This window comes from Lactuca virosa, chromosome 7, assembly GCF_052849685.1.
Source record: "Lactuca virosa cultivar CGN04683 chromosome 7, Lactuca_virosa_CGN04683_v6, whole genome shotgun sequence".
In the NCBI taxonomy this organism is placed as follows: domain Eukaryota; kingdom Viridiplantae; phylum Streptophyta; class Magnoliopsida; order Asterales; family Asteraceae; genus Lactuca; species Lactuca virosa.
In genome coordinates this window covers 182,667,341-182,811,519 of record NC_136432.1, presented here as the reverse complement: position 1 = coordinate 182,811,519, position 144,179 = coordinate 182,667,341, and positions in this window count along the sequence as shown.

Sequence of the window (144,179 nt, the reverse complement as noted above, 5' to 3'; positions counted from 1 at the left end):
TTTGGATTTGTTATTATCCTTGTCTTGTGACTATGGTTTTGACGATTCACATGGATAAGAACACATACACCATAAAATCTAAGGGTCATAAGGTTTCTCTCCGATTCATGAAAATGATGGTGAGGAAACACTTCCACGAAGTAGATTTGAAGCAGATGGCAAAAGGTCTAAACAATTGAGACTATGATTACGGCATCCCTTTTCATAGTTCTGAAATTGTTTAGACACACATGCATGCTATCTAAGGAAAGGTGTATGATTTTGATAAAGTTTTATCAAAGCATCTCGTATCAGAAATCTGAACTTTGGTAAGAAAGTCAATAAAGTATTGATTTCTAGAAGTCCAGCTGATTTCTGAGTACATGTCAAAGCTAGTGGGAGCATAAGTGTTATGCTAATAATCATCATGTAAGTAGGAGCATGATAATTATTGTTAGTGTTGCAAGTTAGCAATGTTAATTATAGAAAACAAAAGTTTCAATTCGTGAGGCTGCAGGGATTGAAAAAGTTGTTTTGCTATAATTAAGGGAGAGGATATACTTCATTTCAGTTCTAAAGGCTTAGATTGAGACCTTAATCATCTTTATTCAAGAATATATATATGAATTTCATGTTGGATTGGTTCAACTTAAGGAAATTCTATATATTGCGTTCTCAAAATTCGATTATGATTACGACATCCCTCTTCATAGTCAAATTTTGAAAACATGGCAAATAAAAATATTGTAGCAAAAGACTGGTCTAGAATCATGTCTTTATGTGAGACATCATGAATCGTGTACCATTTGCATTGGGTACAGGATCGATTGCATGTGCTATAATATTTGTCATTTCTAAATTTTTCCAAATGCCCAGAGGCATTTAGAAGGGAAAAGGTCTAGAATTGGATATGACTAAAATGATTAAGCAATTGTCGAGGACAATCTGAGGTTTACCAAAGATTGGTTGCTCAGGGACAGTTGGAAGTATAGTGCTAATTTTGGAAGGACCATATTGACATATTCTGAAAAGAGGCATCTCTTATTCAGAAGGGATAGTCAAAATGAGAATATGGAGTTGTCTCCATAGGTGGAAGTTATCTGTGTAAGATTAGAAAACTTAATGCAAGAAGCATGTACAAAGCAATGTACTTTGAATATGAGACTTAGTTTCCATGGAGTTGATCTCCATTGGAATACCTTATAATGACTGTTGAAAAGTCTTTGTGACTTTGTACATATTCATTACAGGAGGGTCAGTGCATATACGTTTAAAATCTAAACATATTTCGATAAATGATAGGAATTTGAAATTCTCACATTTTTCGATAAGGATTTGGGAGTGTGAAATTAGAATCATTGAAATTATGTTCAATTGGTTTATTTCACAAAGTAAGGATCATTGACAAACATAGAGTGCATACTTGGTGTATGGCAAAGCTATTGTTTAAAAAAAACATAGTGTACATGCTTGGAGCATGGGACAACTAGTGTTTTTAATTCAAGTATAAAGTTGATAAAACCGAAACAATGAATAATGAGTAATCAGTATGGTGATAAATAAAAGTGTTTTTTTATATTCATAGGGTTTGATACCATATTTGATTCATTTATTCTTGTGTTTCACTTTGCATGTTTTGACTTCCAGAATAACTAAGTCGCTCTTCCTGAATGATTAAGTTATTCAAACCATCCACAGTCGGTCATATGTTGGAAGTAGATATGAATCAAGACTGTCATGGGTTGGTTTGTAGAGGCCCAAGTTGGTGGACAAAGTGGTGCTACAACACTCATGAGTGCTCATAAGTTCTGAGTATTGGATTCAACCCGTGCTCATTTGAATCACTTCATGGATTTTATCACGAGTGATCATGAGACGATAATATCTTATATTCTTCAAACCTAGAGATATGAGTTGTTACTAAGAGTTGGTTGTACATTGATTGCACGAAAACGCATTCGGTAACTCGATGTTATAAAACGTGCCTTTGTGTATGATTCAACAAGTAGTAGAACAAGCCATATGAGTCGAAGTTTATCCATTCCTTTTACCTTCGGGATAAAAGCGATATATGTGGGCCCCTCGATGATTTAAAGATGATACATGTGAGTGCTTGGCCAAGCCAGGACTGATTTGATTTGTTCAATCAGTCAGTCATCATAAATCGGAAATCGGGAAACAACAAATGGACAGAGAGAATGATTGATAATCCATGTCTTAGTCCATATGATATCTAGAATGGAGGAATATATGATCCCTTATCTAATGGACAAGTCATTGACAAAGGTCAGAGTTCATCGACAAGGTCAGAGTTCGACAGAAGCTTTTGAGAGCTACGATTGCTGATCGGTTCCTGAAGTCATACGCAATAATAGTTTTAGACTTATCCAAGTGGGAGACTGTTGGATTAATGTCTAAGTCCATAACTATAATTGGTAAGACTTGACCCGACCCGGCATGGTCCATTTGGGTTGCATGGCATCATGCATTTGGATAAACTATAATGAGAGAAATAACACTTAAGGTTGGTTAATATATTATAAGTTCTAATATATTAATAAGGTTATTTAATTAGTATTGATCAAGAATTAATTTGGAATTAATTAAGTGATCAAAAGGAGACTAATTAAATATATGGGTTGATTGTGTAAATCATTCATTCTTATATATGTGGGCTTGTGATCCAAGATTCCTTATGTTGGACTAAGTCCATGGGGTGACCCATGGATACTCCATGGAGGTTAAAATCCATGGAGCATAAGGAATGGGTAAAGTTATGAGTTACATGGTGTAACCCTAATAGCCACCATATAAAAGAATCCCATGGCTCAAGAAATCGTGCACTAATGTGTGAATATGAGGGCTAGACGATTTCAAGGAGTGTTCCATTTCTCTCAAGTCATTCCATGTGCATTTGGTGTTGTGTGAACCATTTGAGGTGTCACACTTGGGGCACTAGGCACTCAAGCTTCATGGAGACAAGCTACATCAAACAAAGGTATGTATTCTATCCATTTGATTACCCAAGTATCAAGTATTGTATGCTAGATAGGGTAATACCTTGGAAAGTTCATAATTGCATGTATAATAGAGAAAACATAGATGCAAGGTATTTAGGGTTGCATGTACACTTAGGAGTGTTGGAATGCGCAAAACCCATCACAAAGTACCAGCAAGATGTGAAGGATGGGAAAGTTAAACCCAACCATGCAGGTATTTACACTTTATCGCTAAGTAGTGGGTTTAGTTTAGATTTGAATAAATGTTGTTATTCGCCAGAAATGGCAAGAAATATTATTTCCTTTCATTTGATAATGAAGTTGGTTCGATTAATGCTTTCTTTAATAATGTTCTTTATTTTAAAGCATTACCTTGTGATGGTGTGTATGAAACTGTATATGTGGTTGATAACTTAGGAAATAATGTATTGTGTATTGATTCTGTTAATGATAATAACTTGGATAAAGCATCATTATGGCATTGTCGTCTTGGACATATAAGCAAGAAACGCATAGGCCTACTCCAAAAGGATGGAGTATTGGAGTCATTTGACCTAAAGTCAGATGATAGTTGCGAATCATGCTTACTTGGAAAAATGACAAAGTCACCCTTCACAGGTTCTTGTGAGAGGGGTGAAGGTTTGTTGGATCGTATACACACGGATGTGTGTGGGCCCTTCAAACATGCCACAAGGGATGCTAATCGTTATTATTTGACTTTTACTGATGATTACAGTAGATATGGATATGTCTACTTAATCAAGCATCAGTCAGAGACTTTCGAGAGGTTTAAAGAGTTTAAACAGGAAGTCGAGAATCAATTGGGCAGGAAAATTAAGATGCTTCGATCCGATCGAGGTGGTGAGTATCTTAGTTCAGAGTTCCTCGACTATCTTAGGGAATGTGGGATTGTCTCACAATTGACACCTCCCAGGACACCGCAGTTGAATGGTGTAGCTGAGAGGTGTAATCGAACCTTGTTGGATATGGTTCGTTCCATGATGAGTCGAGCTTCGCTACCAATCTCATTTTGGGGGTATGCCTTAGAGACTGCCGCCCAAGTTGGGTTCCACCCATAGGATGCTCCATGGATGTTCCATGGGAGTTACAAACCCATGGGTCATGGAAATGAAGAGTCATGACACATTAGGGTTTACATGGTGTAACCCTAGATGTTTCAACACTATGTAAGAAACCCATTCTCCACCAAAATCGGCTACACATAAGAAACAAGAGCGCTAGGCCGATTTTAGAATTGTGTATTATCTCTAAAGTCATTCCAAAAGCATTTGGTGTTGTGTGAAGCATTTGAGGCATCACACTTGGGGTGCTAGGCTCACAAGGTTTCAAGGATCATAAGCAACAACAAGGTAAGTTATTCTATCTTTCATGCAAGTTAAAATTTGTTCCCCATGTATGCTAGATAGGAATATAACCTTGGAATTCAACTTTGCATGATAATTAGACAAACATAGATCCAAGGTTATTAGCGTTGCATGTACACTTAGGAAGTGTTAGAACGCTCAAAACCCATCAATATAATCAATCACATGTGATTTATAACTGTGTTTTATACCAACTAATTTCACATACTTGAAAATGTGATAAACACAATGGTTTTCAGTCCTGTTATACTTTGTTATCAAATGAATTACTTTTGGAATGTTTTATAAAATGACATAAAGTCATCATTATTATTGTTCAACACTCTTAAATGTTTTACAAAGACTCTTTCAACTTAATGTTAAAACCATATCTATACACTTATGTTTCATGTATATATGTATTGATATGAGAGCTTTCATTCTTCATTTAGTCCCAACACTCCTGGGTAGCAAGGGTGTATAAACCTACTTGGACACTCAACTTACATTTCAGTAAACTATTATAGGTATAGTTTAGGGGATACAAAACATTATTCCTACTACAAGGAATTACACCAGAGTCAGTTCATTCATGAGTCTATACTAATACATCAATATGAAGAAATACTAATACATCAATATGAAGAGATACTAATACATCAATATGAAGAGATACTAATACATCAATATGAAGAGATACTAATACATAAATATGAAGAGATACTAATACATCAATATGAAGAGATACTAATACATCAATATGAAGAGATACTAATACATCAATATGAAGAGATACTAATACAGATACTAATACATCAATATGAAGAGATACTATTACATGGATACTTGTACATAGATACTTCTACATGGATACTGTTACATAGATACTATATGATGAGATACATTTACATATTATATGTGTAGATACTATTATATATGTACGGGACTAACCATTCTACACCCAGCTGTTAGCTACAGAGGGAAAATGCACATCGACAGATGTCTACGGTTAATACTATTCGGCATCTTCCATGTCGTGTTTATCCTAGTACCAAAGGATAATACTTAAATGATTATATAATTTCCCTTTTACTTTTATTTTGTGACACATTCACATAAACGATGAGGTAGACTATATATTTATAATAATAGTCACATGGGAAAAACTTTCATTTACACAGAAATGCAAACTTCAAAGCATTCGGGTCTTGGTAGAAGACTACCTTTTATACTAGTAGGAAATATGGGATTTTATAGGGTTTTCACACTTATATCAAATGTTTCATCAACAATTGCATGTCTTTCATAACAGCTTTCCAAATCAATGACACTAATATACTTATGAATTCACCAGCTTTATGCTGATCTACTCTTTCGAAATAACTTGTATTCTCAGGTCACTAGTAGACAGGTACGATGACCACGTCTTGAGAAGACGGAGCACAGACAAGACTCGTCTTTTATTTTGATTACATATGTTGGTGTCTTATTACAATGAAAGAACACTCATGTATTAAAACTTTACTTTTAATGCAATGGATGATGTTGTTGCTTGTTTACTACTTTGCACTGTTATGATACTTTACATGACGTCCTCCACCCCTGAACGTTTCCGTCGTTTTCGGTTTTGGGGTGTGACAGAAAACCCTTATTTCTTTTAGTAAAAATGGTAACCACAATAGTTCCTTCTATAATCACTTAGTTTATACTAGCTATATATAATCTAATATCGAACAAATAGTTAATTGTGTGAATCCGCCCTAAGCCCACAACCAAACAAGGAACAGGAAGTAAGGCGGAAAGCGCACATCCAACTACCTATCGGATATTAATTATATATAACCCTGATGTATAAACAAAGGTATTATAGAATTAACCACCTAAGGTCCTGTAAGGTATATTGGTTTAATAAAATGGATTAAACCTTTACTGGTAAGTTTCTAGTTTTGTCTACCAAATGTTCTATTTGAAAAGTATGTTTTGTACTAGAAAACGGTGTATTGAATTAATATACTATGACCTGGCCCATACCTGGTACTCCTTATGATTACTTGATGTATACGGAATATATATATAGCTAAGATCGAATAGATAGTAGGCTGGGTGAATCTGCTCTAAGCCCACAACCAAACAAGGAACAGGAAATGAAGCGGAAAGCACACATCCTACTACCCGTTAGATCCAATTAATAAAAATATATCCCTGATGTATAAACTAAGGAATCATAAATTTAGCATTATAGGCCCCTTCCTACTGAATGTACTAGACTCGATTGTTCTGTTTGTCGCTTGTAAAGATGTAAGTTTTCCCTAGTTTATAACTATCTTAGATCGAAAAGAGTTTGCATTAACTTTCAAGTGGAAATGTCACAATATGAAAGTAATGGGAAAAATGTAAGTACATAGTTGTCTTTTAAATTGACATATTGAAGTACTGACTACCTTAAAACTAGTTTGTTTTATTAAGGTCATAATGTGATGTGGTTGTACCCATACTATACGCTCTCCCTGCAAGAGATTCTGGTTACAAAACACAACTCCAGCAAACGAATTGCTAAGTCGTGAAATAGTCTCACATTAAAGTTATCTTGATCTTGTATACCCAATTTATTATCACCTTTTGTTTAGAACAATGAGTTAGTGATCATTGGTGTAATTTAGTATGTTCTTCTGTTATAGTATATATTATGTTCTTTCTGTTATCGTGTATTGTATCTTCCTCACTATTTATCTTTATAGTATGTTCTCTATGTTATGGTGTATTGTATCTGTTGGGTTTTGAGCATTCTAGCACTCCTATGGTGTACATGCAACCCTATAAACCTTGGATCTATGTTTTCTCTATTATACATGCAAATATTAACTATTCCAAGGTTTCATCCTAACTAGCATATTATGAAGCACCTATACTACAAAGTTCTAGTTAGATGACATACCTTTTGATGTAGTTTGATGTCTTCAAGCTTTAAGAGCTTAGCCCCAATAGTGTGGAAGCCTCAAATGGAATCACAAATCACCAAAACACCTTGGAAGAACTTGAGAGAATATGTATGCACACTAAAATCGACCCACTCTTATTTTCACACACTTGTGCCAATTTTGTGAGCCAAGGACCCCTTTATATATTATGGAGGATTAGGGTTACATCCATGTAAACCCTAATACCCATGACCTTTCATTTACATAGGATCCATGGGTTAAAAGCTCCATGGACCATCCATGAAAGCTTAGCCCAACCTAAATGAACTTGGCCCATTCCATACATATAAAAGTCCATATTTAATTAGTTCTTTTTGATCACTTAATTAATTCTAAATTAATTCTTGATCAATACTAATTAAATAATATGATTCCATATTAATATATTCGAACTTATAATATATTAATATAAATCATAAATATACTATTCTCAAAAGACTATCCATATAAATTGTGCCGGTGAAGTGCAACCCAAATGGACCATGCCGGGTCGGGTCAAGTACATACCAAATATAGTTATGGACTTAGACATTAATCCAACAGTCTCCCACTTGGATAAGTCTAAAACTATTATTGAGTATGACTTCAAAACCTAACTGGCAATCATAGCTCTTAAAGCCGCTGTCGAACTCTGACCTTGTCAATGATTTGTCCATTAGATAAGGGATCATATATTCCTCCATTCTAGATATCATATGGACTGAGACATGGATTATAATCATTCTCTCTGTCCATTTGTTGTTTCTCGATTTTTGATTTAGGATGACTGACTGATTGAACAAATCAAATCAGTCCTGGCTTGGCCAAGCACTCACATGTGTCATCGCTAAATCATCGGGGGGCCCACAAATATCGCTTTTATCCCGAAGGTAAAAGGAATTGATAAACTTCGACTCATATGGCTTGTTCTACTACTTGTTGAATCATACACAAAGGCACGTTTTATAACATCGAGTTACCAAATGCGTTTTCGTGCAATCAATGTATAACCAACTCATAGTAACAACTCATATCTCTAGGTTTGAAGAATATAAGATATTATCATCTCATGATCACTCGTGATAAAATCCATGAAGTGATTCAAATGAGCGCGGATTGAATCCAATACTCAGAACTTATGAGCACTCATGAGTGTTGTAGCACCACTTTGTCCACCAACTTGGACCTCTACAAAGCAACCCATGACAGTCTTGATTCATATCTACTTCCAACATATGACCGACTGTGGATGGTTTGAATAACTTAATCATTCAGGAAGAGCGACTTAGTTATTCTGGAAGTCAAACATGCAAAGTGAAACACAAGAATAAATGAATCAAATATGGTATCAAACCCTATGAATATAAATAAACACTTTTATTTATCACCATACTGATTACTCATTATTCATTGTTTCGGCTTTATCAACTTTATACTTGAATTAAAAACACTAGTTGTCGCATGCTCCAAGCATGTACACTATGTTTTTCTTAAACAATAGCTTTACCATACACCAAGTATGCACTCTATGTTTGTCAATGATCCTTACTTTGTGAAATAAACCAATTGAACATAATTTCAATGATTCTAATTTCACACTCCTAAATCCTTATCGAAAAATGTGAGAATTTCAAATTCCTATCATTTATCGACATATGTTTAGATTTTAAACTTATATGCACTGACCCTCATGTAATGAATATGTACAAAGTCACAAAGACTTGTCAACAGTCATTATAAGGTATTCCAATGGAGATCAACTCCATGGAAACTAAGTCTCATATTCATAGTACATTGCTTTGGACATGCTTCTTGCAATAAGTTTTTTAATCTTACACGGATAACTTCCACCTATGGAGACAACTCCATATTCTCATTTTGACTATCATTTCTGAATAAGAGATGCCTCTTTTCAGAATATGTCAATATGGTCCTTCCAAAATTAGCACTATACTTCCAACTGTCCCTGAGCAACCAAGCTTTGGTAAACCTCAGATTGTCCTTGACAATTGTTTAATCATTTTAGTCATATCCAAGTCTAGACCTTTTCCCTTCTTAATGCCTCTGGGCATTTCGAAAAATTTAGAAATGACAAATATTATAGCACATGCAATCAATCCTGTACCCAAAGCAAATGGTACACGATTCATGATGTCTCACATAAAGACATGATTCTAGACCAGTCTTTTGCTACAATATTTTTATTTGCCATGTTTTCAAAATTTGACTATGAAGAGGGATGCCGTAATCATAATCGAATTTTGAGAACGCAATATATAGAATTTCCTTAAGTTGAACCAATCCAACATGAAATTCATATATATATTCTTGACTAAAGATGATTAAGGTCTCAATCTAAGCCTTTAGAACTGAAATGAAGTATATCCTCTCCCTTAGTTATAGCAAAACAACTTTTTCAATCTCTGCACCCTCACGAATTGAAACTTTTGTTTTCTATAATTAACATTGCTAACTTGCAACACTAACAATAATTATCATGCTCCTACTTACATGATGATTATTAGCATAACACTTATGCTCCCACTAGCTTTGACATGTACTCAGAAATCAGTTGGACTTCTAGAAATCAATACTTTATTGACTTTCTTACCAAAGTTCAGATTTCTGATACGAGATGCTTTGATAAAACTTTATCAAAATCCTACACCTTTCCTCAATTGTTTAGACCTTTTGCCATCTACTTCAAATCTACTTGGTGGAAGTGTTTCCTCACCATCATTTTCATGAATCGGAGAGAAACCTTATGACCCTTAGATTTTATGGTGTATGTGTTCTTATCCATGTGAATCGTCAAAACCATAGTCACAAGACAAGGATAATGACAAATCCAAACTCATATGGACTGAACTTATGCAATCTTAACTTCTTGCCACCTGGCAGTACAGGGCCTGCTATTGCTTCCAAGTTGTTATGCAACCAATTGAGAACTTTCAGAACTCCTATGCAAAGCCAAATTTAACTGGAATGGGCACAGAATATGTCAACACGATAGGTTATAAACCTCAAGTCGTGTGCTAGTGAAGAACCTCAGGTTTTATTCTTGATTAGTTCTTGAAATTCTTTTTAGGATCTGTAAGACTCCCACTGTCCTCTTGACATATAAGACTATCTTGCCAAATATTCAAGAGATAGTGCGGATTCTTTATCAAGACAAACACTTCACACAATTGGCCATAGTTGGTCTTTGTTTTATCCAAAACATCACAACTTACCAATTTCAAATGTACAAGAGTAGGGCACTTTTACTCTTACATTTGACAAGTGTTTTAAACCTTTCTTTAAGATATGTCACTCAAGTTACAATCTTGGAGTATGACTCTAGGAATTGTTTTGGAACGAAGTATGACTCATCTTCCTGATCTAACCATTTCAACAATTCATGACTCCTCTTCTTAGTTATAAGAATGCACTAAGATGACCTTTAAAGGAGTAATTGTGATATGATTTCTAAATCATTAAGATGATCACAAACATGATACTAAAGTACTCTCCCATCTTTTCAGCTTTGAGAAACTTTTATCTTTCTGCCTAATTTGATTCTTCCCATTCGTTCTGCCATACATTGAGACTTTTCCAATGTTTCAGAATTATACTTAAACTTGTAAGTATAACCATATTTACTAAACTTTAGTAAATCAAATAGTCTTAACGAGCTTTGTGGTGGACATGACCAGTGCACAAGAATGTGTACTCGATCCCTTTAGTCCTTCACTTGACTCACACATCCATGTGAACAAGTAATTAGTCTTGATTTTCCAATGCTTGAAAGTTCTCATTCATCATACTATTCAACTTGCATGATTCCAAGTTTCGGTCCAATTGAAACTTGGGTGATGAGGAACTTTCCTGATTTGGTAAATTTAGACACTTCCACAAATGAAAGAATCAAATCCATTTTCCAATATTGCTGTGATTGGAATCATATAAGCAACAATTTTCCACAAATGTCATTGTAAGGATACTTCGAATAAATAAAATTAAACTATTTTCTTTTATTTTAAAACTTTGCGGAAAAACTTATCCTCACAATCCACATGGAAAATTGTTGTTATCTATTCCTTAGCAATATATCATAACTTCTTAAGCAACTGCTCAAAATTTTGATGTGATCGAAATCCACCTTCGCGATCAGAATCAGCATATACTTCCTTTAAGATTTCTCTCTATTCTTTGATTCTTAAAACGTCAACATGTGACCCAGTCACATCATGTAATGAGGATCTCAGAATAGAACTTAACAGAGTTAGATAATGGGCTCTACATGATGTAGAGTCAAACTTATTGACTTTAACATCCTTAGGTAAATTTGGCAGCTTTGCAATCAACGCCCCTTCCTTTGGCAAAATAAACATATGGACCCTTTGGTAATGGGACTATCTCAGACTTAGCCTTTCTCTTTACCATTTGGTCGACCGGGTTGACTATGGCCAATCCCTTTCCATGGGGAAGAGAATGCTTTTACTGGATTTCCAGTGTCACCATTGTCACTGTCCATAAAGTTTTTGGGAAGTTGATCTTCTAATCAAATTTGCTTTACTATCGTTCCAAATCATTGCTGATTCAGCAGCACCAAGCAAATAGATATGATCATTAAGGTTCATGTCATAGTCTGTTTCATAGTAGTCCCAAAGGAACTCACTATGTGACTTAGAAAGTGATTGAACATCTAACTTTCTCAAGACTTTGACACCCAACTCTCCCGGCTTGTCAATATGTGACTTCATCTCTAAGATGTGATCACACATAGACCTTGCTTGCCATTAGGGCTTCAGTGACCTTGAACTTGTGGGTTAGGGAGAATAATTGGAGGAGGTGGAGGAAGAGAAGTATGACTTCCATGAGCCAAACTCGGGAAGTCATATTCATTAGGAAAGCTTGGTTTGGGAAGATCATTGTTGTCTAAACCAGACATCAACAATGGGAGAAATTGACGTTAAGTTGATTTAAGTCGTTAATATAACACCCAATATGATATATTAAGGCTAGGACCCAACAAAGTATTTTATAACTTGGAAGAGGGATGCCGTCATCCAAGCTATAAAATATTTGAAGGTAGGTGAATGACGATTCACCAATTTCCACCAAGATAAACGAAATGTATTATTAGGTTTTAATTGGTTTTGAAACTCCTAGATTCTTTTGAGATTCATTGAACTTTTCAATGGCATGTTTCAATCTCGAGTGTGCCCTTCTGGTTTTGTGACTGGGATGTCGAGGATCACAAAACAAGGTGTGAAGTAACCATCCAAATATACTTGGTACCCTTAATATTTACCCCTCAATCGATGTGCCGGTTAACCACACACGCTCCAACGATACTATGATAAACATTAAGTTACCCTTTGCCTACCTTGTTAAGTCCAGGTTAGTGTGCCGGTTAACCACACACGCTCCACTAACAGCTTAAACAAAGTGCAAAGTGTAATTTCATGGATTAGCACCTTATTCACATTTTCCTAAGTAACTAAGATTGGGAATTTATAAGTGTTTAGTTACTTAGTATTTATCATTATACTTATAATGAAGGGAGAATTATAGTCCTTGTCCTACCTGTTCGGCTAACGACCCTCCACCGGTCAAGGAAGCGGTGAGTGAGAGTGGACACCCATTAAACTGCCATTTTATAGGCAGTAACCTTATACCCCCCTTATAGACCGGCTTCGTGAATGAGGCCTACTAATGGTAAGACGACTTGCTCTTATACATATAATATATTAAACTTTTACTATTATAATAGTATAAGGGTGTATTTTAGACATTTAAAATATTTGGTGGTTTAATCTATTAATTAAACTAGACTTTTAATTTAATTAAACTCAAACCATATCTTTATTTATGGATTTAATAATACTCTTTTAATTAAACGCTTTAATAAACTATTAATAAAGTCCATAAGAGTTAATTTGAATTATTCAATAAAACATCATAATTTCAATTATTAAATTCAAAATTAAAACCATTTAATTAATTGTTTAAGTTATGAACCCAAGAGTTTTAGAATTCAATTCTTTTTTTTTCATAAAAAGCTTTTTCCAAATTCCAAAACTTGAGGGCAAGTTTTGTAACTCTTGAAAACCTTTGGATTCCATAACTTATGGAGTTAAATATTTGTTTTATGATGAAACTTTTCATGTTCCATAACTTAAGAACAAGTTATGGAATTCTTTAAAACATTAACTCCAAATTTTGTAACTCCATAAAAACTTTAAATCAATTTTTTTTTAAAAACTTTCATATCCATAACTTATGGAGGTTTCAAAACACTTAAGATCACAACTTTAAAAAAAAAACTTTTGAGCTCCAAAATTTTAAGACAAAATATGTAACTCCTTAAAACATTTAGATCAAACTTTTAAAACTAATAAAATAATCATATCATTCTATCTTTTACTAAATTTGACCTAATTCAACTCATATAACAAATGATTCAAATTTTACAAATAATTCGTTTTTCACAAAACAAGTAATTATCTTAAAATTTGACAAACGTCATGTTTTTTTTCCTTTTTTTTCAACTTGATAATAAAACATTTGCATCAATATAACAGAAAACAACCCATGGCTCTGATACCACTGTTGGGTTTTGAGCATTCTAACACTCCTATGGTGTACATGCAACCCTATAAACCTTGGATCTATGTTTTCTCTATTATACATGCAAATATTAACTATTCCAAGGTTTCATCCTAACTAGCATATTATGAAGCACCTATACTACAAAGTTCTAGTTAGATGACATACCTTTTGATGTAGTTTGATGTCTTCAAGCTTTAAGAGCTTAGCCCCAATAGTGTGGAAGCCTCAAATGGAATCACAAATCACCAAAACACCTTGGAAGAACTTGAGAGAATATGTATGCACACTAAAATCGGCCCACTCTTATTTTTATACACTTGTGCCAATTTTGTGAGCCAAGGACCTCTTTATATATTATGGAGGATTAGGGTTACATCCATGTAAACCTTAATACCCATGACCTTTCATTTACATAGGATCCATGGGTTAAAAGCTCCATGGACCATCCATGAAAGCTTAGCCCAAAATAAATGAACTTGGCCCATTCCATATATATAAGAGTCCATATTTAATTAGTTCTTTTTGATCACTTAATTAATTCTAAATTAATTCTTGATCAATACTAATTAAATAATATGATTCCATATTAATATATTAGAACTTATAATATATTAATATAAATCATAAATATACTATTCTCAAAAGACTATCCATATAAATTGTGCCGGTGAAGTGCAACCCAAATGGACCATGTCGGGTCGGGTCAAGTACATACCAAATATAGTTATGGACTTAGACATTAATCCAACAGTATCTACCTCCCTGTTTCTCTTTATAGTATGTTCTCTATGTTATCGTGTATTGTATCTACCTCCCTGTTTCTCTTTATAGTATGTTCTCTATGTTATCATGTATTGTATCTACCTCCCTGTTTCTCTTTATAGTATGTTCTCTATGTTATCGTGTATTGTATCTACCTCCCTGTTTCTCTTTATAGTATGTTCTCTATGTTATCGTGTATTGTATCTACCTCCATGTTTCTCGTTATAGTATGTTCTCTCTGTTCTAGTGTAAACTGAACCCCTAAACTATACCTATTATAGTTTACTAGTATGTTTACTTTGAACTGATACTGATTTGAAGAAAAGACTCATTTATCTACTAAGTTATGATTGTACTTTAAAAACGGAGTTTTGTAAACTATAAAGTAACATAACTTTAAAAGAGTTTTTGAAATGTTTTTATCACTTATAAATACATAAGCAATCCTTTAAAAGATGTTTATAACGAAACATTTACACATATCATTGTGTTCAACTTGTATTCCCCCCCCCCCCCTTAAAAGCATTTAAAATAGTTTAAAAGATTGATTATAGGGGTATGAACTCACCTTATGTGGGTGATTCAATCGAATAAGCGCATAAGGATGAGGAGTTCCACGAATGAAGTCCCGAGACACAAACGAGTCCTAAATGACATATAATGTCATATATTGGCATGAATTTAGTGTTTAAAAGCAACTAACAAGCAAGGAAAAACCCTTAGGGACTAGGAAACACTTGGACTAAGTGTTAGAATCACATGTGATTCATAAAAGGGGTGTATACGGCCACAATATGGAGTGTATGGCCATGGAGTGTACGGTCGTACACTCATGGTTGAAAATGCATAAGAGGGTGTTTGAACCATGGGGAATTTAGTGGGTCTATTTCTCATCAAGTGTATGAACTAGGTTCGCATTTTGGAGGGCCTTTTGGAGTGTTTTGAGGAGTGTACGGACATGCAAGGGTGTACCGCCGTACACTCCTTTTGTTCCAGCTAAATGGTCATTTCTAAGGGGTTTAGCAAGATTTCCTAATGTATTCTAAACATAAGGAAAGGATACTTACAATTTGGAGGCTCAAAAGGGTGTTTACAGCCACCAAGAACAAGTGTGTGTTCTTGGTGAAATGGATGAAGATCTTGAAGATCTAACCTAAAAAGGTGTTTTCATGGATGAATCAAGAGGTGTTTACAACACTAAGGAATATATCAAGAAGGGTAGAAGAATCACTTACGATTTTGGAGGAATAGGATGAAGAACTCGATGATAGTTGAGAGAGAATCAATTTTTTAGCCTTGGAATTGTAAGAAATGACTACAAATGGGGGGATGCTGTACATATGGGCAATAGTGTACGGTCATGATGGGTGTACGGCCGTACACCCATGTGTACGGCCGTACACTCCCTTGGATGGAGTGTTCGGCTCGATTTCAACGCGAAGAACTTTAGCTGACACTTCCCTAAGCCCATAGCTTGATTGTACTGAGTTTTGCACCCTTAAACAGAATCTAAACAATGCTAAAAGATAGCAGAAATGGGTACGACACTTGCTTGAATTGAATGGCTGGACTTACAAGGCAAAAAATTTTGGGTTGTCACATTATCCCCCCGTTAGATGGAATTTCGTCCCGAAATTAGCTTTCTTAACAGTACTATTGGGGTTGTGCTACTCTGATTTGTAGAATACACAGTCATAGACCTAGCAACTTTGCCTTAATGTCCATGATAGGGTTCATACCTGGTCCATCTATCATTACCTCGTGTATACAAGTCGTATATAATTAAGATTAGTAAGACGGTCGGATGTGCGACTCTGCCCCAGGTCCACAACCAAATAAGGAACAGGAGATAGGGCGGAAACACACATACTAAATCTGCATAATCATAATTATATACCACCCTCGCGTATACACTTATTAGTGATAGGTGGGTTGTATTCGTCCTTAGTCTCTGAGCTTGAACTTGGTCTGCTGAACGAGTGGTACTTCGGGAAATGTCTGCTGAACATACGACGGCAAGGCTTCGGAGGGCAAAGTACTCTTCGCATGAGTATTTCGGGGTTTAGAATACAAGGTAGACGATTCCGAAGTCTGGGTCGGATTGTCGTTACGAATGACGAAGGTTTCGTGAATTTGACGGTCAAGGCGATGGAAACATTGAGCTTAGTATGGTGAGGACCACGCCAATTCATGACGAATGATAGTAACGAACTCTTTACTGAACAAAACTTTGGCCGATTTGAAAGAAATGTCTGTTATACGATGATATATCTCTAGTGTGCTCGACAATGTACTCTGTGTATACTTTCTAGTGCTTTCTGTTTTCCCCTTGATGTTAACACTTCTACGTATCGTACCACGATAAGCGAGTACATACTGTGAAAGTGCTTTGATAACTAGTGTCGATACTTTATACTACGATCCTCCTCGGTACCACTATGATCGCCTGGAATATACAAGTTATGAATAATTAAGACGAATAAGACCGTCGACTGAGTAATTCTGCCCCAAATCCACAACCAAACAAGGAACATGAATTAAGGCGGAATCACTCACTCTAAGTCTTCAAAATCTTAGCTATGCACAACCCTGATGTACATACTAAGCCATCATAGCTTCTCTGAACAGAACTTTTAATTCTTTTCAATACTGTGACTTGTTCCGATAACTGAGTTATTATAATTACTTTTAAGTGTTTTCCCCAAGTTTTAATCTTATATAAATATAAATTAATTTTTAAAGTAATTAGTTTATTTCGAAAACGTACCGCTGCCCGCTGGCGACTTCGGGGTTGATTCTCCTGCGGTGATCATTAGAATTTATCCATCCACTCCTGAGTTCTTTGTTATCGGGTAGTCCCTCTTATAGTGTCCATTCTCACCACAGCCATAGCAGGCTTGGTTTTTTTCAACTCCGGGGACTTGGGAGATCGGTTGATCCGGTGCCCTGCAGAAACGGACTGTGTGTCCCTTCCTGTGGCAGTTCAGGCACTGCATTTCCCGACATACTCCGCTGTGGTGATAGTTGCACTTTCCACACTTCAGGAGAGTTCCCGCATATCGACTGGCAGATGCTGGAGTAGCAGGTGTTGTGGCAGCGTATATAGTACCCGTTTGTTGCTCCTGCGGGGTTTCCTGTGTTGTTCGCTTCTTCTTCCTCTTGTTCCCCGACTTCCGTTTATAGTCCTCTCCCCTTGAAGGCTCGGGAACGGGGACTACCACGCCATGGAGGACTCCATGGTCAATGAGCCGCTGAGCCAGGCGTTTGGCACTATTGAATGTGGTTGAGTTACAAGATAGTACATCTCCTTGAATCAGGGCAGATAAACCTCAGATGTATCTTTCTATCTTCTTGCTCTCTAGGGTAACCATTCCGGGGCATAGTGCTTCCAGGTCGCGAAACATGTCAGTGTAGGCCACTATGTCTGAGCCGACCATAGTGTGCTCCCATAGTTCTTGTTCCAGCTTTTGAACTTCGCCCATCGGGCAATATTCTTCCAACATCATCTCTTTTAGGTTCTCCCAACCTATTGAGTTAGCCACTGATAGGTTCAGTGACTTAACATGGCTATTCCACCATGGCTATTTCACTTTGCTCCCTTCTGGGCACGAACAGATTGCAAAGACCAAATATGTTTTCTTGAACCATCGCATCAGAGCGATGACTCCGCCATTTCCATTAAAGGATTTGGGTTTTGCAATTCATGAAGTCCTTGTATGAACACTCCCTTGGGTGTCTGTGAGTAACTCCAGTGATGGTTAAGTGGGTACCGCTACCAGATCCGAAGGTACCACTTTCGCCGATGTGAGCTAGAGCAGTTGCCACTGCGGCGGATATTGCTGCTTGAAGAGCAGCAGAATCGAACTGTGGAGGAGGTAGTGGTGTTTGAGTTGGAGTTATCGGAGTAGTGCGCCTGTTTGATCTGCGAGGAGGCATCTTTGCTAAACGAATACAAAGATGAGATGGAATAAGTCTATAGCAGTGGTTTATAAGCCAAAAGCTGAAAGACAAGGTTATCCTAGTTCTGAGTGTATCTTGTTCTGACGTTCATAGGGTTCTGGAAACAATTCATAAAAGAGCCTATGTAACATAAACTTTATGAATCAGAAGTGGCTATCCTTGAATGAATATCTATGAATTAAATAACTGTTACCAGTTGCACGAAGAGAAAATAATCCTAACACATAGTGTAAGCAGTGTCTCCACCAGCTCACTAAGTCAAACAAGATTATTATTTATTAGTGTGACGCATAAGACGTTTTAGTTACTTCGGCTGATCCTTCTTTGAAAACTTGTCATGAACTTGCTCTTGTTCCTCCTTGACTCTTCTTGTTAACTGCTATGAGGAAGTGGTTACATATATCTGGGTTTGTCGTGCGAGAACGAAAGTGTCTAAAGAATCTATGAGATTTAAGTGAAACATTATGGGGTAATCCTTACAGAGTCCTCCTATAACTGCACAATGGATACAAGTTGTATATAATTTAAGATTAAATAGACCTTTGAATAAGTGATCCTACTCCAAAACCACAACCAAACAAGGAACAGGTAGTGAAGCATATATCATAAATTCTAAGTCTATAAAATCTCAATTATATAAAGCCTTGGAAGCATACACTCCAAAATTATAGACCTATCCGTAAGGGTCTTTTAAATTATCACATAAGTTATATATATAGTGCCTAAAATACTCCTATAGTATTTTAATACAATGTACTTGGTATGTTTTAAACTTGTTATCGTGTTATAGTATCATAACATACTCCTATAGTATTCTACTTTATGTATTGATCTAGAAATCCCTTGAATAGAGTTAGGTAAGTTTTAAAACTGTTGCAACACCACATCACTCCCAAACACATGTCGGACACATCTCGAATGAATATAGTTGACCATGCTATATTGATCCTAGATATGATTACATAACTGTCCAGGTTTGACCACAGTGTTCAACCTTTAAATACTTCTGTTCTGTTCTTCTTGTGATACTTGTTCTAGTATGTATATATGTATAAGCATTTATGTATACTTTTATAAGGTATTGTTATATTTTTAAAATATATTATTACCCAGAGCACTTCGGCCCCATTGCATTTATAGTTGTATATATTTTATCGGTTGATATACTTAGTTCACTATAAAAAATGCTCTGATACCAATCTATCACACCCTAAAACCGGAACGACGGAAACGTTCGGGGCGGAGGACGTCATACAAAGGTTTTCATACAGTAAACTTCTATACAATATTACTGGTGGTATGCAGGTTTTCATACAAAGGTTCCATAACAAACATTACTGCAATACACTACTTTCCGAATATCAAGTACTCTAGTACTACATATATTAACTCAGAGTACAGTAACGAACATACACTTTGGTCTTAAGGTCTAAGGCCACTCTTCATTACTAAAGAAAATATTGGATTTTCTGAAGATACATACTAACGATTTTCAAAGAACAAATACAAGATTTCCATTACAAAAACATGTTTATGAACTCACCAACTTAAATGTGGATTTACTTTCAAAACCACTTGTATACTTAGGGAACCGGTAGACAGGTATACCCGCAAGTTTTTGAGAAGACAGAGCTTTTAGAGTCGCGTCTTTTACACTTTTGTTATACATTTTGGATGTCATACAAATAATGTATCGAACACATGTAAATACTATATTCTATCAATGTAATGGTTGTGTTTGCTTTGATTACTATTATTCAACTGTTGTGATACTGTACATAACGTCCTCCACCCCGAAAATTTCCGCCGTTCCGGTTTGGGTTTGTGAAAATTTCCAAGTCGATGATACACTCTTGCCCTCAAAATTATTCTTGAATAAGAATCCTTGTTTTCTATCCATTGCTTCTTCTTCGGATTCAGATTCCTTTATAGCAACTTTTGACAACAATGCTAATGGTCCTTGCAGACTTGATTTACTTTCTTCTACAATATCATTAATCTTGCTTTCATGTGCTTTCAAGATATTGTATAGATTTGCAAGAGAGTAACCATCAAAGCTTTCTTCTATCTTGATCATTAAACTGATATTTTTCCATTCCTTTCTTAAACGCATGAGAAAGGTGAGATTGAACTCTAGTGATGAACATGTCACTTCATAACGAGAACACTTGAAGATCAATTCATTCAATCGATCATAGTATAATTCGATTGATTCTGTTTCCTTTTGCTTGAATTCTCCTAACTCGAGCAAGCATTGTTTGACCGAACTCTTCTCTTTCTTCTCATTACCTTGATATTTCTCCTTTAGAGTATCCCAAATTGTCTTTGCAGTTTCACATCCTCGAACATAATTGCAAACTACTGGCAGAAGAGCACCACTGAATTCACACATACATCTCTTATCCTTTTCCTTCATCTTGTTTCCTCTCGTGATCATGTCATCAGAAGTTGCAGACGTACAAACAATCACTAACATCTCCTAATTAAATTATCTGCATTTGAAGGATCTCATCAAATCTTCATCAATATCATTTAGATAATCCTCCATCCTATCACTCCATTGCTCATAATACTCTGGAATCAACATTATAATCTTTGTTGATGATCCCAACAAGTAAGAGATATTAGTCATCGTGTTTACACTGAAATTCGTGATTGTTGTATGATTAATAAAAGATTAATCAGAAATCAATTGATCTAACCCACAGAGTGCAAAATAAATTGACACCAGATTCTTGTTTCAATTTGCAGAAAATTTTGAATCGAAAAGAGAGATTAAAAAAAATGAAAAATACGAGAAAACTTCAATCAATTGTGTAAATCCTGCTGTGATACCAATTGATGCGAGTTAGAAACTGATTAAGAATACAATAGATTCAATAACAGCTATAAGGGACATGAGATCTAAATAAGATCTATTTTGCTCAATTAATGTTTGATGAGTATAAGAGAATACTTGAGTACAAGTGAAAATTATGCTAAGTTCATTCTCTCTACTATATGTACTTGCCCAATTTATAGGGTACACCAGACTAACAAAAAGTACAACGACTAGAGATTAAGTATCGAAACTAAATTCTCTTGTAGATAGATAATGTATAGAAACGATACTGCTTTCGACACTTTGTAGACTTTGACTAATTTCGAATTCTTACTATATACATTCAAACCAATAGAATTGTCTCCCTGCTGCTTCTTATCACATCTTCTCTTATGTGACCCATTGCAAGATGGGTCAGTGTATATTAATTATATATTTTAGTTTTTTAGGGTAAAGAATATATTTGGTATTTAGATAATGGTTGTTCAAGACATATGACAGGATTTAAGTCACTTCTGGATGACTTCATAAAGAAGGATGGTCCAACTTTTACATATGGAGACAATGGAAAAGGAGTTACAAAGGGATATGGAACCATCAAGTGGAATTATGTTATACTTAAGAATGTTTCATATGTGAAAGGTCTTCAGCACAATCTCATTTCAATCAGCCAAATGTGTGACGCTGACTATGCGAAGTTCACTTTAACAAGAAATAAGGAAAGGTTATTTATCAAAAGAATGTCACTATACTGACTGTAAATCGACAGAATGACATTTATGTTTTGGATATGTTCTCTACTGACAACTCTCTTCGTCACTGCTTTTTCTCTCATGCTCAGTCTCATCTAAATTGGTTGTGGCACAACAGACTATAACACTTGAACTTCAAGAACATATCAATGATTTCTATGAATTAGCTTGTAAGAGGAATTCCTAATATGCAATTCGTCAAAGATAAATTATGTTCAACATGTGAAAAAGGAAAGAAAACCAAGTCCTCCTTCAAGCCAAAATCATGTTCCTCCATCATCAAACCTTTTTATCTTCTCCATATGGACCTTTTTGGACCGGTCCCAATTACATACTGATCATGGCCCTGAATTCAGAAACTCCTCCCTAGAAGACTTTTTCTCAAACTTAGGAATCTCTCAAAACTTCTCCACCATTAGAACTCAACAAAATGGCATTGCTAAAACTCATGAATCTCTCAAAGCTAGTATTCCTCTATCATTTTGGGCTGAAGTTGTCAACACAACGTGTTACACTAAAAATCATTCCATCATTGTTAATTGTTAAGGGAGGACTTCCTATGACCTACGTAAAGGGAGGAAACCAGACATCTCTTACTTTTATGTGTTTGGGTGTGTCTGCTACATTTTGAATCAAGGAGATCATCGTTTTATGTTCAAAGCTAAAGATGATGAAGGAGTGTTTCTAGGTTAGTCTAGTGTGTCCAAGGCTTCCAGGATATTCAATCATTCAAGGAAACTATTGAGGAAACTGCTCATGTCACATTTGATGATGACTCAATCATTCATGATCGGCTTGATCATCCTTCTTCCATTCTGAATGAACTTACTTTCAGTCCATCAGACCCTGTTCCCGAGTTCTTGCCAAATGTCACTGAGTCCGTTGCTCCCAATGGTGATCAAAATTTTCAATTTCCAATCTAACTCTGAAGGTCATCCTATCATCTCTGAAGAAGCTGATCCATCTAACTCCTCAAATCAGGAAGATTCAATTCCAAACAATATGAATGAGAGTACTAATCCTAGAATCCTTAGAGATGATCCTGAATCTCAAATCAGTGGAGACGTAAATTCGGGGATTCTAACTCATAGTAGAGTCAACAACAACTTATTCATGTTTGTGAATTTTGTCTCAATAATCAACCAAAGAATGTTGCTGATGCTCCAAAGGAAGCTGACTGGATCAGATTTATGCAAGATGAGCTGAACGAGTTTGAACGTCATCGTGTGTGGATTCTAGTTCCTAAAACTCAAAGAAAAACTATCATTGGTACTCGTTGGGTGTTCAGAAACAAGATGGATGATGATGGAATTATCATTTGGAAGAAAGAAAGACTCATGGCCCAAGCATTATGTCAACTAGAAGGGTTAGACTATGGTGAAACCTTTGCCCATGTTTCTAGATTTGAAGCAATTCGTCTATTCCTTCCTTTTGCTTCATTAAAGAGCTTCAAAATTTATAAAATGGACGAAAAGACTGCCTTCTTACATGGGAATCTTGAGGAAGAAGAAGTCTTTCTAAAGCAACCTCCAGGGTTTGAAGGTGATGAATTTCCCAATCATGTATACCATCTTGATAAATCTGTCTATGGTTTGAAGATGGCACCCAGGGCATGGTATGACACACTGGTGAGTTATCGTTTGGAAAGTGGATATAAACGAGGAAAATTTGGCAACACTTTGTTTATCAAGCATTCAGGATCCCACATCATCCTTGCTCAAGTGTATGTTGATGACATCATTTTCAGATCTGTTGATGAGAACCTAAGTTTTGAGTTCGCTGAAGTTACGACCAAGAAATTTGAAATGAGCATGATGGGTGAACTAACTAATGGAATATATTATTTTTTTGAGCTAAATATATTGCAGACATACTGAAGACGTTTGGTCTTTCTGATAGAAAACCAACAAAGATTCCAATGTCTTCATCAATGTCAATCTCTGCTGATCCAACTGGCACTGATGTGAATGAAACCGTGTACTGACGAATGCTTTTGTTTTTTAGAAGAATGTTGGCATCAATTCTTCTTCTTGTTGCCAATACTGTTTCTCTCCTCCACTCATTGTTATGAATGCAAGAAGCCACCATCAATGCAACGAGTCTTACTCTCATCTACTGACTCATAATCCAATAAAACCTCGATTTTACTCATGTTGATCTTTTCAACTCGATGGCTTTATGGATTAGAGCCTATTAATTCGTTGGTTACAATGACTGGTTCTTGTTCCTTTCTTGCTCTTGGTGAACATAAAGCTTGGAATCTATCCTCAGTATTTGTGCGATTAAAGGCTTTGTCATTCTCGGTTTGTATTGAGTTATATTGATGTGTTTGTTCTTTCTTGTGTACTCATTTATAGACTATTTTGAACAGGTGGTATCTCGAAGAAAGGAAACTGATTTATGAGCTTTTAAATAAAAAGATCTTCTAGCATCAACTTTTTGATTCTTCTGAAGAAGGCTATGTAAATCGGCTCTGAAGAAGCTGAATATTACTTTTTAACTATTCTTCTATTGACCATTTATTACACTTTTATTTCCTCACTTATTTTGTCTTGTACAACATTAAATGAATTGATGGTGAATTCTTGTAAGTCCCCAAAAATGCTTGATGTATCAATCTGATCCACTTGATGGTGCGGAATCCCAATCAAGTGGATGATGTAAGATCAAATGGAGAAAAAGAAGAAGAAGAACTAGATGAATCTATGATGTATTCATGATAAGAATGAAGCTCCAACATACATGATCCAAAAACACACACAAGTTCTCTCTCTAACTTTCTCTCTCTAGAACACACATATGACAATGATGCTCCCTTGTGTCTCACCCCCTCACCCTCCTAATAAAAATATATATATTGACCGAAAACCCAAGCCCACAACTCAAGGTCTGGACCGAAAACGCATGAGTTTTCGGTCCAAGCTACAAATAAACCCAATAATATTTTTGCCCAAGACTAAAAACAATAAATGCTTAGAAAAGCAAAGTATAAACCAAAATTTAGACCTAACAAAATCTCCCTTGGTTTGTAGCTTGCATTTCTTGTCAATCTTAAATTTAAGCTTGGCTTCAGCTTTAATCTTCAATTTCTTCACAACTTCAAGATGAACATATGAATCTTATATATGAATGACTTCATCTTGAACAGTTGGGCTTTTATTCAAAATTTGGCTTTGAACGCATGTTGGGTGTGGAGGCTTCATGTAAGGATTCTTGAAAATCAGCACTTTCAGCTTGAGAATCTTCAGAGAGAATAACAAAGAAAACGAATCTTCTGGATCACTTCAGCAGGTACATAGATAGCTGCAAATTGATTGAGGAGGCTTCAATGCAATCTGTCACATAATCTTCAAGTACACCTTTACCTTGCTTCTGGGGTTGAAAGATTGAATGTTGAAAGAGTAATCTTCATTTCTTGTTCCTTCGAATGAATATTCTTCAACAATCACGGATGAAGCTTTAGCTTAGAAAATCTCGATATAGTCTCCATGAGTCTCATCTACATCTGAGTTCACTTTTCTAGACAAAGAAAATTTTGAGATAAAACAAAACTAAAGGAAAACTTAGCACATAATATTTTTGGATTTTTAATATTTTCTGGAAAAATAAAACAGAAACAAAAATATTTTTGGATTTTTTGAATTTTCTGAAAAAGAAATAAAATAGAAATAACACTATTTTTGTATTTTTAATTTTTCTGATTTTTGTTTGATTTTTAAATTTTTAATTCTCCCCCTAAATTTGTGTATAGAGGAAAATTATGAAAAAATTTAACAAAAACAAAAATGATAAATAAATTTAAGACTGATTTGGGATCAAATTTGTTAGGCAATTCAATATCGTTTATCAGCATACGCCTGCATGTTTACATCTGGTCAATCACCTCTATTGTGGTCGACTTAAACACAAAGGATATTTGACAAATTGGACAGATTATAAGTGACAGGTCATTGTGATATATATTCCTAAATGGACCATTTGGCTGACGACGACGAAGGATATTGTTGTCCACTTAAATTCAGCAGTGATGTCTACAGACAACCTTTTAAGTATTTCAATTTTAGATGCACTTGAACATGTTCCCCGCTTCCCGATATACCCCGGTAATCAAGAACTTCCAAATTACTCCTTACTTTAGGTGAGTATTCAATCATTTAGAAAGAAGTCATATATAGAAGTGTTGGGTTTTGAGCATTCTAACACTCCTAAGTGTACATGCAACCCTAAATACCTTGGATCTATGTTTTCTCTATTATACATGCAAATATGATTATCCAAGGTATTATCCTAACTAGCATACCAAAACATTGATACTAGGATAATAAAATAGATAGAATACATACCTTGTTGTTGTTGCTTGACTCCATGAAGCTTGAGAGCCTAGTGCCCCAAGTGTGACACCTCAAATGGTTCACACAACATCATGAACTCTTGGAATAACCATGAGAAGAAGACATACATGTTCAAATCGGCTAGCCCTCAAAATATGTATCACTAGTGCCAATTTCTTGAACTAAAGGGGTTCTTATATAGTGTGGCTATTAGGGTTACACCATGTAACTCATGACTTTACCCATTCCATATGCTCCATGGGTTTTAACCTCCATGGAGTATCCATGGATCACCATATGGGTTAAACCCAAGATAAAGGAATCTTGGATCATAAGCCCACATATATAAGAGTGAATGATTACACAATCAATCCCCATATATTTAATTAGTCTCTTTTTGATCAATAAATTAAGTCCAAATTAATTCTTGATCAATACTAATTAAATAACATGATTTCATATTAATATATTAGAACCTATAATATTTTAATATCTCACAAAATGTCTTTTCCTCATAAACGGTCCATTCAAATGTTCTGATGCCATGCAACCCAAATGGACCATGCCGAGTCGGGTCAAGTACATACCAATTATAGTTATGGACTTAGACACTAATCCAACAGTCTCCCACTTGGATAAGTCTAAAACTATTATTGCGTATGACTTCAGGAACCAACTGGCAATTGTAGCTCTCAAAAGCCGATGTCGAACTCTGACCTTGTAGATGAACTCTGACCTTTGTCAATGACTTGTCCATTAGATAAGGGATCATATATTCCTCCATTCTAGATATTATATGGACTGAGACATGGATTATAATCATTCTCTCTGTCCATTTGTTGTTTCCCGATTTCCGATTTATGACGATTGACTAATTGAACAAATCAAATCAGTCCAGGCCCGGCCGAGCACTTACATTTGTCATCACCAAATCATCAAGGGGCCCACAGATATCGCTTTTATCCCGAAGGTAAAAGGAATGGATAAACTTCGACTCATATGGCTTGTTCTACTACTTGTTGAATCATACACAAAGGCACGTTTTATAACATCGAGTTACCGAATGCGTTTTCGTGCAATCAATGTACAACCAACTCATAGTAACAACTCATATCTCTAGGTTTGAAGAATATAAGATATTATCGTCTCATGATCACTCGTGATAAAATCCATGAAGTGATTCCAATGAACGCGGGTTGAATCCAATACTCAGAACTTATGAGCACTCATGAGTGTTGTAGCCCCTTGTCCAACATCTTAGACCTCTACAAGCCAACCCATGACAGTCTTGATTCATATCTACTTCCAACATATGACCGACTGTGGATAGTTTGAATAACGTAGTCAATCAGGAAGAACGACCTAGTTATTCTGGAAGTCAAAACATGCAAAAAACACAATAATAATAGAATCTAATATGGTATCAAAACCTATGAACATAAATAAAACACCTTTTATTTATCACCATATGATTACACATTATTCATTGTATACTGTTTCAGCTATCAAATTTATTCTTGAATTTAAAACAATAGTTGTCCCATGCTCCAAGCATGTACACTATGTTTTCTAAACAGTAGTCATGCCATACACCAAGTATGCATACTATGTTTGTCTATGATCTTCACTTTGTGAATTAGATCAATTGAACATAACTCCAATGATCCTCTTTCACAGTCCCAAATCCATACTGCAAATGCAAGAATTCCAAATTCATGCCATTTACTGAAATCTGTTAGATTCTAAACTTATATGCATTGATCCTCCTGTAATGATTATGCACAGAGTCAGAAAGACTTGACAACAACCATTACAGAGCATTCCAAAGGAGATCAGCTCCTTGGAAATATCCTTCTTGCATTAAGTTTCCTAATCTTACACAGATTGAATAATTTTCAACTTTGAAACATTTCCATATTCAATTTTGACTATCACTTCTGAACAAGAGTTGCCTCCTTACAGATTATGTCAATATGGTCCTTCCAGAATTATCACTATACTTCCAACTGTCCTTGAGCAACCAATCTTTGGTAAACCTTAGATTGTCCTCGACAATTGCTTAATCCTTTTAGTCATATCCAGTTCTAGACCTTTTCCCTTCTTAATGCCCCAGGCATTTGGAAAATTTTAGAAAGGATAAATATAGCACATGTAATCGATCCTATATCCGAAGCATATGGGACTCGAGTCATGATGTCTCACATAAAGACTAAACCAGTCTTTTGCTATAGCATTTCCATTTCTATTTGCCAAGTTCTCATAATTCAAATTATGAAAAGGGATGCCGTAATCATAATCGAATTTTAGAACGCAAATAATGGACCCATATATAGAATTTCCTTATGTTGAGTCATTCCAACATGAAATTCATATATATATCCTTGACTAAATACGACTTAAAACCTCAATCTAAGCTTTTAGAATTGAAATGAAGTATAATTTCCTCTCCCTTAATTATAGCAAAACAACTTTTTCAACCCCTGCAGCCTCACGAATTGAAACTTTTGTTTTCTATAATTAACATTGCTAACTTGCAATCTTTATCATAATTATCATGCTCCCACTAACATGATGATTATTAGCATAACACTCATGCTCCCACTAGCTTTGACATGTAATCAGAAATCAGCTGGACTTCTAGAAATCAATACTTTATTGACTTTCTTACCAAAGTTCAGATTTCTGATACTAGATTGCTTTGATAAAACTTTATCAATATCATACACCTTATCTTAGATAGCTCACAGGTGTGTCTAACCAATTTTAAGAACTATGAAAAGGGATGCCGTAATCATAGTCTCGATTGTTTAGACCTTTACCACTTCTCACAAGTCCATGTTAGTGTGCTGGTTAACCACACACGCTCCACTAACGACTTTGAGAATGCAAATATCACAATTGCTATCTAGCTAAAATCTACTTAGTGAAACTGTTTCCTCACCATAATTTTCATGAATCGGAGAGAAACCATATGACACTTAGATTTTATGGTGTATGAGTTCCTATCCATATGAATTTTGTCAAAACCATAATCACAAGACAAGGTTACTGACAAATCCACACTTATATGGATTAAACTTGTGCAATCTTAAACTCTTGCCATTTGGCAGCTCAAGGGCTTGCCATTGCTTCCAAGTAGTTGTGCAACCAATTGAGAACTCTCAGAACTCCTATGCAAAGCCAACTTGAATAGGCACAGACATGTCGACACGATAGGTTATAAACCTCAAGTCGTGTGCTAGTAAAGAACTTCAGGTTTTATTCTTGATTAGTTCTTGAGACTTTCAAGACCTTTTAAGACTCCCACTGTCCTCTTGACATATAAGACTCTCTCTTCAAATATTCAAGAGATAGTGTGGATTCTAATCAAGACAAACACTTCACACAATTGGCCTTAGTTGGTCTTTGTTTTATCCAAAAACATCACAACTTACCAATTTCAAATGTACAAGAGTAGAAACCTTCTACTCTTACATTTGACAAGTGTTTTTAAACCTTCTTTAAGACATGTCACTCAAGTTACAATCTTGGAGTATGACTCTAAGAATTGTTTTGGAACGAAGTATAAATCATCTTCTTGATTTAACCACTTCAACAATTCATAGCTCCTCTTCTTAGCTACCAGAATGCACTTAGAGGATGAATTGTGATAAGGTCTCTTAATCATTAAGATGATTATATAACATTGTTGGATATAGTGTCTAAGTCCATAACTTTATTTGGTATGTACTTGACCCGACCCGGCATGGTCCATTTGGGTTGCATGGCATTGCAATACTTGGATAGACTAAATAAGAGAATAAGGCACTTATGATTATTAATATATTATAAGTTCTAATATATTAATAATATTATTATTTAATTAGTATTGATCAAGTATTAATCTAGTATTAATTTGGTGATCAAAGTGAGACTAATTAAATATATAGGGTTGATTATGACAATCATCAATTCTTTTATGGTGGATTAATGATCCATGGTTTATGGGTTTGGTTATAACCATATGGAGCTCCATGGATAGTCCATGGGAGTTACAAACCCATGGGTCATAAGAAATCAAGAGTCATGACAATTAAGGGCATTCATGTGTAAACCCTAATTGTGACAACACTATAAAAGGAACCCTATGGCTAGTAAAATGGTGACCTAGTGTTACTAAAGAGGGCATAACCGATTTTGAGTGCTAGAAGTGTTCTCTCAAGTTATTCCAAGTCTTGTGGTGTTGTGTGAAGCATTTGAGGCACAACATTTGGGGTGCTAGGCTCACAAAGTCTTGAAGGAATCCAAGCAACAACAAGGTATGTATTTCTACTAGTTTTATGTTATATGTAATCCCCATGCCATGCTAGTTAGGAAATAACCTTGAAAATAAATTTGCATGTATATAGAGAAAACATAGATTCAAGGTTATTAGGGTTGCATGTACACTTAGGAAGTGTTAGAATGCTCAAAAACCCATCAGTGGTATCAGAGCCTAGGATTGTTTTCTGTATACTTGATGCAAAACTGCTTAAAAATCGAAAATTCTGCATTCTGACGACTGGACTCGCCGAGTCCATGGGGAGGACTCGCCGAGTCCATGAACAAATTCATTTTACTCGCCGAGTAGAATAATGCACTCGCCGAGTAGGAGCGTGCTGGGCAGTTTTTTCGAGCTTTGTTGCCGGAAATGGATTAAGATCATTATCCCAATCTGTTTTGGACTTGTAAAATTTGTTTTTCAAAATGATAATGATTATGTTAACCCATTTTGCATGACTTTTATCAATTTTCAAGTATTGTATATGGTTATATGATTTCTTGAAATTGCTTGACATGAATTTGTGTTCTTATGAGTTTTTAGAAGATCATAGGAATTATATGTAACCTCCATGTATGTTTAATTCATGATCTTAATGGCAATGATGGTGTCCATAACTTGTCCTCAAGTTATGGATAACCAAAAGTCACTTCTTTAAATTGTGATTAAAGAACTAAAGAAGTTTCATAAAATGAAGAGTCTTCATTTTTATGAACCATTAAAACTCATAAGTTACAAATTGAAGAGACTTGGAATAGTTTCAATTATTGCCCTCAAGTTTTGGAATTTGAAAAGTCTTACACTCTAATACTTTAATTCCAAATTAAACCTTAGATTTTTAAAAAGTTTAAAAATCAACACTTATACTATTATTATAATTTTATTATATAGATATGTATAAGAATATGTCATTCTTACCGTTAGTAGGCCTCATTCACGAAGCCGGTCTATAAGGGGGAATTAAGGTTATTGCCTATAAAATAGTGACTTAATGGGTGTCCACTCTCACCCACCGCTTCCTTGATCGGTGGAGGGTCGTTAGCCGAACGGGTAGGATACGACTTTAAATACTCGTTAAAAGTATAATGAATTATAAAGTAACTATACATTATAAATTCCCAATCTTAGTTACTTTAGGAAAATGTGAAATTGGTGCTAGCCCATAAAATTACACTTTGTACCTTACCAAGTCGTTAGTGGAGCGTGTGTGGTTAACCGACACACTAACATGGACTAGTAAGAGTGGCAAAGGGTAACTTAACTTTATTATAGATCGGTGGAGCATGTGTGGTTAACCGGCACATCGATTAGGTAATATTGTTGAGGGTACCAAGTCAATTTGTATGGTTATTCACACCTTGTTTGTGATCCTCGGCATCCCAGTCACAAACTTGAGAGGGCACAATCGAGATTCAAACATGCCATTGAAAAGTTCAATGTATCTCAAAAGATCTAGGAGTTTCAAAACCAATAAAACCTAATAATAAAATATTTCGTTCTTATGGTGGAAATTGGTAAATCGTCATTTACCTACCTTCAAATATTTTATAGTATGGATTACGGCATCCCTCTTCCAACTATAAATAGTTTGTTGGATCCTAGCCTTAATATTTCATTTGGGTGAATTATTAAGGATTCCTAATCTAATGAAACTTGTCTTTCTTTCCTTTCAGATGTCTTCCAACAATGTTTCTGGCTCAAACCCAACAGGCTCCTTTTCCCTTATGAACTTGTGTGGTAAGGTCATCTTTGATGGATCCAATTTCAATGAGTGGATCAGAAACATCAGAATGATTACCCGCTATGAGGACAAAGAATATGTCCTTGATAGGGAGCTTAAGGTTGTGAATGAAGCCACTGCTACTCCTGAAGAGTTTGCGGAGTTTGTTGCACATGAAAAGGATGCTACTAAAGTAGCATGCATCATGATGGCCACCATGACTCCTGAACTTCAAAAATCCTATGAAGATTTCTACCCCTATGAGATGCACCTGGATCTGATGGAAAGGTACCATCAGAGCGCGCGTCGGGAGAGGTATGAAATCATCTCCTCCATGATAACCGCAAGGATGAAGGATGGTGTACCCATCACCGGTCACTTGCAGAAGATGCAAAGGTTCGTTGACCGGTTGCTGAAGCTAAATGTTGACTTTCCTGAGGAAATGGCGATTGACATCATTCTCCATTCCTTACCTCCAAGTTATGATCAGTTTCGTATGACTTATCATATGAACAAGGAGGAAGTCACACTTAGCAAACTTCAAGGACTTTTAAGGACAGCTGAAAATGGCCTTAAGGGTAAAGCGGTTGCTACTTCTACTCCTTCAACAGCCCCTGTTCTGGCTATTGGGCAGGGAAAGGGTAAGAAGAGGAAAAGCCCTTCGAAGGGTACCAAGGGTAAGACTCTTGATGGTTCCTCTTCAATTGGGACAAAGAAAGGTCCCATTACTCCTTCTTCAAACCCAAAGGAAGCACAGTGCTTCTATTGCCAGGATAAGGGACACTTCAAGCGAAGCTGCCCTAAATATCTGCAAGATGTAAAAGATGGGAAGGTTAAACCCACCCATGCAGGTATTTACACAATATTGTCTAATAACTCATCTAATGCTAATTCTTGGGTGCTTGATACAGGTTGTGGTATTCACATTTGTACTGATTTGCAGGCACTAAGAAGAAGTGAGCAAGTGGAGCACGGGAAGATAAACTTAGTCATGGGCAACAGGAAAGCATCACCTGTTACCAAGATAGGAGTTTATTCTTTATTGCTTAATAATGGGTTAATGTTAGACTTGAATAAGTGTTGTTACTCGCCCGAAATGGCGAGAAATATTATTTCTTTTCATGGCTTGTACAAACAAGGTTTTTCATTTTCATTTGATAATAAAAATGGTGCTATTAATGTTTATTACAATGATGTATTTTACTTTAAAGCATTACCTTGTGATGGTGTATATGAAGTCGTGAATGTTGTAGACAATCTACGAAATAATGTGTTGTATATTGATTCTTCAGATAGCATGGATAAAGCATCCTTGTGGCATTGTCGTCTTGGACATGTTAACAAGAAGCGCATAGGCCAACTCCAAAAGGCTGGAGTCTTGGAATCATTTGACCTCAAGTCAGATGATAGTTCCGAGTCTTGTTTACTTGAAAAAATGACAAAGTCACCCTTCACAGGTACTTGTGATAGGGGTGAAGGTTTGTTGGACCTTGTACACACGGATGTGTGTGGGCCCTTCAGAGTTGCTACAAGGGATGCTAATCGCTATTATGTGACTTTTACTGATGATTACAATAGATATGGATATATTTACTTAATCAAGCATAAGTCAGAAACCTTTGAAAAGTTCAAAGAGTTTAAGCAGGAAGTGGAGAATCAATTGGGCAGGAATATCAAGATGCTCCGATCCGATTGAGGAGGAGAGTATCTTAGCATTGAGTTCCTTGACTATCTTAAGGAATGTGGTATTGTCTCATAATTGATACCTCCCAGAACACCACAGTTGAATGGTGTAGCTGAGAGGCGCAATCGAACCTTGCTGGATATGGTTCGTTCCATGATGAGTCGAGCTTCGTTACCAATCTCTTTCTGGGGGTATGCCTTAGAGACTGCCGCCCATATCCTTAATCTAGTCCGTACTAAAAAGGTTGCCAAAACACCTCACGAGATGTGGACTGGGAAAGTTCCTAATTTGGACCACATCAAGATTTGGGGTTGTGAAGCTTTCGTGAGGCGTGAGACTCATGATAAGCTTGAACCTCGAAGTGAGAGGTGTATTTTCATCGGCTACCCACAGAGATCCTTTGGTTACCTCTTCTACAGACCCATTGATAATGTGGTTTTTGTTGCAAGAAGAGGAGTCTTTCGTGAGAGAGAATTCATAAGCCAAGGGGACAGTGGGAGGCAAATTGACCTTGAAGAGCTTCAAGAGTCAAGTGGTGAAGGAACCTCAAATGCTATCGACCAACTTGAGGAGGAAACTCCTGTTGATCCGATAGATGAGTCTGTACCTCCAAGACGTTCCACTAGGGTGAGGAACACACCTGATTTTTATTATGGTTATCACATCACCACTGAAGGTGATACATTTATTAGTGATAGTACACTAATAGATTTGGATGAACCTAATAATTACAGGGAAACCATGGCAGGCCCTGAGTCTGCTAAATGGAAGGAGGCTATGGACAGCGAGATTCAGTCCATGTATGACAATCAAGTTTGGAACTTGGTTGACAATGTACCAGGTCGTAAGACAGTTGGGTGCAAATGGATCTTCAAGAAAAAGACCGACATGGATGGGAAGGTACACACTTATAAAGCGCGACTGGTTGCGAAGGGCTTTACTCAAACTCCGGGAGTTGACTATGATGAGACCTTCTCACCAGTAGCTATGATTAAGTCTATTAGAGTATTGTTAGCCATAGCTGCATTTCATGATTATGAAATATGGCAAATGGATGTCAAAACCGCTTTCCTTAATGGAAAGTTGGCTGAGGATGTTTACATGGCTCAACCACAGGGTTTTGTCGATACAAGATACCCTAATAGAGTGTGTAAGCTTGATAAATCCATTTATGGATTGAAACAAGCATCTCGCAGATGGAATCTTTGCTTTGATGAGAAAGTCAAAGAGTTTGGCTTTTCTAGGAGTGAGGATGAGTCTTGTGTGTATGTCAGGGCTAGTGGGAGCATAGTTAGCTTCTTGGTGTTGTATGTGGATGACATACTTCTCATAGGAAACGACGTCCCAACCTTGCAGGAGGTTAAGTCCTGGCTTGGGAAGTGTTTCGCTATGAAGGACCTTGGGGAAGCTGCATATATCCTAGGGATAAGGATATTGAGAGATAGGAGTAAGAGACTAATTGGACTTAGTCAGAGTACTTATGTGGATAAGGTACTGAAGAGGTTCAATATTCAAGATTCCAAGAAAGGAGAATTACCAATCCAGAGTAATGCCAAGCTAAGTAAGACTCAGAGTCCAAGTACAGAGGCTGAGATAGCTGAGATGAGTCATATACCATATGCTTCCGCTGTGGGCTCGATCATGTATGCTATGACTTGTACTCGTCCTGATGTGGCCTTTGCTTTGAGCATGTTCAGTAGATATCAAGGGAACCCTGGCAAGGCACACTGGACAGCGGTAAAGAACATTCTCAAGTATCTGCGGAGGACTAAGGATTGGGTCCTTACCCTCGGAGGCAGTGATGACTTGAGAGTGGAAGGATATAGTGATGCTAGCTTCCAGACTGATAGGGATAATTTCTGCTCTCAGTCAGGCTGGGTCTTTATCCTAAATGGAGGGGCAATTACTTGGAAAAGTTCCAAGCAGGAGACAGTAGCTGATTCTACTTGTGAATCAGAGTACATAGCAGCAAGTGAAGCAGCTAAGGAGGCGATATGGCTAAAGAACTTCATCGGAGACCTTGGAGTTGTACCAGCTATAAAGGAGCCAATGGAAATTTTCTGTGATAGCGAAAGATCACGGGAGATCTAGGCACATTGACAGAAAATACCATTTCATCAGACATCGAATAGAAGAAGGACTCCTCGTGGCTAAGAGGGTATCATCAGATGAGAACCCGGCAGATCCCCTCACGAAGGGACTGAGCAGGGTTAAGCATTTATAGCATGCGAGGCGTATTGGGCTGAAGGATGATATTAGTTTCAATAATTAGATTCCTGAAACTTGTAAAATGTAATTGACATTTGATGATAAATAAAAGTTGTTATTTATTTATGAGTAAGGTGTTACTATCTTGTGTTGATTGTTTACTATGTTTCAATTTTGCATGTTTTTACTTCCAGAATAATTATGTTATTATTCAAACCATCCACAGTCAGTCAAACTTTGGAAGTAAGTATTGATTTAAGACTGTCATGAATTTGGCTTGTATGATTTGTCTAAAAGTGCTTTGGACAATGCAATGGTTGCTACAACATTCATGAGTACTCATAAGGGCTGAGTATTGGATCCAACCCACGCTCACTTGCATCACTTCATGGAATTTATCTCGAGTGATCGTGAGATGGTAATATCATATAAATCTTCAAACCTAGAGATATGAGTTGTTGACTATGAGTTGGTTATTCATTGATTGCACGAAAACGCATTGGTAACTTGATGTCATAAAACGTGCCTTTGTGAATAATTCAACAAGTAGTTAGTACAAGCATATCAGTCGAAGTTTATCTGTTCCTTCTAGAAATAGAAGCGATATATGGGCCCCTCGATGATTTGGTTTTGACCTATGTACCGGGCCCGGTCAGAACCTAATTAATGTGTTCAATTTAGTTCTATGTCGAAACAAATCAGAGATCGAGAAACAAATGCTGGACAATAAGTAAGACCATGTTCCATGTGTTTGTCCGGCTGATATCATGAGAACAGAGGATTATATGATCACTTATCTTAAATGGCGTATCATCATCATCTCAGTTTCGAGAGACTTTGAAAGAGCTACGATTGCTAGTCGGATTTTGAAGTCATATTTGCAAATATAGTTATTAGACTTATCCAAGTGGGAGACTGTTGGATATAGTGTCTAAGTCCATAACTTTATTTGGTATGTACTTGACCCGACCCAGCATGGTCCATTTGGGTTGCATGGCATTGCAATACTTGGATAGACTAAATGAGAGAATAAGGCACTTATGATTATTAATATATTATAAGTTCTAATATATTAATAATAATATTATTTAATTAGTATTGATCAAGTATTAATCTAGTATTAATTTGGTGATCAAAGTGAGACTAATTAAATATATAGGGTTGATTATGACAATCATCAATTCTTTTATGGTGGATTAATGATCCATGGTTTATGGGTTTGGTTATAACCATATGGAGCTCCATGGATAGTCCATGGGAGTTACAAACCCATGGGTCATGAGAAATCAAGAGTCATGACAATTAAGGGCATTCATGTGTAAACCCTAATTGTGACAACACTATAAAAGGAACCCTATGGCTAGCAAAATGGTGACCTAGTGTTACTAAAGAGGGCATAACCGATTTTGAGTGCTAGAAGTGTTCTCTCAAGTTATTCCAAGTCTTGTGGTGTTATGTGAAGCATTTGAGGCACAACATTTGGGGTGCTAGGCTCACAAAGTCTTGAAGGAATCCAAGCAACAACAAGGTATGTATTTCTACTAGTTTTATGTTATATGTAATCCCCATGCCATGCTAGTTAGGAAATAACCTTGAAAAGAAATTTGCATGTATATAGAGAAAACATAGATTCAAGGTTATTAGGGTTGCATGTACACTTAGGAAGTGTTAGAATGCTCAAAAACCCATCAAACATGATACTAAAGTACTCTCTCATTTTTTCAGATTTGAGAAACTTTTTATCTTTCTGCCTAAGTTGATTCTTCTTATTTGCTCTGCCATACATTGAAACCTTTTCCAATGTCTCAGAATTACACTTAAGCTTGTAAGTATAACCATATTTACTGAATTTTAGTAAATAATGACGAATAGTCTTAACAATTATTTGTGGTGGGCTTGATCAGTGCACAAGAATGTATACTCGATCCTTTACTTGACTCACACATCCATGTGAACAAGTAGTTAGTCTTAATTTTTCCAATGCTTGAAAGTTCTTATTCATCATGCTATACAACTTGCATGATTCCAAGTTTCTATCCAACTGAAACTTAGGTGATGAGAATCTTTCCTTATTTGGTAAATTTAGACACTACCACAAATGAAAGAATCAAATTCATATTTCCACTCTTGCTCTTAATGGAATCTTATAAGCAACAAAAGTTTTCACAAATGCCATTGTAAGGATATTTTAAAATAAATAAAATCAAAAAAAAAATTTCTTTTATTTTAAAACTTTGCGGAAAAACTATCCTTACAATGCAAAAGCACATGAAAACTTTGTTGTTATTTATTCCTAAGCAATATATCATAACTCTTAAGAAGTAGCTCAAGAATCCGATCTTCAAACTATGCGATAGAAATCCAGTCACATCATGTATCAAGAATCTCATAATAGAAACTTAGCAGAGTTAGATAGTGGACTTTACCCGAAGTAGAGTCAAACTTATTGACTTTAATATCCTTAGGTAAATTTGGCAACTTCGCAACCAATGCCCCTTTTTTTGGCAATAGACCCTTGATAATGGGACTATCTCAGACTTAGCCGTTCTCTTTACCATTTGGTCAACCGAGTTGACTATGGCCGATCCCTTTCCATTGGGAAGAGAGAGCTTTACTGGATATCCAATGTCATCATTGTCAATGTCCATAAAGTTTTAGGAAGTTGATCTTAGCAAATAGATAAGATCATTAGGGGTCTTGTCATAGTCTGTTTCATAGGAGTCCCAAAGGAACTCACTATGTGACTTAGAAAGTGATTGATCATCAGCTTCCTCTAGACTTTGACACCCAACTCTCCCGGCTTGTCAATATGTGACTACATCTCCAAGATGTGATCACACATAGACCTTTGCTTGCCAATAGGGCTTGATTGACCTTAAACTTTTCAGGAACTTGTGGGTTAGGGAGAATAATTGGAGGAGGTGAAAGAAGTATGATTTCCATGGGACATCATCTTCATTTAGGAATGCTTGTTTCAAGAGATTTGGGAAGATCATCTTTTGGGAGATATTCAAGAGAGTTGATTTAAAGTCCTTAATATAACACCCAATATGAAATATTAAGGCTAGGACCCAACAACCTATTTATAACTGGAAGAGGGATGCCGTAATCCAAGTTATAAAATAGTTGAAGGTAGGTAAATGACGATTTACTAATTTCCACCATGAAAAACAAAATATAATTAAGTTTTAATTGGATTTGAAACTCCTAGATCTTTTGAGATACATTGAACTTTCAATGGCATGTTTGAATCTCGATTGTGCCCTCTCAAGTTTGTGACTGGGATGCCGAGGATCACAAACAAGGTGTGAATAACCATGCAAATTGACTTGGTACCCTTAACTTTATCACCTAATCGATGTCTCAGTTAACCACACATGCTCCACCGATCTATAATAGAGTCAAGTTACCCTTTGCCACTCTTACTAGTCCTTATTAGTGTGCCGGTTAACCACACACGCTCCACTAATGACTTGGTAAGATACAAAGTGTAATTTCATGGGTTAGCACCTTTTCACATTTTCCTAAGTAACTAAGATTGGGAATGTATAAGTGTTTAGTTACTTAGTATTTATCATTAATACTTTTAATGAAGGGAGAATTATAGTCCTTCCTACCCGTTCGGCTAACGACCCTCCACCAGTCAAGGAAGCGGTGGGTGAGAGTGGACACCCTTTAAACTGCCATTTTATAGGCAGTAACCTTATACCCCCCTTATAGACCGGCTTCGTGAATGAGGCCTACTAACGGTAAGATTGACTTTCTCTTATACATATACATATTATTAACTTATAATATTATAAAGTATAAGGGTTTGAATTTTAACTTTTAAAATTCTAAGGGCTAACTTGGAATTAAAGTATTCATAAGAGAAAACTTTTCAAATTCCAAAACTTGAGGGCAAGTTTTGAAACTATTCAAAACTAATTAATTCCATAACTTATGTGTTTAAATTAGTTTTAATTAAAAAACTCTTCAAGTTCCATAACTTGAGGACAAGTTATGGAAGACTTTAAACTAATAAAAGAATGTAACTTTTCTTTATTTTGTAACTTATGGAATTAATTAAGGTTACACATTTTATTACTTAATGAAGTGACTCTTGAACCTCCATAACTTGAGGACAAGACTCTTCATTTTTGTAACCATTGCCAACTTTTATGAGTTTTATGAAACTTAAATGTGACTTTTCATATAACTTGAGGACAAGTTACAAAAACACATTTTAGAATCAACTCTTAGATTAAAATGGATTGAAAACACATAATCAATTAACTTTTCTATTAATCTAAGCAACTCATAAGAACAAGATAATTCAAATCAAACTTTTCCATGTAATTAGCCTAATCACTAAACTAATACAAAACATGAATCTATTGACAATTATCTTTGAAATTGGATTAGTATGAACATTACCACATCAAAAACAAGTTTATAAGTTCAAAAACATCTTAGGGTAATGTTTCTAGTCCATTTCTAGCCAAAAAACTCAAAAATATGCTGTCTGGGGCTCCTACTCGTCGAGTGTATCAACCTACTCGCCGAGTAGGATGATTTTCTTCATGGACTCGGCGAGTTCATCAGTGGACTCGGCGAGTCCAGTGCCCAGAATGCCCAAAATTCGACTTTTTCAGCATTTTTCAGCAATTTGCATCAAGTATAATTGAAAACAAGCCTAGGCTCTGATACCACTGTTGGGTTTTGAGGATTCTAACACTCCTAAGTGTACATGCAACCCTAAATACCTTGGATCTATGTTTTCTCTATTATACATGCAAATATGATTATCCAAGGTATTATCCTAACTAGCATACCAAAACATTGATACTAGGATAATAAAATAGATAGAATACATACCTTGTTGTTGTTGCTTGACTCCATGAAGCTTGAGAGCCTAGTGCCCCAAGTGTGACACCTCAAATGGTTCACACAACATCATGAACTCTTGGAATAACCATGAGAAGAAGACATACATGTTCAAATCGGCTAGCCCTCAAAATATGTATCACTAGTGCCAATTTCTTGAACTAAAGGGGTTCTTATATAGTGTGGCTATTAGGGTTACACCATGTAACTCATGACTTTACCCATTCCTTATGCTCCATGGGTTTTAACCTCCATGGAGTATCCATGGATCACCACATGGGTTAAACCCAACATAAAGGAATCTTGGATCATAAGCCCACATATATAAGAATGAATGATTTACACAATCAATCCTCATATATTTAATTAGTCTCTTTTTTATCACTAAATTAAGTCCAAATTAATTCTTAATCAATACTAATTAAATAACATGATTTCATATTAATATATTAGAACTTATAATATATTAATATGTCACAAAATGTCTTTTCCTCATAAACGGTCTATCCAAATGTTCCGATGCCATGCAACCCAAATGGACCATGCCGAGTCGGGTCAAGTACATACCAATTATAGTTATGGACTTAGACACTAATCCAACAAGAAGTGCATATGTTGTATCCTAGGTCGGATGTCTTCCAATCACGCAGAGGAAACAACATATGACTAACAAAGATAGAGGGATTAAGAAGTAGAAAGTTGCATATGATGTGTTCCAGGTCGGATCTCTTCTAATCACGCAGAGGAGACAGCATATGGCTAACAGATAGAAAGAATTGCATATATAAGAAAATGCATAGAGATAGAGTTGCATATGTTGCATTCCAGGTCGGATATGTTCCAATCGCGCAAAGGAGGCAAAAAATGACTCACAGGTAGAAAACAAGAAAATAATTTCCTACATACCTACTTTATCCGAACCCCCCAATAGTCCTATCAGTACCGGAATTAAGGACATGAGTCCACACATCGAGGAAATGCTAAGCCATAATTCTGGATACATATTTGGACTGACAATATGACGCTCGGGTAGATTAAGTAGTGAGATAAACATGGGAACCTGAACGATACACTAAAAATATAGAACTATCTAAGTCCATACTGTCAAGTCCTTTCATTTGTCAATCTATGTCTAGTCCTTTTAAATCCTTTGTGCCTACCAGCACATTGAACACAGAGTCTAGATAATTCAGCTTTAGTGCATTACACGAATTTCAGACTGCCCTTTAACACTAATCTTCATATCACTTCCCAAGTGATCACCTACTTACTAAAAAACTATAAGAGAATAAAAGATTTTCTTCAAAATGAATCATTTTGAGAAAAACTCAGGAGTATCGAGAAGAAAACTCAAACCTTAATTCACCAATTGAATTTGCATCCAGAAGGTCTGAGAACAGCATGCATATTTCAATCTCAGAATAGATCCGAAAATTCTTCACATCGTTAAGAACAAACCCCATGTGTGGCCCTCTTCTATCTTCCTTTCCCGCAAAAGTCACATACTCTCAAACAAAGTTCAGAATGTTGTACAGTTGAGAGATGCCCTTATCATGTGCTTGGAACAGCCACTATCAACAAACGAAGTCTGATGATATTCTTCCATAGCTGCTCCAGCATAGAGTGCGGGATTAGTTGGTCTTTGGAACCAAGTCCATTTTGAAACTGGGTTGACCTTTTTCATCCATGCATGCTACTCCCTATCATGACATATCCTGCTTATCACATACAGAAAGCGAAGAAATGTTAGAGTCATTAGAAGATTTTGGAGAGTGAACCTTCGGAACCCATATGTAGTCGGGTTTAACCCATTTCTTTTTCGATCGATTGGGTGCCTTATCACTTGCTTTTAGACTTGAAGTCAGACGTCGAGATGGCTTTGACCTAACCGGTCTTGATTTCACTAGAGCATCTCTTGAGTTTGGCTTCTTGGCCGACATTCCTATCCTGTCCTTGGGATTTTGATTCTTAGCCTTCGGAGTTGGATTCTTGGCCTTTTGCGCGTTCCAGTCACCATTGCGCGATTGTGACCTTGAAAGGTTCTTTTTGGAGAATCTCCTTCTTGGCGCATTCTGCGATCCTTGTGCGTAGTAGGGAACGTATACGTGATTTGGATAATTTCTGGCAATGTGTCCAGTTGTTCCAGAGTGAAAACATGTTTGTTTCTTCACGTAGGAGTTGTTTCTTCCTCCCCCTAGTGGCGTACCCTTGCCTTGTTTCTGATCGTTCCCACAAGCAGACTTGCGTCATGCACTCCGCTTTGCTTGATTTGGTGGCCTATATTTACCAACAGCAGGTTGATTAGAAGCTACAGAATTAGAAGCAACAGATTCAAAGTTCAAGGAGACATTAGTTTGACAGTCAACAGAATCAACAGAACTAGAGTTAGTTATGTTCTCCTTGTTCTCATCTTCCAGTACTTTACCTGCACATGAAGTAGAATCATTAGTATCCTTCACCTCAACTCTCTCAGTTGGCCCAGACTGTTCAGTCTTAACTGAAGCTGGTACAGGGGATTTGTCATACTCAGTAGGTATCTCTTCCTCATTGGTCTCAAGGGGTGGGTTATAGTTGCCATTGAAAAGAGGCGGTACACTGTGATACCCTAGACCCTTATTTTGATTATCCTTAAAAGTTAATTGTTTTTCAATCATTGATGCAACTACCTCACTTGACACATCAAATTTCTTAAAGGTAAAATATGCATTTTTATATTTAGCTTTCAATGCATCAAGTTTAGCAGTCACGTTAGCAAGCTTTTCCTTAACATATGTATAATTTGTACATTTTTTGCTATATTCCTCTTGAAGTGTTCTAAAGTCCTTGGTTTTGGCCTCTACTTGTTCTTTTAAGGGTTTTTGACCTTTCCTAAGTGTATATCTTTCATATTTAAGGTCCTCATTTTTCCTTTTTTAATAAATGAATTTGATCATGGAGAAATTTAATCGTAGCTTCACAAGATTCAGAACATGAAACTTCAGTGACCGGGATGTTTAAGGAACTCATTGTTTAACAAAAATTCCCTTTGACTTGAAACCAAGAAATTCAACCTTAAAAATCAAGTTTAAAAAGTCAAACTTAAAAGTCAAACTTAAAATTTGAAAGTTAAACGAGAAAGTCAAAGTTTAAACTCAAAGGTCAAACTTGAAAGTCAAAGTCATTTTTTAGGGTCAAAAGTCAATTTAGGAAGTCAAAAATCAAAAGTTAAAGTTTTGGGCAGAAAATGGAATTTTAAAATTCCAAAAAATTGATTTTTAGGCTAAAATTGTCAAAAATCCGTAAATAGAACCGAAAAAACGAAGCTACTTGAACTAAACCGGGAAAAATTATAACATGTGGCTTGCTAGACGGATTGGTAAGGACATGGGTTGTATGTGTGGGACACCCAGGTTCGATCCTTGCTACAACCAGGATTTTTTTAATATTCGCTTCCGACCAGAAATCTGAGGATCGCAAACGAAGGCAGGAGTTGACCGAACAAGTGCGCGACTGCTGACCGAACATGTGCGCGACTGCTGACCGAACACGTGCGCACGAACACCTGTTGGGCCGAAAACACGAAGCGAACACGTGCAAGAATTGTTGACCGAACACGTGCGCAACGTCCGAAGCCGAAAACATCTGAGGCCGAAAAAGGATTTCGGCTGTAAACACTTCGGCTGTAAACGTTGCTGACCGCAAATGAGATTTCAGATGCAAACCCTCACAAACCCTAGCTGCTGACTAAAAACCGCCGCCACAACCTCGCTGATTACGACCAAAAAACACGATTTTTCTTAGCTCCAAAACTCGATTAAAAACTCATTTTTATGAAAAACACGAAGAACAAACCCCCAATATTTTTTCAAAAAATATCCAAAAGCATAAAATCCTTCAAGAAAAAGTGCAAAAATGCTCCAGATCTTGCCAATTAGATTGATAAAATCCAAGCTCTGATAACAACTGTAAGTCCCCAAAAACGCTTGATGTATCAATCAGATCCAATTGATGGTGCAGAATCCCAACCAAGTGGATGATACAAGATCAAATGGAGAAGAAGAAGAAGAAGAACTAGATGAATCTATGATGTATTGATGATAAGAATGAAGCTCCAACATACAAGATCCAAAAACACATAAGTTCTCTCTCTAACTTTCTCTCTATAGCTTTCTCTCTCTAGAACACACACATATGACAATGATGCTCCCTTGTGTCTCACCCCCTCACCCTCCTAAGGACAAGATATATATATATATATATATATATATATATATATATATATATATATATATATATATATATATATATATCTATACATATATATATATATATATATATATATATATATATATATATATATATATATATATATATATATATATATATATATATATATATATATATATATAACCTCGCTGATTACGACCAAAAACACGATTTTTCTTAGCTCCAAAACTCGATTAAAAACACATTTTTATGAAAAACACGAAGAACAAACCCCCAATATTTTTTCAAAAAATATCCAAAAGCATAAAATCCTTTAAGAAAAAGTGCAAAAATGCTCCAGATCTTGCCAATTAGATTGATAAAATCCAAGCTCTGATAACAACTGTAAGTCCCCAAAAACGCTTGATGTATCAATCAGATCCAATTGATGGTGCAGAATCCCAACCAAGTGGATGATACAAGATCAAATGGAGAAGAAGAAGAAGAAGAACTAGATGAATCTATGATGTATTGATGATAAGAATGAAGCTCCAACATACAAGATCCAAAAACACATAAGTTCTCTCTCTAACTTTCTCTCTATAGCTTTCTCTCTCTAGAACACACACATATGACAATGATGCTCCCTTGTGTCTCACCCCCTCACCCTCCTAAGGACAAGATATATATATATATATATATATATATATATATATATATATATATATATATATATATATATATATATATACATATATATATATATATATATATATATATATATATATATATATATATATATATATATATATATATATATATATATATGGACCGAAAACCCAAGCCCACAACTCAAGGGCTGGACCGAAAACACATGAGTTTTCGGTCCAAGCTACAAATAAACCCAATAATATTTTTGCCCAATACTAAAAACAGTAAATGCTTAGAAAAGCAAAGTATAAACCAAATTTTAGACCAAACAATTCTAAAATTCTAGACTGAAACTTAACTTTATGACACAAAGGATAAACCACTTCTTCTTCATAAGTTGATTGTTTGTGATTCACACTGATTTCAACTTAATGTGATTGAAACACTCCATTCTTTCCTCAATCTCTTCTTTATAAAACTTAATGATTCATTGTGATAAACCACACAATAATGAAAGTTTGAAACTTTATGCCGATCGTTAAGCTATGTAACTAAGCTTATCATAAGCACCAATCCATTCTTGACATATATTCTTCTTTAGAATTTTATGATTCAACTTATGAAGCCAGATGCTGTTGAGAAATCGAAAAATCTGTGCAGATGGGTATATCATTTTCCGCGATGTATTACACGCACATACCCATTCTTTCCCAATAATTCTTCTATTAAAGATATTAATGATGCACTATATTAGCCATACATTTTATCTTCGACACTCTATGCCGATGGGTACATTTCATACCAAAATGTATTACACGCATCATTCCATTCTTGCCCTTTATTCGTCTAATAAAAGAAGTTAATGATTCAGCGTATAGAACCATACACTGATGACACCTCGCAACAGTATATGAGTGAATGATAGTTCAAAGCCAGACTATAAGGAAACATCACAATCTCACTTGATTATCATCTGCATTCATGATCCACTAATGGAGTAATTTGGAAACGCTGATCGCTTCTGCCAGTACCATAATGTTGTTGATGTGAAAAAGGGGGAGATATACCTTCACAACAACATATTCAATTTTTCAGGGAGATACCAATACTCTTCAGTGGACACATTTCGACACATGGCAAATGGTCTTCAATACGCTGTCTTAAATGTACCTTCATCTAGGAATAGACTATGCTATTAGATTAAGGAAACGAAGTTCTCATCTTCAACGGAGCAAATGTTAGATGTCATAAATCTAAGGGAGGATATCAAAGTTCTATCATTATGCTGCAACCCATGATATGTTGATTGTTTCTGTTGCCCTTACTGTGACACCAGTCAAATTTAGGTCAAAAATAAATCGATCAATAATCGTGATTGGGATGAACCAAGTGGTATAGATTGTAATAAGGTTTCCAAAAATATAAAGAACACTAAAATCCGAGTTATCACGAAGAAGTTATGACCAATCGAAGATCCGCGACAAAACCAGCAAAACACTGTTCAGTGTAAAATGTGAATTTTCGATAAAAGGCTTTTTAGCCTTAACAATCTAAATGAAAGTTGTAGAATATGTTAAACCGATAACTTACATAAAAAGAACGTAAAAATCTGACTTCGTATGAGGAAGTTATGATTTTTCTAAGTTTCGGTTTAGCAGTAGACAGCTAAAAATTCAAAATAAAAATCTATTGATATTTAGCCGACACAACTTAAACGATAATCGAAGGTCTCGCCAAAAGTATTACAACGGTAAAAAGACAGACGAAAACGGACGTCGGATGAAGAAGTTATGAATTTTTAACGAATTTCCTGTCCCGGTCTGTTAAAAATAATAATATTAAAAATAAATTCAAAATTAGCCGACGAAGTCTAAACGAAATTTGTAGAGTATAATTTTACCTACGCGTGCATATAAAGAACACCAAAAACCGAGCTCGTATGCAAAAGTTATGAATTTTGCAAGTTTTTGGCACGAAAATCGAAAAATGTTGAAAACCGGGAAAAATCGCATGGACACCCTTCAGCCACGTCACCCTCACATGCGAGGCTTCCCCGTGTCCTACGTGTGTCACCTTCTGATTGGACCGAAGTTGTCATGGCAGCCCCTGATTGGACCGAAGTTCAGTCCTCTCCTGATCCGACACCACCGTGGAAGCTTCCGAACCTCGGCCTCGTGGCCTTCGCTGCTGATGACGCGTGCCTGCTGACTCCTCCTCCCCCTCGCATGTGAAGCTGCCACCTGCCTTCCCCCTCGCCACCTGTCCGAACACGCGTCACCAGCCCTCCCTTCGGACCGAACCCTCGCAACCCTATATAAAGGGTGCGAGACTTCTCGGATTTTTGAGATATTTCACCCAAAATTTCACCCTTTTTCACATTTTCACCCCTAAACTTTCTGACGACCCCCAAGGCCCCGGTATCGTATCAAAAACTCGAAGCAAGCCCCGAAGCCCCGGAATTCTAGAGAAGCTAACCTCTTTCCAGTCGAAGTGGTGCCCGCGTAAAGCCCGATTTTTAATCAAAAACTCGCGGTTTCTTCGAGAAAGATCATCTATAGAAACGAAACGCTGCCCAAATCACCACTTATCAAGTGAGTTCATACCCCTATAATCTACCTTTTTAATGGTTTTTAAATGCTTTTTAGGGGGGGGGGGGGAATACAAGTTGAACACAATATAAATTGTGTTAATAATTGTATGTGATAATAATCACACAAAGGGTTTCCTTATGTTTTTAAGGATTACCAAATACTTCCAAAATGACTTAAAGCCATGTTAAATCTTTAAAGTCATGTAAACTCCGTTAAATTCTTTGAAAAATGTTTTATAAACTATTTCAAATTATAATTGCCAAAATCAGGTTTATATATGTATAAATATATAAATAAGATTTGAAGGGCTTAGGACTAATGAATTATCTTATTTCCTTTTCCTTGTTTGGATGTGGAATTAAGGTGGTGTTATTTGTCCGAAGGTCGTTTCCTTCTTAATTATATATATATATATATATATATATATATATATATATATATATATATATATATATATATATATATATATATATATATATATATTATACATATATGAATATAAAAGGTTACTTCATTCGGTATCATTACCTTTGTATCATGCTGAGCAAAGGTGTTCATCCATGAGAAATCATGCTAATCAGATAGAACATATAAATTATAATAGGTATAATTTATGATTCAAAACTAAATATACAAGTATGATTCACGATTGTATACTTTCCAAGGAAATTACCAATAGTTCATTTATCTATACCAGGATATGTATAATACCTTTAGTATATGGATAACATATTAAAGAAGTAATAATACATCATACCGGGTTTGCATTAACAAATGTACAAATACAACGTGCCAGGGTTAGCAATCACGGGGTAATAATACATCATACCGGGTTTGCATTAACAATGGTACAATACAACGTACCAGGGTTAGCAATCACGGGGTAATAATACATCATACCGGGTTTGATGGGTTTTAGGTACAACAAATAAACTAGAAACAATTCCTAAGTTCACATGCAACCTACTTTGGATCTATGTTTTAACTATTGAACATACAACTTTGAATTGCAAAACAAGAACCCTAGAGGAGATAGGCTAATTTCGAAATTAACAAACTAGGGTTTAGGGTTTACATACCTTTCAATTGTTATAGCAAACAATTGATATTCCCTTGATCTTCTTGGAAGCTTTAGCACCACAAGTGTAATGCCTCTAATGGAATCACACCCAATGACTAGCAAGAAGGAAAGTAGAAGAGAGAGAGGAGAGGGAGTATGCAAAATCTCGGCCTTAGGGTTTCTTCAAAAGAAAGAGTGACCAAAAACATGAACCAGGAGGCTCCTTATATAGCTGAGGGATTTAGGGTTTAAGGGAAACCCTAGTTATCCTTTGCTTAGGGCCTAAGCAAACCCAAGGGCCTTATCCAAGCCCCTATGGACGAAATTATTAGGGTTTCCCCTAAAGATTTCGTCCACCCTCTTCCAAGGGGGTTCTAGAGCCTTCCACTCAACTATTAGATAATTGCAAACTAGTCCCTGCACCTTATAATTAATTCTTTTAACCCCAAAATCAATTCTGATTAATTTCTGGCTAACAATTAATTAAACATAATGATTTCTAATTAATATATTAATCCATTAACATATTAATAAATCATTTATATATATATTAATTAATCTTATAAATTAATATCTCTCCTTTCATAATTTCCTTGTCCAGTTGCTAGGTTGAGGGCAACCCAAAAGGACTGTGCTGCTATCAATTCAAGTACATACCAATTATAGTTATGGGCTTAGACACCTAATCCAACAGTCTCCCACTTGGATAAGTCTGTAACTATAATTGCTAGTATGCCTTCTAAATTTGACCAGCAAATTGTAGCTTCCAAAAGCTGCTGCCGAACTCTGACCCAGTCAGTTACGTGTCCTAAGATAAGTGATCATATAACCCTTCGTTCTGCTTGATATCCCCAGACAAAAGACATGGAATGTAATCAATCTGTTTGTCCAGAATCTATGTTTCCCGATTCCTGATTTGTGATGATGTAGGACTTCTAATCGAACACATCAATTTAGTCCTGGCTGGGCCCAGCACATAAGTCAACACCAAATCATCGAGGGGCCCACAGATATCGCTTTTCCTGTTAGGGCAAAAGGAACGAAAAAACGTTGACTCATATGCTTGTATCTTTTACTCATCAAATTATACATGACAATACGTTTTATAACACCAAGTTACTGATGCGTTTTCGTATCACCAATGCACAACCGACTTGTAAATTACAACTCATATATCTTCGTTTCAAGATTATAAGATATTATCGTCTCAGTATTACTCGTGATGAATTCCATGAAGTAATACTCTGAGCGAGGGTTTATCCAATACTCAAATCTCAATTTCCGAGTACTCATGAACATTGCAGCAATTCTATTGCCATGTCTATCCTTAGACAATCTACAATCCAATTCATGACAGTCTTAATTCACTACTTACTTCCAAGAGTACGAGCGACTGTGGAGTTTGAATAATCTCATTATTCAGGAAGTAAAACATGCAAAAATGAAACACAATAATAAACAATCGACAAAAGGTAGTAGCCAAACTTATAAATAATACTTTATTATTTAATCACCAAAAGTCAATTACATTTACTTTGTTACAAGTTTCAAAAACTAATCTAACTACTAAAACTAATATCATCTTTCAGTCCTATGCTCCGAGCATGCTGAATATGCTTAGCCCTACTCAGACCCTTTGTGAGAGGATCTGCTGGGTTATCTTCAGATGACACCCTCTTTACTATAAGATGGCCTTCTTCTACTCTATGTCTGATGAAATGGTACTTTCTGTCGATATGTCTGGTCTTACCATGATCTCTCGGTTCCTTTGTCAAGGCAACCGCTCCTTCATTATCGCAGAAAAGTTCCATAGGCTCCTGGATGGTTGGAACAACTCCGAGATCCCCGATGAAGTTCCTCAACCAAGCTGCTTCTTTCGACGCTTCACTTGCTGCTATGTACTCTGATTCACAAGTAGAATCAGCCACCGTATTTTGCTTGGAACTCTTCCAAGTAACTGCTCCTCCATTCAGTAAAAACACCCAGCCTGACTGAGAACGGAAGTTATCTCTATCCGTCTGAAAGCTGGCATCACTGTAACCATCTACTCTCAAAGTATCACTGCCACCAAGCACAAGGACCCAGTCCTTTGTCCTTCGCAAATACTTGAGTACATTCTTAACTGCTACCCAATGAGCTCTACCTGGGTTTCCCTGATAGCGACTGACCATGCTCAAAGCAAATGCCACATCAGGGCGAGTACATGTCATAGCGTACATGATCGATCCGACAGCGGAAGCATAAGGTACACGACTCATGTCATCTATTTCAACATCTGTACTCGGGCATTGAGCCTTACTCAATTTGGTATTGCTCTGGATAGGTAGCTCTCCCTTCTTGGAGTTTTCCATACTAAACCTCTTTAGTACCTTATCCAAGTATGTGCTCTGACTAAGTCCAATTAGTCTCTTCTTTCTATCTCTCAATATTCTAATCCCAAGAATATAGGCAACTTCTCCAAGGTCTTTCATGGCAAAACACTTTCCAAGCCAAGACTTAACTTCTTTCAAGGTTGGAACGTCGTTACCAATGAGTAATATGTCATCGACATACAACACCAGAAAAGTTACTATACTCCCACTAGCCTTGATATACACACAGAACTCATCTTCACTTCTAGAGAAACCAAACTCTTTGACTTTCTCATGGAAGCAAAGATTCCAACTGCGAGATGCTTGTTTCAATCCATAAATGGATTTCTCAAGCTTGCACACTCTATTGGGGAACTTCGCATCAACAAAACCCTCTGGCTGACTCATGTAAACATCTTCAGCCAACTTCCCATTAAGGAAAGCAGTTTTGACATCCATCTGCCAGATTTCATAATCATGAAAGGCAGCTATGGCGAGCAATATCCTAATAGATTTAATCTTAGCCACTGGCGAGAAGGTCTCATCATAGTCAACCCCTGGGGTTTGAGTGAAACCTTTTGCAACCAGTCGAGCCTTGAATGTGTGCACATTTCCATCCATGTCTGTCTTCTTCTTGAAGATCCATTTGCACCCAACTGTCTTACGACCTGGTGAACTATCAACCAAATTCCAAACTTGGTTGTCATACATGGACTTAATCTCGCTGTCCATTGCCTCTTTCCACTTGGAAGCCTCTGGGCCTGCCATTGCTTCCTTATAAGTGACTGGTTCATCTAAGTTTACCAGTGTTCTGTCACTTATGAATGTGTCACCATCTGAAGTAATATGAAAACCATACAACTCAGGTGGCACACTCACCCTAATGGATCTTCTAAGAGGTAATGAGTTATCGATTGGTTCAACAGGAACTGTTTCCTCTGGTTGAGTGCTAGTGTCATCTAAGGTTCCTTCATTGGCTGACTCTTGAATTTCTTCAAGATCAATAGTGCTCCCACTGTCCTCTTTGAATATGAGCTCTCTTTCAAGAAAGACTCCTCTTCGTGCTACAAAGACCACGTTCTCACTAGGCCTGTAGAACAAATATCCAAAAGACTGCTTTGGGTAACCAATGAAAACACATTTCTCACTTCTAGCTGCTAGCTTGTCGTGAGTCTCTCGTCTTACGAAAGATTCACAACCCCAGACTTTAACATGTGCTAACGAGGGAACTTTCCCTGTCCACATTTCGTGAGGTGTTTTGGCAACCTTCTTTGTAGGGACAAGATTGAGGATGTGGGCGGCTGTCTCTAAGGCATACCCCCAGAAGTGAATAGGAAGCGAAGCCCGACTCATCATAGAACGAACCATGTCTAACAAGGTTCGATTGCGCCTATCAGCTACACCATTTAACTGTGGTGTCCTAGGAGGAGTCAATTGTGAGACTATCCCACATTCTTTCAGATAGTCGTTGAACTCGATACTAAGATACTCCCCGCCTCTATCGGATCTAAGTATCTTTATCTTTCTGCCCAATTGATTTTCGACTTCATGCTTAAACTCTTTGAACTTTTCAAAAGTTTCTGACTTATGCTTGACCAAGTAGATATATCCATATCTGCTATAATCGTCAGTGAAAGTCACATAGAATCGATTAGCATCTCTTGTAGTTGATCTGAAGGGCCCACACACATCCGTGTGTATGAGATCCAACAGACCTTCACCTCTTTCACAAGACCCTGTGAATGGTGATTTTGTCATCTTTCCCAAAAGACAAGATTCACACATATCATCTGATTTTAGGTCAAATGATTCCAACACTCCATTCTTTTGGAGTTGGGCTATGCGTTTCTTGTTAATGTGTCCAAGACGACAATGCCACAAGCATGCCTTGTCTACACTATTAGACAAGTCAATATTAAGTACACTATTTCCTAGGCTATCAACACAAGTCACTGTTTCATACACACCATTACAAGGCAAAGCTTCAAACATAAAAACACCATTCTTATAAACAGAAATTGAACCATTCAAATCATTAAAAGAATATGTAAAACCTTGTCTGAACAATGCATGAAATGAAATAATGTTTCTTGTCATCTCAGACGAATAGCAACAATTTATTAAATCTAATCTAACATCATTACTAAGCAGAAGCTTATAAACTCCGATCTTGGTTACTGGTGAAGACTTTCTGTTTCCCATGATCAGGTTTATCCTTCCTCGCTCTATCTCCTCACTTTCCTTTAGACCCTGCAAATCAGAACAGATATGAAAACCACATCCTGTATCAAGGACCCATGAACGAGAAGATAATGAGTTATTAGCAGAAATAGTGTAAATACCTGCCGAAGATGGCTTCACTTTGCCATCCTTGATATCTTGCAGATATTGTGGGCAAGATCTCTTCCAATGCCCCTTTTGGTTGCAGTAAAAGCAAACTGCCTCTTTTGGATCAGAAACATGGGGAGTGGAACCATTGGGCTTAGCCTTTGGGCCATTACTAGATGACCCAGCTTGAGCCTTGCTCTTCCAGCTTTGCTTGGGAGGACCTTTCCTCTTTTTCCCCTTTCCCTGTCCAATAGCCAAAACAGGGGCACTAGCAGGTGTGGGGGGTATACTTTTACCCTTCATCCCTGCCTCAGCTGTCTGCAACAAGTTGTGCAATTGGGCCAAGGTCTGCTCAGTATTGTTCAAATGGTAAGTTAGAATAAACTGACCATAACATTCAGGAAGTGAGTTCAAGACCATGTCAATGGCCAATTCCTCATCAAAGTGAATATTGAGCTTGACCAAACGCTCTATGTAGCGTTGCATTCTTTGCACATGTGACACAACTGACTCCCCATCTTTCATCTTGCAAGCCATGAGTGACTTGACTACTTCGAACTTTTCTTGACGAGCTCGCTTATGGTACTTTTCCATAAGGTCCTTGTTCATCTCGAAAGGCCAGTAGTCCTCATAGTACCTCTGCAGTTCTGGGGACATAGTTGCCACCATGATGCATGCCACTTTGGTAGCATCATCGTAATGTTTCTTGTAGGCAGCAAGATCTTCAGGAGTAGCTTCATTCTCATCAAGCTCTTTGAGCTCCTTTTCAAGAACATATTCTTTGTTCTCGAAACGAAGAGCCATCTTGATGTTGCGCATCCAATCGTTATAGTTTGAGCCATCCATAACGACTTTGGAGCAGATATTGAGCAAAGAGAAGTTTTGGTTGGAGGAGGACGAAGCAGAAGTGTTTCCAGGAGTAGACATCTGAAAAGAAAGAAAGTTTTAGTTAGATTTCAAGATACCTTAATAGAATAACCCAAAGATATAATATCAAGGTTAGGATCCAACTATGAAGATTCACAACTTAGAAATGGGATGCCGAGATCCAAGTGCAAATTTCATAAAGGTAGGTGAATGACGATTCACCAATTCCACCATTAGACGAAACAAACGAAGTGAAATTCCTAATTCTTTTGAGATACATTGAAACTATTCAATGGCATGTTTTATTCTCAGATTATGCTCTTCTATTTGTGACTGGGATGCCGAGGATCACAAACAAGATGTGAATAACCATGCAAATGTGCTTGGTAACCTCATTGTCTTTATCATTAACTATTGATGTGCTGGTAAACCACACACGCTCCATCAAAATGACAATTATGAGATACCCATTGCTACTCTTTATTAGTGCCTTTTAGTGTGCTGGTTAACCACACACGCTCCACTAACGACCAATAAAGCATAATGTGCAATTTCATGGATTAGCATACTTTTCACATTTTTCCTAAAGTAACTAGAGTTGGGATTTTGAAAATAATGTTCTAGTACTTTCATTATACTTTTAATGAGAAGTAGTTGTCCTATCAAATCCGTTCTGCTAACGACCCTCCACTAATCAAGGAAGCAGTGGGTGAGAGTGGACACCCATTCAACTACCATTTTATAGGCAGTTTCCTTATACCCCCTTTATAGATTAGCTTCGTGAATGAGGCATACTAGCGATTTGACTGACCATATTCTTATACATATATAATATTAAACTTTTAATCATAATACATATATAGGGTGTGTTTTAAAACATTTTAAAACTTCAAGGGTTTATATAAATTTCGAAATTTAAGCTATTAAATTTAAATTTAAATAAACCAATTAACTAGATTTAATATTTATCTTTTAATTAACTATTAATCAAATTATTAAATCTTGTAAGGATTATCTAATTAAATTAATCCATTAATTTAATCATAATCCTTATCCCTCTAAATTTCGAAAAATAGGGTAAGGATAATTATCCAATTAATCTAATTAAGCAACAATTATCCAAAACAAGAAACCCTAAAACTTCTAAGCAAATTTCGAAATTTACAAGGGAGGAGGCTAGGGTTTTCAAAACCCTAACCCTAATTTCGATTAGGGTTCTTTGGAGGCTAGGGTTTTCGAAAAAAAACCTTTGATCCAAAACCCTAGAAATCGAAAATTTTGGCCTTTAGGGTTTAATAGCTATAAACCCTAATTTGCAATTCAACAATTGTAACAATTCAATTTAAAACAACAATGGCTCTGATACCACTGATGGGTTTTAGGTACAACAAATAAACTAGAAACAATTCCTAAGTTCACATGCAACCTACTTTGGATCTATGTTTTAACTATTAAACATACAACTTTGAATTGCAAAACAAGAACCCTAGAGGAGAGAGGCTAATTTCGAAATTAACAAACTAGGGTTTAGGGTTTACATACCTTTCAATTGTTATAGCAAACAATTGATATTCCCTTGATCTTCTTGGAAGCTTTAGCACCACAAGTGTAATGCCTCTAATGGAATCACACCCAATGACTAGCAAGAAGGAAAGTAGAAGAGAGAGAGGAGAGGGAGTATGCAAAATCTCGGCCTTAGGGTTTCTTCAAAAGAAAGAGTGACCAAAAACATGAACCAGGAGGCTCCTTATATAGCTGAGGGATTTAGGGTTTAAGGGAAACCCTAGTTATCCTTTGCTTAGGGCCTAAGCAAACCCAAGGGCCTTATCCAAGCCCCTATGGACGAAATTATTAGGGTTTCCCCTAAAGATTTCGTCCACCCTCTTCCAAGGGGGTTCTAGAGCCTTCCACTCAACTATTAGATAATTGCAAACTAGTCCCTGCACCTTATAATTAATTCTTTTAACCCCAAAATCAATTCTGATTAATTTCTGGCTAACAATTAATTAAACATAATGATTTCTAATTAATATATTAATCCATTAACATATTAATAAATCATTTATATATATATTAATTAATCTTATAAATTAATATCTCTCCTTTCATAATTTCCTTGTCCAGTTGCTAGGTTGAGGGCAACCCAAAAGGACTGTGCTGCTATCAATTCAAGTACATACCAATTATAGTTATGGGCTTAGACACCTAATCCAACAGGGTTTGCATTAACAAGGGTACAAATACAATGTACCAAGGTTAGCAATCATGGGGTAATAATACATCGTAAATCTCGTTGAAACAATAAATTTGTGAGACTCTTCATGGTGTACTTATCTAAGTACGACCTTAAGTCCTGACTTATTAACCAGAATCTCCTGTATGGAGAGCGTGAATTTGTGTATAGATCGATATGGGACTGACAATCCCACACCTTCACCGTTCGCTATAGTTTGGCCGGCAGGCCTAGGGTGTCAAATGTCATATCGTTTCCGACGCCTGAAGAACGTCGCATCAGGCACATTAGTCATATTAGTATGGTTAATAGAACTCACATAGATAAAACAACGAGTAAATTACTTAGTAATATACTTCTTTTAAAACAGTAAGAAAAGATAATTACATCCTGACCAAATATACCTTCTGTTAGTTTTTACTTACAGTAAAAACTACGTATCATGAAATCAAGTATGGCAAATATACTTGTACTTCTGGTTTTGGGACATTTAAAACCACAAAGCAGTATTATGGATAATATAATATTTTCCAGGATTAATACTAATGTTTTACTGTAGAAAGGATATAACTAAGAATACTTTCACAAATGAAACGGTTTATGGGATTAAACTACTTTTACGAATGAAACGGTTTATGGGATTAAACTACTTTTACAAATGAAACAGTTTATGGGATTAAAATACTTTTACAAATGAAACGGTTTATGGGATTAAACTATTTTTACAATTGGAACTTAGTCATTCATTCTCTGTAGCCTAGTATAACATAAAGGACCTTTAGTAGTTAATTCTATAATTCCTTAGTTTTTACATCAGATTTATACATAAGTAATATCCGATTGACAGTGAAATGTGTGACTTGCGCCTTACTTCATGTTCCTTGTTTGGTTGTGAGCTTAGGGCAGATACACTCATTTAACTGTCCATTCGATATTAGGTTATATATAATTAGTATAAACTAAGTAATTGCAGAAGGAACTATTGAGGTTATCAGTTTACACCTCAAGAAATATAGGATTTTATGGAGGAACCAGCGAAATTTTCCAAGAACTTAGAGTATACTTTATAGAACTAAAATACTTATGAACTCACCAGCTTAAATGCTGATCTAATCTTTCAAAATAACTTGTATTCTCAGGAATCCAGTAGACAGGTACACTCCCGAAGCTTTTGAGAAGACTACCTAGTACCGTACTATGACTATTGTCTTCTATTGTACCTACTTTGGTGTTTGAATATGTAATGTTTAAACACTTATGTAAAACTTATACTTATTAATGCAATGATTGTTTGTACTTTGATTACTATATTGCATGTGTTGTAATACGTACACGAAGTCCTCTACCCCCGAACGTTTCCGTCGTTCTGGTTTGGGGGTGTGACACTTCCTGCTTGTACTGATGATAAACAAAAATATGAAGAGTCATACACTTTCCAGGGGGATCATTTGTTAAAACTACAGAACCTGTTAAAAAGTTAGTTTTGACATCATCAGATAGGGGAAAATTGTACGGACACACATTATGATTTGATGAGTCAAACAAATTACACGTTGACCACCAGCGTCAGCGCTAACGCCAGATCTTATCAGCTTCAACATGAACCAATGATCTTTGTAATCCTTTCTATATTAGGTAGTTATATATATATATATATATATATATATATATATATATATATATATATATATATATATGTGTGTGTGTGTGTGTGTGTGTGTCTATATATATATATATATATATATATATATATATATATATATATATATATATATATATATATATATATACTGGCAATATACCCGCGCGATGCAGCGACACATAATTCCTTTCGACGAATCATTCTTCGGCGACGAATATTTTCCGAGCAAATAGGTTTTGGGTGGCGTATTTGTACATTTGAAGGGAACATACATGAGGGAATCTAGCATATATCAAGGTTGGTCTTAGGAACACATAAATTTTTAATTTCATTTAATATTTATATAGGTAAATTTTCATGACCTATCATGAAAGAAGAATTAGGAACTACTTTATAGTTTTAGACAAATTAAGAAACGGTTAAATAAAATAAATGATAGGAAGGTTTATGTTTAAGAGATGTAGCTATTTGATGTTATAGAGAGGAATGGTGTATGGTTAAAGGAAAACTCAAAAAGCAGCACAACACTTCGAAAATTTTAAGAACCAGTCCAAAATTTAATGAAAAGTTTTGTAATTTCGTGAAAAAAAATCTTTTGTGTATTTAAATTAAACAAAAAAATAGTAATATAAACTATATACAATATGGTTAATCTAAAAAAACATTATATTTTGTGTTTTTTCCGACTTAAATCTCAAATTTAATTTTTGTCTGAAGTTTTTCGAAAAAATGTTCAACTTCCTTTTTTTTCGAAAAAAACTTCAACCTTGTAAATGTTTCTAAATAAACCCTAAACTTTTTTGTTTTTTTTAAAAGAACCCTAACATTAAAAAAAAAAAAGACTAAAATGGCGTCAAATTAGGAAAAACAAAAAATACAAGGTTTTCCTCAAACATTTTTTTTTTTGAGTTTAATCGGAAAAAAAAAAACGGTGAGGTGAGCTAAAATTTTGAGTAACCTTTACGATTCATTGTTTTTTTTTAAATGTCGTGCCAACTAAATTGTTTTTTTTTACATAGTTATTTTTATTTTGATAAACTTGTATAAAGAGATTAAAATAAAATACAATTAAATGAAAGAGAACTTGATTCTTTGTCCTAGGGATAGGCATAGATCATCATTATACATCGCATGCTAATCTTTAAACGTAGCTATCGGTATCATTGCTTGTCTAAAACACTGTGCCTACCAAATAAAAAAAAAATACTGAGAATAAGATATGTATAGATGTGTCAATCTCATTTTAAATTCTAGTGTTTTAACTTTTTTAGATTTTACTATCAATTTAAATTTTTATCATGACTTGGTATATTATTTAGTAGATCTTCTATTCTTTTCAAATATTATCAACAGATCAACCTAAATCTCTTATTATTATTATGTCTTATTGGCATAATTAAAAATTAAGAAATAGATATAAAACATAGTTTGTTGTATGTATTTATAACTTTATCTATATTCTCTGCCGATAAGTAATGATATAGAAATTGTCAAAAACCATAAACGTAAATTACATACAAAAAAATAAATAAAACGGTTATATTCTTATAGTTAAAATAATAAATTGAACATAAAAAATAATATATAATATGCGCAATGATTAACCTAAGCCACCGATGTTAAATATCTATTTTTTTATTAATAAACTTAATATTTGTATACATATTTCTTTCAAATCCATGTTTATTTCGTAATATCATATTTCAAATCCATGTTTATTTCGTAATATCATATTAAGCTGTACTTATGTTGTCAAATATTTTGATGTTGCTCATTGGAAAAGTCTAATACATATACACAAACAGAACATATCTGAACTTCAACACAATTAATTCCAATTTATAAATTTTATTATACACACTCATAAACATATTCATATTTCAAAAATGTAAAAGCATATCAGATTTTTGGGAAAACACACCCATACTCGTGAACACCAACAGACAGATCTTATTTCACAGAAAAACAGCCACTATTCAAAAACTTTTAAGCATAAACCCACACATATACACATATAATCATATGAAAGAGAAACTAAGATTCAAACTACTTTTTACATCAGAAACACAAACACATACATAAATTTATAAGAAAAACACAGGATCAAGAAGATTTGGTCGATATATATACACATATAATCATATGAAAGAGAAACTAAGATTCAAACTACCTTTTACATCAGAAACATAAACACATACATAAATTTATAAGACAAACACAGGATCAAGAAGATTTGGTCGATATAATTGACTGGTTTTGGTGACGTCTTAGGGTTTCTAAACGGCCCTGAGGTGTCGTGACCGGAGAAGGAGAAAGCACGTTGGCGCTTAGTGGAGGTCAATGTCGGAGTCAAACAGAGACTGTGATGTTTTGTGTAAGTATTTTAACTATGATGCTACTTAGAAACGGAGACACTGAGTATGGCTCTAGGTTTTGCGGTGTTCATCGGCGGTGTCAGTGATCGTGACGAAGCATGGTGGTGGAGTCGACGTAGATCTAGGGTTTCCGGGAACCGTCAAGGATCGGTGGTGTTCAGCGGTATAGATCCAGGGTTTCATCATGTCAAATAAAGTTGGACGTGTTTAATAACTGCATCGTCATCAAGGGTGGTTGTCGTGAAGGTAGTTCTCTTGTGGTGCGTTGGCCCTGTGTCGGTCCTGGCTGAAGATAATTCTTAGTGTTTGTAGAGAGTACGATGAAAGTCTTCCAGGGACATGGAGAGTTGGTCGGCAGACCTTTTGGAGGAGTAAGATTATCTCTAAGATTGTAAAAGATAGCTATATGGTATATTTATATATAGTATTGTACATATGCTCTTATTGGTCAAGTTTATTTGACATGGATCACCACTATATTTAATCACAGTCATTTAAATAAAATCCAATGGATCAAAATCAAGTTCCTTGTTTTTAAGACTTTAGTCTTAAAAACTTTTAGACTTTTATTATGCATGCATTATAAAGTAGTAAGATAATCATGGTGATTAGGATCAGTCATTTACTTAGATCGGTATACATCCCTTAATTAGTGGGATTTCAGTTATTGTAATCGTATATATTCAACTTTAGGGTGAAACCCTAATGTAATGTCTTGGTGACCTTCGTTCTCTTGGTGAGAACATTCTTTCTTTGTGAGACCTTTACTTAGATATGTGTACATCCCAACCAAACGCACATAAAATGACCTGCTTAACTTAACTATACATAACGGGCCACACCCAATGATAAATAATGAGCCCCGCCTTATGATACATAACGGGCCCCGCCCAAGGAGTGAACGGGCCCTGCCGAACCTCGATTACCAGGAGCCACCTCTCGGTCTTCCATACAAGACATAAATTTGTATGTAGTCATGGGTCAAATGCATAGTCTAACAGATGATTTATCCAAGAGAGAACAATCGGAAAAGAACTACCACATAACCACATATCGTAAGAACATGCATATCGAACATAGTTCCCCAACAATTAGATAAGTTTTATCAAATTTGAAGTTATATTTTCCGCATAAGCATTTAGATCTTTGATTAATAAAACTTAGTTATGAATGTACTACGAATGAGAAGGCAAACATGCAACAAGTTGCACAGCTAAGCCTTTTTGTATGGTAACTAGCCTTCCCTAGTTAACCTATCAAACATACCTCAAACATAATTATACGATCAACAGTCAAGGCCTTACTAGTCTAGCATACAGGTCACCGAGTACTCTAAAATAAACACCATAACAAGGACCTTCCCTAGGATACTAGGATACTTGTACTCTAACTATACCTTTATCCTACCATGCAAAGGACATACAATGAAATACATGGAAAAGTAAGAAACTCACCTGAACTGAAGAACCGAAGATGCACAAAAACACTCTCATACCTTATACTGCTCAATCCCGCGAACTGACTAACAATAGATGAAGATATATCCTAAATCAACAACCCCGATTGTCACAACTTGAAAAATTCTAGAGCAAACTAGGTCTAAACTTCAACCATGTACCAGTGAATTCACAATGTAACTTGATGCAATAGAACTATGATTGTCATGAAGTGTAGCACCCGCAGATTCGGGCTAGTCAATTCAGAGATGATAAGCATCAAAAATGACTTTTTGATAGAGGATTATTTAGAATAAATAATCTTAACTAAGTTTAAGTATATGTCACAAGGTTTCGCGACAAAACCGAGTTATAATGAAGACGTTATATTGAAAAAGTTATGACCGGTCGACGTTTCGCGACAAAACTGGCACGACACCTAGAATAGTAAAAAGTGAGTTTAAGATAAAATACTTTTTAGCCTTAGTGATATAAAATATAGTTGTAGAGTACGTCTCCACCTATGCGTGGATATAAAGAACGTCAAAAACAAAGTTCGTATACAAAAGTTATGTCCTTCCAAAGATGTAGCAGTCTAAGAGCATGACACGTGGCAGAAACCCTAATCAACCATGCTCCACGATGTGAAACTTGTCAGGGACACTAATCGGAGCTTAAAACATGTGTTAAAGCTGCGGGGTGACTAATGGAAGTCCACGACGTGGCCATATGTATGCCTCGACGTGGATTTGCCCAGAACAGCCTATAAATTGCGATCAAAGCTCATTCATTCCTTACACCTCTCCTTTCATTCTCTCTCGTTTTCAAAAGCCGTTTCCCTTCCCGAGGTTGTCAACGACGAACCGCTGACCGTTTCTAGTTAGATTCTCACCGCAATCACACACAATGTGAGTTTATACCCCTACGTTTTCACGATTTTTCAATTGTTTTAGGGGGGATACAAGTAAAACATAAGAAATCTTGTGTTTAAAAATATAAACCGCTGATTATGTTTTCTTACTGTTTATATGCATTTTTACGTGAAATTACTAAATATACGAAACGACGTTACTACCAAATTCACAAACATTTACAAAACATGTTAAAACGCAACGGTTTTCATTTCAGCAGAATATACAGTATAAACTATAATGGGTATAGTTTATGGTTCATTTTACAATAATTATACACTTAGAAATCTCTGTGGAAAAGTTACATTTTCATTTACTAAACAGTATTACATTTATTTACTAAAGGATATTACATTTCAGTTACTAAATAGTATTACATTACATTTACCTAAAGGGTTTTAAGTTCATTACTAAAGGGTATTACATTTCATTTACCAAAAGGGTTTTCAGTTCATTACACGTAAAATCGTTGAAGCAATAAATTTTGAGACGTCTTCAATTACTTATCTAAGTGCCAGGAAAACTCCTGACTTATAACCAGAGTTTCTTGTAGGGAGAGCGAGATATTTGTGTATAGATCTATATGGGACTGACAATCCTGCACCTCAATTATTAGCTACAGTTAGGCCGACGGGCCTAGGGTGACAAATGACGATAACATTTCCAACACCTGAAGAATGTCATGTTCAGCCCATCTTAGGTTACAGTATGGTTATAAGAACTCACATGGAGAAAACAACGACACATTTACGTAGTAATATATTTTCAAACAGTCTTGTTGGAGTATTAACTTTACATTCGGTTTACGGGAAAACATACCTTCAACTAGTTTTACTTAATAAAAAAACTACATTACACGATTTTCCAGTACAACACAGGTTACATTTCTAGAAACATACATTTAAAAGGATTACATACAAACACAACTATAGTACTATTTTTCTAATACAGTACAACTTACATTTCGGAAAAGGACCATTATTATTACCTCTTGATTACTTAATGTATTCGTTAGGGTTATATATAATTGAGATCCTATAGGCACTAGAATGTGATTCCGCCTTAGATCCTGTTCCTCGTTTGGTTGTGGGCTTAGGGTAGAATCACCCATTTGACTGTCTGTGACAACCCGTAAATTTCTATCTTGTAAGTCAATCCAATCAACCAAAAGTCAGACTGGTTTCTATTGCCTTTTTGCCCGATTAAGGGTCATTCTAATGAGTTCTAAGCCTAGTACACTTAAGGATTGAGTGTTTTGGAGTATTAGGTCGAGATCAGAAGGCTACACCCGAACTAGATAATCCAACATATGAGGTTCACGGCCGTAAAACCCTGTTCACGGCTGTGACCACTCTTCTGGCTGTGAACCACCCTCCATAAATAAGAGATTGCTTCATTTTCTCTTCATTTCTCCAAGCTCCAGCCGTTAACTATCCATTCTCTCTCAAGTATCATCAAGTGAAGGATCACTTTTCACTCCAAAACGTAAGCATCTCATCCCTATTCTTGTTCATGCTTAGAAACGCCTTTGGTCTAGCCTTGATTCACCACCTTTCATCATCATCTTCAAGATCTTCAAGGGTTTACAGCCGTAAACCCTTCATAAGATCTTGGGCCGTAAACCCTCCCAAGGCCGTGAACTCCTAGAGTTTGGCCGTGAAATCCTTGTGATCAATCACACGTGATTCTAACACTTCATTGAGATTATTTCCTAGTTCCTAAGGTTGTTTCCTTACAATATAGTGAATGATAAACACCAATTACATGCCTAGATATGCCATTATATGTCATTTAGGACTCGTTTGTGTCCCGGGAATTCATTCGTGGAACTTCTCATCCGTACACGAATCTTCAATTGAATCACCAATATAAGGTGAATTCATACCCCTATAATCAATCTTTTAAATGTTTTAAATGCTTTTAAGGGGGGGGGGGAATACAAGTTGAACACAATGTTATTGTGTAAATATTTACCTGTGATAACCATCACATTAAAAGATTTCTTATGCTTTAGTAAGTGATCAAAACGATTCAAAAACTCTTTTTAAAGTTATTAGTTTGTTGTTTGTAAAACTTCATTCTTAAAGTACATGCTTAACTTAGTAGATAATTGAGTCTTCACTTCAAGTCAGTATCAGTTCAAACAAACATACTAGTAAACGATAATAGGTATAGTTTAGGGGTTCAGTTCATACTATAACTAGAACAGGGAGGAAAATACTATAACTAAAACAGGAAGGAACATACTATAACTAGAACAGAAAGGAACATACTATATTCTAGAACAGAAGAACAAATCATGATTTACATACTTATACTTTACATTCCCAGTAACCTAGGAAGGGAACGTATCATTAACTTATTGCTCTAAACAAAAGATAATAATAAACATGGTATAATGTTATATATATGTGGTGCATCTACAAAGTGTCAGGTTATATATATGGGGTACATCTACAAAGTACCGGAGTTATATATGGGGCACATCTACAAAGTACCCGATTTTGTTTAAAAATGGTACATCTACAAAGTACCGGACAATAATAAATAAAATATGTTAATATATACAAAACTCACAACAGTATCGACTGAGGCGTTTACAGTACAAGATTCTATTACTTCTAGTAGTCTTCCTAACAAATAAAACAGCGCCACATAACCATGAACATTCAGTTAGAAGGGGGCCTATAATGCTAGCTTTTTGATTCCTTGTTTGGTTATGGGCTTAGAGCAGATTCACCCAGTCTACTATCTATTCGATCTTAGCTACATATATATATCTTGTATACACCAAGTAATCATAAGGAGTATCAGGTATGGGTCAGGTCATAGCATACAAATTCAGTATACTGTTTTCTAATACAAAAACATACTTTTCGGATAGTTCATTAAGTAAGAGAAACTAGAAACTTATTTGTAAAAGGTTTAATTCATTTTATTAAACAAATATAAATTAAAGGACCTTTAGTGGTTAATTCTATAATACCTTAGTTTATACATCAGGGTTATATATAATTAATATCCGATAGGCAGTTGGATGTGTGCTTTCCGCCTTACTTCCTGTTCCTTGTTTGGTTGTGGGCTTAGGGCAGATTCACCCATTTAACTGTCCGTTCGATATTAGATTATATATAGCTAGTATAAAATAAGTGATTATAGAAGGAACTAGTGTGGTTACCATTTTTACTAAAGGAAATATATGAATTTCTTAAAGAATGTTTTCATCAAATATAAAGGAACTATTACTATTAACTCCGTAAGTACCAAATGAATACGCCATGATTATAAACAATGAAGATCTAACAAACAATGGGATGTGTGATTTCCGCCTCATTTCCTGTTCCTTGTTTGGTTGTGGGCTTAGGGCAGATTCACACAATCGATTGTCTGTTTACTTTGGGTTTTATATAATTTGTATCCATTTAGTACTCATAGAATGGATTGTAGAGTCATTTTTACTTATCTTTCCATCACATAAGAAAATATAGGATTTTATGGAGGAACATGCGAACTTTTCTAAAAGAACTTACAACTTACTTTTCATCACTAAAATACTTATGAACTCACCAGCTTAAATGCTGATCTACTCTTTCAAAATAACTTGTGTTCTTAGGAAACTAGTAGACAGGTACTCGCACTGGGATTCAGAAGATGGAGTAGAGTAGCTTCATGTCTTGTTTTGTTATTTACCGTTGGAGTCAAACTTTTGTGAATCACATACTTTGTAAACACTTTAATATTAATGCAATGGTTGTTTGTTCCTTTGATTACTATGATGCATGTGTTGTGATACTAAACATGACGTCCTCCGCCCCCGAACGTTTCCGTTGTTCCGGTTTGGGGGTGTGACAGATTGGTATCAGAGCATTGTTTATAGTGAACTAAGTATATAAACCTATAAAAGATATACAACTATAAATACAATGGGGCCGAAGTGCTCTGAATAAAAGTATATTTTTAAAATATAACAGTATTCTTATAAAAATATACGTACATGCTTATACATATATACATACTAGAACAAGTATCACAAGAAGAACAGAAAAGAAGTATTTAAAGGTTGGAAACTGCGGTCAAACCTGGACAGTTATGTAATCATATCTGGGATCAATATAGCTTGATCAACTATATTCATTTGAGATATGACCGACATGTGTTTCGGGGTGATGTGAGGTTGCAACAGTCTTAAAACTTACTTAACTCTGTACACAAGGGAATTCTAGATCAAAACATAAAGTTAAAATACTATAGGAGTATTTTATGATACTATAATACAACAACATGTTTAAAACATACCAAGTTCATTACATTAAAATTCTATAGGAGTATTTTAGGCACTATAAATAACTTATGTGAAAATTTAAAAGACCCTTCTGGTAGGTCTATAATTCCGGAGTGTATACTCCTATGGTTTTATATAATTGAGATTTTATAGACCTAGAATTTGTGATCCATGCTCTACTTCCTGTTCCTTGTTTGGTTGTGGTTTTGAAGTAGGATCAGTTATTCGAAGCTCTATTTAATTTTAAATTATATACAACTTGTGTACACTGCGCACTTATAGGAGGACCCCGTAAGGATCACCCAATAATGTTTCACTTAATCTCATAGATTCATTAGACACTTCCATTCTCGCACGACAAACCCAGATAGAGGTAGCCACTCCATCATAGAAGTCAACAAAGGAGTCAAGGAGGAACAAGAAGAGGTTCATGAAGAGTTTTCCAATGAAGGATCAGCCGAAGAAACCGAACGTCTTATGCATCACACTAATAAATAATAACCTTGATTGACTTAGTGAGCTAGTGAATACACTACTCACACTATGCTTTAGGATTATTTCTTTTTCATGCAACCAGCAACAGTTATTCAGTTCACAGAAATTCATTCGAGGGCAGCCACTTCAAATTCATAAAGCTTATTTTATATAGACTTCCGTCATGAATTGTTTCAGAACCTTACGAAAGTCAGAACATGATACACCAGAAATAGGGATAACTTAGTTTAAATATCACTCGTATAATACCTACTTCTACTTACTACCATGGACACATCTCACAAATGTTGACAGAAACATTGAGAATAGTCTAGCAAAGCGTGAAATTGTTTAGTACATTTAAGTTGATGGAATACAACTAGCAATGAGGATCATTACTCACGAGATCATTCTTCTCCATGCAAAAGAATCACGTCTTCACAAGGAGGAAACCAACCAACAAGCGAGGCACCAATTCTGCAGATAGACTCCACGACTTTTCAGGCTAGGGTCACAGCTGCTATAACAGCCGTTATGGCACAGTTCAATGCTAAAAACGCCAACGGAAGAGGAAGCGGTGTCGGTTATGATAATCATAATAGTAATCAAGGGAACTCGCGAGTGTCTGCTGACAAGGACACCCCAGAACACAAACCTAAGAACAAGAAACGAAATTTCTGGGACAAAAAGGGAAAAAGGCGACTCAAGGTTCTACCAAGAGACAACAGCCCGCGACTACCCCTGCGGTCACAACAGCAGTCACAACATCTGGCACTTCATCTGCCACTACAAACCCCGTCAAACGATATGTTGGAAATCTTCCAAGGTGCGACAAATGCACCTATCACCACAACAGAGCTTGCCGAGAGATGCAGTGTACGAATTGCCGCAGGAAGGGGCACACTGCCCTTTTCTGTCGGGCACCGACACGACCAATCTTCCAAGTAAACCAGGTTTGTTTCAAGTGTGGCGAATCTGGACACTTTAGGAAGGAATGTCCAACAAAGAGAAATGACGAAGGAGCTCGCTTCTGTAGAACTCTGACTCAGCACATCACTTCAACCACCGATGCTGGTACAGTTCAAGTATGGCATGCATGTGGTGAAATGGGACATTATAAAAGAGATTGTCCAACAGAGAGAAATAACGGAGGAGAAGGAGGAATTTAACGACAAAACACAAGGGAGCAACGAGGAACCCTTCTTTTGAGATTTTTGGTACGTCTCCTAAATAAAAATTTCTTTACAAATTTAAGTTAATATTAATATTAATATTAAAACTTGGGGAAATTTTAAAAGTAATTATAAATTATTATTAACTCGTCTGAACAAGTCACAACATTCATAAGAGAACTAAAGATCCGTTCAAGTGATCTATGATGGATTTGTATGTACATCAGGGTTGAAAATAGCTAAGATTTTGCAGACTAAGAGTGAGTGATTCTGCCTTACTTCTTGTTCCTTGTCTGGTTGTGGATTTAGGTCGGAGTCACTCAGTCGACCGTCGTATTCATCTTAATTATACATAACTTGTATATGTCAGGCGATCATAGAGGCAACGAGGAGGATCATAACATAAAGTATCGACACTAGTTATCAAAGCACGTTCACTGTTAGTACTCGCTTATTTCGGTATGATATGTGACAGTGGTAATATCAAGGAGAAAACTAAAAGCACTAGAAAGTCTTCACGGAATACATTGTCGAGCACGCTAGGGATATGTCATCGTATAACAAACGTTTCTTTTAAATCGGCCTAACATGTGTTTCTGTAAAGAGTCCTTTGTCATAATTTGTCATGGATTGGCGTGGTCCTCACCATACCAAGTTCATGTTTTTCGAAAACCCAACGCCTTAACCGACAATTTAATGAAACACTCGTCATTCGTAACGACAACCCGACCTAGACCTCAGTTTTGTCTCTTGTCTCCTAAACCCCAAAGTACTCATGCGAGGAGTACCTTGCCCTCCGAAACCTTGCCACTGTATACTCAGCAGACCTTCCCAAACTACCACTCGTCCAACAAATCAAGTTCAAGCACAGAGGCTAAGGACGAATGCAGCCCACCTATTACTATTAAGTGTATACGCGAGGGTGGTATATAATTATGATTATGCGGATTTAGTATGTGTGTCTCCGCCCTATCTCTTGTTCCTTGTATGGTTGTGGACCTGGGGCAGAGTCGCACATCCGACTGTCTTACTAATCTTAATTATATACGACTTGTATACACGAGGTGATGATAGATGGACCAAGTATGAATCTTGTCATGAGCGTCGGGGCAAAGTTGCCTAGGTCTACGAGTGGGTATTCTGCCATTCAGAGGAGCACAACCCTAGGAGTACTGCAAGGAAAGCTAATTTCGGGACGAAATTCCATTTAACGGGGGGGATAATGTGACAACTCGTAAATTTCTATCTTGTAAGTCAATCCAATCAACCAAAAGTCAGACTAGTTTCTATTCCTTTTTGCCTTGTTAAGGGTCATTCTAATGAGTTCTAAGCCTAGGACACTTAAGGATTGAGTGTTTTGAAGTATTAGCTCGAGATCAGAAGGTTGCACCCGAACCATAAAATCCAACATATGAGGTTCACGGCCGTAAACCCTGTTCACGGCAGTGAACACTCTTCTGGTCATGAACCACCCTCCATAAATAAGAGATTCCTTCATTTTCTCTTCATTTCTCCAAGCTCCATTCGTGAACTACCCATTGTCTCTCAAGTATCATCAAGTGAAGGCTCACTTTTCAGTCCAAAACGTAAGCATCTCATCCATATTCTTGTTCATGCTTATAAACTCCTTTGTTCTAGCCTTGATTCACCACCTTTCATCATCATCTTCAAGATCTTCAAGGATTTACAGCCATAAACCCTTCATAGGATCTTAGGCCGTAAACCCTCCCAAGGCCGTGAACTCCTAGAGTTTGGCCGTGAAGTCCTTGTCATCAATCACACGTGACTCTAACACTTCATTGAGAGTATTTGCTAGTTCCTAAGGTAGTTTCCTTACAATATAGTGAATGATAAACACCAATTACATGCCTATATATGCCATTATATGTCATTTAGGACTCGTTTGTGTCTCGGGAATTCATTCGTGGAACTTCTCATCCTTACATGAATCTTCAATTGAATCACCCATATAAGGTGAGTTCATACCCTAATAATCAATCTTTTAAATGTTTTAAATGCTTTTAAAAGGGGGGGGGGGGGGAGGGAATACAAGTTGAACACAATGTTTTTGTGTAAATATTTACCTGTGATAACCATCACATTAAAAGATTTCTTATGCTTTAGTAAGTGATAAAAACGATTCAAAAACTCTTTTTAAAGTTATTAGTTTGTTGTTTGTAAAACTTCATTCTTAAAGTACATGGTTAACTCGGTAGATAATTGAGTCTTCACTACAAGTCGGTATCAGTTCAAACAAACATACTAGTGAACTATCATAGGTATAGTTTAGGGGTTCAGTTCATACTATAACTACAACAGGGAGGAAAATACTATAACTAGAACAGGAAGGAACATACTATAACTAGAATAGGAAGGAACATATTACATTATAGAACAGAAGAACAAATCATGATTTACATATTTATACTTTACATTCCTAGTAACCTCGGAAGCGAACGTATCATTTGTTGGGTTTTGCGCATTCTAACACTCCCTAAGTGTACATGCAACCCTAAATACCTTGGATCTATGTTTTCTCTACTATACATGCAATTATGAACTTTCCAAGGTATTACCCTATCTAGCATACAATACTTGATACTTGGGTAATCAAATGGATAGAATACATACCTTTGTTTGATGTAGCTTGTCTCCATGAAGCTTGAGTGCCTAGTGCCCCAAGTGTGACACCTCAAATGGTTCACACAACACCAAATGCACATGGAATGACTTGAGAGAAATGGAACACTCCTTGAATTCGTCTAGCCCTCATATTTACACATTAGTGCATGATTTCTTGAGCCATGGGATTCTTTTATATGGTGGCTATTAGGGTTACACCATGTAACTCATAACTTTACCCATTCCTAATGCTCCATGGATTTTAACCTCCAGGGAGTATCCATGGGTCACCCCATGGACTTAGTCCAACATAAGGAATCTTGGATCACAAGCCCACATATATAAGAATGAATGATTTACACAATCAACCCATATATTTAATTAGTCTCCTTTTGATCACTTAATTAATTCCAAATTAATTCTTGATCAATACTAATTAAATAACCTTATTAATATATTAGAACTTATAATATATTAACCAACCTTAAGTGTTATTTCTCTCATTATAGTCTATCCAAATGCATGATGCCATGCAACCCAAATGGACCATGCCGGGTCGGGTCAAGTCTTACCAATTATAGTTATGGACTTAGACATTAATCCAACAGTCTCCCACTTGGATAAGTCTAAAACTATTATTGCGTATGACTTCAGGAACCGATCAGCAATCGTAGCTTTCAAAAGCTTCTGTCGAACTCTGACCTTGTCGATGAACTCTGACCTTTGTCAATGACTTGTCCATTAGATAAGGGATCATATATTCCTCCATTCTAGATATCATATGGACTGAGACATGGATTATCAATCATTCTCTCTGTCCATTTGTTGTTTCCGGATTTCCGATTCATGATGACTGACTGATTGAACAAATCAAATCAGTCCTGGCTTGGCCAAGCACTCACATGTATCATCTTTAAATCATCGAGGGGCCCACATATATTGCTTTTATCCCGAAGGTAAAAGGAATGGATAAACTTCGACTCATATGGCTTGTTCTACTACTTGTTGAATCATCCACAAAGGCACGTTTTATAACATCGAGTTACCGAATGCGTTTTCGTGCAATCAATGTACAACCAACTCATAGTAACAACTCATATCTCTAGGTTTGAAGAATATAAGATATTATCGTCTCATGATCACTCGTGAAAAAATCCATGAAGTGATTCAAATGAGCGCGGGTTGAATCCAATACTCAGAACTTATGAGCACTCATGAGTGTTGTAGCACCACTTTGTCCACCAACTTGGACCTCTACAAACCAACCCATCACAGTCTTGATTCATATCTACTTCCAACATATGACCGACTGTGGATGGTTTGAATAACTTAATCATTCAGGAAGAGCGACTTAGTTATTCTCGAAGTCAAAACATGCAAAGTGAAACACAAGAATAAATGAATCAAATATGGTATCAAACCCTATGAATATAAATAAACACTTTTATTTATCACCATACTGATTACTCATTATTCATTGTTTCGGTTTTATCAACTTTATACTTGAATTAAAAACACTAGTTGTCCCATGCTCCAAGCATGTAAACTATGTTTTTCTTAAACAATAGCTTTGCCATACACCAAGTATGCACTCTATGTTTGTCTATGATCCTTACTTTGTGAAATAAACCAATTGAACATAATTTCAATGATTCTAATTTCACACTCCCAAATCCTTATCGAAAAATGTGAGAATTTCAAATTCCTATCATTTATCGAAATCTGTTTAGATTTTAAACTTATATGCACTGACCCTCCTGTAATGAATATGTACAAAGTCACAAAGACTTGTTAACAGTCATTATAAGGTATTCTAATGGAGATCAACTCCATGGAAACTAAGTCTCATATTCAAAGTACATTGCTTTGGACATGCTTCTTGCATTAAGTTTTCTAATCTTACACAGATAACTTCCACCTATGGAGACAACTCCATATTCTCATTTTGACTATCACTTCTGAATAAGAGATGCCTCTTTTCAGAATATGTCAATATGGTCCTTCCAAAATTAGCACTATACTTCCAACTGTCCCTAAGCAACCAATCTTTGGTAAACCTCAGATTGTCCTCGACAATTGCTTAATCATTTTAGTCATATCCAATTCTAGACCTTTTCCCTTCTTAATGCCTCTGGGCATTTGGAAAATTTTAGAAATGACAAATATTATAGCACATGCAATCGATCCTGTTGTTGGGTTTTGAGCATTCTAACACTCCTAAGTGTACATATAACCGTAAATACCTTGGATCTATGTTTTCTCTATTATACATGCAAATATGATTATCCAAGGTATTATCCTAACTAGCATACCAAAACATTGATACTAGGATAATAAAATAGATAGAATACATACCTTTTTGTTGTTGCTTGACTCCATGAAGCTTAAGAGCCTAGTGCCCCAAGTGTGACACCTCAAATGGTTCACACAACATCATGAACTCTTGGAATAACCATGATAAGAAGACATACATGTTCAAATCGGCTAGCCCTCAAAATATGTATCACTAGTGCCAATTTCTTAAACTAAAGGGGTTCTTATATAGTGTGGCTATTAGGGTTACACCATGTAACTCATGACTTTACCCATTCCTTATGCTCCCTGGGTTTTAGCCTCCATGGAGTATCCATGGATCACCACATGGGTTAAACCCAACATAAAGGAATCTTGGATCATAAGCCCACATATATAAGAATGAATGATTTACACAATCAATCCCCATATATTTAATTAGTCTCTTTTTGATCACTAAATTAAGTCCAAATTAATTCTTGATCAATACTAATTAAATAACATGATTTCATATTAATATATTAGAACTTATAATATATTAATATGTCACAAAATGTCTTTTCCTCATAAACGGTCTATCCAAATGTTCCGATGCCATGCAACCCAAATGGACCATGCCGAGTCGGGTCAAGTACATACCAATTATAGTTATGGACTTAGACACTAATCCAACAGTCTCCCACTTGGATAAGTCTAAAACTATTATTGCGTATGACTTCAGAAACCAACTGGCAATCGTAGCTCTCAAAAGCCGCTGTCGAACTCTAACCTTGTAGATGAACTCTGACCTTTGTCAATGACTTGTCCATTAGATAAGGGATCATATATTCCTCCATTCTAGGTATCATATGGACTGAGACATGGATTATAATCATTCTCTATGTCCATTTGTTGTTTCCCGATTTCCGATTTATGACGATTGACTAATTGAACAAATCAAATCAGTCCAGGCCCGGCCGAGCACTTACATTTGTCATCACCAAATCATCGAGGGGCCCACAGATATCGCTTTTATCCCGAAGGTAAAAGGAATGGATAAACTTCGACTCATATGGCTTGTTCTACTACTTGTTGAATCATACACAAAGGCACGTTTTATAACACCGAGTTACCGAATGCGTTTTCGTGCAATCAATGTACAACCAACTCATAGTAACAACTCATATCTCTAGGTTTGAAGAATATAAGATATTATCGTCTCATGATCACTCGTGATAAAATCCATGAAGTGATTCCAATGAGCTCGGGTTGAATCCAATACTCAGAACTTATGAGCACTCATGAGTGTTGTAGCCCCTTGTCCAACATCTTAGACCTCTACAAGCCAACCCATGACAGTCTTGATTCATATCTACTTCCAACATATGACCGAATGTGGATAGTTTAAATAACTTAGTCAATCAGGAAGAACGACCTAGTTATTCTGGAAGTCAAAACATGCAAAATGAAACACAATAATAATAGAATCTAATATGGTATCAAAACCTATGAACATAAATAAAACACCTTTTATTTATCACCATATGATTACACATTATTCATTGTATACTGTTTCAGCTATCAACTTTATTCTTGAATTTAAAACAATAGTTGTCCCATGCTCCAAGCATGTACACTATGTTTTCTAAACACTAGTCATGCCATACACCAAGTATGCATATTATGTTTGTCTATGATCTTCACTTTGTGAATTAGATCAATTGAACATAACTCCAATGATCCTCTTTCACAGTCCCAAATCCTTACTGCAAATGCAAGAATTCCAAATTCATGCCATTTACTGAGATCTGTTAGATTCTAAACTTATATGCATTGATCCTCCTGTAATGATTATGCACAGAGTCAGAAAGACTTGACAACAACCATTACAGAGCATTCCAAAGGAGATCAGCTCCTTGGAAATATCCTTCTTGCATTAAGTTTCCTAATCTTACACAGATTGAATAATTTCCAACTTTGAAACATTTCCATATTCCATTTTAACTATCACTTTTGAACAAGAGTTGCCTCCTTACAGATTATGTCAATATGGTCCTTCCAAAATTATCACTATACTTCCAACTGTCCTTGAGCAACCAATCTTTGGTAAACCTTAGATTTTCCTCGACAATTGCTTAATCCTTTTAGTCATATCCAGTTCTAGACCTTTTCCCTTCTTAATGCCCCAGGCATTTGGAAAATTTTAGAAAGGATAAATATAGCACATGTAATCGATCCTATATCTGAAGCATATGGGACTCGAGTCATGATGTCTCACATAAAGACTAAACCAGTCTTTTGCTATAACATTTCCATTTCTATTTGCCAAGTTCTCATAATTTAGATTATGAAAAGGGATGTCGTAATCATAATCGAATTTTAGAACGCAAATAATGGACCCATATATAGAATTTGCTTATGTTGAGTCATTCCAACATGAAATTCATATATATATCCTTGACTAAATACGACTTAAAACCTTAATCTAAGCTTTTAGAATTGAAATGAAGTATAATTTTCTCTCCTTTAATTTTAGCAAAACAACTTTTTCAACCCCTGCAGCCTCACGAATTGAAACTTTTGTTTTCTATAATTAACATTGCTAACTTGCAACCTTTATCATAATTATCATGCTCCCACTAACATGATGATTATTAGCATAACACTTATGCTCCCACTAGCTTTGACATGTAATCAGAAATCAGCTGGACTTCTAGAAATCAATACTTTATTGACTTTCTTACCAAAGTTCAGATTTCTGATACTAGATTGCTTTGATAAAACTTTATCCATATCATACACCTTATCTTAGATAGCTCACAGGTGTGTCTAAACAATTTTAAGAACTATGAAAAGGGATGTCGTAATCATAGCCTCGATTGTTTAGACCTTTACCACTTCTCACAAGTCCATGTTAGTGTGCTGGTTAACCACACACGCTCCACTAACGACTTTGAGAATGCAAATATCACAATTGCTATCTAGCTCAAATCTACTTAGTGAAAGTGTTTCCTCACCATCATTTTCATGAATCGGAGAGAAATCTTATGACACTTAGATTTAATGGTGTATGTGTTCTTATCCATGTGAATTGTCAAAACCATAGTCACAAGACAAGGATAATGACAAATTCAAAGTCATATGGATTGAACTCAATCTTAATTTCTTGCCATGTGGCAGCTCAAGGGTCTGTCATTGCTTCCAAGTTGCTGTGCAACCAATTGAGAACTCTAAGAACTCATATGTAAAGCCAACTATAATTGGAATGGACACAGAAATAGTCAACACGATAGGTTATAAACCTCAAGTCGTGTGCTAGTGAAGAACTTTAGGTTTTACTCTTGATTAGTTCTTGAGACTTTCAAGACCTTTTAAGACTCCCGCTTTCCTCTTGACATATAAGACTTTCTTGTCAGATATTCAAGAGATAGTGTGGATTCTAATCAAGACAAACACTTCACACAATTGGCCTTAGTTGGTCTTTGTTTTATCCAAAAACAACACAACTTACCAATTTCAAATGTACAAGAGTAGAAAACTTTTACTCTTACATTTGACAAGTGTTTTAAACCTTCTTTAAGACATGTCACTCAAGTTACAATCTTGGAGTATGGCTCTAAGAATTGTTTTGGAATGAAATATGACTCATCTTCTTGATTTAACCACTTCAACAATTCATAACTCCTCTTCTTAGCTACCAGAATGCACTTAGAGGATGAATTGTGATAAGGTCTCTTAATCATTATAAGATGATTATATAACATGATACTCAAGTACTCTACCATCTTTTCAGATTTGAGAAACTTTTATCCTTCTGCCTAATTTGATTCTTCTCATTCGTTCCGCCATACACTGAAATTTTTTCCAATGCTTCAGAATTATACTTAAGCCTGTAAGTATAACCATATTTACTAAACTTTAGTAAATCATGACGAATAGTCTTATTGATCTTTTGTGGTGGACTTAATCAGTGCACAAGAATGTGTACTCGATCCCTTAGTCCGTTACTTGACTCACACATCCATGTGAACAAGTAGTTAGTCTTAATTTTTCCAATGCTTGAAGGTTCTCATTCATCATGCTCTACAAATTGCTTGATTCCAAGTTTCGGTCCAATTGAGACTTGGGTGATGAGAATATTTCCTTATTTGGTAAATTTAGACACTACCACAAATGAAAGAATCAAATTCATATTTCCACTCTTGCTCTTAATGGAATCTTATAAGCAACACAGTTTTTCACAAATGCCATTGTAAGGATATTTTAAAATAAATAAAATCAAAAGATTTACCTTTTATTTTAAAACTTTGCTGAAAAACTCATCCTTACAATCCATATGAAAACTTGTTGTTATCTATTCCTAAGCAAAATATCATAACTCCTAAGAAGTAGCTCAAGAATCCGATCTTCAAATTATGTGATAGAAATCCATCTACGCGATCAGATTCAACATATTCTTTCTTTAAGTTTCTTCACTTTTTCTTTGATTCTTAAAACATCACCATGTGACCCAGTCACATCATGTATCAAGAATCTCATAATAGAAACTTAGCAGAGTTAGATAGTGGGCTTTACCTGAAGTAGAGTCAAACTTATTGACTTTAACATCCTTAGGTAAATTTGGCAGCTTCGCAACCAATGCCCCTTTCTTTGGCAATGGACCATTGATAATGGGACTATCTCAGACTTAGCCTCTCTCTTTACCATTTGGTCAACCAAGTTGACTATGGCCGATCCCTTTCCATTGGGAAGAGAGAGCTTTACTGGATATCCAATGTCATCATTGTCAATGTCCATAAAGTTTTAGGAAGTTGATCTTAGCAAATAGATAAGATCATTAAGGGTCTTGTCATAGTCTGTTTCATAGGAGTCCCAAAGGAACTCAGTATGTGACTTAGAAAGTGATTGATCATCAGCTTCCTCTAGGCTTTGACACCCAACTCTCCCGGTTTGTCAATATGTGACTACATCTCCAAGATGTGATCACACATAGACCTTTGCTTGCCAATAGGGCTTGAGTGACCTTAAACTTTTCAGGAACTTATGGGTTAGGGAGAATAATTGGAGGAGGTGAAAGAAGTATGATTTCCATGGGACATCATCTTCATTTTAGGAAAACTTGTTTCAAGAGATTTGGGAAGATCATCTTTTGGGAGATATTCAAGATAGTTGATTTAAAGTCCTTAATATAACACCCAATACGAAACATTAAGGCTAGGACCCAACAACCTATTTATAACTGGAAGAGGGATGCCGTAATCCAAGTTATAAAATAGTTGAAGGTAGGTAAATGACGATTTACCAATTTCCACAATGAAAAACGAAATATAATTAAGTTTTAATTGGATTTGAAACTCCTAGATCTTTTGAGATACATTGAACTTTCAATGGCATGTTTGAATCTCGATTGTGCCCTCTCAAGTTTGTGACTGGGATGCCGAGGATCACAAACAAGGTGTGAATAACCATGCAAATTGACTTGGTACCCTTAACTTTATCACCTAATCGATGTGCCGGTTAACCACACACGCTCCACCGATCTATAATAGAGTCAAGTTCCCCTTTGCCACTCTTACTAGTCCTTATTAGTGTGCCGGTTAACCACACACGCTCCACTAATGACTTGGTAAGGTACAAAGTGTAATTTCATGGGTTAGCACCTTTTCACATTTTCCTAAGTAACTAAGATTGGGAATGTATAAGTGTTTAGTTACTTAGTATTTATCATTAATACTTTTAATGAAGGGAGAATTATAGTCCTTTCCTACCCGTTCGGCTAACGACCCTCCACCAGTCAAGGAAGCGGTGGGTGAGAGTGGACACCCATTAAACTGTCATTTTATAGGCAGTAACCTTATACCCCCCTTATAGACTGGCTTCGTGAATGAGGCCTACTAACGGTAAGATTGACTTTATCTTATACATATCTATATAATTAAAATTATAATAATAGTATAAGGGTTTGAATTTGAACTTTTAAAATTCTAAGGGCTAACTTGGAATTGAAGTATTCATAAGTGAAACTTTTCAAATTCCAAAACTTGAGGGCAAGTTTTGAAACTATTCAAAACTAATTAATTCCATAACTTATGTGTTTAAATTAGTTTTAATTAAAAAACTCTTCAAGTTCCATAACTTGAGGACAAGTTATGGAAGACTTTAAACTAATAAAAGAATGTAACTTTTCTTTATTTTGTAACTTATTGAATTAATTAAGGTTACACATTTTATTACTTAATGAAGTGACTCTTGAACCTCCATAACTTGAGGACAAGACTCTTCATTTTTGTAACCATTGCCAACTTTTATGAGTTTTATGAAACTTAAATGTGACTTTTCATATAACTTGAGGACAAGTTACAAAAACACATTTTAGAATCAAATCTTAGATTAAAATGGATTGAAAACACATAATCAATTAACTTTTCTATTAATCTAAGCAACTCATAAGAACAAGATAATTCAAATCAAACTTTTTCATGTAATTAGCCTAATCACTAAACTAATACAAAACATGAATCTATTGACAATTATCTTTGAAATTGGATTAGTATGAACATTACCACATCAAAAACAAGTTTATAAGTTCAAAAACATCTTAGGGTAATGTTTCTAGTCCATTTCTAGCCAAAAAACTCGAAAATATGCTGTCTAGGGCTCCTACTCGTCGAGTATATCAACCTACTCGCCGAGTAGGATGATTTTCTTCATGGACTCGGCGAGTTCATCAGTGGACTCGGCGAATCCAGTGCCTAGAATGCCCGAAATTCGACTTTTTCAGCATTTTTCAGCAATTTGCATCAAGTATAATTGAAAACAAGCCTAGGCTCTAATCCTACTGTTGGGTTTTGAGCATTCTAACACTCCTAAGTGTACATGCAACCCTAAATACCTTGGATCTATGTTTTCTCTATTATACATGCAAATATGATTATCCAAGGTATTATCCTAACTAGCATACCAAAACATTGGTACTAGGATAATAAAATAGATAGAATACATACCTTGTTGTTGTTGCTTGACTCCATGAAGCTTGAGAGCCTAGTGCCCCAAGTGTGACACCTCAAATGGTTCACACAACATCATGAAATCTTGGAATAACCATGAGAAGAAGAGATACATGTTCAAATCGGCTAGCCCTCAAAATATGTATCACTAGTGCCAATTTCTTGAACTAAAGGGGTTCCTATATAGTGTGGCTATTAGGGTTACACCATGTAACTCATGACTTTACCCATTCCTTATGCTCCATGGGTTTTAACCTCCATGGAGTATCCATGGATCACCACATGGGTTAAACCCAACATAAAGGAATCTTGGATCATAAGCCCACATATATAAGAATGAATGATTTACACAATCAATCCCCATATATTTAATTAGTCTCTTTTTTATCACTAAATTAAGTCCAAATTAATTCTTGATCAATACTAATTAAATAACATGATTTCATATTAATATATTAGAAATTATAATATATTAATATGTCACAAAATGTTTTTTCCTCATAAACGGTCTATCCAAATGTTCCGATGCCATGCAACCCAAATGGACCATGCCGAGTCGGGTCAAGTACATACCAATTATAGTTATGGACTTAGACACTAATCCAACAGTCTCCCACTTGGATAAGTTTTAACTTGCATGAAAGATAGAATAACTTACCTTGTTGTTGCTTATGATCCTTGAAACCTTGTGAGCCTAGCACCCCAAGTGTGATGCTCAAATGCTTCACACAACACCAAATGCTTTTGGAATGACTTTAGAGATAATACACACTTCTAAAATCGGCCTAGCGCTCTTGTTTCTTATGTGTAGCCGATTTTGGTGGAGAATGGGTTTCTTACATAGTGTTGAAACATCTAGGGTTACACCATGTAAACCCTAATGTGTCATGACTCTTCATTTCCATGACCCATGGGTTTGTAACTCCCATGGAGCATCCATGGAGCATCCTATGGGTGGAACGCAACTTGGGCGGCAGTCTCTAAGGCATACCCCCAAAATGAGATTGGTAGCGAAGCTCGACTCATCATGGAACGAACCATATCCAACAAGGTTCGATTACACCTCTCAGCTACACCATTCAACTGCGGTGTCCTGGGAGGTGTCAATTGTGAGACAATCCCACATTCCCTAAGATAGTCGAGGAACTCTGAACTAAGATACTCACCACCTCGATCGGATCGAAGCATCTTAATGTTCCTGCCCAATTGATTCTCGACTTCCTGTTTAAACTCTTTAAACCTCTCAAAAGTCTCTGACTTATGCTTGATTAAGTAGACATATCCATATCTACTGTAATCATCAGTAAAAGTCAAATAATAACGATTAGCATCCCTTGTGGCATGTTTGAAGGGCCCACACACATCCGTGTGTATACGATCCAACAAACCTTCACCCCTCTCACAAGAACCTGTGAAGGGTGACTTTGTCATTTTTCCAAGTAAGCATGATTCGCAACTATCATCTGACTTTAGGTCAAATGACTCCAATACTCCATCCTTTTGGAGTAGGCCTATGCGTTTCTTGCTTATATGTCCAAGACGACAATGCCATAATGATGCTTTATCCAAGTTATTATCATTAACAGAATCAATACACAATACATTATTTCCTAAGTTATCAACCACATATACAGTTTCATACACACCATCACAAGGTAATGCTTTAAAATAAAGAACATTATTAAAGAAAGCATTAATCGAACCAACTTCATTATCAAATGAAAAGGTGAAACCTTGTTTATACAATGCATGAAAGGAAATAATATTTCTTGCCATTTCTGGCGAATAACAACATTTATTTAAATCTAAACTAAACCCACTACTTAGCGATAAAGTGTAAATACCTGCATGGTTGGGTTTAACTTTCCCATCCTTCACGTCTTGCTGGTACTTTGTGATGGGTTTTGCGCATTCCAACACTCCTAAGTGTACATGCAACCCTAAATACCTTGGATCTATGTTTTCTCTATTATACATGCAATTATGAACTTTCCAAGGTATTACCCTATCTAGCATCCAATACTTGATACTTGGGTAATCAAATGGATAGAATACATACCTTTGTTTGATGTAGCTTGTCTCCATGAAGCTTGAGTGCCTAGTGCCCCAAGTGTGACACCTCAAATGGTTCACACAACACCAAATGCACATGGAATGACTTGAGAGAAATGGAACACTCCTTGAAATCGTCTAGCCCTCATATTCACACATTAGTGCACGATTTCTTGAGCCATGGGATTCTTTTATATGGTGGCTATTAGGGTTACACCATGTAACTCATAACTTTACCCATTCCTTATGCTCCATGGATTTTAACCTCCATGGAGTATCCATGGGTCACCCCATGGACTTAGTCCAACATAAGGAATCTTGGATCACAAGCCCACATATATAAGAATGAATGATTTACACAATCAACCCATATATTTAATTAGTCTCCTTTTGATCACTTAATTAATTCCAAATTAATTCTTGATCAATACTAATTAAATAACCTTATTAATATATTAGAACTTATAATATATTAACCAACCTTAAGTGTTATTTCTCTCATTATAGTCTATCCAAATGCATGATGCCATGCAACCCAAATGGACCATGCCGGGTCGGGTCAAGTCTTACCAATTATAGTTATGGACTTAGACATTAATCCAACAGTCTCCCACTTGGATAAGTCTAAAACTATTATTGCGTATGACTTCAGGAACCGATCAGCAATCGTAGCTCTCAAAAGCTTCTGTCGAACTCTGACCTTGTCGATGAACTCTGACCTTTGTCAATGACTTGTCCATTAGATAAGGGATCATATATTCCTCCATTCTAGATATCATATGGACTGAGACATGGATTATCAATCATTCTCTCTGTCCATTTGTTGTTTCCTGATTTCCGATTTATGATGACTGACTAATTGAACAAATCAAATCAGTCCTGGCTTGGCCAAGCACTCACATGTATCATCTTTAAATCATCGAGGGGCCCACATATATCGTTTTTATCCCGAAGTTAAAAGGAATGGATAAACTTCGACTCATATGGCTTGTTCTACTACTTGTTGAATCATACACAAAGGCACGTTTTATAACATCGAGTTACCGAATGCGTTTTCGTGCAATCAATGTACAACCAACTCATAGTAACAACTCATATCTCTAGGTTTGAAGAATATAAGATATTATCGTCTCATGATCACTCGTGATAAAATCCATGAAGTGATTCAAATGAGCGCGGGTTGAATCCAATACTCAGAACTTATGAGCACTCATGAGTATTGTAGCACCACTTTGTCCACCAACTTGGACCTCTACAAACCAACCCATGACAGTCTTGATTCATATCTACTTCCAACATATGACCGACTGTGGATGGTTTGAATAACTTAATCATTCAGGAAGAGCGACTTAGTTATTCTGGAAGTCAAAACATGCAAAGTGAAACACAAGAATAAATGAATCAAATATGGTATCAAACCCTATGAATATAAATAAACACTTTTATTTATCACCATACTGATTACTCATTATTCATTGTTTCGGTTTTATCAACTTTATACTTGAATTAAAAACACTAGTTGTCCCATGCTCCAAGCATGTACACTATGTTTTTTTTAAACAATAGCTTTGCCATACACCAAGTATGCACTCTATGTTTGTATGTGATCCTTACTTTGTGAAATAAACCAATTGAACATAATTTCAATGATTCTAATTTCACACTCCCAAATCCTTATCGAAAAATGTGAGAATTTCAAATTCCTATCATTTATCGAAATATGTTTAGATTTTAAACGTATATGCACTGACCCTCCTGTAATGAATATGTACAAAGTCACAAAGACTTTTCAACAGTCATTATAAGGTATTCCAATGGAGATCAACTCCATGGAAACTAAGTCTCATATTCAAAGTACATTGCTTTGTACATGCTTCTTGCATTAAGTTTTCTAATCTTCCACAGATAACTTCCACCTATGGAGACAACTCCATATTCTCATTTTGACTATCACTTCTGAATAATAGATGCCTCTTTTCAGAATATGTCAATATGATCCTTCCAAAATTAGCACTATACTTCCAACTGTCCCTGAGCAACCAATCTTTGGTAAACCTCAGATTGTCCTCGACAATTGCTTAATCATTTTAGTCATATCCAATTCTAGACCTTTTACCTTCTAAATGCCTCTGGGCATTTGGAAAAATTTAGAAATGACAAATATTATAGCACATGCAATCGATCCTGTACCCAAAGCAAATGGTGCACGATTCATGATGTCTCACATAAAGACATGATTCTAGACCAGTCTTTTGCTACAATATTTTTATTTGCCATGTTTTCAAAATTTGACTATGAAGAGGGATGTCGTAATCATAATCGAATTTTGAGAACGCAATATATAGAATTTCCTTAAGTTGAACCAATCCAACATGAAATTCATATATATATTCTTGACTAAAGATGATTAAGGTCTCAATCTAAGCCTTTAGAACTGAAATGAAGTATATCCTCTCCCTTAATTATAGCAAAACAACTTTTTCAATCCCTGCAGCCTCACGAATTGAAACTTTTGTTTTCTATAATTAACATTGCTAACTTGCAACACTAACAATAATTATCATGCTCCTACTTACATGATGATTATTAGCATAACACTTATGCTCCCACTAGCTTTGACATGTACTCAAAAATCAGCTGGACTTCTAGAAATCAATACTTTATTGACTTTCTTACCAAAGTTCAGATTTCTGATACGAGATGCTTTGAGAAAACTTTATCAAAATCATACACCTTTCCTTAGATAGCATGCATGTGTGTCTAAACAATTTCAGAACTATGAAAAGGGATGCCGTAATCATAGTCTCAATTGTTTAGACCTTTTGCCATCTGCTTCAAATCTACTTGGTGGAAGTGTTTCCTCACCATCATTTTCATGAATCGGAGAGAAACCTTATGACCCTTAGATTTTATGGTGTATGTGTTCTTATCCATGTGAATCATCAAAACCATAGTCACAAGACAAGGATAATAACAAATCCAAACTCATATGGACTGAACTTATGCAATCTTAACTTCTTGCCACCTGGCAGTACAGGGCCTGCCATTGCTTCCAAGTTGTTATGCAACCAATTGAGAACTTTCAGAACTCCTATGCAAAGCCAACTTTAACTGGAATGGGCACAGAATATGTCAACACGATAGGTTATAAACCTCAAGTCGTGTGCTAGTGAAGAACCTCAGGTTTTATTCTTGATTAGTTCTTGAAATTCTTTTTATGATCTTTAAGACTCCCACTAACCTCTTGACATATAAGACTATCTTGCCAAATATTCAAGAGATAGTACGGATTCTTTATCAAGACAAACACTTCACACAATTGGCCTTAGTTGGTGTTTGTTTTATCCAAAACATCACAACTTACCAATTTCAAATGTACAAGAGTAGGACACTTTTACTCTTACATTTGACAAGTGTTTTAAACCTTTCTTTAAGATATGTCACTCAAGTTACAATCTTGGAGTATGACTCTAAGAATAGTTTTGGAACGAAGTATGACTCATCTTCCTGATCTAACCATTTCAACAATTCATGACTCCTCTTCTTAGTCATAAGAATGCACTAAGATGACCTTTAGAGGACTAATTGTGATATGATTTCTAAATCATTAAGATGATCACAAACATGACACTAAAGTACTCTCCCATCTTTTCAGATTTGAGAAACTTTTATCTTTCTGCCTAATTTGATTCTTCCCATTCGTTCTGCCATACATTGAGACTTTTCCAATGTTTCAGAATTATACTTAAACTTGTAAGTATAACCATATTTACTAAACTTTAGTAAATCAAATAGTCTTAACGAGCTTTGTGGTGGACATGACCAGTGCACAAGAATGTGTACTCGATCCCTTTAGTCCTTAACTTGACTCACACATCCATGTGAACAAGTAATTAGTCTTGATTTTCCAATGCTTGAAATTTCTCATTCATCATACTATTCAACTTGCATGATTCCAAGTTTCGGTCCAATTGAAACTTGGGTGATGAGGAACTTTCCTGATTTGGTAAATTTAGACACTACCACAAATGAAAGTATCAAATCCATTTTCCAATATTGTTGTCAGTGGAATCATATAAGCAACAATTTTCCACAAATGCCATTGTAAGGATAAAATTAAACAATTTTCTTTTATTTTAAAACTTTGCGGAAAAACTTATCCTTACAATCCACATGGAAAATTGTTGTTATCTATTCGTTAGCAATATATCATAACTTCTTAAGCAACTGCTCAAAATTCTGATGCGATCGAAATCCACCTTCGCGATCAGAATCAGCATATACTTCCTTTAAGATTTCTCTCTATTCTTTGATTCTTAAAACATCAACATGTGACCCAGTCACATCATGTAATGAGGATCTCAGAATAGAACTTAACAGAGTTAGATAATAGGCTCTACCTGATGTAGAGTCAAACTTATTGACTTTAACATCCTTAGGTAAATTTGGCAGCTTTGCAATCAACGCCCCTTCCTTTGGCAAAATAAACATATGGACCCTTTGGTAATGGGACTATCTCAGACTTAGCCTTTCTCTTTACCATTTGGTCAACCGGGTTGACTATGTCCAAACCCTTTCCATTGGGAAGAGAATGCTTTTTCTGGATTTCCAGTGTCACCATTGTCACTGTCCATAAAGTTTTTGGGAAGTTGATCTTCTAATCAAATTTGCTTTACTATCGTTCCAAATCATTGCTGATTCAGCAGCACCAAGCAAATAAATATGTTCATTAAGGTTCATGTCATAGTCTGTTTCATAGTAGTCCCAAAGCAACTCACTATGTGACTTAGAAAGTGATTGAACATCCAACTTTCTCAAGCTTTGACACCCAACTCTCCCGGCTTGTCAATATGTGACTTCATCTCTAAGATGTGATCACACATAGACCTTGCTTGCCATTAGGGCTTGAGTGACCTTGAACTTGTGGGTTAGGGAGAATAAATGGAGGAGGTGGAGGAAGTAAAGTTCCAAGAGATTTGGGAAGATCATAGATGTCTGAACTAGACATCTTTTGGGAGATATTCAAGATAGTTGATCTAAAATCCTTAATATAACACCCAATATGAAATATTAAGGTTAGGATCCAACAACCTATTTATAACTGGAAGAGGGATGCCGTAATCCGAGTTATAAAATAGTTGAAGGTAGGTAAATGACGATTTACCAATTTCCACCATGAAAAACGAAATAATGTAATTAGGTTTTTAATTGGATTTGAAACTCCTAGATCTTTTGAGATTCATTGAACTTTTCAATGGCATGTTTCAATCTCGAGTGTGCCCTTCAGGTTTTGTGAGTGGGATGTCGAGGATCACAAAACAAGGTGTGAAGTAACCATGCAAATATACTTGGTACCCTTAATATTTACCCCTCAATCGATGTGCCGGCTAACCACACGAGCTCCACCGATACTATGATAAATATTAAGTTACCCTTTGCCTACTTTGTTAAATCCAGGTTAGTGTGCCGGTTAACCAAACACGCTCCACTAACGGTTTAAACAAAGTGCAAAGTGTAATTTCATGGATTAGCACCTTATTCACATTTTCCTAAGTAACTAAGATTGGGAATTTATAAGTGTTTAGTTACTTACTATTTATCATTAATACTTTTAATGAAGGGAGAATTATAGTCCTTGTCCTACCCGTTCGGCTAACGACCCTCCACCAGACAAGGAAGCGGTGGGTGAGAGTGGACACTCATTAAACTGCCATTTTATAGGCAGTAACCTTATACCCCCCTTATAGACCAGCTTCGTGAATGAGGCCTACTAACGGTAAGACTGACTTGCTCGTATACATATATTTATTATTAACTTATAATACTATAAAGTATAAGGGTTGAATTTTAACTTTTAAAATTCTAAGGGCTAACTTAGAATTAAAGTATTCATGGGGAAAACTTTACACATTTCAAAACTTGAGGGCAAGTTTTGAAAATATTCAAAACTAATTAATTCCATAACTTATGTGTTTAAAGTAGTTTTAATTAAAAAAAAAAAAAAAAAAAAAGAAACTCTTCAAGTTCCATAACTTGAGGACAAGTTATGGAAGACTTTAAACTAATAAAAGAATGTAACTTTTCTTTAATTTTGTAACTTATGGAACTAATTAAGGTTACATGTTTTATCATTTAATGAAGTGACTCTTGAACCTCCATAACTTGAGGACAAGTTATGGAGTCATAAAACCATTTAATGAGGACAAGACACTTCATTTTTGTAACCATTGCCAACTTTTTATGAGTTTTATGAAACTTAAATGTGACTTTTCATATAACTTGAGGACAAGTTACAAAAACACATTTTAGAATCAACTCTTAGATTAAAATGGATTGAAAACACATAATCAATTAACTTTTCTATTAATCTAATAAAATCATATGAACAAAGATAATTCACATCAAATTTTTTTTCAAGTAATTAGCATAACTTTTAAACTAATACAATTCGATTTTTCAGCTAATTTTGCAAGTACAACAAGAAAACAAGCCTTGGCTCTGATACCACTGTTAGGTTTTGCGCATTCTAACACTCCTAAGTGTACATGCAACCCTAAATACCTTGGATCTATGTTTTCTCTATTATACATGCAATTATGAATTTTCCAAGGTATTACCCTATCTAGCATACAATACTTGATACTTGTGTTGGATATAGTGTCTAAGTCCATAACTTTATTTGGTATGTACTTGACCCGACCCGGCATGGTCCATTTGGGTTGCATGGCATTGCAATACTTGGATAGACTAAATGAGAGAAAAAGGCACTTATGATTATTAATATATTATAAGTTCTAATATATTAATAATAGTATTATTTAATTAGTATTGATCAAGTATTAATCTAGGATTAATTTGGTGATCAAAGTGAGACTAATTAAATATATAGGGTTGATTGTGACAATCATCAATTCTTTTATGGTGGATTAATGATCCATGGTTTATGGGTTATGGATGTAACCATATGGAGCTCCATGGATAGTCCATGGGAGTTACAAATCCATGGGTCATGGGAAATCAAGAGTCATGACAATTAAGGGCATTCATATGTAAACCCTAATTGTGACAACACTATAAAAGGAACCCTATGGCTAGCAAAATGGTGACCTAGTGGACCTAGTGTTACTAGAGAGGGCATAACCGATTTTGAGGCTAAGTGACATTCTCTCAAGTTATTCCAAGTCTTGTGGTGTTGTGTGAAGCATTTGAGGCACAACATTTGGGGTGCTAGGCTCACAAAGTCTTGAAGGAATCCAAGCAACAAGAAGGTATGTATTTCTACTAGGTTTTATGATTTATGTAATCCCCATGCCATGCTAGTTAGGAAATAACCTTGAAAAAGAAATTTGCATGTATATAGAGAAAACATAGATTCAAGGTTATTAGGGTTGCATGTACACTTAGGAAGTGTTAGAATGCTCAAAACCCATCAGTGGTATCAGAGCCTAGGATTGTTTTCTGTATACTTGATGCAAAACTGCTTAAAAATCGAAAATTCTGCATTCTGACGACTGGACTCGCCGAGTCCATGGGGAGGACTCGCCGAGTCCATGAAAAAATTCATTCTACTCGCCGAGTAGAATAATGCACTCGGCGAGTAGGAGAGTGCTGGGCAGTTTTTTCGAGTTTTGTTGCTGGAAATGGATTAAGATCATTATCCCAATCTGTTTTGGACTTGTAAAATCTGTTTTTCAAAATGATAATGATTATGTTAACCCATTTTTGCATGACTTTTATCAATTTTCAAGTATTGTATATAGTTATATGATTTCTTGAAATTGCTTGACATGAATTTGTGTTCTTATGAGTTTTTAGAAGATCATAGGAATTATGTGTAACCACCATGTGTGTTTAATTCATGATCTTAATGGCTATGATGGTGTCCATAACTTGTCCTCAAGTTATGGATAACCAAAAGTCACTTCTTTTAATTGTGATTAAAGAACTAAAGAGGTTTCATAAAATGAAGAGTCTTCATTTTATGAACCATTAAAACTCATAAGTTACAAATTGATGAGACTTGGAATAGTTTCAAATCTTGCCCTCAAGTTTTGGAATTTGAAAAGTCTTATACTTTAATACTTTAATTCCAAATTAAACCTTAGATTTTTAAAAAGTTTGAAAATCAACACTTATACTATTATTATAATTTTATTATATAGATATGTATAAGAATATGTCATTCTTACCGTTAGTAGGCCTCATTCACGAAGCCGGTCTATAAGGGGGGTATAAGGTTGTTGCCTATAAAATGGAGACTTAATGGGTGTCCACTCTCACCCACCGCTTCCTTGATCGGTGGAGGGTCGTTAGCCGAACGGGTAGGATACGACTTTAAATACTTGTTAAAAGTATAATGAATTATAAAGTAACTATACATTATAAATTCCCAATCTTAGTTACTTTAGGAAAATGTGAAATTGGTGCTAGCCCATAAAATTACACTTTGTACCTTACCAAGTCATTAGTGGAGCGTGTGTGGTTAACCGGCACACTAACATGGACTAGTAAGAGTGGCAAAGGGTAACTTGACTTTATTATAGATCGGTGGAGCGTGTGTGGTTAACCGGCACATCGATTAGGTAATATTGTTGAGGGTACAAAGTCAATTTGTATGGTTATTCACACCTTGTTTGTGATCCTCGGCATCCCAGTCACAAACTTGAGATGGCACAATCGAGATTCAAACATGCCATTGAAAAGTTCAATGTATCTCAAAAGATCTAGGAGTTTCAAAACCAATAAAACCTAATAATAAAATATTTTGTTCTTATGGTGGAAATTGGTAAATCGTCATTTACCTACCTTCAAATATTTTATAGTATGGATTACGGCATCCCTCTTCCAACTATAAATAGTTTGTTGGATCCTAGCCTTAATATTTCATTTGGGTGAATTATTAAGGATTCCTAATCTAATGAAACTTGTCTTTCTTTCCTTTCAGATGTCTTCCAACAATGCTTCTGGCTCAAACCCAACAGGCTCCTTTTCCCTTATGAACTTGTGTGGTAAAGTCATCTTTGATGGATCCAATTTCAATGAGTGGATCAGAAACATCAGAATGATTACCCGCTATGAGGACAAAGAATATGTCCTCGATAGGGAGCTTAAGGTTGTGAATGAAGCCACTGCTACTCCTGAAAAGTTTACGGAGTTTGTTGCACATGAAAAGGATGCTACTAAAGTAGCATGCATCATGATGGCCACCATGACTCCTGAACTTCAAAAATCCTATGAAGATTTCTACCCCTATGAGATGCACCTGGATCTGATGGAAAGGTACCATCAGAGCGCGCGTCAGGAGAGGTATGAAATCATCTCCTCCATGATAACCGCAAGGATGAAGGATGGTGAACCCATCACCGGTCACTTGCAGAAGATGCAAAGGTTCGTTGACCGGTTGCTGAAGCTAAATGTTGACTTTCCTGAGGAAATGGCGATTGACATCATTCTCCATTCCTTACCTCCAAGTTATGATCATTTTCGTATGACTTATCATATGAACAAGGAGGAAGTCACACTTAGCAAACTTCAAGGACTCTTAAGGACAGCTGAAAATGGCCTTAAGGGTAAAGCGGTTGCTACTTCTACTCCTTCAACAGCCCTTGTTCTGGCTATTAGGCAGGGAAAGGGTAAGAAGAGGAAAAGCCCTTCGAAGGGTACCAAGGGTAAGACTCTTGATGGTTCCTCTTCAAGTGGGACAAAGAAAGGTCCCATTACTCCTTCTTCAAACCCAAAGGAAGCACAGTGCTTCTATTGCCAGGATAAGGGACACTTCAAGCGAAGCTGCCCCAAATATCTGCAAGATCTAAAGGATGGGAAGGTTAAACCCACCCATGCAGGTATTTACACAATATTGTCTAACAACTCATCTAATGCTAATTCTTGGGTGCTTGATACAGGTTGTGGTATTCACATTTGTACTGATTTGCAGGCACTAAGAAGAAGTGAGCAAGTGGAGCACGGGAAGATAAACTTAGTCATGGGCAACAGGAAAACATCACCTGTTACCAAGATAGGAGTTTATTCTTTATTGCTTAATAATGGGTTAATGTTAGATTTGAATAAGTGTTGTTACTCGCCTGAAATGGCGAGAAATATTATTTCCTTTCATGGCTTGTACAAACAAGGTTTTACATTTTCATTTGATAATAAAAATGGTGCTATTAATGTTTATTACAATGATGTATTTTACTTTAAAGCATTACCTTGTGATGGTGTATATGAAGCCGTGAATGTTGTAGACAATCTAGGAAATAATGTGTTGTATATTGATTCTTCAGATAGCTTGGATAAAGCATCCTTGTGGCATTGTCGTCTTGGACATGTTAACAAGAAGCGCATAGGCCAACTCCAAAAGGCTGGAGTCTTGGAATCATTTGACCTCAAGTCAGATGATAGTTCCGAGTCTTGTTTACTTGGAAAAATGACAAAGTCACCCTTCACAGGTACTTGTGATAGGGGTGAAGGTTTGTTGGACCTTGTACACACGGATGTGTGTGGGCCCTTCAGAGTTGCTACAAGGGATGCTAATCGCTATTATGTGACTTTTACTGATGATTACAGTAGATATGGATATATTTACTTAATCAAGCATAAGTCAGAAACCTTTGAAAAGTTCAAAGAGTTTAAGCAGGAAGTGGAGAATCAATTGGGCAGGAATATCAAGATGCTCCGATCCAATCGAGGAGGAGAGTATCTTAGCATTGAGTTCCTTGACTATCTTAAGGAATGTGGGATTGTCTCACAATTGACACCTCCCAGAACACCACAGTTGAATGGTGTAGCTGAGAGGCGCAATCGAACCTTGTTGGATATGGTTCGTTCCATGATGAGTCGAGCTTCGTTACCAATCTCTTTCTGGGGGTATTCCTTAGAGACTGCCGCCCATATCCTTAATCTAGTCCCTACTAAAAAGGTTGCCAAAACACCTCACGAGATGTGGACTGGGAAAGTTCCCAATTTGGACCACATCAAGATTTGGGGTTGTGAAGCTTTCGTGAGGCGTGAAACTCATGATAAGCTTGAACCTCGAAGTGAGAGGTGTATTTTCAACGGCTACCCACAGAGATCCTTTAGTTACCTCTTCTACAGACCCAGTGATAATATGGTTTTTGTGGCAAGAAGAGGAGTCTTTCGTGAGAGAGAATTCATAAGCCAAGGGGACAGTGGGAGGCAAATTGACCTTGAAGAGCTTCAAGAGTCAAGTGGTGAAGGAACCTCAAATGCTATCGACCAACCTGAGGAGGAAACTCCTGTTGATCCGATAGATGAGTCTGTACCTCCAAGACGTTCCACTAGGGTGAGGAACACACCTGATTTTTATTATGGTTATCACATCACCACTGAAGGTGATACATTTATTAGTGATAGTACACTAATAGATTTGGATGAACCTAATAATTACAGGGAAGCCATGGCAGGCCCTGAGTCTGCTAAATGGAAGGAGGCTATGGACAGCGAAATTCAGTCCATGTATGACAATCAAGTTTGGAACTTGGTTGACAATGTACCAGGTCGTAAGACAGTTGGGTGCAAATGGATCTTCAAGAAGAAGACCGACATGGATGGGAAGGTACACACTTATAAAGCGCGACTGGTTGCGAAGGGCTTTACTCAAACTCCGGGAGTTGACTATGATGAGACCTTCTCACCAGTAGCTAAGATTAAGTCTATTAGAGTATTGTTATCCATAGCTGCATTTCATGATTATGAAATATGGCAAATGGATGTCAAAACCGCTTTCCTTAATGGAAAGTTGGCTGAGGATGTTTACATGGCTCAACCAGAGGGTTTTGTCGATACAAGATACCCTAATAGAGTGTGTAAGCTTGATAAATCCATTTATGGATTGAAACAAGCATCTCGCAGATGGAATCTTTGATTTGATGAGAAAGTCAAAGAGTTTGGCTTTTCTAGGAGTGAGGATGAGTCTTGTGTGTATGTCAGGGCTAGTGGGAGCATAGTTAGCTTCTTGGTGTTGTATGTGGATGACATACTTCTCATAGGAAACGACGTCCCAACCTTGCAGGAGGTTAAGTCCTGGCTTGGGAAGTGTTTCGCTATGAAGGACCTTGGGGAAGTTGCCTATATCCTAGGGATAAGGATATTGAGAGATAGGAGTAAGAGACTAATTGGACTTAGTCAAAGTACTTATGTGGATAAGGTACTGAAGAGGTTCAGTATGCAAGATTCCAAGAAAGGAGAATTAACAATCCAGAGTAATGCCAAGCTAAGTAAGACTCAGAGTCCGAGTACAGAGGCTGAGATAGCTGAGATGAGTCATATACCATATGCTTCCGCTGTGGGCTCGATCATGTATGCAATGACTTGTACTCGCCCTGATGTGGCCTTTGCTTTGAGCATGGTCAGTAGATATCAAGGGAACCCTGGCAAGGCACACTGGACAGCGGTAAAGAACATTCTCAAGTATCTGCGGAGGACTAAGGATTGGGTCCTTACCCTCGGAGGCAGTGATGACTTGAGAGTGGAAGGGTATAGCGATGCTAGCTTCCAGACTGATAGGGATAATTTCCGCTCTCAGTCAGGCTGGGTCTTTATCCTAAATGGAGGGGCAATTACTTGGAAAAGTTCCAAGCAGGAGACAGTAGCTGATTCTACTTGTGAATCAGAGTACATAGCAGCAAGTGAAGCAACTAAGGAGGCGATATGGCTAAAGAACTTCATCGGAGACCTTGGAGTTGTACCAGCTATAAAAGAGCCAATGGAAATTTTCTGGGACAGCGAAAGTGCGGTTGCTTTGGCTAAGGAACCAAGAGATCACGGGAGATCTAGGCACATTGACAGAAAATACCATTTCATCAGACATCGAATAGAAGAAGGACTCCTCGTGGCTAAGAGGGTATCATCAAATGAGAACCCGGCAGATCCCCTCACGAAGGGACTGAGCAGGGTTAAGCATTTACAGCATGCGAGGCGCATTGGGCTGAGGGATGATATTGGTTTCAATAATTAGATTCCTGAAACTTGTAAAATGTAATTGACATTTGATGATAAATAAAAGTTGTTATTTATTTATTTATGAGTAAGGTGTTACTATCTTGTGTTGATTGTTTACTATGTTTCAATTTTGCATGTTTTTACTTCCAGAATAATTATGTTATTATTCAAACCATCCACAGTCAGTCAAACTTTGGAAGTAAGTATTGATTTAAGACTGTCATGAATTTGGCTTGTATGATTTGTCTAAAAGTGCTTTGGACAATGCAATGGTTGCTACAACATTCATGAGTACTCATAAGGGCTGAGTATTGGATCCAACCCACGCTCACTTGCATCACTTCATGGAATTTATCTCGAGTGATCGTGAGACGGTAATATCATATAAATCTTCAAACCTAGAGATATGAGTTGTTGACTATGAGTTGGTTATTCATTGATTGCACGAAAACGCATTGGTAACCCGATGTCATAAAACATGCCTTTGTGAGTAATTCAACAAGTAGTTAGTACAAGCATATCAGTCGAAGTTTATCTGTTCCTTCTAGAAATAGAAGCGATATCTGGGCCCCTCGATGATTTGGTTTTGACCTATGTACCGGGCCCGGTCAGAACCTAATTGATGTGTTCAATTTAGTTCTATGTCGAAACAAATCAGAGATCGAGAAACAAATGCTGGACAATAAGTAAGACCATGTTCCCTGTGTTTGTCCGGCTGATATCATGAGAACAGAGGATTATATGATCACTTATCTTAAATGGCGTATCATCATCATCTCAGTTCCGAGAGACTTTGAAAGAGCTACGATTGCTAGTCGGATTTTGAAGTCATATTTGCAAATATAGTTATTAGACTTATCCAAGTGGGAGACTGTTGGATATAGTGTCTAAGTCCATAACTTTATTTGGTATGTACTTGACCCGACCCGGCATGGTCCATTTGGGTTGCATGGCATTGCAATACTTGGATAGACTAAATGAGAGAAAAAGGCACTTATGATTATTAATATATTATAAGTTCTAATATATTAATAATAGTATTATTTAATTAGTATTGATCAAGTATCAATCTAGGATTAATTTGGTGATCAAAGTGAGACTAATTAAATATATAGGGTTGATTATGACAATCATCAATTCTTTTATGGTGGATTAATGATCCATGGTTTATGGGTTATGGATGTAACCATATGGAGCTCCATGGATAGTCCATGGGAGTTACAAATCCATAGGTCATGGGAAATCAAGAGTCATGACAATTAAGGGCATTCATGTGTAAACCCTAATTATGACAACACTATAAAAGGAACCCTATGGCTAGCAAAATGGTGACCTAGTGGACCTAGTGTTACTAGAGAGGGCATAACCGATTTTGAGGCTAAGTGACATTCTCTCAAGTTATTCCAAGTCTTGTGGTGTTGTGTGAAGCATTTGAGGCACAACATTTGGGGTGCTAGGCTCACAAAGTCTTGAAGGAATCCAAGCAACAACAAGGTATGTATTTCTACTAGGTTTTATGTTTTATGTAATCCCCATGCCATGCTAGTTAGGAAATAACCTTGAAAAAGAAATTTGCATGTATATAGAGAAAACATAGATTCAAGGTTATTAGGGTTGCATGTACACTTAGGAAGTGTTAGAATGCTCAAAACCCATCAACTTGGGTAATCAAATGGATAGAATACATACCTTTGTTTGATGTAGCTTGTCTCCATGAAGCTTGAGTGCCTAGTGCCCCAAGTGTGACACCTCAAATGGTTCACACAACACCAAATGCACATCGAATGACTTGAGAGAAATGGAACACTCCTTGAAATCGTCTAGCCCTCATATTCACACATTAGTGCACGATTTCTTGAGCCATGGGATTCTTTTATATGGTGGCTATTAGGGTTACACCATGTAACTCATAACTTTACCCATTCCTTATGCTCCATGGATTTTAACCTCCATGGAGTATCCATGGGTCACCCCATGGACTTAGTCCAACATAAGGAATTTTGGATCACAAGCCCACATATATAAGAATGAATGATTTACACAATCAACCCATATATTTAATTAGTCTCCTTTGGATCACTTAATTAATTCCAAATTAATTCTTGATCAATACTAATTAAATAACCTTATTAATATATTAGAACTTATAATATATTAACCAACCTTAAGTGTTATTTCTCTCATTATAGTCTATCCAAATGCATGATGCCATGCAACCCAAATGGACCATGCCGGGTCGGGTCAAGTCTTACCAATTATAGTTATGGACTTAGACATTAATCCAACAGTCCCCCACTTGGATAAGTCTAAAACTATTATTGCGTATGACTTCAGGAACCGATCAGCAATCGTAGCTCTCAAAAGCTTCTGTAAAACTCTGACCTTGTCGATGAACTCTGACCTTTGTCAATGACTTGTCCATTAGATAAGGGATCATATATTCCTCCATTCTAGATATCATATGGACTGAGACATGGATTATCAATCATTCTCCCTGTCCATTTGTTGTTTCCCGATTTCCGATTCATGATGACTGACTGATTAAACAAATCAAATCAGTCATGGCTTGGCCAAGCACTCACATGTATCATCTTTAAATCATCGAGGGGCCCACAGATATCGCTTTTATCCTGAAGGTAAAAGAAATGGATAAACTTCGACTCATATGGCTTATTCTACTACTTGTTGAATCATACACAAAGGCACGTTTTATAACATCGAGTTACCGAATGCGTTTTCGTGCAATCAATGTACATCCAACTCATAGTAACAACTCATATCTCTAGGTTTGAAGAATATAAGATATTATCGTCTCATGATCACTCGTGATAAAATCCATGAAGTGATTCAAATGAGCGCGGGTTGAATCCAATACTCAGAACTTATGAGCACTCATGAGTGTTGTAGCACCACTTTGCCCACCAACTTGGACCTCTACAAACCAACCCATGACAGTCTTGATTCATATCTACTTCCAACATATGACCGACTGTGGATGGTTTGAATAACTTAATCATTCAGGAAGAGCGACTTAGTTATTCTGGAAGTCAAAACATGCACAGTGAAACACAAGAATAAATGAATCAAATATGGTATCAAACCCTATGAATATAAATAAACACTTTTATTTATCACCATACTGATTACTCATTATTCATTGTTTCGGTTTTATCAACTTTATACTTGAATTAAAAACACTAGTTGTCCCATGCTCCAAGCATGTACACTATGTTTTTCTTAAACAATAGCTTTGCCATACACCAAGTATGCACTCTATGTTTGTCTATGATCCTTACTTTGTGAAATAAACCAATTGAACATAATTTCAATGATTCTAATTTCACACTCCCAAATCCTTATCGAAAAATGTGAGAATTTCAAATTCCTATCATTTATCGAAATCTGTTTAGATTTTAAACTTATATGCACTGACCCTCCTGTAATGAATATGTACAAAGTCACAAAGACTTGTCAACAGTCATTATAAGGTATTCCAATGGAGATCAACTCCATGGAAACTAAGTCTCATATTCAAAGTACATTGCTTTGGACATGCTTCTTGCATTAAGTTTTCTAATCTTACACAGATAACTTCCACCTATGGAGACAACTCCATACTCTCATTTTGACTATCACTTCTGAATAAGAGATGCCTCTTTTCAGAATATGTCAATATGGTCCTTCCAAAATTAGCACTATACTTCCAACTGTCCCTGAGCAACCAATCTTTGGTAAACCTTAGATTGTCCTCGACAATTGCTTAATCATTTTAGTCATATCCAACATCATTAACTCATTGTTCTAAAAAAAAGATGATAATAAACATGGTATAAGGTTATATATTTGTGGTGCATCTACAAAGTGCCAGGTTATATATATGGGGTACATCTACAAAGTACCAGAGTTATATATGGGGTACATCTACAAAGTACCAGATTTTATTTTAAAATGGTACATCTACAAAGTACCGGACAATAATAAATAAAACATGTTAATATATACAAAACTCACAACAGTATCGACTGAGGTGTTTAGAGTATAGGATTCCATTACTTCTAGTAGTCTTCTTAACAAATAGAACAGCGCCACATAAACATGAACATTCAGTTAGAAGGGGGCCTATAATGCTAAATTTATGATGCCTTAGTGGATACATTAGGGATATATATTAATCGGATCCGACAAACAGTAGGATGTGTGTTTTCCGCTTCATTTCCTATTCCTTGTTTGGTTGTGGGCTTAGAGCAGATTCACCCAATCTACTATCTATTTGGTCTTAGATATATATATATATATATATATATATATATATATATATATATATATATATATATATATATATATACACCAAATAATCATAAGGAGTATCAGGTATGGGTCAGGTCATAGCATACAAAATTCAGTATACCGTTTTCTAATACAAAAACATACTTTTCGGATAGTTCATTAAGTAAGAGAAACTAGAAACTTATTTGTAAAAGGTTTAATTCATTTTATTAAACCAGTATAACTGAAAGGACCTTTAGTGGTTAATTCTATAATACCTTAGTTTATACATAAGGGTTATATATAATTAATATCTGACAGACAGTTCGATGTGTACTTTCCGTCTTACTTCCTGTTCCTTGTTTGGTTATGGGCTTAGGGCATATTCACCCATTTAACTGTTTGTTCGATATTATATTATACATAGCTAGTATAGACTAAGTGATTATAGAAGGAACTGTCGTGGTTACCATTTTTACTAAAGGAAATATATGCTTTTCTTAAAGAATGTTTTCATCAAATATAAAGGAACTATTACCGTTACCTCCGTAAGTACCAAATGAATACGCCAGGGTTATATACAATGAAGATCTAACAAACACCAGGATGTGTGACTTCCTCCACATTTCATGTTTCTTGTTTGGTTGTGGGCTTAGGGCAGATTCACACAATCGATTCTCTGTTTACTCTGGATTTTATATAACTTGTATCCATTTAATACTCGTAGAAGGGATTGTAGAGTCATTTTTACTTATCTTTCAATCACATCAGAAAATATAGGATTTTCTGGAGGAACATGTGAACTTTTCTAAAAGAATTTACAGCTTACTTTTCATCAGTAAAATACTTATGAACTCACCAGCTTAAATGCTGATCTACTCTTTCAAAATAACTTGTATTCTCAGGAAAGTAGTAGACAGGTACGAACATTGGGATTCAGAAGATGGAGTATAGTAGCTTCATGTCTTGGTTTGTTATTTACCTTTGGAATCACATACTTTGTAAACACTTTAATATTAATGCAATGGTTGTTTGTTACTTTGATTACTGTGATACATGTGTTGTGATACTAAACATGACGTCCTCTGCCCCCGAACGTTTCCACCATTCCGGTTTGGGGGTGTGACACTGTCTGTTCGATCTTGATTATATATAACTTGTATACACTAAGTGATCATAGGAGGTAACAGTATGGGTCACATCACTTACATAAATTAGAACATCATATTTCAAGTTTTAAGCATAAGAAACATACACATATTGGTCTTAAGGTACTAAGACTACAACACTTATACAAAGAAAATATTGGATTTTCTGGAAGAACACACTAACGTTTTCAAGAAACAAACAACATATTTTTCATACAAAATGATTATGAACTCACCAACTTAAATGTTGATACTTTTTCAAAACCACTTGTATTCTCAGGAAACTAGTAGACAGGTACACGCACAGGTTTTTAGAAGACGGAGTATCGTTTTGGCACGCCTTAGTTTTTGCTAATGTTTTGTTATCAAACAAACAATGTTACGAACACAATGTAAATTATATATGTTTTAAATATGATGGTTATTATTCATTTGAAGTCGGATTGGCATGCATATCTTATTCGTTTGAAGTCGGATTGGCATGTTTTAATGACAAAGGTTACTGAGATATGCACTCTAGAAAAAAACCTCATGCCAATCTAATCCCCTTGCATGAAGAGGTACCTGAAACCAAAACTGAAAACTCTAAGCACAAAGCCTAGTGAGTTCCCCCATCATACCACATACCAAACAACATACATCCTGCCGAGCAATTCTAGGGAGCCCGACCTACCCATGTCAAGCAGTTTTGGGGTGCTGACGAACCCATGTCAAGCAGTTCTGGGGTGCTGCCCTACCCTACGGTCTATCTCAACCGGCAACAAGGACTATTTCACCCCCTACTAATAGGAAATCATAATCATACTATCATAATCATGCTATCATAATCATACTGTCAAGCATTCCTGCGATACTGACCTACCCTTCGGTCCTAATGACCGAGGTGGGGGACTATTCCCCTCCTACTACCGCTATCACATACATCATCTCATGCTGGAACATAAAGCACATCTGGTAATAGCAACCTAGATAATTATCACAAAAACAATCATCTAAAGACAATCCCTGCTGGTGGGCCGGCATTGTGGCCGTAGACCCACATCTACTCGAAGGTAACTCACCTCGAAAACTGCGTGTCGAATCTCGCGGAAAGTAGTCTCTAACAGCTACTCTGATGAGTCTCGGCTAACATAAACACATTAACACCCAATCAGTGTCTATAACACAACTTAGGGTAAAATGACAAATTTACCCCTTGGTCCAATTGGGACATCCAAGAGTCCCAATTCTAACCTATTATGCCCAGTCCTCCAATGGCCCATTAAAGACTACTTAAGGCTCACTAATTGCCCAATTCCTGAATTGGGCCTTATCCCCCCCCCCTAATTGGGCCCAAAAGCTCCAAGTCCAAATGTAATAATTCCAAAGGGTTCAATCTTGGCCCAGTTGGCTTAATGCTCTAGCTCCAGGTTTCTAAGTCCAAAGTTATACTTCTCATTGGGCCGCAAGGCCCAAAGCCCAGGCCCAGATCCTTAAGGCCCAAAAGCCCATGGTTTCCATTCTGCACATGTACGCGCGACGTTCCTGGCAAGTACGCCCAACGTACTCTTGGCCGCAAATAGAGGTTGACCGTAAACGGTAACTGACCATGAACGGTAACGAACTGTAAACGGCAACAAACCATGAACGTGAACCACCCCAGTTCGCGCAGCGTACCAGGGTGTACGCTTAGCGTACCACCCAGTTTCCTTGGGACTTCACTTCCGACTTAATCCATTAAGTCTTTACGTCGAAAATGTAGATCCGAGTCCTTTAAGGCCTCCTAAGCCATAAAGTTACAAACTTTAGGTGCTTGCATGCATGGTTGGGGTCAAAACATGATTTTGGTCCATTATACAAGCTTTAAGACCAACTAACACTTGCATGGTTTTGGCTTAACCACCAAGATCCGATTTTTATGACCCTTGATGCTTCTAAGAGTCCAAAAGGACAACTCTCATTCTCTGGAACCAACAATACTCGAGCACTCCCAACAATGGGGTCAAAAAGGACATCAAAACCCCAAATAAACAAATCTAAGCATACAATGGTCAAGTATGGAACTTGATACCTCAAAAGAGTCAGAAATGGTGAAAATCCTCTTGGTGGATCATTGCTTCTTATTCAAGCTTCTTTCTTCTTTTCTCACTAAAGCAACAGACAAACACTCTCAAATGGCTTCTAGAACACAAAGGCACACAAAGGGAGCTAGGGTTTTCGTGGTGGCTGGATAAGAGTGAAGGGAGGTTGAACCAACAGAGGTTATGTTCTTTATATAGGGAGCAAACTCTAATTTTAGGGTTTAAGGATCTGCACATGTACGATGGGCATACTCCTGGTACGTTGGGCGTACGTGCTTGGCTTCTGCGTTTCCTTCTCATGAGTACGCTGAACGTACATGGCAATGTACGCCCCGCGTACAATGTCCCTCAGCCCACTCTTAAGGGCCCAAGGTCAAAGCCCAACTAAACAATTCCCTCATTTAATTAAGGTAAATAATCATAATACCTGGAAAAATCTCTGATGTTACACAACAGCTAGGTCGGTAGACCTGTGGTGACAATTTTCGTACCATATTTCGACGCCTGAAGAACGTCGTGTTTCAGGCGAGGCTTAGGTCATCAAGCATGGTTATGAGAACTCATAATTTGGTATTGAACAAAACTTTTAGTGAACAAGTAAACAACTTCACATTGTTTTATATAAATGAAACTATAATTGGTGAATTTAGATATTTACAAATTCACAAACTTTCGTACAAGTATAAATACATAATGCTATTCTAGTACAGAGAAAACATACTTTTCATAGTAATTTAAAACTATATCATACTATTTCAAAACACAAATACATATACAACAGAAAATATAGGATTTTCTGAGGAAAACATATTTGCATTTTTCAAAGGAACAAATAACAGAGTTGTATTACAAACATGCTTATGAAATCACCAACTTAATTGTTGACACTCTTTTCAAAACTGCTTGTATTTGCAGGAAATTGATAAACAGGTACCCACAAGTTTTGAGGAAGACAGATTTTCATATAATTATGTCTTTTAATTATACTTTTTGGTGTCAAATATACAATGATTTGAATACGAATGTAATGTTATATTTTATCACTGTAATGAATGTTGAACTTTGATTACTATTGTGCATTGTTGTGATACTACACATGAAGTCATCCATCCCGGAATGTTTCCGCCGTTCCGGTTTGGGGGTGTGACGGATTGGTATCATAGCATTGTTTAGAGTGAACTCAGTATATCAATTCATAAAAGATATACAACTATAAATACAATGGGGCCGGAGTGCTCTGACTACAAGTATATTTTTTTAAAATATAAGTATTTTATAAGAAGTATACTAAAACTCACACATACAGAAATAGTATCACAGTAATAACTATATAAAAGTATTTGGATGTTGGACACTGCAGTTAAACCTGGATTGTTATGTAATTATATCTAGGATAAATATAGCCTGATCAACCATATTTCTTTAAGATATGATCAACATGTGTTTGGGAGTGATGGTAGTGTTGCGACAGGTCTAAAACTTACCAAACTCTACTCATAAAGAAGAACTCTAGAACACAAATTTAAAATACTATAGGAGTATTTTGTAATATTATAAAACTACATTATTTCTATGCATCTTACCATAATTTTCTCGTACAGACTTTATGGCAGGATATCCTCCCCCTGGGGATCCCTACTTCCATGGTCAAGGGAATTATGGATGGATTGAGGAAGATCCGGAGGAGGATCCAGAATAAATAGTAGAAGAGGGAGAGGAACCAATGGAGGAAGAAGAGGAAGAAGAAAAAGAAGATTCTGATGGCACTAACACAGAACCTGAAGTTTACGACCCCCCACCAGTCGTCCAACACCCCGCAATAGGACAAGATTTTCAAAGACCCACACCAGCATGGGACGCATACTTGCATCACTGGAGTCGACAACAAGGACAACACCCTACTTACGGGATGACAAGAGGTTTTTATGACCTCTCTGAAGGAGGTTCAGCCGACAGGGCTCTCCCTGTCATAGAACACCACATTGCTCGCCAAACTGATCAGGCACAGATTTCCATAAATCGAATCCTTGAAGTAAATGCAACTGCCCAGATTAACACTGCTGATATTTGTCGTCTAGATGAAGTTCATGACCAAACCCGAACTCACACCAGAGTACTACAAAGGACAAGTGGATGTTTCCAAGATGAATTAAGAACACCAAGGGACCATCAGATTGCCCTGGAAAGGCGTTTAATGGAAACATAACTCCAGGGATCAGAATCCAGTGTTCGGCGTAGTACTCGCTACAAGTAGTATTTATACTACTTCCAATTTTGATATAAGCCAGGACTTCAAATATATATGTTAATACTAATCTTATCTATGTATAACTCAACCCTGTTATTAGACTTTTATACTAAAAAAGGAAATGTAATGCTGTCAAGTTTTCTTTAAACTTTGATGTACTTTAGACCAGTAACAAGGTAAAATTTTCCAGTAACATTATGTATCAATATATATCAAAGTAATTGACTAGCATTTTACTACATTGGTTATCACCATAAAAATTCATAAGTTTATCTTTTATTATATAAATTACTATTATGAATCGAATGCAAGATACAGTTAAAGTCGGTCATAATGCAAATAATAAACTAAAATTTTTAGTTATTAACACCGGACTTACAATCACATATTCATTGTTAATTCTTTGGCAGAAAAATGCATCCAAGGAAGTCCAACAGAAAGAACAACAATCCACCAAATCCACCACCGCCGCCACCTCCGCAATATGATGCTGCAGTCTTTCAAGTAGCAGTGGCTGCCGCTGTGGCAGCAACAATAACACAGATCAATACCAATGGCAACAATGGGTCAAGTAGTGGTATCCATCATTCTAATCATGGGGATAGTCATAATCATCCGAAGGAATGTTCATAAAAGGATTTCACAAATGCTAAACCTCGATCCTTTGATGGCACAGGAGGTGTCATTACTTTAACTCGTTGGTTTGAGAAAATTGAATCAATATTCGAAATCTGTGCATGCCCCGAGTCTAGAAAAGTGTAATTTGTAGCATGCACCTTTACGGATAGAGCACTCACTTGGTGGAATAGCCTAGTCAAATCCCTGACTCTTCCAGTAGCCAAAAGTATGGGTTGGAATGATTTGAAAGAACTAATGTTAGTTGAATACTGCCCGAGAGGCGAAATGTAAAAACTAGAACAGGAACTCTGGAGTCTGAAGATGAAAGGCTCCGATATCATTGCTTACACTACTAGGTTTAGTGACCAGGCTTTACTGTGTTCAGGTATGGTCACCTCGGAGAGCAAGAAGGTGGAGAGGTATATATGGGGATTAACACCCCCGACTCAGGGAAGTGTTCTAGCCACCAATCCCCTTACCTTTGATAGTGCCAAACGTCTGGCATATATATTAATAGATCATGGAGTTATTCAAGATTCCATACCAACTGTTCCTGAAAAACCCAAAGAAGGAGACGGTAAAAATAAATTATGGAATAAACGAAAGGGGGCAGTCATCACAAGAGCCATCTAAGAAGCAACAAATTATGGCAGTAAACACTGCTATTGTTCCAAATGTTGTTCCTACTCCTACTCCTACCATAATTTCTGTTACACCAGCAATCCCAAATAGATATGTTGGAACCTTGCCAAAGTGCAATAAATGCAACTTCCATCACACGGGAGTTTGTAAGGAAATGCAATGTAAAAACTGCAAGAGAAAGGCGCACACCGCCCGTTTGTGTAAAGCACCCGCACAACCCGTCTCTCAAGTCCCCGCCGCAGGTGTAAGTCAAGCTTGTTATGATTGTGGGGAAATTGGGAACTTCAAGAGAAACTTCCCAAAGACAAAGAATGTTGGTGGTGTAGGGAGAATTCTAACAATTGTCCATGAAGAAGCGATGGCACATCCTACTGTGGTGACCGGTACGTTTCTTCTCAACAATTCTTACACATGCATTCTTTTTAATAGTGGTGCGGAGAAAAGTTTTGTGAGCCATAAATTCAAACATCTATTTAAAAATCCACAATCACTAAAAGACACGTTCACTGTAGAAATGGCTAATGGAAAGACTAAGAGCACAAATGACATATACATAGAGTGTACACTTACTTTAAACAGCTATTCCTTCCAAATAGACCTTATGATGGTCTCCATAAAAAGCTTTGAGATCATCATCGACATGGACTGGTTAAGTTCTCATCGTGCCGATATTCTATGTTATGTAAAAGCCATTCACCTCAATTTACCAAATGGTGAATCCCTTGTTATCTATGGTGGCAAACCTGGTGCAAATCATCAAATCATTTCTTGCGTCAAGGATAAGAAGTATCTTCGCAACGATTATTGTGCCTTCTTAGCTCACGTAGTTGATAAAACACAAGAAGTGAAAAACATCAAGGATATTCCTGAAGTCTGTGATTTCCCTGATGTATTCTGTGAAAATCTCTCAGGAGTTCCTCCTGAACGCCAAGTCGAATTTCGAATCGACTTAATCCATGGAGCTACCCCCGTAGCTAAATCCCCGTATCGTATTGCACCTTCAGAGATGCAGGAACTATCCAGCCAATTGAACGAACTTCTCAGCAAAGGCTTTATCAGACCAAGCTTCTTACCCTGGGGAGCACCGGTCTTGTTCGTGAAAAAGAAGGATGGATCGTTTTGCATGTGTATAGACTATAGGGAATTGAATAAACTTACTATCAAAAACCGATAACCTTTGCCTCGAATTGACGACCTTTTTGATCAACTTCAAGGGGAAAGTTTTTTCTCCAATATTGATCTGAGATCAGGATACCATCAGCTACGAGTCCAGGTGGATAGTATTCCAAAGACTATGTTCAGAACTCGCTACGGTCACTATGAATTTGTAGTGATGCCCTTTGGTCTAACGAATGCCCCCGCATTGTTCATGGACCTGATGAACCATGTGTGTCGACCTTACTTAGACTAATTTGTTATTGTTTTCATTGACGATATTCTAGTTTATTCCCAAAGTAAGGAAGAACATAGCCAACACCTGCGACAAGTCTTGGAAACCTTAAGGGCAGAGAAATTGTACGCGAAGTTCTTAAAATGTGAATTCTTGATTCGAATTGTGGAATTCCAAGGTCATGTAGTCAGCAAGGAAGGGATACATGTTGATCCCTCCAAGATCAAAGCTATCAAAAATTGGACAACCCTACGATCCCCAATAGAGATTCGTCAGTTTCTAGGTATCGCTGGCTACTATAGGAGATTCATTCAAAACTTTTCAAAGATTGCTAAGCCACTCACCATATTGATCCAGAAAAGTGTGACATTCAACTGGGAGGAGAAATAAGAAACTGCTTTCCAGAGACTAAAGCAAGCCCTTTGCAGCGTACCGATCTTATCCCTCCCAGAAGGGACATAAGATTTTGTAGTTTACTGCGATGCGTCCAAACAAGGGCTAGGCTGCGTTCTTATGCAGCGAGGAAAGGTTATATCCTATGCCTTGAGACAACTTAAGAACCACGAAGTCAACTATACCACACATGACCTCGAACTGGGAGCAGTGGTTTTCGCTTTGATGATCTGGAGACATTACCAGTATGTTACGAAATGCACAGTCTTTACTGATCACAAAAGCCTTTAGCACATCTTTGATCAGAAAGAACTTAACATGAGACAACGACGATGGGTAAAGCTACTAAATGATTACGATTGTGAGATTCGCTATAACCCCGGCAAGGCCAATGTGGTAGCAGATGCTCTTAGTCGGAAAGAGTACTCGGGCTGTCGAGTAAAATCGCTAACCATGACCATCCATTCCTACCTATCCACACAGATCAAGGAGGCTTAGCTGGAAGCCTTGAAACCTGAGAACATGGCGGGTGAAGCCTTAAGGGGATTGGAAAAGAATTTGGAAATCAAGGGTGATGGAGTTCGTTATCTCATGAATCACATCTAGACACCGAAGTTTGGTGGTTACAGAGATGTTTTCATGAATTAAGCCCATAAAACTCGATACTCCATTCACCCGGGTTCAGACAAGATGTATCTGGACCTTAAGAAACTCTATTGGTGGCCAAACATGAAAGCTGAAACTGCTACTTATGTGGGCGAGTGTTTAACTTGTGCCAAAGTCAAAGTAGAATATCACAAGCCCTCATGTTTACTTCAACAGCAAGAAATACCTGAGTGGAAGTGGGAGCGGATTACAATGGATTTCATAACCAAGTTACCCAGGACAACGGGTGGTCATGACATCATTTGGGTTATTGTCGATAGACTAACCAAATCCGCACACTTCCTACCAATAAAAGAAACTGATAAAATGGAGAAGTTAACAAGGACGTACCTTAAAGAGATAGTACGATTGCACGGTGTGCCAATATCTATTATCTCTAACCGAGATAGCAGATTTACCTCCCAATTTTGGAAATCATTGCAAAAGTCCTTGGGAACCAATCTTGACATGAGTATAGAGTACCATCCTCAGACTGATGGGCACAGCGAGAGAACCATACAAACGCTGGAAGACATGTTAAGGGCTTTTGTGATAGATTTTGGTAAAGCTTGGGACACCAATTTACCACTAGTTGAATTATCCTACACCAATAGCTATCACACTAGCATCAAAGTTGCACCCTTTGAAGCTCTCTAAGGCAGTAAGTACAGATCTCCTCTGTGTTTGGCTGAAGTGGGTGATACGCAACTAGCCAAGAACCAAGTAGCCGACAATACTCTAACTGGTCCCGAGATCATTCGAGAAACCACAGAAAAGATTGTACAAATCCGGGAACGATTGAAAAATTCTAGAGACAGACAGAAGAGTTATGCAGACAAACGACGAAAACCCTTGGAATTCCAGGTTGGTGACCGCGTCTTACTAAAGGTCTCTCCCTGTAAAGGAACGATACGCTTTGGAAAAAGTGAATAACTAGGTCCAAGGTACATCGAACCATTTGAGATTCTTGCTAGAATTGGTTCGGTTCCTTATAAACTCAAACTACCGCATGAACCCAGTAACATTCATCCCACTTTTCACATCTCAAATCTCAAGAAGTGTCTGTCTGATGAGACTCTTGTAATTCCACTCAATGAAATCGAATTAAACGAGAGTCTACACTTCGTAGAAGAACCAGTGGAAGTCATGGATAAGGAAATCAAAAGAACAAAACAAATTCGTATACCAATAGTGAAGGTTCGTTGGAATGCCAAACGGGGACCTGAATTCACTTGCGAACGGGAAGATCAGATGAAACAAAAATATCCGCATCTTTTCTCTAGTTCATGAGTACCACTATAGAAACAATTTCGTGACGAAATTCCCTCTAACGGGGGGATAATGTAGCAACCCGATATTTCAAGCTAATGTAATAGTCTAGGTCAATCGTTGTAACTAGTTTTAAAGTAATAAAGAGAAATTATTTGTATATTATATGCATTTAATTATTGTTAAAGATGTAATAAAAATGATCGTCAAAAACAAAATATTAAATAAACTTGATTGGGATGAATAAACTGGTAGATATTAATAGAGGGATTCCGAAAATATAAAGAACACCGAAATTCGGGTTATAACGAAGAAGTTATGACCTATCGAAGTTCTGCGACAAAACCGGAAAAACGTTGTGTAGCGTAAAAAGTGAGATTTCAATAAAATGCTTTTTAGCCTTAGGTATCTAAATGAAAGTCGTAGAATACGTTAAACCGTGAACATACATAAAAAAGAACATCCAAATCTGACTTTGTATGAAGAAGTTATGATGTTTCTAAGATTCAACATATCAGTACACAGCCCGAAATTCGAAATAAAGATCGAGAAATTTTTAGCCGACACAACCTAAACGAGAATCGAAGGTCTCGTCAATAGTAGTACAACGATAAAAAGACAGACAAAAACGAACGTCGGATGAAGAAGTTATGAATTTTTAATGGACTTTTCTTGTCCCGGCTTGTTAAAAATATAACTTTAAAAATAAAGTCAAAATTAGCCAACGGAGTCTAAACAAAAGTTGTAGATCATGGTCTCATCTACGCGCGGATATAAAGAACGTAAAAAACGGAGCTCTTATGCGAAAGATATGAAATTTTGAAGTTTGGAAAATAGAAGTACGCCCTGCATACAAGAGTACGCCCAGTGTACTCGGAAGGTGGGCCTCGGATTGACCACGTCACCTCTTTCTTTGCATGCAAAACGTGTCTCGTACAATCGACACGTCCGAATTCAGGTAGCTATTACGCCCCACGTATGAAGAGATTACACCCAGCGTTATCGGACAAGCCTCGACGCGTCTCTCGTAGCCTTTCCATGACCGAATCTCGGAACCCGATCAGATCTACACCCAACGTACTTCGATGGTACGCCCAGCGTACCGAGGACCAGACTCCTCCTATAAATAGGAAGCAAGGCCTCCAGGTTTTGTGTACATTTTTCAAATCCTCTTTCACTTTTACACACATTCTAACTACTTTAAACTACCTCGAAGTCCCGGTAACATATTGAACATCCGAAGAACATCCCGAAGCACCTGAAGTCTGCAATAAAAGAGTCTTGCGATATCTAAACCCGACCCTTACAAAGCCCGGTTTTCAGCAATAAAGTCTTTTCTAGCAACAAAGTGCTACTCAAATCACCACTACTATCAAGTGAGTTTATACCCCTATATTTTCACAATTTTTATAATGTTTTAGGGGGAAATACAAGTAAAACACAAGGAAATCTTGTATTAATAACAATTATTCAAATAGTTTATGATTGTTATTTTTACTAAAATAAACATACTACTTTACTAGTTCGGGATTTAATTCATGAGAGTACAAGGATGATCAGATGCGCAGGGAGAAGTTTTGAAAACTCAAACCTTGAATGAATGCTTAAGATCAATGTATGCTTGTTAAAAGGAATTCCATTCAAGTCTGGTAAAACGAGTCAAGTCTGAGTTAATGATATCAACAAAGTGTTCAAGACATAAATAAAGTGATAAGATAATAATCAAGGTAAATATAATAAATGGAGAGCAAGAAGAATGTTTGAGAGAAAAAGTGAAGTGAACTGGAATGTTGCTATATCTGAGTGAATGATCTGTTGTTTGATTTAACATTGAATGCTCCTATAAATAGGATATAAAGTACATGGTAATAACCGATTACATACATAGGACTGGAGAAAAGAGTTACATCTAACACTCTGAATATCCTTGTTGACAAAATAACTGAGTCCTATGACAAGTTAAATCAAACTAAATGACAAAGACAATAAATGCATAAAGAAAAAACATTGATTCGGATCGACCAACATTCCGGACACATAATCCATTCCGGAATGCCTTCACTTATCTTCACTTCCGAAGCACATCTTCAAGTCCGGCTACAACTAAGATCCCGGAGCATAGCTTCAATTCCGGACACCATCAAAAACACTTCGGAACTCTGATTGACTTCGGATTAGGTCCAAGGTACATCGGACCATTTAAGATTCTTGCTAGAATTGGTTCGGTTGCTTATAAACTCAAACTACCGCATGAACCCAGTAACATTCATCCCACTTTTCACGTCTCAAATCTCAATAAGTGTCTGTCTGATGAGACTCTTGTAATTCCACTCAATGAAATCGAATTAAACGAGAGTCTACACTTCGTAGAAGAACCAGTGGAAGTCATGGATAGGGAAATCAAAAGAACAAAACAAATTCGTATACCAATAGTGAAGGTTCGTTGGAATGCCAAACGGGGACCTGAATTCACTTGGAAATAGGAAGATCAGATGAAACAAAAATATCCGCATCTTTTGTCTAGTTGATGAGTACCACTATAGAAACAATTTCGTGACGAAATTCCCTCTAACGGGGGGATAATGTAACAACCCAATATTTCAAGCTAATGTAATAGTCTAGGTCAATCGTTGTAACTAGTTTTAAATTAATAAAGAGAAATTATTTGTATATTATATGCCTTTAATTATTGTTAAAGATGTAATAAAAATGATCGTCAAAAATAAAATATTAAATAAACTTGATTGGGATGAATAAACTGGTAAAGATTGTTAGAAGGATTCCGAAAATATAAAGAACTCCGAAATTCGGGTTATAACGAAGAAGTTATGATCTATCGAAGTTCCATTACAAAACCGGCAAAACTCTGTATAGCGTAAAAAGTGAGAGTTCAATAAAATGCTTTTTAGCCTTAGGTATCTAAATGAAAGTCGTAGAATACGTTAAACCGTGAACATACATAAAAAAGAACATCCAAATCTGACTTTGTATGAAGAAATTCTGATTTTTCTAAGATTCAACATATCAGTACACAGCCCGAAATTCGAAATAAAGATCGAGAAATTTTTAGCCGACACAACCTAAACGAGAATCGAAGGTCTCGTCAATAATAGTACAATGATAAAAAAAACAGACAAAAACGGACGTCGGATGCAGAAGTTATGAATTTTTAATGGACTTTTCATGTACCGGCTTGTTAAAAATATAACTTTATAAATAAAGTCAAAATTAGCCGACGGAGTCTAAACAAAAGTTGTAGATCATGGTCTCATCTACGCGCGGATATACAGAACGTAAAAACCGGAGCTCTTATGCGAAAGATATGAAATTTTGAAGTTTGGGAAATAGAAGTACGCCCTGCGTATAAGAGTACGCCCATCGTACTCGGAAGCTAGGCCTCGGATTGACAACGTCACCTCTTTCATCGCATGCAAAACGTGTCTCGTACAATCGACACGTCCGAATTTAGGTAGCTATTACGCCCCGCATACGAAGAGATTACGCCCAGCGTTATCGGACAAGCCTCAACGCGTCTCTCGTAGCCTCGCCATGACCGAATCTCGGAACCCGATCAGATCTACGCCCAACGTAGTTCCATGGTACGCCCAGCGTACCGAGGACCAGACCCCTCCTATAAATAGGAAAAAAGGCCTCCAGGTTTTGTTTACATTTTTCGAATCCTCTTTCACTTTTACACACATTCTAACTACGTTAAACTACCTCGAAGTCCCGGTAACATATTGAACATCCGAAGAACATCCCGAAGCACCTGAAGTCTGCAATAAAAGAGTCTTGCGGTATCTAAACCCGGCCCTCACAAAGCCTGGTTTTCAGCAATAAAGTCTATTCTAGCAACGAAGTGCTACTCAAATCACCACTACTATCAAGTGAGCTTATACCCCTATATTTTCACAATTTTTATAATGTTTTAGGGGGAAATACAAGTAAAACACAAGGAAATCTTGTATAAATAACAATTATTCAAATAGTTTATGATTGTTATTTTTACTAAAATAAACATACTACTTTACTATTTCGGGATTTAATTCATGAGAGTACAAGGATGATCAGATGCGCAGGGACAAGGTTTGAAACTTCAAACCTTGAATGAATGCTTAAGATCAATGTCTGCTTGCTAAAAGGAATTCCATTCAAGTCTGGTAAAACCAGTCAAGTCTGAGTTAATGATATCAAGGTAAATATAATAAATGGAGAACAAGAAGAATGTTTGAGAGAACAAGTGAAGTGAACTGGAATGTTGCTATATCTGAGTGAATGATCTGTTGTTTGATTTAACATTGAATGCTCCTATAAATAGGAGATAAAGTACATGGTAATAACCGATTACATACATAGGACTGGAGAATAGAGTTACATCTAACACTCTGAATATCCTTGTTGACAAAATAATTGAGTCCTATGACAAGTTAAATCAAACTAAATGACAAAGACAATAAATGCATAAAGAAAAAAAATTGATTCGGATCGACCAACATTCCGGACACATAATCCATTCCGGAATGCCTTCACTTATCCTCACTTCCGAAGCACATCTTCAAGTCCGGCTACAACTAAGATCCCGGAGCATAGCTTCAATTCCGGACACCATCAAAAACACTTCGGAACTCTGATTGACTTCGGATTAGGTCCAAGGTACATCGGACCATTTAAGATTCTTGCTAGAATTGGTTCGGTTGCTTATAAACTCAAACTACCGCATGAACCCAGTAACATTCATCCCACTTTTCACGTCTCAAATCTCAATAAGTGTCTGTCTGATGAGACTCTTGTAATTCCACTCAATGAAATCGAATTAAACGAGAGTCTACACTTCGTAGAAGAACCAGTGGAAGTCATGGATAGGGAAATCAAAAGAACAAAACAAATTCGTATACCAATAGTGAAGGTTCGTTGGAATGCCAAACGGGGACCTGAATTCACTTGGCAATAGGAAGATCAGATGAAACAAAAATATCCGCATCTTTTCTCTAGTTGATGAGTACCACTATAGAAACAATTTCGTGACGAAATTCCCTCTAACGGCGGGATAATGTAACAAACCGATATTTCAAGCTAATGTAATAGTCTAGGTCAATCGTTGTAACTAGTTTTAAATTAATAAAGAGAAATTATTTGTATATTATATGCATTTAATTATTGTTAAAGATGTAATAAAAATGATCGTCAAAAATAAAATATTAAATAAACTTGACTGGGATGAATAAACTGGTAAAGATTGTTAGAAGGATTCCGAAAATATAAAGAACTCCGAAATTCGGGTTATAACGAAGAAGTTATGATCTATCGAAGTTCCATTACAAAACCGGCAAAACTCTGTATAGCGTAAAAAGTGAGAGTTCAATAAAATGCTTTTTAGCCTTAGGTATCTAAATGAAAGTCGTAGAATACGTTAAACCGTGAACATACATAAAAAAGAACATCCAAATCTGACTTTGTATGAAGAAGTTCTGATTTTTCTAAGATTCAACATATCAGTACACAGCCCGAAATTCGAAATAAAGATCGAGAAATTTTTAACCGACACAACCTAAACGAGAATCGAAGGTCTCGTCAATAATAGTACAATGATAAAAAAAACAGACAAAAACGGACGTCGGATGCAGAAGTTATGAATTTTTAATGGACTTTTCATGTACCGGCTTGTTAAAAATATAACTTTATAAATAAAGTCAAAATTAGCCGACGGAGTCTAAACAAAAGTTGTAGATCATGGTCTCATCTACGCGCGGATATACAGAACGTAAAAACCGGAGCTCTTATGCGAAAGATATGAAATTTTGAAATTTGGGAAATAGAAGTACGCCCTGCGTATAAGAGTACGCCCATCGTACTCGGAAGCTAGGCCTCGGATTGACAACGTCACCTCTTTCATCGCATGCAAAACGTGTCTCGTACAATCGACACGTCCGAATTTAGGTAGCTATTACGCCCCGCATACGAAGAGATTACGCCCAGCGTTATCGGACAAGCCTCAACGCGTCTCTCGTAGCCTCGTCATGACCGAATCTCGGAACCCGATCAGATCTACGCCCAACGTAGTTCCATGGTACGCCCAGCGTACCGAGGACCAGACCCCTCCTATAAATAGGAAGCAAGGCCTCCAGGTTTTGTTTACATTTTTCGAATCCTCTTTCACTTTTACACACATTCTAACTACGTTAAACTACCTCGAAGTCCCGGTAACATATTGAACATCCGAAGAACATCCCGAAGCACCTGAAGTCTGCAATAAAAGAGTCTTGCGGTATCTAAACCCGGCCCTCACAAAGCCTGGTTTTCAGCAATAAAGTCTATTCTAGCAACGAAGTGCTACTCAAATCACCACTACTATCAAGTGAGCTTATACCCCTATATTTTCACAATTTTTATAATGTTTTAGGGGGAAATACAAGTAAAACACAAGGAAATCTTGTATAAATAACAATTATTCAAATAGTTTATGATTGTTATTTTTACTAAAATAAACATACTACTTTACTATTTCGGGATTTAATTCATGAGAGTACAAGGATGATCAGATGCGCAGGGACAAGGTTTGAAACTTCAAACCTTGAATGAATGCTTAAGATCAATGTCTGCTTGCTAAAAGGAATTCCATTCAAGTCTGGTAAAACCAGTCAAGTCTGAGTTAATGATATCAAGGTAAATATAATAAATGGAGAACAAGAAGAATGTTTGAGAGAACAAGTGAAGTGAACTGGAATGTTGCTATATCTGAGTGAATGATCTGTTGTTTGATTTAACATTGAATGCTCCTATAAATAGGAGATAAAGTACATGGTAATAACCGATTACATACATAGGACTGGAGAATAGAGTTACATCTAACACTCTGAATATCCTTGTTGACAAAATAACTGAGTCCTATGACAAGTTAAATCAAACTAAATGACAAAGACAATAAATGCATAAAGAAAAAAAATTGATTCGGATCGACCAACGTTCCGGACACATAATCCATTCCGGAATGCCTTCACTTATCCTCACTTCCGAAGCACATCTTCAAGTCCGGCTACAACTAAGATCTCGGAGCATAGCTTCAATTCCGGACACCATCAAAAACACTTCGGAACTCTGATTGACTTCGGATTAGGTCCAAGGTACATCGGACCATTTAAGATTCTTGCTAGAATTGGTTCGGTTGCTTATAAACTCAAACTACCGCATGAACCCAGTAACATTCATCCCACTTTTCACGTCTCAAATCTCAATAAGTGTCTGTCTGATGAGACTCTTGTAATTCCACTCAATGAAATCGAATTAAACGAGAGTCTACACTTCGTAGAAGAACCAGTGGAAGTCATGGATAGGGAAATCAAAAGAACAAAACAAATTCGTATACCAATAGTGAAGGTTCGTTGGAATGCCAAACGGGGACCTGAATTCACTTGGCAATAGGAAGATCAGATGAAACAAAAATATCCGCATCTTTTCTCTAGTTGATGAGTACCACTATAGAAACAATTTCGTGACGAAATTCCCTCTAACGGCGGGATAATGTAACAAACCGATATTTCAAGCTAATGTAATAGTCTAGGTCAATCGTTGTAACTAGTTTTAAATTAATAAAGAGAAATTATTTGTATATTATATGCATTTAATTATTGTTAAAGATGTAATAAAAATGATCGTCAAAAATAAAATATTAAATAAACTTGACTGGGATGAATAAACTGGTAAATATTGTTAGAAGGATTCCGAAAATATAAAGAACTCCGAAATTCGGGTTATAACGAAGAAGTTATGATCTATCGAAGTTCCATTACAAAACCGGCAAAACTCTGTATAGCGTAAAAAGTGAGAGTTCAATAAAATGCTTTTTAGCCTTAGGTATCTAAATGAAAGTCGTAGAATACATTAAACCGTGAACATACATAAAAAAGAACATCCAAATCTGACTTTGTATGAAGAAGTTATGATTTTTCTAAGATTCAACATATCAGTACACAGCCCGAAATTCGAAATAAAGATCGAGAAATTTTTAGCCGACACAACCTAAACGAGAATCGAAGGTCTCGTCAATAGTAGTACAACGATAAAAAAACAGACAAAAACGGACGTCGGATGCAGAAGTTATGAATTTTAATGGACTTTTCCTGTCCCGGCTTGTTAAAAATATAACTTTATAAATAAAGTCAAAATTAGCCGACGGAGTCTAAACAAAAGTTGTAGATCATGGTCTCGTCTACGCGCGGATATAAAGAACGTAAAAAACGGAGCTCTTATGCGAAAGATATGAAATTTTGAAGTTTGGGAAATAAAAGTACGCCCTGCGTATAAGAGTACGCCCATCGTACTCGGAAGCTAGGCCTCGGATTGACATCGTCACCTCTTTCGTCGCATGCAAAACGTGTCTCGTACAATCGACACGTCTGAATTCAGGTAGCTATTACGCCCCGCATACGAAGAGATTACGCCCATCGTTATCGGACAAGCCTCAACGCGTCTCTCGTAGCCTCGCCATGACCGAATCTCGGAACCCGATCAGATCTACGCCCAACGTAGTTCGATGGTACGCCCAGCGTACCGAGGACCAGACCCCTCCTATAAATAGGAAGCAAGGCCTCCAGGTTTTGTTTACATTTTTCGAATCCTCTTTCACTTTTACACACATTCTAACTACGTTAAACTACCTCGATGTCCCGGTAACATATTGAACATCCGAAGAACATCCCGAAGCACTTGAAGGCTGCAATAAAAGAGTCTTGCGGTATCTAAACCCGGCCCTCACAAAGCCTGGTTTTCAGCAATAAAGTCTATTCTAGCAACAAAGTGCTACTCAAATCACCACTACTATCAAGTGAGCTTATACCCCTATATTTTCACAATTTTTATAATGTTTTAGGGGGAAATACAAGTAAAACACAAGGAAATCTTGTATAAATAACAATTATTCAAATAGTTTATGATTGTTATTTTTACTAAAATAAACATACTACTTTACTATTTCGGGATTTAATTCATGAGAGTACAAGAATGATCAGATGCGCAGGGACAAGGTTTGAAACTTCAAACCTTGAATGAATGCTTAAGATCAATGTCTGCTTGCTAAAAGGAATTCCATTCAAGTCTGGTAAAACCAGTCAAGTCTGAGTTAATGATATCAAGGTAAATATAATAAATGGAGAACAAGAAGAATGTTTGAGAGAACAAGTGAAGTGAACTGGAATGTTGCTATATCTGAGTGAATGATCTGTTGTTTGATTTAACATTGAATGCTCCTATAAATAGGAGATAAAGTACATGGTAATAACCGATTACATACATAGGACTGGAGAATAGAGTTACATCTAACACTCTGAATATCCTTGTTGACAAAATAACTGAGTCCTATGACAAGTTAAATCAAACTAAATGACAAAGACAATAAATGCATAAAGAAAAAAAATTGATTCGGATCGACCAACGTTCCGGACACATAATCCATTCCGGAATGCCTTCACTTATCCTCACTTCCGAAGCACATCTTCAAGTCCGGCTACAACTAAGATCCCGGAGCATAGCTTCAATTCCGGACACCATCAAAAACACTTCGGAACTCTGATTGACTTCGGATTAGGTCCAAGGTACATCGGACCATTTAAGATTCTTGCTAGAATTGGTTCGGTTGCTTATAAACTCAAACTACCGCATGAACCCAGTAACATTCATCCCACTTTTCACGTCTCAAATCTCAATAAGTGTCTGTCTGATGAGACTCTTGTAATTCCACTCAATGAAATCGAATTAAACGAGAGTCTACACTTCGTAGAAGAACCAGTGGAAGTCATGGATAGGGAAATCAAAAGAACAAAACAAATTCGTATACCAATAGTGAAGGTTCGTTGGAATGCCAAACGGGGACCTGAATTCACTTGGCAATAGGAAGATCAGATGAAACAAAAATATCCGCATCTTTTCTCTAGTTGATGAGTACCACTATAGAAACAATTTCGTGACGAAATTCCCTCTAACGGCGGGATAATGTAACAAACCGATATTTCAAGCTAATGTAATAGTCTAGGTCAATCGTTGTAACTAGTTTTAAATTAATAAAGAGAAATTATTTGTATATTATATGCATTTAATTATTGTTAAAGATGTAATAAAAATGATCGTCAAAAATAAAATATTAAATAAACTTGACTGGGATGAATAAACTGGTAAAGATTGTTAGAAGGATTCCGAAAATATAAAGAACTCCGAAATTCGGGTTATAACGAAGAAGTTATGATCTATCGAAGTTCCATTACAAAACCGGCAAAACTCTGTATAGCGTAAAAAGTGAGAGTTCAATAAAATGCTTTTTAGCCTTAGGTATCTAAATGAAAGTCGTAGAATACATTAAACCGTGAACATACATAAAAAAGAACATCCAAATCTGACTTTGTATGAAGAAGTTATGATTTTTCTAAGATTCAACATATCAGTACACAGCCCGAAATTCGAAATAAAGATCGAGAAATTTTTAGCCGACACAACCTAAACGAGAATCGAAGGTCTCGTCAATAGTAGTACAACGATAAAAAAACAGACAAAAACGGACGTCGGATGCAGAAGTTATGAATTTTAATGGACTTTTCCTGTCCCGGCTTGTTAAAAATATAACTTTATAAATAAAGTCAAAATTAGCCGACGGAGTCTAAACAAAAGTTGTAGATCATGGTCTCGTCTACGCGCGGATATAAAGAACGTAAAAAACGGAGCTCTTATGCGAAAGATATGAAATTTTGAAGTTTGGGAAATAAAAGTACGCCCTGCGTATAAGAGTACGCCCATCGTACTCGGAAGCTAGGCCTCGGATTGACAACGTCACCTCTTTCGTCGCATGCAAAACGTGTCTCGTCCAATCGACACGTCTGAATTCAGGTAGCTATTACGCCCCGCATACGAAGAGATTACGCCCATCGTTATCGGACAAGCCTCAACGCGTCTCTCGTAGCCTCGCCATGACCGAATCTCGAAACCCGATCAGATCTACGCCCAACGTAGTTCGATGGTACGCCCAGCGTACCGAGGACCAGACCCCTCCTATAAATAGGAAGCAAGGCCTCCAGGTTTTGTTTACATTTTTCGAATCCTCTTTCACTTTTACACACATTCTAACTACGTTAAACTACCTCGATGTCCCGGTAACATATTGAACATCCGAAGAACATCCCGAAGCACTTGAAGGCTGCAATAAAAGAGTCTTGCGGTATCTAAACCCGGCCCTCACAAAGCCTGGTTTTCAGCAATAAAGTCTATTCTAGCAACAAAGTGCTACTCAAATCACCACTACTATCAAGTGAGCTTATACCCCTATATTTTCACAATTTTTATAATGTTTTAGGGGGAAATACAAGTAAAACACAAGGAAATCTTGTATAAATAACAATTATTCAAATAGTTTATGATTGTTATTTTTACTAAAATAAACATACTACTTTACTATTTCGGGATTTAATTCAGGAGAGTACAAGGATGATCAGATTCGCAGGGACTAGGTTTGAAACTTCAAACCTTGAATGAATGCTTAAGATCAATGTCTGCTTGCTAAAAGGAATTCCATTCAAGTCTGGTAAAACTAGTCAAGTCTGAGTTAATGATATCAAGGTAAATATAATAAATGGAGAACAAGAAGAATGTTTGAGAGAACAAGTGAAGTGAACTGGAATGTTGCTATATCTGAGTGAATGATCTGTTGTTTGATTTAACATTGAATGCTCCTATAAATAGGAGATAAAGTACATGGTAATAACCGATTACATACATAGGACTGGAGAAAAGAGTTACATCTAACACTCTGAATATCCTTGTTGACAAAATAACTGAGTCCTATGACAAGTTAAATCAAACTAAATGACAAAGACAATAAATGCATAAAGAAAAAACATTGATTCGGATCGACCAACATTCCGGACACATAATCCATTCCGGAATGCCTTCACTTATCTTCACTTCCGAAGCACAACTTCAAGTCCGGCTACAACTAAGATCTCGGAGCATAGCTTCAATTCCGGACACCATCAAAAACACTACGGAACTATGATTGACTTCGGATTAGGTCCAAGGTACATCGGACCATTTAAGATTCTTGCTAGAATTGGTTCGGTTGCTTATAAACTCAAACTACCGCATGAACCCAGTAACATTCATCCCACTTTTCACGTCTCAAATCTCAATCAGTGTCTGTCTGATGAGACTCTTGTAATTCCACTCAATGAAATCGAATTATACGAGAGTCTACACTTCGTAGAAGAACCAGTGGAAGTCATGGATAGGGAAAATCAAAAGAACAAAACAAATTCGTATACCAATAGTGAAGGTTCGTTGGAATGCCAAACGGGGACCTGAATTCACTTGGGAACGGGAAGATCAGATGAAACAAAAATATCCGCATCTTTTCTCTAGTTGATGAGTACCACTATAGAAACAATTTCGTGACGAAATTCCCTCTAACGGCGGGATAATGTAACAAACCGATATTTCAAGCTAATGTAATAGTCTAGGTCAATCGTTGTAACTAGTTTTAAATTAATAAAGAGAAATTATTTGTATATTATATGCATTTAATTATTGTTAAAGATGTAATAAAAATGATCGTCAAAAATAAAATATTAAATAAACTTGATTGGGATGAATAAACTGGTAAAGATTGTTAGAAGGATTCCGAAAATATAAAGAACTCCGAAATTCGGGTTATAACGAAGAAGTTATGATCTATCGAAGTTCCATTACAAAACCGGAAAAACTCTGTATAGCGTAAAAAGTGAGAGTTCAATAAAATGCTTTTTAGCCTTAGGTATCTAAATGAAAGTCGTAGAATACGTTAAACCGTGAACATACATAAAAAAGAACATCCAAATCTGACTTTGTATGAAGAAGTTATGATTTTTCTAAGATTCAACATATCAGTACACAGCCCGAAATTCGAAATAAAGATCGAGAAATTTTTAGCCGACACAACCTAAACGAGAATCGAAGGTCTCGTCAATAGTAGTACAACGATAAAAAAACAGTCAAAAACGGACGTCGGATGCAGAAGTTATGAATTTTAATGGACTTTTCCTGTCCCGGCTTGTTAAAAATATAACTTTATAAATAAAGTCAAAATTAGCCGACGGAGTCTAAACAAAAGTTGTAGATCATGGTCTCGTCTACGCGCGGATATAAAGAACGTAAAAAACGGAGCTCTTATGCGAAAGATATGAAATTTTGAAGTTTGGGAAATAAAAGTACGCCCTGCGTATAAGAGTACGCCCATCGTACTCGGAAGCTAGGCCTCGGATTGACATCGTCACCTCTTTCGTCGCATGCAAAACGTGTCTCGTACAATCGACACGTCTGAATTCAGGTAGCTATTACGCCCCGCATACGAAGAGATTACGCCCATCGTTATCGGACAAGCCTCAACGCGTCTCTCGTAGCCTCGCCATGACCGAATCTCGGAACCCGATCAGATCTACGCCCAACGTAGTTCGATGGTACGCCCAGCGTACCGAGGACCAGACCCCTCCTATAAATAGGAAGCAAGGCCTCCAGGTTTTGTTTACATTTTTCGAATCCTCTTTCACTTTTACACACATTCTAACTACGTTAAACTACCTCGATGTCCCGGTAACATATTGAACATCCGAAGAACATCCCGAAGCACTTGAAGGCTGCAATAAAAGAGTCTTGCGGTATCTAAACCCGGCCCTCACAAAGCCTGGTTTTCAGCAATAAAGTCTATTCTAGCAACAAAGTGCTACTCAAATCACCACTACTATCAAGTGAGCTTATACCCCTATATTTTCACAATTTTTATAATGTTTTAGGGGGAAATACAAGTAAAACACAAGGAAATCTTGTATAAATAACAATTATTCAAATAGTTTATGATTGTTATTTTTACTAAAATAAACATACTACTTTACTATTTCGGGATTTAATTCATGAGAGTACAAGAATGACCAGATGCGCAGGGACAAGGTTTGAAACTTCAAACCTTGAATGAATGCTTAAGATCAATGTCTGCTTGCTAAAAGGAATTCCATTCAAGTCTGGTAAAACCAGTCAAGTCTGAGTTAATGATATCAAGGTAAATATAATAAATGGAGAACAAGAAGAATGTTTGAGAGAACAAGTGAAGTGAACTGGAATGTTGCTATATCTGAGTGAATGATCTGTTGTTTGATTTAACATTGAATGCTCCTATAAATAGGAGATAAAGTACATGGTAATAACCGATTACATACATAGGACTGGAGAATAGAGTTACATCTAACACTCTGAATATCCTTGTTGACAAAATAACTGAGTCCTATGACAAGTTAAATCAAACTAAATGACAAAGACAATAAATGCATAAAGAAAAAAAATTGATTCGGATCGACCAACGTTCCGGACACATAATCCATTCCGGAATGCCTTCACTTATCCTCACTTCCGAAGCACATCTTCAAGTCCGGCTACAACTAAGATCCCGGAGCATAGCTTCAATTCCGGACACCATCAAAAACACTTCGGAACTCTGATTGACTTCGGATTAGGTCCAAGGTACATCGGACCATTTAAGATTCTTGCTAGAATTGGTTCGGTTGCTTATAAACTCAAACTACCGCATGAACCCAGTAACATTCATCCCACTTTTCACGTCTCAAATCTCAATAAGTGTCTGTCTGATGAGACTCTTGTAATTCCACTCAATGAAATCGAATTAAACGAGAGTCTACACTTCGTAGAAGAACCAGTGGAAGTCATGGATAGGGAAATCAAAAGAACAAAACAAATTCGTATACCAATAGTGAAGGTTCGTTGGAATGCCAAACGGGGACCTGAATTCACTTGGCAATAGGAAGATCAGATGAAACAAAAATATCCGCATCTTTTCTCTAGTTGATGAGTACCACTATAGAAACAATTTCGTGATGAAATTCCCTCTAACGGCGGGATAATGTAACAAACCGATATTTCAAGCTAATGTAATAGTCTAGGTCAATCGTTGTAACTAGTTTTAAATTAATAAAGAGAAATTATTTGTATATTATATGCATTTAATTATTGTTAAAGATGTAATAAAAATGATCGTCAAAAATAAAATATTAAATAAACTTGACTGGGATGAATAAACTGGTAAAGATTGTTAGAAGGATTCCGAAAATATAAAGAACTCCGAAATTCGGGTTATAACGAAGAAGTTATGATCTATCGAAGTTCCATTACAAAACCGGCAAAACTCTGTATAGCGTAAAAAGTGAGAGTTCAATAAAATGCTTTTTAGCCTTAGGTATCTAAATGAAAGTCGTAGAATACATTAAACCGTGAACATACATAAAAAAGAACATCCAAATCTGACTTTGTATGAAGAAGTTATGATTTTTCTAAGATTCAACATATCAGTACACAGCCCGAAATTCGAAATAAAGATCGAGAAATTTTTAGCCGACACAACCTAAACGAGAATCGAAGGTCTCGTCAATAGTAGTACAACGATAAAAAAACAGACAAAAACGGACGTCGGATGCAGAAGTTATGAATTTTAATGGACTTTTCCTGTCCCGGCTTGTTAAAAATATAACTTTATAAATAAAGTCAAAATTAGCCGACGGAGTCTAAACAAAAGTTGTAGATCATGGTCTCGTCTACGCGCGGATATAAAGAACGTAAAAAACGGAGCTCTTATGCGAAAGATATGAAATTTTGAAGTTTGGGAAATAAAAGTACGCCCTGCGTATAAGAGTACGCCCATCGTACTCGGAAGCTAGGCCTCGGATTGACAACGTCACCTCTTTCGTCGCATGCAAAACGTGTCTCGTACAATCGACACGTCTGAATTCAGGTAGCTATTACGCCCCGCATACGAAGAGATTACGCCCATCGTTATCGGACAAGCCTCAACGCGTCTCTCGTAGCCTCGCCATGACCGAATCTCGAAACCCGATCAGATCTACGCCCAACGTAGTTTGATGGTACGCCCAGCGTACCGAGGACCAGACCCCTCCTATAAATAGGAAGCAAGGCCTCCAGGTTTTGTTTACATTTTTCGAATCCTCTTTCACTTTTACACACATTCTAACTACGTTAAACTACCTCGATGTCCCGGTAACATATTGAACATCCGAAGAACATCCCGAAGCACTTGAAGGCTGCAATAAAAGAGTCTTGCGGTATCTAAACCCGGCCCTCACAAAGCCTGGTTTTCAGCAATAAAGTCTATTCTAGCAACGAAGTGCTACTCAAATCACCACTACTATCAAGTGAGCTTATACCCCTATATTTTCACAATTTTTATAATGTTTTAGGGGGAAATACAAGTAAAACACAAGGAAATCTTGTATAAATAACAATTATTCAAATAGTTTATGATTGTTATTTTTACTAAAATAAACATACTACTTTACTATTTCGGGATTTAATTCATGAGAGTACAAGGATGATCAGATGCACAGGGACAAGGTTTGAAACTTCAAACCTTGAATGAATGCTTAAGATCAATGTCTGCTTGCTAAAAGGAATTCCATTCAAGTCTGGTAAAACTAGTCAAGTCTGAGTTAATGATATCAAGGTAAATATAATAAATGGAGAACAAGAAGAATGTTTGAGAGAACAAGTGAAGTGAAGTGGAATGTTGCTATATCTGAGTGAATGATCTGTTGTTTGATTTAACATTGAATGCTCCTATAAATAGGAGATAAAGTACATGGTAATAACCGATTACATACATAGGACTGGAGAAAAGAGTTACATCTAACACTCTGAATATCCTTGTTGACAAAATAACTGAGTCCTATGACAAGTTAAATCAAACTAAATGACAAAGACAATAAATGCATAAAGAAAAAACATTGATTCGGATCGACCAACATTCCGGACACATAATCCATTCCGGAATGCCTTCACTTATCTTCACTTCCGAAGCACATCTTCAAGTCCGGCTACAACTAAGATCCCGGAGCATAGCTTCAATTCCGGACACCATCAAAAACACTTCGGAACTCTGATTGACTTCGGATTAGGTCCAAGGTACATCGGACCATTTAAGATTCTTGCTAGAATTGGTTCGGTTGCTTATAAACTCAAACTACCGCATGAACCCAGTAACATTCATCCCACTTTTCACGTCTCAAATCTCAATCAGTGTCTGTCTGATGAGACTCTTGTAATTCCACTCAATGAAATCGAATTAAACGAGAGTCTACACTTCGTAGAAGAACCAGTGGAAGTCATGGATAGGGAAATCAAAAGAACAAAACAAATTCGTATACCAATAGTGAAGGTTCATTGGAATGCCAAACGGGGACCTGAATTCACTTGGGAACGGGAAGATCAGATGAAACAAAAATATCCGCATCTTTTCTCTAGTTGATGAGTACCACTATAGAAACAATTTCGTGACGAAATTCCCTCTAACGGGGGGATAATGTAACAACCCGATATTTCAAGCTAATGTAATAGTCTAGGTCAATCGTTGTAACTAGTTTTAAATTAATAAAGAGAAATTATTTGTATATTATATGCATTTAATTATTGTTAAAGATGTAATAAAAATGATCGTCAAAAATAAAATATTAAATAAACTTGATTAGGATGAATAAACTGGTAAAGATTGTTAGAAGGATTCCGAAAATATAAAGAACTCCGAAATTCGGGTTATAACGAAGAAGTTATGATCTATCGAAGTTCCATTACAAAACCGGCAAAACTCTGTATAGCGTAAAAAGTGAGAGTTCAATAAAATGCTTTTTAGCCTTAGGTATCTAAATGAAAGTCGTAGAATACGTTAAACCGTGAACATACATAAAAAAGAACATCCAAATCTGACTTTGTATGAAGAAGTTATGATTTTTCTAAGATTCAACATATCAGTACACAGCCCGAAATTCGAAATAAAGATCGAGAAATTTTTAGCCGACACAACCTAAACGAGAATCGAAGGTCTCGTCAATAGTAGTACAACGATAAAAAAACAGTCAAAAACGGACGTCGGATGCAGAAGTTATGAATTTTAATGGACTTTTCCTGTCCCGGCTTGTTAAAAATATAACTTTATAAATAAAGTCAAAATTAGCCGACGGAGTCTAAACAAAAGTTGTAGATCATGGTCTCGTCTACGCGCGGATATAAAGAACGTAAAAAACGGAGCTCTTATGCGAAAGATATGAAATTTTGAAGTTTGGGAAATAAAAGTACGCCCTGCGTATAAGAGTACGCCCATCGTACTCGGAAGCTAGGCCTCGGATTGACAACGTCACCTCTTTCGTCGCATGCAAAACGTGTCTCGTACAATCGACACGTCCGAATTCAGGTAGCTATTACGCCCCGCATACGAAGAGATTACGCCCATCGTTATCAGACAAGCCTCAACGCGTCTCTCGTAGCCTCGCCATGACCGAATCTCGGAACCCGATCAGATCTACGCCCAACGTAGTTTGATGGTACGCCCAGCGTACCGAGGACCAGACCCCTCCTATAAATAGGAAGCAAGGCCTCCAGGTTTTGTTTACATTTTTCGAATCCTCTTTCACTTTTACACACATTCTAACTACGTTAAACTACCTCGATGTCCCGGTAACATATTGAACATCCGAAGAACATCCCGAAGCACTTGAAGGCTGCAATAAAAGAGTCTTGCGGTATCTAAACCCGGCCCTCACAAAGCCTGGTTTTCAGCAATAAAGTCTATTCTAGCAACGAAGTGCTACTCAAATCACCACTACTATCAAGTGAGCTTATACCCCTATATTTTCACAATTTTTATAATGTTTTAGGGGGAAATACAAGTAAAACACAAGGAAATCTTGTATAAATAACAATTATTCAAATAGTTTATGATTGTTATTTTTACTAAAATAAACATACTACTTTACTATTTCGGGATTTAATTCATGAGAGTACAAGGATGATCAGATGCACAGGGACAAGGTTTGAAACTTCAAACCTTGAATGAATGCTTAAGATCAATGTCTGCTTGCTAAAAGGAATTCCATTCAAGTCTGGTAAAACTAGTCAAGTCTGAGTTAATGATATCAAGGTAAATATAATAAATGGAGAACAAGAAGAATGTTTGAGAGAACAAGTGAAGTGAAGTGGAATGTTGCTATATCTGAGTGAATGATCTGTTGTTTGATTTAACATTGAATGCTCCTATAAATAGGAGATAAAGTACATGGTAATAACCGATTACATACATAGGACTGGAGAAAAGAGTTACATCTAACACTCTGAATATCCTTGTTGACAAAATAACTGAGTCCTATGACAAGTTAAATCAAACTAAATGACAAAGACAATAAATGCATAAAGAAAAAACATTGATTCGGATCGACCAACATTCCGGACACATAATCCATTCCGGAATGCCTTCACTTATCTTCACTTCCGAAGCACATCTTCAAGTCCGGCTACAACTAAGATCCCGGAGCATAGCTTCAATTCCGGACACCATCAAAAACACTTCGGAACTCTGATTGACTTCGGATTAGGTCCAAGGTACATCGGACCATTTAAGATTCTTGCTAGAATTGGTTCGGTTGCTTATAAACTCAAACTACCGCATGAACCCAGTAACATTCATCCCACTTTTCACGTCTCAAATCTCAATCAGTGTCTGTCTGATGAGACTCTTGTAATTCCACTCAATGAAATCGAATTAAACGAGAGTCTACACTTCGTAGAAGAACCAGTGGAAGTCATGGATAGGGAAATCAAAAGAACAAAACAAATTCGTATACCAATAGTGAAGGTTCATTGGAATGCCAAACGGGGACCTGAATTCACTTGGGAACGGGAAGATCAGATGAAACAAAAATATCCGCATCTTTTCTCTAGTTGATGAGTACCACTATAGAAACAATTTCGTGACGAAATTCCCTCTAACGGGGGGATAATGTAACAACCCGATATTTCAAGCTAATGTAATAGTCTAGGTCAATCGTTGTAACTAGTTTTAAATTAATAAAGAGAAATTATTTGTATATTATATGCATTTAATTATTGTTAAAGATGTAATAAAAATGATCGTCAAAAATAAAATATTAAATAAACTTGATTAGGATGAATAAACTGGTAAAGATTGTTAGAAGGATTCCGAAAATATAAAGAACTCCGAAATTCGGGTTATAACGAAGAAGTTATGATCTATCGAAGTTCCATTACAAAACCGGCAAAACTCTGTATAGCGTAAAAAGTGAGAGTTCAATAAAATGCTTTTTAGCCTTAGGTATCTAAATGAAAGTCGTAGAATACGTTAAACCGTGAACATACATAAAAAAGAACATCCAAATCTGACTTTGTATGAAGAAGTTATGATTTTTCTAAGATTCAACATATCAGTACACAGCCCGAAATTCGAAATAAAGATCGAGAAATTTTTAGCCGACACAACCTAAACGAGAATCGAAGGTCTCGTCAATAGTAGTACAACGATAAAAAAACAGTCAAAAACGGACGTCGGATGCAGAAGTTATGAATTTTAATGGACTTTTCCTGTCCCGGCTTGTTAAAAATATAACTTTATAAATAAAGTCAAAATTAGCCGACGGAGTCTAAACAAAAGTTGTAGATCATGGTCTCGTCTACGCGCGGATATAAAGAACGTAAAAAACGGAGCTCTTATGCGAAAGATATGAAATTTTGAAGTTTGGGAAATAAAAGTACGCCCTGCGTATAAGAGTACGCCCATCGTACTCGGAAGCTAGGCCTCGGATTGACAACGTCACTTCTTTCGTCGCATGCAAAACGTGTCTCGTACAATCGACACGTCCGAATTCAGGTAGCTATTACGCCCCGCATACGAAGAGATTACGCCCATCGTTATCAGACAAGCCTCAACGCGTCTCTCGTAGCCTCGCCATGACCGAATCTCGGAACCCGATCAGATCTACGCCCAACGTAGTTTGATGGTACGCCCAGCGTACCGAGGACCAGACCCCTCCTATAAATAGGAAGCAAGGCCTCCAGGTTTTGTTTACATTTTTCGAATCCTCTTTCACTTTTACACACATTCTAACTACGTTAAACTACCTCGATGTCCCGGTAACATATTGAACATCCGAAGAACATCCCGAAGCACTTGAAGGCTGCAATAAAAGAGTCTTGCGGTATCTAAACCCGGCCCTCACAAAGCCTGGTTTTCAGCAATAAAGTCTATTCTAGCAACGAAGTGCTACTCAAATCACCACTACTATCAAGTGAGCTTATACCCCTATATTTTCACAATTTTTATAATGTTTTAGGGGGAAATACAAGTAAAACACAAGGAAATCTTGTATAAATAACAATTATTCAAATAGTTTATGATTGTTATTTTTACTAAAATAAACATACTACTTTACTATTTCGGGATTTAATTCATGAGAGTACAAGGATGATCAGATGCACAGGGACAAGGTTTGAAACTTCAAACCTTGAATGAATGCTTAAGATCAATGTCTGCTTGCTAAAAGGAATTCCATTCAAGTCTGGTAAAACTAGTCAAGTCTGAGTTAATGATATCAAGGTAAATATAATAAATGGAGAACAAGAAGAATGTTTGAGAGAACAAGTGAAGTGAACTGGAATGTTGCTATATCTGAGTGAATGATCTGTTGTTTGATTTAACATTGAATGCTCCTATAAATAGGAGATAAAGTACATGGTAATAACCGATTACATACATAGGACTGGAGAAAAGAGTTACATCTAACACTCTGAATATCCTTGTTGACAAAATAACTGAGTCCTATGACAAGTTAAATCAAACTAAATGACAAAGACAATAAATGCATAAAGAAAAAACATTGATTCGGATCGACCAACATTCCGGACACATAATCCATTCCGGAATGCCTTCACTTATCTTCACTTCCGAAGCACATCTTCAAGTCCGGCTACAACTAAGATCCCGGAGCATAGCTTCAATTCCGGACACCATCAAAAACACTTCGGAACTCTGATTGACTTCGGATTAGGTCCAAGGTACATCGGACCATTTAAGATTCTTGCTAGAATTGGTTCGGTTGCTTATAAACTCAAACTACCGCATGAACCCAGTAACATTCATCCCACTTTTCACGTCTCAAATCTCAATCAGTGTCTGTCTGATGAGACTCTTGTAATTCCACTCAATGAAATCGAATTAAACGAGAGTCTACACTTCGTAGAAGAACCAGTGGAAGTCATGGATAGGGAAATCAAAAGAACAAAACAAATTCGTATACCAATAGTGAAGGTTCATTGGAATGCCAAACGGGGACCTGAATTCACTTGGGAACGGGAAGATCAGATGAAACAAAAATATCCGCATCTTTTCTCTAGTTGATGAGTACCACTATAGAAACAATTTCGTGACGAAATTCCCTCTAACGGGGGGATAATGTAACAACCCGATATTTCAAGCTAATGTAATAGTCTAGGTCAATCGTTGTAACTAGTTTTAAATTAATAAAGAGAAATTATTTGTATATTATATGCATTTAATTATTGTTAAAGATGTAATAAAAATGATCGTCAAAAATAAAATATTAAATAAACTTGATTAGGATGAATAAACTGGTAAAGATTGTTAGAAGGATTCCGAAAATATAAAGAACTCCGAAATTCGGGTTATAACGAAGAAGTTATGATCTATCGAAGTTCCATTACAAAACCGGCAAAACTCTGTATAGCGTAAAAAGTGAGAGTTCAATAAAATGCTTTTTAGCCTTAGGTATCTAAATGAAAGTCGTAGAATACGTTAAACCGTGAACATACATAAAAAAGAACATCCAAATCTGACTTTGTATGAAGAAGTTATGATTTTTCTAAGATTCAACATATCAGTACACAGCCCGAAATTCGAAATAAAGATCGAGAAATTTTTAGCCGACACAACCTAAACGAGAATCGAAGGTCTCGTCAATAGTAGTACAACGATAAAAAAACAGTCAAAAACGGACGTCGGATGCAGAAGTTATGAATTTTAATGGACTTTTCCTGTCCCGGCTTGTTAAAAATATAACTTTATAAATAAAGTCAAAATTAGCCGACGGAGTCTAAACAAAAGTTGTAGATCATGGTCTCGTCTACGCGCGGATATAAAGAACGTAAAAAACAGAGCTCTTATGCGAAAGATATGAAATTTTGAAGTTTGGGAAATAAAAGTACGCCCTGCGTATAAGAGTACACCCATCGTACTCGGAAGCTAGGCCTCGGATTGACAACGTCACCTCTTTCGTCGCATGCAAAACGTGTCTCGTACAATCGACACGTCCGAATTCAGGTAGCTATTACGCCCCGCATACGAAGAGATTACGCCCATCGTTATCGGACAAGCCTCAACGCGTCTCTCGTAGCCTCGCCATGACCGAATCTCGGAACCCGATCAAATCTACGCCCAACGTAGTTCCATGGTACGCCCAGCGTACCGAGGACCAGACCCCTCCTATAAATAGGAAGCAAGGCCTCCAGGTTTTGTTTACATTTTTCGAATCCTCTTTCACTTTTACACACATTCTAACTACGTTAAACTACCTCGATGTCCCGGTAACATATTGAACATCCGAAGAACATCCCGAAGCACTTGAAGGCTGCAATAAAAGAGTCTTGCGGTATCTAAACCCGGCCCTCACAAAGCCTGGTTTTCAGCAATAAAGTCTATTCTAGCAACGAAGTGCTACTCAAATCACCACTACTATCAAGTGAGCTTATACCCCTATATTTTCACAATTTTTATAATGTTTTAGGGGGAAATACAAGTAAAACACAAGGAAATCTTGTATAAATAACAATTATTCAAATAGTTTATGATTGTTATTTTTACTAAAATAAACATACTACTTTACTATTTCGGGATTTAATTCATGAGAGTACAAGGATGATCAGATGCACAGGGACAAGGTTTGAAACTTCAAACCTTGAATGAATGCTTAAGATCAATGTCTGCTTGCTAAAAGGAATTCCATTCAAGTCTGGTAAAACTAGTCAAGTCTGAGTTAATGATATCAAGGTAAATATAATAAATGGAGAACAAGAAGAATGTTTGAGAGAACAAGTGAAGTGAACTGGAATGTTGCTATATCTGAGTGAATGATCTGTTGTTTGATTTAACATTGAATGCTCCTATAAATAGGAGATAAAGTACATGGTAATAACCGATTACATACATAGGACTGGAGAAAAGAGTTACATCTAACACTCTGAATATCCTTGTTGACAAAATAACTGAGTCCTATGACAAGTTAAATCAAACTAAATGACAAAGACAATAAATGCATAAAGAAAAAACATTGATTCGGATCGACCAACATTCCGGACACATAATCCATTCCGGAATGCCTTCACTTATCTTCACTTCCGAAGCACATCTTCAAGTCCGGCTACAACTAAGATCCCGGAGCATAGCTTCAATTCCGGACACCATCAAAAACACTTCGGAACTCTGATTGACTTCGGATTAGGTCCAAGGTACATCGGACCATTTAAGATTCTTGCTAGAATTGGTTCGGTTGCTTATAAACTCAAACTACCGCATGAACCCAGTAACATTCATCCCACTTTTCACGTCTCAAATCTCAATCAGTGTCTGTCTGATGAGACTCTTGTAATTCCACTCAATGAAATCGAATTAAACGAGAGTCTACACTTCGTAGAAGAACCAGTGGAAGTCATGGATAGGGAAATCAAAAGAACAAAACAAATTCGTATACCAATAGTGAAGGTTCATTGGAATGCCAAACGGGGACCTGAATTCACTTGGGAACGGGAAGATCAGATGAAACAAAAATATCCGCATCTTTTCTCTAGTTGATGAGTACCACTATAGAAACAATTTCGTGACGAAATTCCCTCTAACGGGGGGATAATGTAACAACCCGATATTTCAAGCTAATGTAATAGTCTAGGTCAATCGTTGTAACTAGTTTTAAATTAATAAAGAGAAATTATTTGTATATTATATGCATTTAATTATTGTTAAAGATGTAATAAAAATGATCGTCAAAAATAAAATATTAAATAAACTTGATTGGGATGAATAAACTGGTAAAGATTGTTAGAAGGATTCCGAAAATATAAAGAACTCCGAAATTCGGGTTATAACGAAGAAGTTATGATCTATCGAAGTTCCATTACAAAACCGGCAAAACTCTGTATAGCGTAAAAAGTGAGAGTTCAATAAAATGCTTTTTAGCCTTAGGTATCTAAATGAAAGTCGTAGAATACGTTAAACCGTGAACATACATAAAAAAGAACATCCAAATCTGACTTTGTATGAAGAAGTTCTGATTTTTCTAAGATTCAACATATCAGTACACAGCCCGAAATTCGAAATAAAGATCGAGAAATTTTTAGCCGACACAACCTAAACGAGAATCGAAGGTCTCGTCAATAATAGTACAATGATAAAAAAACAGACAAAAACGGACGTCGGATGCAGAAGTTATGAATTTTTAATGGACTTTTCATGTACCGGCTTGTTAAAAATATAACTTTATAAATAAAGTCAAAATTAGCCGACGGAGTCTAAACAAAAGTTGTAGATCATGGTCTCATCTACGCGCGGATATACAGAACGTAAAAACCGGAGCTCTTATGCGAAAGATATGAAATTTTGAAGTTTGGGAAATAGAAGTACGCCCTGCGTATAAGAGTACGCCCATCGTACTCGGAAGCTAGGCCTCGGATTGACAACGTCACCTCTTTCATCGCATGCAAAACGTGTCTCGTACAATCGACACGTCCGAATTCAGGTAGCTATTACGCCCCGCATACGAAGAGATTACGCCCATCGTTATCGGACAAGCCTCAACGCGTCTCTCGTAGCCTCGCCATGACCGAATCTCGGAACCCGATCAGATCTACGCCCAACGTAGTTCCATGGTACGCCCAGCGTACCGAGGACCAGACCCCTCCTATAAATAGGAAGCAAGGCCTCCAGGTTTTGTTTACATTTTTCGAATCCTCTTTCACTTTTACACACATTCTAACTACGTTAAACTACCTCGATGTCCCGGTAACATATTGAACATCCGAAGAACATCCCGAAGCACTTGAAGGCTGCAATAAAAGAGTCTTGCGGTATCTAAACCCGGCCCTTATAAAGCCTGGTTTTCAGCAATAAAGTCTATTCTAGCAACGAAGTGCTACTCAAATCACCACTACTATCAAGTGAGCTTATACCCCTATATTTTCACAATTTTTATAATGTTTTAGGGGGAAATACAAGTAAAACACAAGGAAATCTTGTATAAATAACAATTATTCAAATAGTTTATGATTGTTATTTTTACTAAAATAAACATACTACTTTACTATTTCGGGATTTAATTCATGAGAGTACAAGGATGATCAGATGCGCAGGGACAAGGTTTGAAACTTCAAACCTTGAATGAATGCTTAAGATCAATGTCTGCTTGCTAAAAGGAATTCCATTTAAGTCTGGTAAAACCAGTCAAGTTTGAGTTAATGATATCAAGGTAAATATAATAAATGGAGAACAAGAAGAATGTTTGAGAGAACAAGTGAAGTGAACTGGAATGTTGCTATATCTGATTGAATGATCTGTTGTTTGATTTAACATTGAATGCTCCTATAAATAGGAGATAAAGTACATGGTAATAACCGATTACATACATAGGACTGGAGAATAGTGTTACATCTAACACTCTGAATATCCTTGTTGACAAAATAACTGAGTCCTATGACAAGTTAAATCAAACTAAATGACAAAGACAATAAATGCACAAAGACAAAACATTGATTCGGATCGACCAACATTCCGGACACATAATCCATTCCGGAATGCCTTCACTTATCTTCACTTCCGAATCACATCTTCAAGTCCGGATACAACTGAGTTTCTGGAGCATAGCTTCAATTCCGGACACCATCAAAAACACTTCGGAACTCTGATTGACTTCGGATTAGGATTGCTAGAGGTTCACTTTTAGGTTCTAACAATCTCCCCCTAAGTGAACTTAGCAATCAAGTCAGATTATTTTGCTTCTTCCTTGATGAATGTGTATGCTCTGAACATCCAATCTCTGACCTCAACATACCATTTTAGTTGCCTTACAAAATTTTCCTTGACCTGTTCAGAAGCTTCGGATTTGGAAGCTCTACTGATGAACTTCTTGAGAGATTTTGTTGGAACTAGGTGTTTGTCAAGGACTCGAAAAAAGTCCTTTTTGTTTGTCTTCTTTGTCTTGTAGACAAACCCTAGAACTGGATCATCAATAGGACCTTCAGCTAGTAGTTCAGCTTCCGGAATCACATATTCAATATTGGCAACAAAGTCTTCAGTCCCGTACAGATGAGCTAACTCATAGTCGCATCGACAAAATTCCGCGACACAGTCCTTGAGAAATCCTAATGATGCATGGTAAGAACCCATGCTTATGTCATATTTTTGAAGACTTCGGAGATGAGCAACAATGGTAAGGACATCGTTCACATTAATGGCAGGGAAGTTAGCATCGGTGATGGTGCGGTATGCAGGTTTGTTGCGGAGGATGTGCTAACGGAACAATGGGCAATTAAGTTCATACTTCACCAAAATCTTTCTTGCAAACCCAAAGATCTTTGTAGTCCTCTTCCTCGTTCATACTTCCTTTTGAGGTTGTGCGTTCTTGGAGTAGAAAGATTTCAATCTCTCACGCTCAGTCCGAATGATTAATTCTGAAGCATCATTTGGGTGGAGACGGGAAAATTTGGTGTAGAATTTGCTGAATGGAGAGAGAGGAAGATCAAGTTGTTCAGAGTCAGTTGTAGGGACATTATAGTACATAAAGGGTACTATGTCCGAATCATGAATAATGCCTTCACGGCATAGTGGGGATATTCCACGCATCGGATCAAGATTATCCTTAAGAGCTTGAATCCGGATGCTGTCATCTAAAGCTTTGTTAATTTCCTCCTGAGACCATCCAAAATTTTTCTTTGGAGGAGGTCCGGAGTGGAAGGCTTGATGTTCAGCTGTGATTGGTTTCTTGCCTTTGTCTTTCTTTAGGGCAGAGATGACATGCACTTTATTCTCATCAATAACAAATTCCGGAGTGGGCATTGGAAGAGGTTCTTCCGGAATGGCATCAGGGATCCGTAGTGGGGAACCTTGGTCAATAGGAGCAATTTGTGGAGCCGGAATTGGTGGTAACAATGAAGGAGTGGCTCGGAAGGCTTGAGTGGTAAGAAGGGTTTTCGCCTTAGCCATCTGGATTGCCCTTTGAAGAGCATCAGGTAAAGAGGAAGGCCAAGAGACTGCAGACCATATCATTTTTTCTACTTCGGTCAACACCTTTGGGAAAATCTTCCTTGGGGCTTCAAGAGCAAGAACTACTTTTGTGACATATTCCTCTTCTTCACTGTCACCATCATCATCCGAATTGATTCCTAGAATTCCGGAAAGAACGTGGACTTCATCAATAGAATTGATGTCTTCATCTCGGAGTTGAAATTTCGAGGCAGTTTTCCACGGTTGACTTGTTCCTTCTCCCCCTCTTGCATCGGTGGCCTTGGAAACCGGTGCAAGTATCAATGATTCCTTCAAATCCGAAAACTTATCAAACACCTTTTGAAGACCGGTGTTGAGTCGAAGGGTAAGAGCATCATAAGCTTCAGCAGTTATCGCTTGGGAGGAGAGATGATCAAATAAATGTCCGAGGATAGCAAGCATCTCATCAAACTTGCGATTCGGAACATCAACAATGTTCCAAGTGGATCGGAGCAGTTTGATGAGGACTTGTTGTATGATCATATTCATCTCGTCCTTCTTCTTAATTTCCTTCTCCAGCCTCTAAATCTGCTTCTCATGATGGACATGGGTCTGCTTGATTAGATCATTGGTAGCAGCAACCAAATCGTCATGGACTTTGAGCATTGTGGTGATTGTATCGAGGTAGTTCTCAACGGAGGCATCATATTTTGCGTCAACTTCTTCAATTGAGTGTTTAAGCCAGAGTGAGATCGGTTGATCTAGTTGGGCTTCTCGTTCAGCTATGGAAGGCCCGCACTATTTTGATAAAGACTGGAGAATTGCGTCTAGCTTGGAGTCTAGTCCGGAAACCTTTGCATCAATCTTGGTGTTTAGCTCTGCCACAGAAGTCTCGAGAGGGGTGACCTTCTTCATTGTATCAGACACATTGGATTGAATATCTAAAAGACTAAATGGATCAATATGGTTTCCTGTTGAGGATCCGTTGTCTGAGCTGGAAGGTTGAGGATTATGTTTCGGAGATTCCAGATTGATTGGAGTGTTTGAAGGACCAGGTTAGTTGGTGGCATCATCTTCTTGAATATTGTAGGTGGATTCGGATTCATTTTGAGTGGAGGAAGAGTATCAGAAATCAAAAGTAGGCTTGGACGAAGATGGCTTGGAGTGAAGTTAAACTGAGGAAAACACATTAGCATCAGCAACATGTGCATCATCTATGGTCAGCAGCTCCTCTTCGGAAATTTCATCATCAGAAGCTGAAGGATTGGAAGCATGAGGAGGAGAATTTGGAGTTTCTCCGGATGTGAACTCAAGATCCATAAGCTCATCTGAAGGAGCAACATAAGGAAGGTTGCTTTGAATAGCCCGGTTTCGCATGGAGATGAGAGTGGCTTCAACTTGGGATCTTGTAAGTTCCGGATGCCTAGAGTGTGCCCTGTTCACAAAATCTTCCCACAAAGGATCATTAACACCTGGTCGTCATGTACCCTTACCAGGTATCAGACCAGTTGAGGCACCAGAGGTTGCAGGGACAACTCCAGCCTCAGAATGCTTAGGGTCCGGAACAGGGGTTCCGGAGTGTGTGCATGTAGAAGAAGTTAGGATAGCAAATATGACACATGGGTTTGTTCCAGGGGGAAGGAACTTTGTTTAACACCAGCATCACCTTTTTGAGAAGACGTCTAACCAGACCAAACGAAGATTGGTCCGGAATTCGATAATGTTTGACAGTTTTAAAGGTTAGATATACCTCCTTCGGAATGGTGGCAACAGGAATGGGTTCGGATCTTTCTCTATAGAGTTGCTGAAGCGTCAAAGCCTAGAACCTAGGGCTTTAAATCTCGTTTCTTTTCCTCTTGATAGCAAATTTTTTGAAATCCTGCAATAGCACTTCCGGAAGATCGACTGCATTGCTTCGTCCGGAGTAGCTGTTGTATACCACGTACAGTCAATCTTTGCTCAAGGTGTCCGTACCACCATGATTTCCGGATAGCCCTCGAATGATGAACTGCATCAGCACGGTCCATAGTCCAGAAATGGCTGATTTCTTGATGTCCTTTGCCTTGTAATCCTGGTTGTACCCAATACGGTTCAAGAACTGTTGAAATTCTTCTACAGTGGGTTCTTGTACCTTGAAACCCTTGGGGTTTTCTTTCACACCAATAGCCTTGAGGAATGTTCACTTGTGAAAGGGCACGATCATATCGCCTGTGATCTTAGTTTCGAGAACACCATTGTAAATCTTGATTCTTGTGAAAGCATTGTGCAAAAGATTGAGGGGTAGAGGAGGATCTGGGATTTTGGTGAGTGGTATGGGTATGGGATGATTTGCGATGAAATCAATCATCACTTTGATGGGTTCATCAAAATCCAGAGGGTTCATCGAGAAGAGGTGTATGGTGTCTCGAAGAAAAGGCTCAGATGACTGTGAGGAGGATGATTCTTTGGAGGACTTCTTCTTGGTGACATGTTTCTTGGGCGTTGAGGCAGTTGCAACAAGTTTTTGGGATGAAGATTGGGACACCATTGATGAACTGTTATGAGATCTTCAAGAACACGAAGAAAACAGAGGGTTTGGGAGTTTTGAGAGTATTTAAGCGCGTAAAGAGATAAAAGAGGGTTTTGGAGAGTATTTATATGTAAGTGAAACGGTTCACGTTAGGAAAAGTAATGATGAGGATCCGTAACACAACCGGGTAGCATTAAATGAATAACCATTTTTGGGAGTGAGTTGACTTGGGAATGCAAAGGTAGGGATGGCTTATAGCTTAAAAAGGAAACTCCAAACGACGATTTGATGGTTGCTTTTGAAGATGTGGCAAAGGTAGGGATGGCTTATAGCTTAAAAAGGAAACTCCAAACGACGATTTGATTTCGGACAATTTGAGAAGCAGAGGGTAAAGAGATGTATTCCAGAGTATGTTATTTTGAAGATAAGATCGGGAATAATGATCAGTTCGGAGTGAAGTTTGACATTCCGGAGTCAAATATATTCGAATTCTGAAGCAGAAATCTTTTGAAACATTCCGCAATAAATTTTGAGAAATGAGTCCGGATCAAAATTCCGAAAGGATAATTTTTGTGTTCCGGAGTGAAAATTGAAAGAATTTCCGGAATAAGATTTGCAGGACTTCCGGAACAAGATTTATAAATTTTCAGAGTAGAATTTAGACAAAATGTTTAGTAAAGAAATTCAATACCGTTCCGGAGTGGAATTCCGGGATGACATTATAAAGTATATTCCGAGACAAAATTGTAACCATTGTAACTGTATTGGTCCTTGGACATCAAGAAGCTTTGAGGCTGTACATTCTTAACACCGAGATGGAAGGTTAGATTAAAAGACACATAAAATGATCCTGATTGTTCCGAGAGATAATGATTCCGAAGAGTAAAAGATTTTGTTCTGAAATCAACTTATAGTTTTTGATGTTTCCATCAAAGAGTACATTTCTCTTGAAAGAATTGAGGATCAGGCATCATCATACCCATTTCGTTCAGAAAACCAGTGAATTTTGTGTCGTCTAATGCCTTAGTAAAGACATCAGCAATTTCATCATCAGATTGAACAAAGATAAGTTCAATAGTGTCGTTTAAAACATGATCTTTTATGAAATGGTACCGTATGTCAATGTGATTTGTCATGGAATGGTGAATTGGATTGTGTGAAATCGCAATGACACTTTAAGAATCATAATAGATAGGAATGCGTTGAAAGCGGTAACCATAATCTAAAAGTTGAGATTTCATCCATAGAACTTGAGAGGTACAGCAGGCAGCATCAATGTATTCTGCTTCGGCTGAAGAAAGTGCAATGCAGTTTTGTTTCTTGGATGACCAACTAACCAATCGACCACCTAAAAATTGATAGCTTCCTGATGTGCTTTTTCTATCTAGTTGAAGACCACCATAGTTTCAATCTAAATATGCTTGAAGTAGGAAGCTCTCATTTGCTGGGTACCAGATTCCGAGACTCTTTGTACCTTTGAGGTATCAGAAAATTTGCTTCACATCCAAGAGATGAGATATCTTTGGGTTGACTTGAAATGTGACAACTGTCAAATTCAGGACATTCTCGGACTCATGCATCTTTTTATAAACCATATATGCACATCATGCTATGGCCTAGTAGTATAAATTAGGTCATAATCTTGTAGAAACTAGGATCCAACAAAAATCTAGGACTAATATACTTGACTCTTACGATTTTAGTAAGTTGTCTAGCTACTGTAGGAAATGCCAATGCTCGAATTAGAACGAATTCCAAAAATTTGTTGCACTTGAAAAACGGTATAAAACCCTAAAAATAAATTAAAACCTTCTAATTTCATTTCAATATGATGGTGAATATCAAACAATGTTCCAAAAACCCTAAAGAGCCCAAAAATCCAAATTTATAAATTTTAAAACCTAAAAACTCTTTAAGATTTGTTATGAACCTCATTATATCAAATTTAAATAATTAAATTATAGGACATAATCAAAGATGTAAAGATTTAATTATCATACATTAATCATATTTTATGAGCTAAAAACTATGATTTTTAATGTAACAAGATTTAAATAAAGGGGCATTTTTATAAAACTTAGAAGTTAATATAGAG